At 37.5% G+C, this 144,179-nt stretch overlaps 9 protein-coding genes across 14 annotated transcripts in view; 6 read left to right on the top strand and 3 right to left on the bottom strand.

Annotated features, from left to right (window-relative positions):
* Positions 1-5,127, top strand: part of sdha (succinate dehydrogenase complex, subunit A, flavoprotein (Fp)) — a 10,742-nt gene extending 5,615 nt beyond the window's left edge. The window contains exons 7-15 of the mRNA XM_041245693.1: positions 1,126-1,250; positions 1,710-1,878; positions 1,995-2,190; positions 3,137-3,308; positions 3,414-3,532; positions 3,687-3,798; positions 4,011-4,141; positions 4,428-4,538; positions 4,688-5,127. Of these exons, the coding sequence (XP_041101627.1) occupies positions 1,126-1,250; positions 1,710-1,878; positions 1,995-2,190; positions 3,137-3,308; positions 3,414-3,532; positions 3,687-3,798; positions 4,011-4,141; positions 4,428-4,538; positions 4,688-4,774 (1,222 nt within the window). The 3' untranslated portion in view covers positions 4,775-5,127. The remainder of the gene's footprint in view (positions 1-1,125; positions 1,251-1,709; positions 1,879-1,994; positions 2,191-3,136; positions 3,309-3,413; positions 3,533-3,686; positions 3,799-4,010; positions 4,142-4,427; positions 4,539-4,687) is intronic.
* A 4,332-nt stretch (positions 5,128-9,459) lies between these two features.
* LOC121313301 (collagen alpha-2(VI) chain-like) lies at positions 9,460-28,624 on the top strand. Of its 2 annotated transcripts, XM_041245691.1 has the most exons (30): positions 9,475-9,541; positions 9,997-10,061; positions 10,706-10,855; positions 11,538-12,130; positions 12,454-12,474; positions 13,097-13,162; positions 13,252-13,305; positions 13,688-13,732; positions 13,815-13,841; positions 13,937-13,963; positions 16,565-16,609; positions 16,715-16,768; positions 17,153-17,215; positions 18,257-18,319; positions 18,405-18,458; positions 18,556-18,591; positions 19,288-19,350; positions 19,581-19,643; positions 20,291-20,353; positions 20,709-20,771; positions 21,503-21,553; positions 22,011-22,046; positions 22,648-22,710; positions 23,371-23,433; positions 23,877-23,912; positions 24,014-24,059; positions 24,572-24,724; positions 25,131-25,577; positions 25,670-25,708; positions 26,449-28,624. In XM_041245691.1, the coding sequence occupies exons 3-30, from the start codon at positions 10,753-10,755 to the stop codon at positions 27,054-27,056; spliced, it is 3,045 nt and encodes a 1,014-aa protein (XP_041101625.1). In that variant the 5' UTR covers positions 9,475-9,541; positions 9,997-10,061; positions 10,706-10,752; the 3' UTR covers positions 27,057-28,624. The 2 variants fall into 2 exon arrangements, with proteins under 2 accessions (XP_041101624.1, XP_041101625.1); XM_041245690.1 differs by lacking the exon at positions 9,997-10,061 and having other exon boundaries at positions 9,460-9,541.
* A 97-nt stretch (positions 28,625-28,721) lies between these two features.
* Positions 28,722-32,674, bottom strand: LOC121313302 (39S ribosomal protein L32, mitochondrial-like). Its single transcript, XM_041245692.1, has 3 exons — positions 32,490-32,674; positions 31,403-31,581; positions 28,722-29,709 (listed from the first exon to the last, which is right to left on the bottom strand). Exons 1-3 carry the CDS (start codon positions 32,581-32,583, stop codon positions 29,455-29,457), a joined length of 528 nt encoding a protein of 175 aa, XP_041101626.1. The 5' UTR covers positions 32,584-32,674; the 3' UTR covers positions 28,722-29,454.
* Positions 32,675-33,147: 473 nt separating this feature from the next.
* On the top strand, positions 33,148-39,054 carry LOC121313300 (proteasome subunit alpha type-2-like). The gene is made up of 8 exons (XM_041245689.1): positions 33,148-33,254; positions 34,182-34,258; positions 35,322-35,454; positions 35,948-36,070; positions 36,921-37,002; positions 37,230-37,303; positions 37,723-37,780; positions 38,305-39,054. The coding sequence occupies exons 1-8, from the start codon at positions 33,214-33,216 to the stop codon at positions 38,419-38,421; spliced, it is 705 nt and encodes a 234-aa protein (XP_041101623.1). The 5' UTR covers positions 33,148-33,213; the 3' UTR covers positions 38,422-39,054.
* Positions 39,055-57,553: 18,499 nt separating this feature from the next.
* Positions 57,554-72,908, top strand: LOC121313298 (zinc fingers and homeoboxes protein 1-like). 2 transcript variants are annotated; one of them, XM_041245684.1, is made up of 3 exons: positions 57,554-57,883; positions 64,934-68,003; positions 71,460-72,908. In XM_041245684.1, the coding sequence occupies exon 2, from the start codon at positions 65,092-65,094 to the stop codon at positions 67,990-67,992; it is 2,901 nt and encodes a 966-aa protein (XP_041101618.1). In that variant the 5' UTR covers positions 57,554-57,883; positions 64,934-65,091; the 3' UTR covers positions 67,993-68,003; positions 71,460-72,908. The 2 variants fall into 2 exon arrangements, with proteins under 2 accessions (XP_041101618.1, XP_041101619.1); XM_041245685.1 differs by lacking the exon at positions 71,460-72,908 and adding an exon at positions 68,709-68,947.
* A 2,146-nt stretch (positions 72,909-75,054) lies between these two features.
* zgc:101716 (uncharacterized protein LOC492784 homolog) lies at positions 75,055-83,538 on the top strand. 2 transcript variants are annotated; one of them, XM_041245687.1, is made up of 7 exons: positions 75,055-76,041; positions 77,276-77,337; positions 77,948-78,043; positions 79,166-79,309; positions 79,750-80,237; positions 81,875-82,007; positions 83,150-83,538. In XM_041245687.1, the coding sequence occupies exons 1-7, from the start codon at positions 75,792-75,794 to the stop codon at positions 83,240-83,242; spliced, it is 1,266 nt and encodes a 421-aa protein (XP_041101621.1). In that variant the 5' UTR covers positions 75,055-75,791; the 3' UTR covers positions 83,243-83,538. The 2 variants fall into 2 exon arrangements, with proteins under 2 accessions (XP_041101621.1, XP_041101620.1); XM_041245686.1 differs by having other exon boundaries at positions 75,056-76,041; positions 83,066-83,538.
* A 2,071-nt stretch (positions 83,539-85,609) lies between these two features.
* On the bottom strand, positions 85,610-118,126 carry tbc1d31 (TBC1 domain family, member 31). Of its 3 annotated transcripts, none has more exons than XM_041245681.1 (22): positions 117,785-118,126; positions 116,797-116,943; positions 116,295-116,410; positions 115,763-115,941; positions 114,812-114,963; positions 112,758-112,917; positions 112,199-112,399; positions 111,633-111,815; positions 111,116-111,195; positions 108,123-108,269; positions 107,743-107,876; positions 107,217-107,350; positions 104,348-104,527; positions 103,825-104,057; positions 101,758-101,910; positions 101,302-101,437; positions 100,921-101,013; positions 100,304-100,444; positions 99,827-100,021; positions 93,314-93,467; positions 89,555-89,686; positions 85,610-86,456 (listed from the first exon to the last, which is right to left on the bottom strand). In XM_041245681.1, exons 1-22 carry the CDS (start codon positions 117,859-117,861, stop codon positions 86,317-86,319), a joined length of 3,267 nt encoding a protein of 1,088 aa, XP_041101615.1. In that variant the 5' UTR covers positions 117,862-118,126; the 3' UTR covers positions 85,610-86,316. The 3 variants fall into 3 exon arrangements, with proteins under 3 accessions (XP_041101615.1, XP_041101616.1, XP_041101617.1); XM_041245682.1 differs by lacking the exon at positions 85,610-86,456 and adding an exon at positions 87,786-87,922; XM_041245683.1 differs by lacking the exons at positions 85,610-86,456; positions 89,555-89,686 and having other exon boundaries at positions 93,386-95,115.
* A 1,563-nt stretch (positions 118,127-119,689) lies between these two features.
* LOC121313296 (derlin-1-like) lies at positions 119,690-132,425 on the top strand. Its single transcript, XM_041245680.1, has 8 exons — positions 119,690-120,055; positions 122,972-123,083; positions 123,646-123,710; positions 124,009-124,035; positions 124,916-125,011; positions 125,289-125,341; positions 125,947-126,057; positions 130,650-132,425. Exons 1-8 carry the CDS (start codon positions 119,903-119,905, stop codon positions 130,792-130,794), a joined length of 762 nt encoding a protein of 253 aa, XP_041101614.1. The 5' UTR covers positions 119,690-119,902; the 3' UTR covers positions 130,795-132,425.
* Positions 132,426-135,811: 3,386 nt separating this feature from the next.
* The window catches only part of LOC121313295 (zinc fingers and homeoboxes protein 2-like), a 27,723-nt gene continuing 19,355 nt past the window's right edge, over positions 135,812-144,179 (bottom strand). Inside the window, exons 2-3 of the mRNA XM_041245678.1 lie at positions 140,368-142,979; positions 135,812-137,679 (exon numbers count right to left, since the gene is read on the bottom strand). Of these exons, the coding sequence (XP_041101612.1) occupies positions 140,382-142,796 (2,415 nt within the window). The 5' untranslated portion in view covers positions 142,797-142,979 and the 3' untranslated portion in view covers positions 135,812-137,679; positions 140,368-140,381. The remainder of the gene's footprint in view (positions 137,680-140,367; positions 142,980-144,179) is intronic.

Below are 144,179 nucleotides of genomic sequence, written 5' to 3'. Positions count from 1 at the left end.
AGCTGCCTTAATAAAAAATAAAGTGAGTGTGTGATGAGCTCCCGACAATGCCACCAGATTAGTGCTGAAACTGCCAATGCTTTCTCATTCTATATTTAGTTAGTTTCGGGTATGGTTCAGTTTTTGCAAATTTCGGTTTGTTTGAGAAAATCAATCCTACCGCTGTGGTAACTGCAGCCCTCGGAGTCTGGAAACCCTGGTTCGGATCGAGGCGTTCTGTAGTACAAACCTTAATGGAGAACTGTCACAACAAGTGAAGCATGACAATGCAATAAATCAGAATGATTTATTGCATTAATAGATTCTGGACATTGTTCATGTAAAATGTCAATTTTGTGGCACTTTAACGTAAGCTGTGTGATATGTTTTGTGTGTTATCTATTTTTAATATTGCATACTGAATACACAGTAATCTGTTTATCAAGAAAGGATATTACTATGGTTTGGAGAAAAAAAAAAAAAAACATGCACAACTGTTGGAACATTTTATTTAGATATAAATGAATTTTTGGTCTTAGAATACAAAGATTAAGCCAGATTCTGGTTAAATTCCTACTTGGACAGTACAAACTAGAAATAAAACAGGTTTTCTTAGGAAATTACAGTTGATTTTATGAGGGTTATAAAAACTGACTACTTCAAAGATAAACTGGATTGAACCAGATGCTTTGAAGCTAGGGTTAGGACAAATGGGCAATTAACCAAGTGAGAAGAGATTTGTGTCTTTCTGATAGGTTTAAGGAAAATTCATGATGTCACTGAGAGACTGCATTTAAACTGAGAACACCAAAATGTTCTTTGTGTTGCTCTGATCCATGCTTGGAAAGAGGATTCCTGGAAACTGTTGTCACCATGTAACCTTTAAGATGTCTGGTTGTAACTTTGCAACTCAGAACTTTTATTTTCAATAAACTATACTTATCTGAAAGCCAAATGATGACTGTGACTTCTCTTTTCCTTTTTTATTTTATGCCTTAAATTCAACAACAATAATATTGACTGCTGCTCTCCACTCCCAAACCACACAGTCTGCATATCTTGTAGTTTGCTGAACTTCGGGGAAGTTAGTTTGATCGACTTGCCCACTTTGTTTCTTATGCTGCTTCTCTTTTTTCTTCTTTTAAGTGGATATGGGCGTGCCTTTTTCAGCTGTACTTCTGCCCACACCAACACAGGTGATGGCACGGCCATGATAACTAGAGCAGGTTTGCCCAATCAGGATTTGGAGTTTGTGCAGTTTCATCCCACAGGTATGTAGTTCTTGCTAGAGACTAGGGCTGTCCCTGTACTTATTTTCAAGGGCTACTATTTTCTTGGTTATATGTTGAGAACAAAACTGTTTTAAATAAGCAAATTCTGGCTTTAGTTCATTCATTATATACCTGTTTAAACCAGCGTAATACAAATCAGTACGAATTTTAGGCAATGCAAATAAATATAGGATTTTATTTATCTATAATATAAAAAGTCTACAAAAGGTACTGTATATACCGTTGGGTCAAAGCTTCTAACAAAGTTACTGAGCTTTGTTCATGCAGTAACCCTATTTCAACCTGAAACAGAAGCACCATAGACAAACATTACATCGATCTACATAAATTGTATAGTGTCAGGGTTTAGCTTCTATGAGCTTGAATTAGGTTTATTTAGTTGGTCCTATTGCCAGTGTTAAATTATACAAATTGTCTTTTTTTTAATTAAAAACGTAGGTATTTATGGGGCTGGTTGTCTGATCACTGAAGGCTGCAGAGGTGAAGGGGGCATCCTCATTAACAGCGAGGGTGAGAGGTTTATGGAGCGCTATGCTCCTAATGCAAAGGACCTTGCCTCTCGAGATGTTGTATCACGTGCTATGACCATTGAGATCCGTGAAGGAAGGTTTGTACTGCTGCTGTTTAGCCATTAACCCTTTCGCCCTATAGGGCACTGTAGACGCCCATTATAGATCACATCAGAAAGCAACCAATCACAGTGAAATATTTTTTGCTTTGCAGAGGATGTGGTCCTGATAAAGACCATGTCTACCTGCAGTTACATCATCTGCCACCTCAGCAGCTTGCCGCTCGTCTGCCAGGCATCTCTGAGACTGCCATGATATTTGCAGGTGTTGATGTCACAAAGGAACCTATCCCTGTCCTTCCTACTGTTCATTACAATATGGGAGGAATTCCAACAAACTACAAGGGGCAGGTAGGCACAATGCATTAAAGGGGCTTTGTAGAGATCAGTGGGCACAGATCAGTTGGTGCTATTCACAAAGCTTTAACGTGTTATTAAAGCTTATTTTGATACATTAAAAGTTTGATGTTTGTACCTTATGTTCTACATTGTTGGAAATTGAAAATCTTAAAGCTACCCAGTACAGTACACCCTCGCTATAATGAACCTGTTTGGGTCCGTTCAGTTGTTTGTTATATTGAGGGGTTCATTGTAGCGAAAGGACAATAAACTGTTCAAATCTGACATGAATCTTTTCAAAGTGCTCCAAATCTTAATCCAGCATGCAAGAATCCCAAACTGAGTTTTTATTCCAAATCAACCCGACATGTAAAGTTAGCCAGATCCTCAAGTGTTTTTTTTTTTTTTTTTCCTTTAATCAGTTTTACTTTGCCGCATGGTTACTGAACAAGCCAAAAATCAGAGGGCTTTTTGACAACCTATGTTCATGTCAAATATCAAACGATCTATGTATTTTCCAGCTTTGTTGCAACATAAAATTATTTTCATTTTGGAGGCATGGTTACATAGCGTATTATTTATTAAGACCAAAGAGTTGACTTTACTGCAGAGGTGGCATGATTCCCATGTGCACAGACCGGGATTATCTTTTATTTTTTTATTTTTGGGGGGGGGGGGGGGCCAGGGTCATGGTTCATTCGTTATAGCCGACGGTTCATTATAATGAAGGGTGTTTTAGAGAAGGTGTACTCTTTTCAGTAAGAGCATATTTTATTGGAAGATTTCATTTTAAAAATGAAGGACTTGATGGACAAATATTTAATCATATATCATACAAATACCATTTTAACATTGTTTATTTAATTTTTATTTAAGCTCCCAACGCTTGCCCCACTGAACCACATTCCACCACTCTCTTTCCACTTTGTTAGTTTGTAAATGCCCTGTTCTATTGCAGGTCATTACTCACCGTAATAATGAGGATCAGGTTGTTCCAGGACTGTATGCCTGTGGGGAGGCTGCGTCTGCATCTGTTCATGGAGCCAATCGACTCGGTGCAAACTCCCTTCTTGATCTGGTTGTGTTTGGTCGTGCGTGTGCTCTGAGCATTGCTGAATCTTGCAAGCCTGGTACGTGACTTAAGACTTTGTGAATACTGTAATATAAAACTGAATTGAATACTTTGTCTAGAATTTTGTTGGGTTCTGTTTGTATCTTTTTTTTTTTTATTTTAGGAGATACGCTTCCATCTCTTAAATCTAATGCTGGAGAGGAATCTGTTGCCAACCTAGATAAAATAAGATATGCCAATGGTGACAGAAGGACTTCTGAAATCAGACTTGACATGCAAAAGGTAGTGTATCTTTAAAAATATGCACACACACATTATATTGTAATAATGTTCTCCCTCAACAAAACACAAATTATACAATCTTGTTTTCCTTTTTATTTTTTACTGAATTGTGTATACTATTCTTGTGTTTATTTTGTCCTTTCTTGTGACATAGACAATGCAGGCCCATGCAGCTGTGTTCCGTACAGGCCCCATTCTTAAAGAAGGATGTGAAAAACTGAGCGCTGTCAACAAGACAATAGATGACATAAAGACATTTGACAGAGGTATTAATCCTAATAAACACTCATTTATAACAAAAATCTACATGCCTCCTTATACTGTACCACCGGCTACTAAATTATACTGCACTTCCAGTGAGGTGGGAAAGCAGCAAGTTTGTGGAAGTGGTTGGGTATCCAAACACAACTTCTTTTTTTTTTTTAAAAGAAGTATGAACTCAGATTTCTTTATACGTTAATTTACATTTTACTTTTAGGCATTGTATGGAACACTGACCTGGTGGAGGCTTTGGAACTGCAGAATCTGATGCTCTGTGCACTACAGACAATCTACGGTGCTGAGGCACGCCGAGAGAGTCGTGGAGCTCATGCCAGGGAAGATTTTAAAGTAAGAGTTAATTCACTCATGTCAAATCCATTATTTTATTTTTTTCTTAGCATCTGTATAAAGTTTTCATTGGCTGGGGGTCGGTAACCCCATTGTTACAAAGATACTGTATGTTTGGGGATTTAATACCATATTTGAAATAACCATACATTGGTTCAGAATGGTCTTCGAAAGCAGATATTTATCATTTGGTGTTATCAAAAACTATAGTGAGTGTCTTCAATATTTCCATATTCTGTGTGTTTACAAAATTGTTTGTTTCTTCTATATATTATTTTGACTTTAGGACCGTGTAGATGAATATGATTATACAAAACCAATACAAGGACAACAGAAGATCCCTTTCAGTGAACACTGGAGAAAGCATACCCTGTCCACTGTGGATTCAAATGGAAAGGTACAAAACAAAATTATTTACTGTCCTAACAGTCCTAGTTCTATTCTCAAGCTTGAAACACACCTACTGTACTGTTTTTTTCTTGTTTGCACTGCACTTTTTATTCCAACTAATAGACTTACATTTATTTTTGTTTGTATTTCTTTTAGGTGACCCTTGAGTACAGGCCTGTGATTGATACATCTTTAAATGAAGAAGAGTGTTCTGCCGTCCCACCTGCTATTCGCTCTTATTAGACAGAATATATAAATATATTAATAAAGTGTCTATCATTAAGTGCTTATTTTTTTTTAATAGCAGTTTTGACATCTCTTTCAATCTGTGATTTCAAACATAGGATATACCTGTAACTGTGTACTCCTGATGTATGTTAAAACGTTTTATTGCTTTAAAAAAAAAGTAGACTGTAATTGTTCTGTGCACGCAGAGTGATTTACATGTTGTTCCTGATTAAATATAAAATCGACAAGTATGTTGCTACAATCTAGAAAAACTAGAGACTGTACAATGCAGCACATTTAAGAGTTGACTAAAGTTGCTTGCATATCTGAGCTACATTCATGCTGTAAATAAAAATCACCATTTTCCATTCTGTTGTTTTAAATATTATAGTTGGCACTTGCTTCCCCAAATAAATCCAGCTCCAGGAGCGTTATTTGCAAAACCATCATTTTTCAAAAGCAGTGTATGACTTGCATGCCTTAAGGCTGTTTGATTTCATATTCTGGGTAGCTTTAAATGCAGTATTCAAAAATTAAGTTCTTTGAAACTCTGAGTATTTGTACTTAATTACTCTGTTCTGAAACAATTAGAGATGACTAGAAATGTCAGAATTGCCCTGTCCAATAAGAACCTTATAACATCCATGAGATTATGGAAGTTTACAAGGGCAGTCAACACAGCATCCCTGGTTCTTGCCTCACTTGCCTGGTAAATAATGATTAAAAAAATTAAAAGCAGGGTTTTTCTGCAAAACACTGTTTGGGTAAAGTATTAATGAGTGCTAACCAGGGTTTTATTTGACCTCTTAGCACTGATTTCCTTTCTTCATAATCTTTTAGTTATTGTGTTCATTTTTTTTTTTTTTTACTTTAATTCAGGAAAGTAATTTTTCTGTACGGTATTTAACACGACCTGATTGTAACTCACCTTAGCCAGAATGTTACAGGAAGTTAATCCAACTGGTCAGAGCTCAGTACATGTAATTAAGCATCCTCATAAGGGGAGCTTGTATGAATATGTCAACCCGTCACCAATCATACTTCTGCTCATACCTCGTAAACCATTTAAGCTGGTTTACATTTTAGTGTTTTGGAAACTGGGGACAACATCTGAGGGCAACCTTCACTTTGACCTGTGATCTACGATGACCACCATATTGAGGTCATGGTAAGTTTTTGGTTTCTGGATGATAGACCTAACCCTTCCAGGTACTGGCTTCATATGTTGTACAGAGTTCTATTCTGTGCTTCTCTAGATCAAGTTCAGTCATAGGTGTGATTTTCTTTCTGCAATGCTGCCGCTGCCACTTCGTCAAGGCTTCCGAAACCATTTGGACGTAGTAACTTGTAGGGTTATATAAATACTTTGTTGTCCAGTAAAAATAAACGCTTTCATTGCCGCATTGCTTGCACCATGTCAGTGATACAGACCACCTGCTTGATATAGGGTCTTTATAGTTGGAACAAGATTGTGTTCTTTCATTCCAGGTGATGTCCAGTGAACATTAAACATTTCAGTGCCACATTGTTTTTAACCTCGGGATATATCAGCATATCTTTTTTACATTTCCATTTTTCCTTGTTTACAAATCATTTGATCTGATCCAGCATACACCTTGGTTTATGCTACCCAAGATGCTTTTTTTTTTTTTTTATAGTTTCACTAATCTTTCTCCAACAACAAAGCTTCCAATATCCAGTGTGTTGTCTTTGTCACACAGGGTCATAGTCTCGTGCCGTTGAAACCTGGTTTCCAAAACAAAATATTTCATGGATTTACCCCTTGCGACAGGTCTTTCATTTTCAGAGGAAATTATAATTTGCTTTAAAGCATAAAGCTTAGAATACAGGTATTGACCTTAAGTTGTTGGTGTAGAGCACAAAAGACTGAACACTGCTTCAGTACACTCTGAGCAAATCTAGGACCCATAGACTCACAGGTCCATATGATTTTACATAAAGTTGGCTCCTCCTTTTCTATTCTCTTTGCTGATAAATTGGTGGTTTACGTTACTTTACTGTAACATGTTATATAGGAAAATATATTCAGTACATTTCTGAAATACAAAAAGTGAAAGAAGAAAGCCTACATGCTATGTGGTGGCTGCATGGCCTATATTCACAGTATGTACAGAACAGTACATTATAGCAAAAAAGAGACAAAGAATGGCTTTCAGTAGGGGAGTCAACATAACAAGAAAAGTTAGTTCACCATGACAGAGATTTCCAATGTAGAATACCCTATTTGTAGGAAATATCCAAATATTCTGATAATTCTAATAGTCATTTTCATCACAATTGGAAAAGCATTATATGTATACATGTAAGTCAGACATACATATGTACATGTCTTCACTATATTACCAGGCTGTGATAATATACTGTACCTCACTGTGGTTGTTAAGGGTTTCCATTGATATTACTGCAATGCTAATTTTTAAAAAGTAGTCATATCGACAAGAACATAAGAACAACATTCCATTGTTTGTTTTGTAAATGGGTAACCGGTGATGCACACAAAGTGGGGAAATTCACTAGACATTTACTTAAATGGTAATTTTTTTAAAGAAAGAAAGCACCTATTGAAGTTATTACTTTTTAGTTCTGTAACATTAGTTTTCATTTTTCAGATCAAAATCAGCAAAAATGACAATAAACGCATTTGTGGATTCTGCTCAAATCTCGCCACCATGGCAGGAATCTATGTATTGCTCCTCACTCAATTTCCCTAACCTTCTTATATCCACAGTGGACTACAGAACATTATATTAATCGGAATCATCGTCATTTTTTATTTTCTGTAACATCAACAGAAAAAAAATATATAACCACATTCTACTAGCGAGAACACTGCCCTGTCCCTGCGGAATTCTGATTCAGGTATTTATTATTATTATTATTATTATTATTATTATTATTATTATTATTATTATTATTATTATATTGTGTGCAAGTAGGGTAGCCTATTGTAGATGTATAACTAGTATTTTGAAAATGTACTGCACTAAATATTTTATTATATTTTTATATCATTAACCTAAAACTAAAAATGATTTCCACTACATGAGGGTAGATAGTTAAAACATCACGCTGATTTGAACTCGGCTTTCGCCAAGATAAGATAAGACGTAGCTTTTCAGAAAACTAATGTGATCCATCTGCATCTCCAGCCATTTGCATTTCTTTCCATCTGATGATGTTGATATCCTTCTGCCTGGTGTTGATGGCTGAAGTGTAATGCTGACTCTAGGGATCGGCTTATTTTGCCTTCCCAGCGCATTAGCACACAAAACGGCAGCAATGCTGGCTCCGGGGATCAACCACAGTGCAGTCTCCCCAGCGCATCAGCATGACAACTGTTTGGATTGAGCTAAGTAGGGTACATCTCTGGGGTCTTCAGGTGGGCACCTTCCATCCTCAGTGTTTCATCGACTAGCCCACGACACCTCAAGAGGGTTTGACAGTGATTCTGGTGTACCAACATCACCCCCTCCGGCCCCTTACTTACTAGTACATCAGCATTGCTTTCTTTCAATTGTGCTTGAGATCCCCAGCCAGAATGTTTCCGTCTCAACCACAGCCAGTTGCTGCTCCTTTCTGCTGCTTCAGATAAGTTCTTCATTGTGTGATGCAACTCTTGACCATTGAACCTGACATCTCTGAGAAACCGGGTTGTAGAGTGTACCACAAATCCGCAACAACCCACCTCCACTGGGTAAACCCAGACTTTCCATCCTCGCTGTTACGCTTCAGCAGCTAGTTGAGCATACCAAAGTTTCTTCCTCTCATACACCTCATCCACAGCATCCTTCCATGGCACTGTTAACTCTACCAGATGAACAAGGCGTGCTGATCCAGATCACAAGACAATGTCTGGTCAAAAGTTAGCGGTGGTTTGAACACCTTTTCTTGGCGGTTGCTCTCCTGTACAGAGGAATATTGTCTTCTGTGTGTAATGCTTTGATGGAACGGGTGGCAAATTATTGGTCAGGTTACACTTATTTTCCAATGCTAAGGCCAAACATCACAGCACCTAGTCATGCCGCCAAGTAAACCGGCCTGGTGAGGAACACAAAGGACATGAGGGATCCTCACCCACCCAGTGGTTTAAGTTTTGTAGTGAGGGGAGAACATTATATGTTGATCTTCAACCCAACCTAAAAACTTCTAGTAAACCCAGGTTAAGAAAGCTGCATGTTATATATAGGTAGTTGTCCATGGCCACATTGGAATGCAGACAGAAACATTAACTGTACCCTTGTGTATTTTAATAATAATTAGCTAATTTGCATGTGGAAGGAGAATTTTTACATGGAAACCCAAATAACCCAAAAGGTACTACAAAAAAATTGACAAAAAGGTGAGACTTATTTTTATTTTTGCATGTAAATCAAGTCATTGGTTCTACATGGTACTGAAACATAATATGCAGTTAAAAATGAAAAGTTCCATTCATTTTATTTTTGTTACTTATTTAGTTTGTTATCTGGAAGGCAAAAGGTCTCTTTTTAATTGTGTATCACTGGGTCCACAAAGTAAAAGAGCTTTCTCATCATTGGCTCAGGCATTTGCCTTTCTGGCTCTTGGGCGGATTCTAATAATTCAGCCAGAATCACTTCCATTCCTTTGTCCTAATAACATTCTAGCAAGCACAGGCACGTGGAAGGCAGCATACCACAGTTTTTTGTACTTGAGTATAAAAGGCAGGTATTAGGTTTAGAGTAGAGGAGACCAGTGCAGCTGTTAGAAGGAAACTGGATGTTCAGATCTTCCTTTGTAAAGGTACATGGCTGTGTTATGTATATTTTTATATCTTGTTATGGGCACAAGCTTTATTTTAAGTATGCTGTAAGATACATGTTTGTGTGTTTCAATTGCACTTTTTTTTTCATTTTCTACACATTTGCAGAAAAAAGACATTTAACTTGCAATTACAATACAAAAATAAAATTATATAAAATATACAATGTAAAAATAATGCAAAGACTTTAAAATCTAAAGGCATGGATGGTAAAATACTATTGTAATACATGGAAAAAAGCATAAACATGTATAGCATATTAAATGCATATTCTAAACCGGTCTGCCATGTATTACATTGTTAAAAAGAAGATGAAACTTGGCCTGGGTAATATAATGGCTGGTGGTTTTATCAGAGGTTTTGATGATTTTGTCTTAATTAAAGACTGTCAGTGAAAAGGACACACAGATTCAGCTATGTGTATTAATCCCCTCAGGCACTGCTAAACAGCCTTCATACCAGCTGCATCTCAAATGGCACGCCTAGGCAACAAACTATTCTGTAAGCTCTCCTCAATAACATTTGCCATGATAAATGTACAGTTCTTCTCATTTTCTTACTAAACTTTCCTCTACTTTGTATGTTTTAACAATGGGTTACAAATAAATATTGAAATCAATAAAGTAATAAGTAATGTTTGTACTTAGGACTAGAATAAGATCATGTGAAATAAAGTCCTTTTTTCTGCACAGAATAATAAAGAACATAAATATAAAACTGCATTCAGACTCAAACCACAGCAAACATACAAGTTCCATTGATCAGGCACGAGGCGGGCCTTACCAGAGGATAAAGCCCCCTTCTTTGGGTTCTATCATATATTCTTCCCATTTTGTTTGCTCTCATCATTTGTTTAAAGGGGATTTACTCTTGCTTACTGAAAACCAGTTACATGTTGCCATAACCAAAATACTGTAATGTACATTAAACATGTAATTTTGCACAAGGCTGACACATTTATATGGACTGTACAATACTATATTGAGCAGACTAATAAAAAAATGGATATAAATACCCATAGAAATATAAACTGTCATATAGGAGGGAGTTAATTACATTTTATTGTTAACAGTATTATTTATGAAAATCATATAAGCGCATCAATCTGTTCTGTAAGAATTATTGACCCTTTTCTTTCTTTCCAGAGCATTCACTGGGCCCTGGAATAAGTGTTGATCTGTGTAAAAGCATCATGGGTGTACTTTTCAAGGTCATCCTGCTTTTCTGGATATTGCGAATGTCTGCATCAGACCCTGAAGCTGAGGCCCTCCTGATAAGACCCAAGGGTCTCCTGGGTATGTTTTCTGTTGGATAAAGGGCTTGAGCTGTGTTTCCACTGCCTTTAAACACAATGTGAATTCTTCCTTTAAGCAAAAAGAGCCTGTATCAATAGTGATACACCTCAAAGACTTTTCACAATGATAAAAATTCAACTGCACAATGATAGTGGAGTCTGTGGAAACAGTCCTGAAACAATGTTGTCAAACCTGTTTCCAAAATGTGCAATTCTGAATTTAGCTTTTTCAATTCTGAATTTGGCAAAATGTTTTGTTCTCTATCTGGAACCTAACTATGGTTATGGTGTATGAGAGATCTACCTATGGAGAAAGAAAACTCAGATTGAGAACAGTGTAAATATGGGATAAAACAAGTCAAAATATCAAAACAGTAATGGAGGTTTACCAGAAAAAAAGAGGTGTGATATGTAGCCTACCAATTCTGCCAAATTGAAAGTTCTCCATTTAAGAGAAAGTAGTTTCAAATTCAATTTTTATTTGTTTTACTGTCCCCTCATCTTATTTATGTTTGCAACACTCCTGTGCTGTTCTTATTGCAATAACTCAAATAATTGTGTGTGTTTCTTTTTGATATTGTGTTAACACCTATTGACTATACAAAATTAGTATCAAATATCTAACATAATGAAGGTCAATGGCCCTGAACATATATTCAACTCATTGTTTGTGTGTACTGCAGGGAAAGATGACTGCCCAATCAATGTCTATTTCACTGTGGACACTTCAGAAAGCGTGGCGTTGAAAGAGTACCCTTGGGGCAGCCAAGTGGAGGAACTAAAAATCTTCCTTCGAATGTTTGTCCAAAAACTCCAGGCCACCAAACTGCAGGCCAAGCAAGTGGAGTGGTCTTACGGAGGCCTTCACTTTTCTGACCAAGTGGAAATCTTCAGCGAGATAACCAGTGATGTTTCCACATTCCTTGCCAGAGTCAGTGCTATTAACTATATTGGCCGGGGGACGTTTATTGACTGCGCTTTGAGGAACATGACCGAGCAAGTCAGGCTCACGCCATCAGGGAAGCCCCGTCTGCAGTTTGCTGTCATTCTGACGGACGGTCACATTACAGGAAGTCCCTGTGGAGGGGTCCAGGTGGCAGCAGAAGCTGCAAGAGCTGCCGGGATCAAAATCTTCGTCGTTGCAACACACTTTGATACCATGGAGAGTGAATTGAAACAAATTGCGAGTTCTCCTGTCGAATTGTATCGCAAGGACTACTTAGCATACCCAAGCGGCCACAGACAATCTGCAGTCAACAGAATCACTGACCTAATGGTTAGTACATGTCTAGAAATAGAATTACCACCCTCTCTTGATTCTCTCTTTGTTTTGTTTACTTTTATAATGTTTTTTTAAATGCAACTCAGTGTTGCTGTATTTGCTGTTTGATTTGGTTAAAACCTTTTATAATAAATACATTGATATTTTACTTATCAAAAAGTGATGTAACACATAATTGGCAAAATAAAACGTATAGAAGCGTCAAAGGGAAAAACAAGCGTATCATATTGCTGCTGAATAGATGGGGGACACAGTTAAACTATACTTTTTTTATTTTATGTTCTTATGTATAAACATGTTTCTGTTTGATATTTTAGGTTAAAGAAGGAGAACATGAGGTAAGAACATAAAAATGGCTTGTGATGTTAAACCTTCCATCTATGGTATGAAATTAAATTATAAATATTGGCATAAAACTATAAAAAAGATGACAAAGGTTTACTGACTTTGAAAGCTGAAAGGTGTTGAGCATTGGAGACTGCGGTCATCTCTGCTTATCCACAGAGCAGGGATAACACAAGTTCAGGAAGTGTCACATCGCCCCCAGTATCCCTCAAGCCTGCCTTAGAAGCCCCACTTGGGGTTGAGGGGCAGTTCAGTCTCCATGCTTTTACAATCTTTAGCCTCAATCTTTTGTGTGACTGCTTGCAAAGGTATTCACCCAGTCCCAATTATGGGGTGGTTCTGTGATTAAGACAGGGGGTAATTTTGGAATCACCAAGCTACACCAAACAGATGTCATCTGTTATTAAGACATCAAGAAAAAGCTTTTTTTATTGATATCTGTTTATAAATATATTTAGGATGTCTGTAAATCTTACGATTGAGGGTTTTAAACTTATATATGACAATACTGTACATATTTGTAAAGTTTTTTTTTTTTTTTTCAAATAGAACGCTATATACTTCATTGAATTTCAAATCTATTTGTTCATATTGTTTGCTTATTTGTTTATGTAGTGTGAAGAACAAAGGTGCTTAGAGACTTCAGGAATACCAGGACCCAAAGGACTTATGGGTATAAAGGTAAGACTACTTCCAAAGATTATATTTTTTTTACATTTTAATTTGTTGTTAACATTTTCCTCCTCAATCATATTTGTTTATTTCACTAGGGGTCAAAAGGAAGTACAGGCCCAGCTGGTGACCTGGGGGCTCCTGGACAAAGGGCAAGTTACTGTACATTTGACTACGTTAGCTGTTCTTGTGTGTGATGAAGAAAATGTATTTAAGAAACTAAAGCAAGCGCATCCAGTAAACACGCTCGTGACGATGTTAAGCCTGAAAGTGGTTATTTGTAACAGGAGCAAATCATTGCAGTTTTGCCTAAATTGTGTTCCCTGAGGGTTCTCGTAGCCATTGAAGGACAGGACAAGACTAATTTGAAGGGGGACAGACCATTTTGAAACAAAACATTCATTTCTTTATATAATATTTCTATATTAACATTTCAAAGTGTAAGTGCATTTTCATTAAATATCTAGTTAATCTTGTCCTTGACCTGTACCATAACCCGTAAAAATACTATAATTTATACTTTTATTTTTACAGGGAGATCCTGGAATTGAAGGTCCAATTGGTTTTCCTGGCCAAAAGGTAGGTGCTGTATGAATTTAATATTACCAATGCTAAGAAAATATACTTACTGGACTTTTTTTTTTTTCTGATTTACTTGTAGGGGTATTCTGGTCTTAAAGGAGAAAAAGTAAGTTTCACACAGATTCAGATTCATCTTTTATTACAGGTCGATGCCTTTTTGATGGAAAATTAATACATTTTACATTTTTATTTATTTTACAGGGTGATATTGGTGCGCCAGGTTTAAAGGTAAATTCATTTAATAAATTAATTTTACTGATATAAACAGTAAGAGGTGCATTCTATTTTTTAATCACTGTACTTGAGTGATGCTTTCTTTATATTTTCGTGTATCGCATATGAGAAATCAACCATGCACAGTCAAGGATCTGTCAAAATTCCTCTCCTGTATAGATATGTCATCCTGTGCTTATATGACAATTCTAGTTAAAAAAAACAACTCCGGAAAACGATATTGATTTAGAATAGATTCATAATAAGAGTGTCTTTTTATAACATAAATCTTTTTGTATCATTTGATGGCTTCTTTTTGTGGACTTCTTGCCCAAACTACACAAGGTGGCATCTCATAAAGCAATAAGAGATACCCTACACACAATGTATTAACTTATGCAAGAACATGTTGTCCCATAAAAATTATGATAGACTGTGATTGCTCCATTATAGAGAAAATGTAGGACTTTGTTTACATTGGGAAACACACTTTTACAGTAGAATACACTCTAGACATGAATCAGAATTGTTTAATGTGCTAAATCTTTAATTATGAGTTATTTTTAAGTAAAAAAAGGGGTTGATGCGCATTGAGGCAGTAAGACACTCTTGAGAAACATACCAAGTTGCTGCAAAATGTTGGTTCTGCTTAAGATTATTAATTACCACTGGATCAGAATACTATGGCATCTACTCAGTAGCCTTTAACTTGTATGTGGGTTATTCTGATAACTTGTATGTGGGTTATTCTGATAACTTGCATGTGGGTTATCCTGATAACTTGTATGTGGGTTATTATGTGCTAGAAATGCATCTATACAAGTGGTTTAGGGTTAATGGAATACAAAAATCACTTATTTGTTTAATTTTTTTACCAGTTGCAGTGTAGCATATCCGATATACTTGTCATTTACAGAAGATTTTGCTTTTATATACTACATAAAATAACACCATATACATTTGGCCATCATGGGTTAATTTTATTTTGTTTTACTTTGCAGTAGAACAAAGTCTAAGTAATCTGTAATTTTATACACAGGTACTGCAAAGTCAGCACTTCATGTGTTTTGCATAACCAGGGACAATGAGCATTTTCAGACTTGTTCTAGAACTTGGGATCTACTATGAATAGAGACATATTTGTTTTTACAGCATTTTGAACTAAATAAGAAAATAAGATGTTCAAATAGTGTTACATGCATTTCTATCATACTAGGATATGTCAGCTTAGACTTGTGCAGGGTGCACTAAATAGCTGACAATGCCCAGTTACTGTACCTAGAGCACCCACTGTCTTTATCCACCTCTCAAATTACATTGTCTAAAAGACACTGGAACGAATCTAGAGGTACAGAAGACAAAGGCATGACTCTTAAACAAGTTACTTTTTATTGATACAGACAGTACATTAAAAGCCACCTAAAAAGCCAGAGAAAAGACAGGCGCGACGCGCACCGCAAAGCACTTTTACTGTGCGGTACCGCTAGTCTGCGCCAGGACACACAGGAGTTACATTACGTGATACAGTAGTTGTCAATTCCACACCGTAGGCTATGTACTTGAATATAATTTGCATATATGGTCGAAAGTTTTGCATCACCTAGTAGAATATTAGGATGCAGACATAATTTAAAAAAAAAAAAAAAACATATTCAATGTTTTATTTAACATCATGGAATCTAAAACTACAAAATTGTATCTCAAAAGTACACAGTATTTCATGTTAGATTTCGAAATGTCCATTTTTTTTAATTTTTGGAAAACTACAAAGCGATATGTAATTTCAATATGTCAGCGTAACATTATTAATTCAATAGTGCGTAATGCAAAACTTTGTGGCCATAGCTGTAATGTGCACCATATAATCCACTAAATAAAAACACTTTTTCTGTATGCAGGTGTATGAAATGAGCCATCAGTTTAACATAGAAACATACAATACATTGCTGACAGCAAGCAGCCTACTACTAAAGTGACAGAAAATATATCCTTTTACAAGGATGCTTATCAGGGGCGATGTATAAAATACTGGCTTGCCTGCCTGTCTGACTTGTATGAAATATGGGAGGGATCAAACACTTCAGGGTTCTTGGACACTTCCGTACGTAGACAGCAGTTTCATTCATGACTTTTCCTGGCAAACACATGTTGTCTTGTCATCACTTGGCAGTCAGGAAAAAAAAAAATCGCTCTCTTTTCGATTTGAGCCGTATCGTCCTGCGCGGATCTGTCCAACACCATATGAAAGCAATGCCAGCGATACAGGCAGCAAAATGCCTCACGTGAGGAAGGAATTCTCAGCACAGGCCCACATAATTTACTGCCCCTCAGACCTATGGCACCAATCAAATTTGTGTTTTACGGTACAAAATGTGTTTTACGTGATTTAATTGTGCTTTATTACATTTTGCTATGCTTTTACCATTGCATATACCCATTAATTTGTACAAGGGATGTACCAGCTCTCCCATGTCAGCCAGTGGCTCACAAAACCATAACCTCACATGTATCATTGCAAAGGTGGCTCAGCTAGGTCCAGTACATTATGTTGGTATTTTCTTAATATGTATGTGTTATTCAACGTCATTCTGAAAGCACTGACCGTTTTCTTTTAAGGGTGAACCTGGAACACCTGGGTACAGTGGAATTGATGGTATGATGGTAAGATAAGCATTTATTTTACTTATTCAATACGTTTTTCTACTAGTCAATGTGGTTGAAATATAACTAAATCATCTGAACTTTATTTTGTTCTTTTTTTAAAAGGGAAAACCTGGCACTGTTGGCACACCCGGTTGTAAAGGGGAGACTGGCATGCAGGTAAAACAAAGATAAATACTGTCCTTTTTTAAAAAAAAAAAAAAAAAAAAAAAAAATCAGACATACATTTTGAGCTGGCATTATCCTGCAGATAGCCTCTGGGAGCTAATGGACTATAATCTCTCACTGTAACAGATTTGTTTAGCCAAAAAAAAATAAAACAAATTTAAAAGATGTCTTCATACACAAAACATATGTTTGTATTACCTGCCAAATAATCGACTTTTGACCTTTAGTATGGTGCCCAGTTATCTAGCAGGTGCTGTATATTAGTCATGCTCACATATAAAGTGGGAGGGGCCAGAAGAGTGACATTTGTAGTGACCAATAGTATATATTTGTATACGACGTCCGTTTTATTAATCAAATTCTTGCACTTCACAGGGAGGAATGGGTCCCCCTGGTGACTTTGGCATCAGAGGTGAGGCCGGAGATCCAGGGGTAAAGGTATGTGTGAAAATGTTATAATACTGTACTTTCTTTGCAAATGCAAATGTTGATCCCACTTTAGAAAAATTCAGCGCAGTCTGAACATGTCATATACCTGATCAAAGTGTTCAACGAATCAGAAATCCTGCTATCTACCAGCGAAAGTGTTGATTATTACAGCTGTATTTTAGAACAGAAGGTAACGAAACTTGACAGCAGAAAATGTGCCTGAAGTAGAAAATCTAAATAGTCTTTAAAATATGAAACATGAATATATTCAACATGTTTGGCAGATGATGTCAGGAAAATGTTTAAAATCACTTCAACATAATACATGTTGATAATCTGCCACATGACATTGCTAATTGATTTTGATACTGAAACATTGCCGCAGGGATATTATTTATTCAAGATAGGAATGCAATGTTAGGGAGTATATTCAATGCCAGTTGGACCAAACTCACCATGTGTGATTTATCTGTAAATGTATATAAAACTACATGGGATTAATTTTAAACAGAATCAACTCCCATCTTCAGCACTATGGCTTAATTTAAGAGGATATCCTATGACAGCTAAAAATGAACCCTAAAATTGCCCAATGTTCTCCTAGTGTATATTAGATTTGATTTAAAAGTCCATAGAATGTAAAACCTTGGCTCACCCACCCTTGTTTAGTTCATTTTGAAAATGGGCTGTAATGTAGCAGAGGTTTCAGAGCTGTATTACTGTATATCCTTCCCTAGTTAAAACAAGCCTCAGTCTCTACAAGTAAAAATAAACTGACTCTCTTTCCACTGTAATGATTAAAAAAATATTCAATAATCGCAGTCAGTAATTAAGCCATGTTTACCTTTTACCCTAAAATACTATTATGTTTATACCGTAAATCATTTAACATGGGCTTTTTGACTTTAACAAAGGAAACTGAACCATCAGCCAGATGTGTGCATGAACTAAGGATAGGCTTGTGGATTGAGGGACAGGGCCAGAGGTTGATTACGGTTGTTTCTGTTGTTTAGTTTACAATGTGACACTGTTTATTTGTTTGAAATGTAGGGTTATGCTGGACAGCCTGGAAGATCAGGGCCCCAAGGAGCCATAGGTGACAGTGGTGAAAAGGTACAGTATATTAAAGAAACAAGAATGTTATATTACAAATATAATACAGAGCAATATAAACAGCTTTTATTATTGTTTTTATTAGGGTGTGTATGGCTACATTGGAAATCCTGGGCTTCCCGGACAAAAAGGAACAAAGGTATTTTACATATATACATACATATTTTATACAGGACTTCTATATAGTGTACTTCCTTGTGAGCATTTTAATTACAGCCTGTATCTACCTTTTTCAGGGGAAAACAGGAACTACAGGAGATCCAGGTGACCCTGTAAGTATCGTTTTATTATACACAATGGGCAAGCTTAAGCAGGTTATTAAATATAGAGGCCCTTTAACAACAGTCAAGAACAGCTTTGTGAATACCAAACTGCATTTAATTCATTAAAACATATTTACTGATTTACTGCCGTACAGAGGCCCTAAACTGATATTGTCATTGTCGGTTTACGGCCTCGCTATGACAGTTGACAGTAAAGATGACGGTAAAGCACCCGGATGAGTTTTTTTTTTTTTTCCAATCAGCTTTGAAAAAATACGGAACTAAATTGCCATTGATTGGTATTCAATTGTAAAGGCGAGGGAAGCGCAGTGTTTCTGGTTTTGAAATTGGCACATTAATGAATGGATTTATTTAAACTCTGTCGATAAACACTTCTTAAAGGCAATTACAAGTATGAGAACCAGTTTCAGCACACCCCTAGAGTGAAGCACCTCTGAATTTTAGTGATCCAGCAGATTTGTGATATTTCCACAAAAGGTTTTACAAAAATAAAAATTGCTTAACTTCATAAACTTCTGTTTATGACTATCAAAAAATGAGAACACCATACTGAAAATGCCCATACATATGTCAAAATAACTGTTATGTTATAGCTAACAAGCTAATTCACCTGCAGAAAAGCCCTTGTTAGGTGGAACTGGACTCCAGTGTAATTCTCTTTAATATGCAGAGTGTAATTCACAGGGTACAAGGGGGGAAATCGGAATAGTTGGACAACGAGGCAAAACTGGCAGCAAAGGAGAAAAGGTATATAAAATGAAACGCAGTCCTACAGTATGTAAAATTATTGATCGTACTTTAATAAAGAATATGTCTTTTCTTTTTATTGTACAGTATTAGAATCCATTACCAGATGATTTCAGTAGTGCCAGCTCAATCACAGCTCCTCTTTGAAATGTGGAAGTCTGGCCCTGCTAAGGCCCTGTATACAAGGTTTTTTTTTTTTAATTTTCACAAATTTCTATGATATGTTTTAGGGGGACCTCGGACCTGAGGGGGAAAGAGGATTGCCTGGAAGAACTGGAGAAAAAGGAGTCATTGTAAGCAAGACTGAATGAAGGATGCTTTCTTTTTGGGAACTTTATACTGTATTTTCCTTAAATTTTACTGTAACAGAACTTGGTTTCTGACTCCTGTATTAAGGTGTAGCTGTGAAGGAGTATGGTATAGCTGTGGAAGAAACCAATGCTTTGGGTGAATCACTGCACCAAGAAATAAATAAAACAACATTTGTCAATAAAGGGGTTTTCTTGCCAGTATTCCTTGCAATTTATTCATTTTAGTTTTTCTACATCCGCTCTGCTGCAGTATATTGAGTATTCAGAAAGAACTGAAAGCTCACTGAATCACACCTTTTAATGATGGCATTAATGATTTTGCAGTAGTTTGCAGGTCAACAGCAGGCCAAGCTGTCTGTTACAGTATATTATGTGTGCCACAAACAATTTGAATCTTGTTGTACTGTATGCACTGTAAACAAAGACTGCTCTTAAACCTGAAGCGTTCCCACAGTTAAGCTCAGTTTTACACTTGTTGCTTGCTTAGTACCTTCCTCAAACACTTTTTTCACTATTATCTAAAAGCTGATTTTTTTTACCTGCTAGACAGTTAGCACATTATCAATTTAAAATGTATTTATTTATTTGTTTGTTTATTATATAAACAAATGCTCTTCCCTTATTTCCAGGGGTCCCCTGGTTTCCAAGGTGTTAGGGGTACTCCTGGAGAGAGTGGCACTACAGGAAAGCGTGTAAGTGGCGCCTGGTCAGTGGGCTCTAACAAGTATGTTGTTAGCACCATAAATGCATGCAGTTCAAGTTCCTATAAATATTACTGACATTCAATGGTTGCTGAGAAAGATCTGAAATATTTTTTGTGACATCATTCAGGACTTCACTTGGGATGTTTATTGAAGTATTCTTGTTCAAAAGGCTAAAAAATATATGAAATCTTTAACTTTCTAGTTATCAACAATTTAAAACCTCCTACATGCTTTTTTTAAGAGACTGAAAATGGTTGCTTTCATTTTTTTTTCTAGTTTTAGTTGTCTTCCTGTTACTGTTTTGCATTCTACTAAGTTGACAAACCGTCGCTTGGCTTTTTAGGGAAATGCGGGGGAAGCAGGTGATTTTGGGCCAAGAGGAGATCTTGGGTCCCCAGGAGCTAAGGTATGGGTTTTATTAATAAACTGTCAACTCAAGGAGGGTTCATGTTTCAGCGCTGTAGAAATTTTAAAAGGAGAATTGAAAATGGACCTTTAGAAATAAAAGGATTTCATGTTTAATAAATTACAGAATGTATAAAAATTAAAGTGTTGGCTGTTAGTATTTAAATATATAATTTGACACATCAGAAGTAATATGAGGTACAGACTAGAACCAAAATCTGCAAAATCTGCCATTTTGCTGTTATGTGACTTTATGTTTCCGGAAGATACTTCTTGGAATCGTTTGTTTTAACCTCATGCAAAATACAAGAATGCAAATACTTTCATGGTATAAAACCAACAACAAAGTAATCTGAACAGTAATTTAATAGATCCTTCATGGTCCTTCAAGTTGTTTCTCAGTAGTTTTATATTGTTATTATGGTTTTATTTCTTTCCCAAATATGAAGTCTTGTTTAAAAAATGTGCTAGTGACCTTAATCTTGACCATGTGACTGGTTTTGTCACTGGTTTTGGTACATTAGGCACGTTAGGTAAGTGAGCTGCTCAGAGCAGCTCAGTAAAACAACCCACTTAACGGCATGCTCAGTTCCACTCCCCCCCGAGCAGCTCTGAATTCTCGCTCTGAGATGCTCAGTTGCTTAATGCACCCAGTAAAATGGTTCATAGGGGATACTTTATTTTTGTTCACAAAAACACCATTGCCTAACATACCGTGCTATTATTTTTAAGGGTGACAAAGGCAAAGATGGATACAACTATGCAGGTGCCAGAGGCATACAGGTAAAACAAATGTTGTTAGCAACAAATAACCCATTTTGAAAACATGCTATACAGCAGGGCTTCTCAAACTCGGTCCTGGGGACCCCCTGTGGCTGCTGGTTTTCATTTCAGCCGAGCTCTCAATTACTTAACTAGACCCTTAATTGAACTGATAATTTGCTTAATTAGACCTTTTGACTTGTTTTCAGCTCTTAAACAGTTGCAGTTCAAGTTACTTATCAAATGTTATCGCTAACTTGAAATATGCAACTGTTCAAGAACTGAAAACAAGTAAAAAGGTCTAATTAAGCAAATTATCTGTTCAATTAAGGGTCTAGTTCAGTAATTGAGAGCTCGGTTTGAATGAAAACCAGCAGCCACAGGGAGTCGACGGTTTGAGAAGCCTTGCTATACACTGTCACTTGTTGTCAAGAATAATTTGTAGTAATCATTACTTTGTCTTCACATTTCTGTTCAGGGAGACAGAGGGGACTCTGGGTCTCGGGGACTGCAGGTAATATTAGAAAATAAAGATCTTCATTCATATTATGAGACTGCATAGGGCACATGTTTATCCATCCTGTCATTGAGTTACATTGCACAGTTTCAGTAGTGTTATAATATACAGTATTGCTCATAGGTATTGACTTACTATATGTCCTTGGTCCATAGCCCAGGCTATCACCGGTTCTGAATCCAATTGAGTAGTGTTTGATCGAGCTCAAGAAGCTGTTTAAAACAATACTGCTGTTTAGATGGAAACTGTGATAAATCCAAAGAAGTTCATACTTGACGTTAGTAAAGATGCATGACTGGGTGTCACAAACTATGACCTAAATGACCCCATTTTTTGTTTGGTTATAAAAAAAAAAAATTAAAAAAAAGGTAAGGTAAAATGTTTTTATTATATATAAAAAATATGTCATGGTTGAAAACCCCTATGAGTACCTAAGTGTATGGGAATAATTTGATAGGGTGTTTATTCAACTGATATCTGAAAGTCCTGACCATGTACAGTCTCAGAATAACTTTTCATGTAATCTAACAGAGATCTTCTAACACTATTTTTATATATGAAATCCAATATACCAAATGTTCTTGGTTTTCTGTTCCAGGGGACTCAAGGATATTATGGGGACAAAGGGGCACTGGGAACTAAAGGCATCAAAGGAGAAAGAGTAAGTACAATTGCAGTAAAAGCCAGTCATATATGATTATATACTGTATATCCCATCACAGATCCAAGAAGGACAATTCAATAGTAGGTTTATCTCCATCCTCTACGAAGATTGTTTACAAGCCAAATAATGTGTTGGAGGATAACTGCACACTTATATGTGGCCTCACTCTTTACTATACTAGTCAATAGAAAGTAACATAAATGGAACCAGTTTGAGGAATACGAATGCAAGCCAAGAAAACACCAGTGTAATGGGCTGAATGGAAGCTATATGCTGGAAGCTGTAATGCTATGGCGAGGAATAAACTACTGTCGCAGCTCACATTAGCAAACTATTTATGTACTAAATAATACCAAGCCTAGAAAAGACATTTTCATACCTATCATTAGCATAACAACATGTGAATCTACATTATTCTGTGTATGCTACTGTAACCCTATTGCTAATGGAAAGCTTGTTTTAGCAAAACCTAATCCAGCATCAGTAGATCGATTGTAAAGGGTACTACACTATTCATTTCAATATGGACTTGGTCTGGGCCCAGAAATTATGCAAACTTTCAGAGAATGCCGGTTTGTAGAGGTTGAATTAGCAGGTTTTACTGCACTTATCTCTTCCTAAGAGTTGATTTAATGGTCAATAATTGAATTGCTTAAGGGGGATCCAGGACCGGAAGGCATACCAGGTGAGAGGGGACAAAGAGGACAACCTGGATCACAGGTAAGTATCATACTAGCCTCTAGCTTCCTATTGTCTCAGTAAGTGTTCTGTACAAGACCTTTTTTTGCTAGTTACCACATTGACAAAACCAAAAGGTTAACAATATATTATAAACATGGTTTACAACAGGTGTTAAACGCTGCAGTTCCATTTTAGGGATTTGTATTTATTCATCAATGGAATTTTACAGCTCCCTGCTTTCTGTCTCTTATTGGCATACCTGTCCTCCACACCAATATTTACATGTCCATTGTGCTTAAATATCCCTACTTCCTGCTTGACAGAAATGGAAACGACTCCCCCTCCAGGGCTGAAGCACTGCATCGCGTGCCCTGACATGTTCATCTATTCCTTGAGCCTTAATCCACATCCAACTTTTTTTTTTTTTTTTAATTTACACCTGATTTATTTTATAGTTGAATGTGTTATTATATTTGCCATAGGGGTCTCCAGGAACTCGTGGTGCCTCTGGAATAACTGTGAGTAACAATATGTAGGTATAAAACACTCCTGTAGCATGTTTAATGATTACTCTGTTTAACTTTTACTGTTTTTGCTTTTTCTATTTTTATAACACCAGGATTGTGACATAATGGGATATGTAAGAGAAACATGTGGCTGCTGTGGTAAGGTTTTTTTTTTTTAAGCTTTTGTGGAATAACGTATACGATAATACCATAAAGTATATTATATTATATATATATATATATATATATATATATATATATATATATATATATATATATATATATATATATATTATATATATATATATATATATAGTATAGAATTAACAATTGTATATATTTTAAAAGGAGTTTACCTCTAAGGGGTTTGGTTAATTCATTTTTCCTAAATGGATTCCCCAAACAGGTTACACAAAATGTTACTCTTATAACAGTTTACCATAGTAAATGCCTAGCAAAGTGTAGTAAAGCATACCCCAGAGGGGTATGGCAAAGCATGGTACTGCAAAATTACTGGCAACTTTGTATTGTATAAGGGTGTATTGCATAATAAACGCTGTTTTAATTATTATTATTGTAAGCTTGTTTGTAATAGATACGGTGCAATGCTGAAGATAAGCAGTTGTTTTTCACTGCGCAGTAGCAGTATATAACTCGGGATTGTTTTGCAGATTGCGAGAAAGTCTGCCAATCTCTCGACCTTGTGTTTGTGATTGACAGTTCGGAAAGCATTGGAAAAACTAACTTCAGCCTTGCTAAGAACTTTGTCATAAATGTAGCAAACAGGCTGGGAACAATGGCGAAAAACATTTCGGATGTATCAGGTACGTGTTTGTTGATTCATTACTTATTAGAAGCTTGGAACCTCTTTCACAGGGACACCCTGTTAGATGTAGTCAACACGTTCAAATGACAGGAAAGACATAGATGGCTCTCTAACAATGCAAATCACACCCATGTGCTCTAGCAAATGATTATGTGGGTGTGTTTTTTGGGGGGGAATGGTTTGTTTTGTTCCCCTGCCATTATGAAGCTGTTTTTAAAAAATCAGATCAGTTAAACAAGGCGTTCAGAAGTCATCATAAGCATCACAAGCATTCATGGAAACAGGCAAACACCCAAGCGTCACTGGTATTAAGACAAGACAACCATACAAGATGGCAGGTAGACAGAGAAGTGAGCACTGGGGACACAGACAGTATGCAAGCTAACTGTGCGGTTTGTCTTTAGGTTCCCGCCTTGGGGTTGTGCAGTACAGCCATCAAGGAGCTGTGCAAGCCATTCGAATGGATGACGAAAGCATTACCTCAGTAACTTCCTTTAAGGCCAAAGTAAAAGCTATGGAATGGATAGCTGGTGGAACATGGACACCATCGGCTTTGAAATTCACATACGAACAGTTAATTGTGCCTGGCAGACGGCTAGGCACTAAAGTAGTGGCTCTAGTCATTACTGACGGGCGGTACGATCCAAAAGACTTGGACAATTTGGAGAGCCTGTGTCAGGGAGTTGAAGTGTATGCCATCGCCATTGGGGATATGTTTGATGGCAAAGCCGAGAGAGCGTCCTTGGAGAAGATAGCTTGTAATATCGGTGACAGAGTGAAAACTCTCAGTGTTTATGCTGAACTGACTGCAGAGGAATTCCTGGAGGTGATTGAACAAATCCTTTGCCCAGGTAAGTTCACCTGATAGCCACCTGCGTTAAAACAGTTGTCATAATTGGAGTGACAGTTGCTTATTAACTCTGCTTTAATTTGAATATTGCAGAACCCGAGACCATCTGCCCAAACGTGAATTGTGCCCCAGGTAAGAAACCGTGGAATGTATTACTTTTTTCTTACTTTCACGTCACTCATTTTTCCATTTTAGGTAGCGGTTGGTTACTAAACAGCCATTCATGTCAAACAGTGGCAGGATTTGTAGAAATCTTTCCTATTGAACTACAGCAGTCTGCAGTTTTAGGGGGAGCTATATTTTCTAGAGGACAGCAATGTTGAAAAATTAAAAGCAGAAGGCAACACCTTGAAAAAAGTATAGAATTTCAAATATGACAAAGAGGATGAGGTCAGTTGCTTTAGCATGATCTATACAATAGCTGTAATAGTTTGTCAGTTTATGAACAGACAATAAACCCATTGTTACCTGATGATCAGCTACTGGTATATAGAAGTTAAAGGAAGGGTGACACACTTCACAAACCAATACAATTTATTGCCTGCCCTAGCAGTTCATTGTAGCAATGGTTGACTGCAAATTTGCAAAGACGAATTCTCATTGTGCCTGTAATAAGTTTATCTAAAGTTAGCAGTCCACCTTGTTAAATTGAAATTAAGAACAATTATTTTCTAGTTGGGTATCACTAGAAACATGTGATTAACAGCAGTCTACACAAAACATTAAAAGGTACCAAATTATAATGCTGAAAGTGTTTACAAAATGGCCACTAGGGGGCAGTAAAATACAATCCTTTCCTGCACCAGAACGTTTTCTCCATTTAGCTAGTCTAAATTTTGCTGTACTTATATGTGATGAATTTTGTTTTGTAGAACTAAAGGTTGCCCCGCTTGTACAGCGCCCTGTCGACATTTTGTTCTTTGTTGATGGCTCGGAGCGAACCGGAGAAGAAAACTTCAGGACAGTTCTGCGCTTTATTAACCAGATAGCCCAAGAAATCAGACTGGCACAGAAAGACAATGACTATAAAGGAGCAAGGATCGCAGTCCTCCAATATGGAAGTGAAGCCGAGCAAGACCTGCTTCTCGATTTCTCATACGATGCAGCCATCATTCATTCTTTTATCTCAAAGGCTGTGTACCGCGACTCGTCGTCCCATTTGGGAGGGGCGCTACTATATGCTGTCGATAATTTAATAAACAACCGTGCGTCTAGATTCCGTGGAGTGAGGAAGAACGCAGAAACGTCCTTTGTCTTTTTAACCGACGGAGTTACCAGTGACAAGAACTTCGATGATGGAATCATGTCTATGAGAAAGGCAAACGTTGTAAGCACTGCGTTTGCTGTTGGCTCCGATGTTGATCATGACCGGTTGTTGCAGCTGGTTTTTAACGATAAAGCATCAGTGTTTCATTTTAAGAAGTATAGCGATCTGATCTCAACAAGGGTTGTTAGACATATTGCACATTGTTTAGGTTAACTTGCAGGGCCTGAAATCTGAGATACTGGGCCTTTTTTAAAGCCATGTTACACACATTTTAATCTTAAATGTTAGCTCTAACAATAGTTCATAACCCTTGTTGGTTATTTTTTGTTCCCTCTTTGACTCATGTTTTGTAACTTTTTTTTTTATTTTTTTATTTTTTTGCCAAGTCTCTAGAAGTTTACTTCCTGTGTTCCAGGAAATAGGACCCAACCTGAGCCTTACTTTTGTTTTATGTCATTATACTGCCACAGGGAATTGGGCCAGGTAGGGTCCTATTTCCTGTAACACAAGAAAGATAACCCAAACACTGCAAACTTGTTGTGTCAAGATAAATGAGGATTCACCTGAATCAAAATGTAACAACAAAACAATAATTGACTTGTGAGTTGTTTTTTTTTTTTAAGTTTGATTATTATCCCTTTATGTTGATCTAAGTTACTGGTTTTGTAACTTTTTTCAGAAGTCTCTAAAAAGGTGTTTTGTTTTGTTTTTTTTCTCAGCAATGTACCATTTTATGAAACTGCCTTGCAAGCATGGATTGGTTTCCTGGTGTAAACATTGTTTTCAAAACACAAAGTACTTAATTTTAAAAGGATGGAGAAAATTTTGGTGCTTATTTGCTTCTTGTTATCATCTGTAGTGAATACAATGTTTAATCATTTGACTGGTTTACTTTTAGAGAAATATTTGCAATAGCATGTTTTTATATAATTTGCAATAGGAATGTTTAGATATTTTTTCAGGTAAATACAAATTACTTTTAGGCATTTTGACAACAAAAGTTTTCCATTTGTGTTTGTTTCTAATTTATATGTTTTAATAAAATGGAGGTACCTATTAAATCTTCTTTTCTATGTGTAAGAATGTGGAAAAACTGATTGTAATGTCCTTCTAGTCTGAAGATCTGCTTCATGCTAAAAATAAGAATGTCATTTCTTGAAAACTTTTCAATATTTTAAGTTCAACACATAGAAGAAAAAAACAGCTCATTTGATTAATCTGAGTGTGCAATTAACATTTAATTTTCACACCTCTGCATGGTACGAGTTCGGAAAATCGAGAGACAAAGAAAACTACATCAAAGTCAATTTTTGTTATTAGCTTTTCCAAGCTGATTCAGAAAGGTGACATCCATAAAAGACTTAAAATGAACCATTAACATATTGCATTTTACAAACGACAACGTCCATGAAATGTAATATAATTTGGCCCATGGCCTCGTCCATTGGAGCTTAATAGCCGCCCCTATATGTTGTCCGAACTATGATGTAATGTATATTGATTGAATGATAACTTACGCCAGCAGGCAGGAAAAATGGCACTCTGGACCACCTTCCCCCAAAAGGTCAAGGCCGCTTGCCCAATGTTTCCTGACCCTGTTCCTGGCAGCACACCGTGTCTGCTGGTTTTTGCTCCAACATAGCACTCACTGCTTAATTGAACCCTTCACTGAACTAGTAAAGTGATTACGTGGACATTTTCAAATTATTTTCAAGCTCTTCATTTGTTGATACGGTTCATTTAAGCAATTGAGCGCTGCGTTGGAATATGAACCAGCAGGGTTGGGAAACACTGGCTTAGCCTACCTTGTGATACAGGAATAAAACTGCCCATGTCTACTGACATTTTGTAGAATAGAGAAAAGAAGAATCCACGTAATGAACTGACAGATTTTTATTCGGGGTCTGATTACTGGAGCTCGATAGCAGACAGTTATGCTGGGCGAACTAGCTAATAAAGAAAAAAACCTTGCAAATAAAAACATACCTTAGTGGCATACAAGTGGCACTTGGGGCCACCCTCCCTCAACAGACAGACCCACTTAGAATGAAAGACATTTGATTTGATCCAGGGCCTGTACACTGGAGCTCGATAGCCAACCCCTTATGCTGACCAAACTACTTAATCAAATTATAAATAAAAACACAGGACCCCATTCAAGGGCAAAGTCAACTAACTTTTTTAGGGGGCACAGGCAAAAAAAAACAAAAACAAACAAAAAAAACATATCAAATATAAATTAAAGGATATTAAGACCACTAAGGGGGAAATGGTCTTTAGAGTGGGCATCTTCAGACTGTTTCCACATTGAAAGGGGCAGACTGGTTGGTCATAATGTTGAATCAGTGTTTATAGGAATTAAAAGTATCAGTATCACAAAAAGAGAATACCATGTCCCGTAAAAATGTAAGCTTGACACTGTATACTATAGACGGGGCACGTTCCATCTGATAATTGCAAAAATGTGTCACAACAAAATTAGATTCAGCAAGTGGTTCTCTAGACAAATGTAACAACTGGTCAGCCAGGATACGCATCCCCAGAGAGGGAAAATAATGAGAAGAACAGGGTTGTTGTTACAAAAATGTATTTCACAGGCTACATCACTACATCAGTACTGTGTAAACCAGGAGGGACGGGGCCTCTTCCTCTCCACGATCCTCTTGCCTGCATCAGCATCTGCAGGCTTTTCCCCTTCGTACAGGACCACTGTCTCCACTGCAGGGTTGTTTAAGGGTTTTCCTTCTTGCGCCTGAATCTGCCCTCGGATAATGGCCGTCTCACGCCGAACCTTTTCATAGCAGAAGCCACAAAGGACGTGCTTCTGCTTCAGATTTCCACATTCTGAGCAAGGCTCAATGTTAGTCTAAAATAAGAGAGAGTTTTGTTTAAAATTTGTTTGAAAAAGTTGGGTAAGGTCACCACTGATAGGTCCCACAATATAAATAAAAGAAACAACTCTCATTGGCCCAACATAGATATGGGTCCATTCTTGAGGTAAATGTGGATTCATTTCAGAACTACTGCTTACCTGCTCTGTGTTATTGCTTACTTAATGACCACCTGTCTGCAGTGACCCATCAGATAATCCATGTGTAAACTTCCTGTGTTAAATCAACTTTCTATGATTTTAAAAGACTTGGGGTATGTGTAAACAATTAACTTATTATTATTATTTCACATTTATTATATCACATGTAATTCCTCTTCTAGGATGTTTTACCTGCTAAATCAATGTTAACATGGTGTCAAATTGTGATTTTGCACATGCATGTGATTTCTACTAAATGTTTTAAAATGAGAGTAATTGAGGTTTTACAAATTGAACTAGAACAAGTGTGAGGATATGCAGAGATAAGGGCTTGTGTATAGACCAGAGGCTTTAAACAAAGAATGTCATTAAATTAAATTAATACCACAGGTACAAAATTCTACAAATTCAAATTCAAATCTGATGAGAACTAGTTGTGTCTCAGTAGTTCTCTGAGCAAGTAGTTAAAACAAACATACACATATACTCTCACGTTCAGTGTTGTGTTAAAAAAGGCAGGAAAGTCAATTTTCTAATAGGGGTGTAGCAGTGGTGAATAAGCATTCATAATGCTTACAAAACAGTCACTCAGAACGGAATTGAAACCTCCCTTCCTGAAACGGCCTGATCATTTTTTTTTTTTTTTTTGTATGTTTGTACACTGCAGTTTTCCTTTTTAAAATGATTTTTTAATAGTGAGAGAGAATGTATGCATGTCTCCAGGCATATGTAGTTTTCACAATCACATCGCCTTCTAGCCAAAATTGTGCCACAGCCTTATGGTTTTCGCCATTGTCATTGATTTGCCCCATTGCCGTTGTACTTGATGCATCCAGAGCAGGTCAAACACCAGGAAAAAAAAATCACAAATTGTGCATCCCTTCCAGCGATTTCAATCAGCAGTGTGTGATGCCTGCTCACAAAATTTTTTAACCAGTTCTTCATATCAGTTCTTCATCTTTGCTTTTTTCAGCTACTAATGGAGTGGTGTTGGCAACTCCAATGAGACATGACGGTCGCACCGGGCAGTGTGTTGCGGGGCTTAATTCTTGTTTTCTATATATATAATATTATCATATATATATATATATATATATATATATATATATATTTTTTTTTTTTTTTTTTTAACAGTGTGTATTTTTTTAGGAAAACAGAATTTAAGCCTAATATGTTTAGGGACCCCAACTGTTGTTGATTCCAACTTAGGCACTTAACATAAGGACTAGCAAGCTTCAAAAGGTACTAGTCCTTTGGTTTGGTTTTGCTAGTTTCTAACCCTGAGCAGGTATACTACATCTCATCAGGGTGTTTGTATTCCCTAACTTAGGATTACAAAAATATAATTATTATTAAAACTACTTTTGTATACCAGACAGTTACAAGTTTTCAGCCAGGGGCAATTTTGCAACAAACCCAAAACCTAGGTGACTATATCAAACGAACAACTGGTGATTTATTTTGACTACATTTATGCATTGGAGATGCTTAGTTAAAAAAAAAAAAAAAAAAAAAATCAAAAAAGCACCTTTGTTTCGATGAGTTTCTGTGGGTTGCGTCTTCGACAGCGGTTGATCTCAATGGTGCGTCTCTTTTTGGGAGCTGCCATCCAGAAAATACTATCCAGAAAGCTGTGCTCCTCGGTCTCCTCATTTCTGTGTGGCTGTGGAAAGATACCGGGACCCTGGACTGCCAAAGCAGGAACAACTGCGCACATGAAAAGAAGATAAGACACTGTTAACTAGGCTTATTACATTATATGAATTCAGTAATAGTACAAATAAATGTCTCACTCAACAACTGAGATTTTGTAAAAATGACAGAACCTTGGCAAAGGCAGAGCTCCATATACCCCATGGTTGAGGATCCTCCCCAGGATACTCTACTAAACAAGCTGTGTGAAGGAAGGCTTGGCATGTGCAAGCAATTTACATTCACCAAAGAATAATATACATAACCATCCCAACCCATATGATACCATTTCCAATGTGCTACTGGTGTCTCTAGCCTTATGCCAGGATGTCAAAATGAGTTGAGGATCAGCTAGCTTGTAGTGGCATTCTTACAGAAAGGGGTGTGATTTTTTGGCATGTTTTGTTATCTGGCATCAATCTATATAGCTGTTTTCTGCAAAATAAGGGAATACAAATAAATGTTGTGCTTTGGCATGGAATGACCCTTCTTGTTTTGCTGTAGGTTTTTTGAGGCTCCGTTTTGGTTCAAGTGATGGCCAATTATTCTACTACAACACTACATTTGTCCATTCACCTCGTGGTTTACAGGTAATGGAGGTAATCATGTGTAACTCTGTCAGTGTACGGTTATGGTGGGGTACTACGGTATTTCATTGCAGTAACACAAGCGATAAGGGCTATAAAGCTATAAAAAAAAGTTTGCGCATTACAAGGTCAAATGCAAAAATGTACCTGCTTCTACCACGTTATATTAACAATCAGTATTATACGTTACTGTACATTACATATTACAATACAACACTGTTTTTACAACATTATCTATCATAAGAGATATTACACTAGAGAAACTGCCTGATGATAGTGCGAACCACACACACACAGCTAAGAAATACATAACAAATGTATTGTAACTGCCGGTACCTTCACGATTACTAAAACCGATCGCTTGTAGCATCCTTGATTCCAGGTGAAGAAATGAGCGCCTGAAAAAAAACAGGAGCCCAGCTGCACTCATTATCGCAATTTAAATTTATATCCCAACAAAAAATATTACATGTGAGATTATACTGGGCGCATCTGAGGGTCACTCACACACTGCGAGTGCGCACACATTAGAGGGCTTGTGACGAAGTCATAATTTGCATTATGGGAATTGTAGTTTTTTGTTTTGTTAAAAAGAAAATGCGGGCGCCTGGGCAGAGTTCCCTACCTTCATTGGACAGGAAAAGTTGTGCATTTCTTTTAAAAATAAACAGCTAATATTGGTTCGTTTATTAAACATACAAATATGGCTTACTAATAATGTAATATGAATTAAACAGACAGTAGCGGTCCATCGTATACATATTGTTTCACCCGGCTGAAATTATAAAACAACCCCGCCGACGTCACTTTGTTGTATTCTTCGTATGTAATTTAAAAAGGACACTTCACTTTTAACACCCGGTTCCACAAGCTACCGGCTCCTTTAAATCATGAATTCACTAATAAAAAGTGTCCTCTCAAACATGCATGATTATACTGTATTGTGGGATTTGTAGTTTCAAGTGTCGTTGTGTTCCACGATGCTTAGCGTTACTCAGGTTTCTCCGCCAATCGCCGTGCGTGTCAGTGTTGAGCTGGTTACCCCGGCAAGTGAGTGAAAATGACTGAAAGAGGGTACAGTTTCTCGCTAACAACTTTCAGGTAAATTAAACAGTTCTTTCCAGATCTATGAAAGGAAATTGATTCGTACATTTTAAGTGAAGTGGAAGAATAATGTAATGTGGTTAAACTCACAATTTCAGTTTAGAGCATGCCTGGAATACAAGCCCTGCAGAGTTGCACAGTCACCCTGTTGTTGGCCTATGTATATATGTACCAGACGGGCTGTATTTAAATTATACAGGTTTTTGTTTTTATCTTTAATAAAGGTATGCTAACCCAACTGAATTATTCCTAGTTGATACTAACATTGGTTATGATTTGAAAATATTAAATGCATTTTGTGTTAAAGTGGTGTTAATAATAAAAGGCCCATTTACAGTGCATGGAGAATGTGCTTTCACTTTCGTTTATTTATATTTTCTAATTCACGGGAATTTTTTATTTTATTTTTTTTAAACAGTTGCACACATGATGATGTAAGAACCCATAAGCATAGTTTTTAATTTCTTAACTCTTTTTTTCATTGATATAATTACACTGTAACTGTCAGCTGACTGCGAGAGTAACGTGATGAACTATTTTACAAATGCATTGTTGTACAAACTAATAAATAAGTAACAAGTATTGTGTAAATCGGTTTAACTCGTACTTCAGCTTCACGCAGGACTGACCATGCTGCTGTGTACGTCATGCACGTTGGTTTAGCCTTGTATTTTTTTTTTTTTTTTTTTTTACTAAATTGAATCACGTATCAGTTTAGTGGGAGTATGTTGAACAACTCGGTCTAGGGCGCAGAAGGCTCAAATATGGAAACCTTATTATGCACAAACACGTCCATATCTTTAGTGCTAACGCATACCACTGTAACTAACACAGTGATCCATGAGCGTTTTGTATTTGTTACAAAAGTACAAAGATCCCCAAATATGTGCATTATAATATAATATATATTATTCCCATTTGCAGCCCTTCTGGCAAATTGGTCCAGATTGAATATGCCCTGGCAGCTGTAGCAGCAGGAGCACCATCAGTTGGAATAAAAGGTAAATTATAGTAATAATAATAATACCAGTTTGTGTGTTCCACATATCAAGTTAAAGAAGAAATCACTAAGGTCTGTTTTCTTATCGCTTAACAACATAGTGCTGAAGATGTTTTTTGGTTCTTTTTTTAGGAATATGTTGAATTTTCAAATATGCAGCTTGAATGGCTGATACCTGTTACCTAATCACTTCCTATACTTGTTTAATTGCGTAGACCATTTGACAAAATATAACCTTCAATACAGGAAGTTATTAGGTACCAAGAAGCAAAAGAAACTTAATCTGCATTTAGATCAAATAAACAAGCAAAAAACAAGATGTCTTCAGTTCAGGGTCCAGTGACAACATTACTAGTTCAAATAGATATAAAAAATAAAATAAACTTAGCTGTCATCTTTTGAAGCTGAGTGTTTCTGGCTTGCCTTCTGTGAAAATGTTCTTACGGGAGCAGAGGGTATGTTTGAAACAATGACTGCTTTTCCTCCCTGTGACTATCACAGTCATATTTTAGTTGTGTGTACGTGGTTTATATTCCTTGGCCTACTGGGCTACATGTTTCGGAACATGATTCTGATAATTTATATGTACAATTAAAATTAAAAAAAATTAAAAAAAAATGTCAAGAATTTTCACGTTTGGATGCCATGTTTTTTTTGTTTTGTTTTTTTTTTTTTAAAAAAGATGTTTTACAAGCAGTGCTGTCCGCAGACTGTTTCTAATTAGAACCTCTGTCCTCCTGCCAAATGTAACATTATTGGCATACACTTGAACAAGCTAAAGGGCTTTCATTGGGCAAAATGAAATCAAACTAAACAGTCTGTATTGATTCATCTACCAGCACACATTGAAAGTAATCGTGCGGGCAGCCTTACACAGGTACATTTTTCAAAGCCTTTGCCACCATGACGAACTTGGTGAAAAACAGTTGAGTAGACTTATTCCTTTGTCAGAATACAGAACAGGCAAGGTAGACAGTTAAATCAAAAGTGTGTGCTTTATGCCAAATGTGTTTCCACTTTTTAACCAGTTCTTCATATCAGTTCTTCATCTTTGCTTTTTTCAGCTGCTAATGGAGTGGTGTTGGCAACAGAGAAGAAACAGAAGTCCATTCTATATGATGAACAGAGTGTACACAAAGTGGAACCAATCACCAAACACATAGGCATGGTGTATAGTGGCATGGGTCCTGATTACAGGTACTATTGCAAAATGTCTCTTTGACAAAATATTGAAGACAATTCTAAGGACAGAATATAAACTGGTTTGCACATTCCAGTTTGTTATAGCAGGGTTCTGCAATTCTAGATTCCATGTCCAGTTTCACTTTCATACACTATTCACCTAAAGTGCAATAAAATGACCACTGCATGTACAGAGTATTCACTTTACAAAAAACATTAAATATTTAGTTTGGTGTCATTCGCTGAATGTTAAGTTTGAATCACATTTGTACAGAATCACCTTATTTTTGTTTGAAAACTACAAATGCTGAAAAACTAGTGTGTCACATTTACTTTTTTTACATATTCATATACATCTAGAGAACTGGTTTTCAAATTGTGATGAAACGTGGTAAGGACTTTTTTTAGCTGAATTTTGAGGGTGTCAGAATGTGATTAAGACTATTAGTTTTATGTTAATACTGTATTAGAATGTCTGATAACTGTTGTGGGTTTTTTGCTTGTCCAGGGTGCTGGTACGAAGAGCTCGGAAATTGGCTCAACAGTACTTTCTGGTTTATCAGGAGCCTATTCCTACTGCTCAGCTAGTACAGAGGGTGGCTTCAGTAATGCAGGAGTACACACAGTCCGGGTGAGGATTTATTTTATTTTAATCAAGACCATTGATTAAAATCATTTCAATTGGTCTTGATTTGTCACACTGAAGGAAAGGGTTGGTCCATGCAGATTGTCTGCTCACATTTCGGTTGATTTCTAAGTAAACTATTAACATTCAGATTTAAAACAAATCATTTGAAATGAAAGCACTGGATTGCTTTAATATTAAAAATAAAAACAGACTGCAGCCAATTTAAAAAACAACCAATAATATATTCTAATGCAAAGCATAACTAATGAAATAGTTTTACTGCTGGTAATAGCAGGGTCATGGCTGTTTAGCGATGGAGAGATTTTTCTTCTGCATATTTCTTTGGCTTAGCAGAAAAACATTGTCACAACAAAAACTGAAAATTCCAAGAAAATGATAAGCACCTGATGGGCAGTTTAGCTTTTGATGTTAAAACTTCAAATGATCATATTTCAAAACTACGATGTTGTTAGTTCAGTGTTCTTGCTCTTCACCAGAGATTTGGAGTTCACAAATTAAGCTAGGCGGTTTTAGCTCTAAACCTAATGAAATTGAAACATCTCTTCTATTCCACTGATATAAACAACGAGGGATCTAAAAATTGCTGTTATCATGATTAAAATGAGGTAGATTTTTGTTAATAAATGATGTAAATCAACAATGCATGCAAGTTTGCAAAACACCAGTTAAGAAAATCACCTTTTGGATTAGTTGAGTTGATCACTGTAACCATTTATGGACCTGGTAGATGGTCCTGTGTTGTGGTTTTAAGACAGTCAAAGTCTTAACTGGTGTTGACGAGTTAAAAAAAAATAGTACAGTATTTTTATTTACACACTTGTGATTTCTTCAGTGGTGTGCGTCCGTTTGGGGTATCACTGCTGATTGCTGGTTGGGATGAGGGACGCCCGTATCTTTTCCAGTCTGACCCATCAGTAAGTAAAACATGCTTATATAAACGGTCATCTATATGCACAACATGTGTATAACAAATATTAGAACAAACTGCAATAATATAGGTATGGGCCCCAAGTACAGCCATATTGTACAACCTTACAACTGAAGTGATTTCTAAGCAGTTACTTTATTAGTTGTTAACTCTGAATCAAAAACAGATTTTTATTTTTTTTCATTTAAGATTTTTTTAAAATATTTCTTACAGGGTGCGTATTTTGCATGGAAAGCAACAGCAATGGGAAAGAATTATGTAAATGGGAAAACTTTTCTTGAAAAAAGGTAAGTATTTGGAGTTTTTTTGCGTTTATTAAATTGAATCACATTATTTATTGGTTTTTAGCATTTAAAGTACATACATTTTGGGTATAAATTGTATTTATCTTATTTAATAGTATGAATTTATGAAAAAGCACAATACTCTTTAGTCATGAAGAGGCACATGCTTATTTATGAATCCAAAAGATTTGCTCAGTTTTTTCAGAAAACAGTCAGTAGCCAAGTATAAGACCATGTGCCTGTTTGTGCGATATTATATGGTATATGATTTTAATTTATAAAAAAAAGTGCTAAGTTAAATACAGTTTTTCTATCTAGACTGTGAATTGTGGCATATAGGCATTCTTCACTTCCTGCCCACACAGGTTTATAAAAGAAGCTGCTGGAATCAGTGTTTGTTTATTTTGTTTTTTCTAATACAGATACAATGAAGATCTGGAGCTCGAAGATGCCATTCACACAGCAATCTTAACGCTAAAGGTTAGCTGTTCGATTTTGTTTCCATTTTATTATATATATATATATATTTGTTTATTTATTTAGAATACTTTTTTCCTCCTATGAAGTTGTCTCGTGACCTATATATATATATATAAAATTACACGCTCACTATGTAAAACATAACCTCCTACCACTCAAACCGAGTAATGATGGGCCAAACACCTGTATGGGTCATGTGTAGTCATTTTGCAAAGTGAGTCTGAAAAGAAATAGGTGGTGACTGGAGAACACTGGATCATTTTTTCTTTTCATTTTGGTTGAGCATAGAATAATCCCTCGAAACGAATTATACTAAACCTAAGACATGTACAGTATATAACCTCCTTTATATAAAGACAAGCTCACCACTAGTAGTCTCAATGTAGAGGCAATCTGATGATCTTCCTTGACTAGCTTCCACTCACGACCAGCTCTGTTAGGAACATTTTAGTTCCCTTGGAGCTTAGAGGGATTCCACTTTATTATCAGTTTTACAAATTTATATTCCATTTGTATATTAACAGGAAAGTTTTGAAGGGCAGATGACTGAAGATAACATAGAGGTCGGCATCTGCAATGAAGAAGGATTTAGACGACTCTCTCCAGCAGAGGTTAAAGATTACCTGGCAGCCATTGCTTAAAACCAACCAACATCAAACCATTCCTTCTGAGTTGTGTAGGTTTCTTCAGTAATGTACAAATACTGTATTTTCAGTTGAGGAGTATTTTTATCATTTGTATTTTTTTTTTCTTGTTGTAAAACAAAAAATAAATCCTAGTAATTTAAATATGGTTTCGACTACCCTGTGTTAGTGAACTCCAATGTTTGCTGAAAATATGTTCTTGTTGAGTCCATAAATAAGAGCATGTCCTTCTCAAGGACCGTACACCACTGCTTTTGAGTAAGAACCTATGCTAAAGTAGGTAAATTGGGTGACGTTAGTGATGGATTGCACTGATCCCATTAATGTCTTTTGCTTCTTGAGCCTTGCTTGCTTAATCAGCGTAAGAACTCTTCCTTTATACCATTCACACAGTTGATTGTAGGCACGTATTTTTTATTTGTTTTTTTTCAAGCTGCTGTCACTCAATGCATTTTCTTTAGTAATACCAGTACATACTGTATGTCATTAAGTATACATTTCATACATTTTAAACTTTTGTTCATTAGTTACTAGAGACAGGAAAAATCTGGAAACTGTACCCAAGTTATAACATTTTAGACAGTTATCATGGATTGTGCCAGTGAAGTGTAGTTTCTTTTTTCCAGCTGGGAATACAGTACACCCCCTTGGTGTAAGGAATGTAGTGTAAGTTTATCTAGGTCTGCTAATCAGTTGTGTTTTTCATCGTTGTTTTATTTTACATGCAAATTTTTTTCTAACTCATTTTGAGCTGTAAGCATAGCGATAGTCACATTTACTTTCTTTGAAAGGGTCACTTCAACAGTCTTGCTCTGATATAAATCTCATCAGCACTTGAAAATAAAAACTGGTTTATTGTAAATCCATTTAATGATCGTATTTTTATATCAGCAGTCCAGATAAGCTATGTACCTGCTGTTTTTGCACCTTAAAAATCTGAAATACGCGTTTAAATTTAAATATAGTGTGTAGATTTTTTAAGCCGCAAAAACTACGCACCAGCAATTTTGCTGCACAGCTTGTCTGCCTCTCCCTCCCCTAAAACTTCCACTAACAACTACATCTCCCAGAATACAATGTCTTCAGTTACTAGGAAACTACACGAAAAAACAACCCAACAAACATTATCCAATCTCTGGCTAACCCAGTTGTCTTTGCAGCCAATCACAGTAAGAATAAGAAAAATTCAAAGCTACACAGGTTGAAGCGTAATCGCCCCAGTCCAGCTACAAATTACATCTGGAACCAACGTCAGAGGCAACTGCTGAAAAAGTTACCTCTAATATTAAACAAACTTTTATAACTTATTAATGCATATCCTTATTTTACTTATCTGTATGACTGAGTTTAAGAATTTAATGTTAAAATATAAAGTAACGTAATTAATTTGCAGTCAGTGTTATACCTCAAAAAAATGCGCTGAGCCAATAAAGAACCTTGTAGAACACATGCAAGGTTGTACAGCAGTTCAGAGTAACACTGCAGTTAAAATGGAAGACTCTTTTTTAATGCCTACCCCATTACCATTAAAGAATGTACAGTATTGATTGAGATTAATTATGACTTAAAGGTAATGTTGCATTTTACCCCCTGAAAATACATTTTACTCTGTTAAAATTAGAGGGCAAGTTACTCAGACCCAAAACCTTATAAGGAGCACTGCACATACAGATGAAAAAAAGAAGGAAGCTTCCATTAGATGAGCTTTTATATAAGGCTGAATACAATTTTATGGACAAAACTATTACAACAAGTACAGGTCCATACCCAAATAATTTAAACAAAGGAACAAGGAAATAGCTTGATCACTGGCATTTTTTTTTTACCTCTTTATACATGCTTGGTACATGTATAAAATAATATGGTAATCCTAGGAAGACAAAAACAAGTATGTTTAAATTATTTTTTATTTTTTTTAATGGATACTGTAACTCACACTGGAAAACTAAACCATCTACAGTAATATATGCAGTCAGACAAATGATTTGTTTATTTTCCACTTAAGACAAAATTAAAATAATACAACATTATTCTTTTCAGACTACTGACCCACAAGACTGGTTCATCTCCACTCTTTGACATCTGTTTCCAAATGGGCACCTTAAATTACACAAGAAAAACAAAATAAACAAAAAAAACACATCTGTAGGAGTTTCTGATTATGTTGCCAAGGTGTTAGCGGTGCTAACGCTTGTGAGGGTCTGGAATCAACTCCCCAGTAATGTTGTTGAAGCTGACACCCTGGGATCCTTCAAGAAGCTGCTTGATGAGATTTTGGGATCAATAAGCTACTAACAACCAAACGAGCAAGATGGGCCGAATGGCCTCCTCTAGTTTGTAAACTTTCTTATGTTCTTATGTTCTTATGTTCTTATTTAGGACAAAATTCATAAAAGAAAGCTTTCATTTTGTATTAGACAACTTTTATTCAATCTTAAAGCAATAGCTGATCATTCTTAGACCCAGTGTGAATCTTTCAGGGCATGAACTTTTATACAATGTAATACATTCACTACAGATACGACTAGCATCTATAGTATACTAATTCTCAGTCTTAACTATCTGGAAATGAATACATAACTAAATGGACCTCATAAAACTCACACCATGGTCTTCTTTAAGATTCTTGATTTTCCTTAATTTATTATTTTATTTATCCCTTGTCTGCAAGGTTACAACCTTCATCTTGGAGTAAATCACTATTGATCACATGCCCCTATTTGAGCAGACGAGGGTGGTGACTCCTACAGTCACTAAAAATACTGTAATTTGCAATAACAATACTGTAATATCCTTTGTTTTACTATATAATTTGATCTGATTTTAAACCATTTAACTATTTGTAGTCCAAAATAAATTAAATAATAAAACCTGAATAAGATAAAAGAATGCATTAAACCTGTGGGTATTTTGTTATTAAAGCTCATGACCTCCAGTTAAGTGTGTGTGTGTGTGTGTGTGTGTGTGTGTGTGTGTGTGTATATATATATATATATATATATATATATATATATATATATATATATATATATATATATATATATATATATATATATATATATATATACACACACACACACACACACACACACAGTGGCTCTCAAATGTATTCACCCCCTTGGACTTTTCCATGTTTTATTGTGTTACAACATGGAATCAAAATTGATTTAATTAGGAGTTTTTGCCACAGATCAACACAAAAAAAAGTCCATAATGTCAAAGTTAAAAATAAAATCTACAAATTGTTCTAAATTAATTACAAATACAAAACAGAAAATAATTGATTGCATAAGTATTCACCCTCTTGAGTCAATATTTGGTAGAGGCACCTTTGGCAGCAATTACAGCCATGAGTCTATTTGGATAAGTCTCTACCAGCTTTGTACTTCTGGACACTGCACAATTTTTGTCAAGTCATCTTTGCAAAATTGCTCAAGCTCCGTCAACTTGGATGGGGACCTTTGGTGAACAGCAATTTTCAACTCTTTCCACATATTCTCAATTGGATTGAGGTCCAGGCTTTGACTGGGCCACTCCAGGACATTGACCTTTTTGTTTTTAAGCCACTCCAGTGTAGCTTTGGCTGTATGTTTAGGGTCATTGTCCTGCTGAAAGATGAATCTTCTCCCAAGTCCCAGGTCTCTTGCAGACTTCAGCAAGTTTTCCTCCTGGATTTCTCTGTACTTTGTTGCATTTATTTTGCCCTCTATCTTCACAAGCTTTCCAGGCCCTGATGCAGAGAAGCATCCCCATAACATGATCCTGCCACCACCATGCTTCAAGGTAGGGATGGTGTATTCAGGATGATGTGTGGTGTTAGGCTTGCGCCAAACATAGCGCTTAGCGTTGAGGCCAAAAAGCTCTATTTTGGTCTCATCAGATCATAGAATCTTCTTCCACTTGGTCTCAGAGTCTCCCACATGTCTTCTGGCAAACTCTAACCAAGATTTGATGTGAGCTTTTTTCAACAATGGCTTTCTTTTTGCCACTATCCCATAAAGGCCAGTATTGTGAAGCACCCAGGCTATTGTTACCATATGCACAGTGTATCCCAGCTCAGCCGTGGAAGACTGTAACTGTAAAATTTTTGATTGGATTTAAGTCAGGGATCTGACTGGGCCACTCAAGGACATTTACCTTTTTGTTCCTTAGCCACTCCAGTGTAGCTTTGGTGGTTGTTATGCTGAAAGGTGAAGTTCCGTCCCAGTTTCAGCTTTCTTGCAGAGGGCAGCAGGTTTTCCTCAAGGATTTCTCTGTACTTTGCTCCATTCATTTTCCATTCTATCCTGATAAGTGCCCCAGTCCCTACCGATGAGAAACATCCCCATAACATGATGCTGCCACCACCGTGCTTCACAGTAGGGATGGTGTTCTTTGGGTGATGTGCTGTATTGGGTTTGCACCAAACATAATGCTTTGCATTGAAGCCAAAAAGTTCCATTTTAGTTTCATCAGACCACAAAACTTTTTGCCACATGGCTACAGAATCTCCTGAGTGTTTTTTTGCATACTTCAAACTGGATTCAAGATGGGCTTTCTTGAGAAATGGCTTCCTTCTTGCCACCCTACCATACAGGCCAGATTTGTGGAGTACTTGAGATATTGTTGTCACATGCACACTTTGACCAGTCTTTACCATAAAAGCCTGTAGCTCTTGCAGTTAGCATTGGTCTCTTGGTAGTCTCCTTCTTGGTCGGTCATCCAGTTTGGAGGGACGGCCTGATCTAGGCAGGGTCTTGTTGGTGCCATACACTTTCTACTTCTTAATAATCGTCTTGATCGTGCTCCAATGAATATTCAAGGCCTTTGATATTTTTTATACCCATCCCCTGATCTGTGCCTTTCAAAAACTTTATCCAGGAGTTCTTTTGAAAGCGTTTTGGTGCTCATGGTTGAGTCTTTGCTTTGAAATGCACTACCCAGCAGAGGGAGTTTACAGGAACTGCCAAATTTATACTGAAATCATGTAACTCACTACAATTTAACACAGATGGAGGCCACTTAACTTGGTGTGCGATTTTGAAGGTGATTGATTACACCTGAGCTAATTTAGGATTGCTATTACAAGGGGGGGGTGGACACTTATCCAACCAAGCTATTTCATTTTTTTAAATTAATTTTCTACAAATTTCTAGAATATTTTTTCACTTGGAAGTTGTGGGGAGGATGTGTAGATAAAAGTAAAAGAAAAACTATTTTAATGCATTTTAATTCCAGGCTATAAGGCAACAAAAGGTAAACATTTTGAATGGGGATGTAGACTTTCTATAGGCACTGTGTGTGTGTGTGTGTGTGTGTGTGTATATATATATATATATATATATTGTAGCACTGAGCATGCTGTGGGTTCCAAGCGGGATGCTGGTTAAGCGGTTGTGAAATAATGAGGCAGGCAAAGCTTGAAGTTGAAAGGCACTTAAAAGTATCATTTATTGCTCTTTTATGAACCCGAAAAACTCAACCCAAGCAGCAGCGCTGTTCGCCCTAATGTAGCCCAATTGACCAACTAAGGTTTCCCCTAATTAGCATGCTAGCCCACCCAATCCCCAGCTAACTGTACTCCCTCCTAATCCCAGTTGTACACAGTTGGCACCAGTCATACTTCACTAATATACTACACAATACAAGGCATCTATGTTTATCCCTCACTCCCTCCCACTCCCCCCAGTCCACATCAGTCTTTCATAGCCGCCCCACCACTACTATATATCTATATCTATATCTATATCTATATATATATATAGATATATATATATATATATATGGTGCAGATTTTAACTTTTGGGCTGTACAAGTTGCATTAAACACACAGCAGGTGCTAGTTTTTATTAGATTATTATATCTGTAATTGTTCTTACCATCTTTCTATCATGGGAGATAAATATAACACTTCCTTCAAATGAAACTGCTTTAGAGCTTCCAAACATTTTCTTCACTGTGATAATAATAATAATAATAATAATAATAATAATAATAATAATAACTAACTAAACTGCCAGGCAGATTTATGGCTTCCAAGCTCAGTACCAGTTTGAAAGTTTGGCAAGCTGTAGCATTGCAGCACAAGTGTCAGCAACAGATCAGTTTTATGGAGCAGTTCAATTCAAAGTACTGCATTAGTCCATTATCTCACCGTGCTTCATCACTTTAAACACCATAGTAACCATGACCCTATCTACACACTGTAAGGAGTTATAAGCTAATTTTACATTTAACCTTAAGGAGAGGTCATAGGTCGCAGGCAAGGTAATTTTTTGATAGAGCATATATGGGTTCCTAAATGTGTTGTATAGTAACCTCTATGTGCACTACAAGGAGTTAAGACAGTTTTACATTTGACCTTAGAGAGGTAGACAGAGCATATATGGTTTGCTATACTGTATGTGTTCCATAGTAACCATTAACCTATCTGCACTTTGTAAGACGTTATAAGCTAGTTTTACATTTGACCCAAGATTTTGAAAGGTTTTTAGAGAATTGTGTCATATTGGTTTACGTACAATCACCATTTTTGAAAAAGTTAATTATATTGACACAGGGATAATGCTTGTCAACTTTTGGGTTAATCAACTATTTTTCAACTGGAGCGGTTTTAAATTTAAGAAAGAAACAGAGGTCTGGCTGCCATCCCAGTGGGCAAAGTTGGTTGCAGTGACGTTGTATTGATGTTAGATTCCGAAGTTGGATATTAAAAACATAAGAAAGTTTACAAACGAGAAGACGCCATTCAGCCCATCTTGCTCATTTGGTTGTTATCAAGCAGCTTCTTGAAGGATCATATGGTGTCAGCTTCAACACCATTATTGGGGAGTTGGTTCCAGACCCTCACAATTCTGTGTAAAAAAAGTGCCTCCTATTTTCTGTTCTGAATGCCCCTTTGTCTAATCTCCATTTGTGACCCCTGGTCTTTGTTTATTTTTTAGGTCTAAAAAGTCCCTAAGATTGACATTGTCAATACCTTTATAATTTGGAATGTTTGAATCAGATCGTTGTATAATCTTTTTTGTTCAAGACTGGACAGATTCAATTCTTTAAGCTGGTCTGCATATGACATGCTTTTAAACCAGGAATAATTCTGGTCGCTCTTCTTTGCACTCTTTCTGGAGCAGTAATAACCTTTTTTGTAGCGAGGTGACCAGAACTGAACACAATGAGGTCTTACTAATGCATTGTAAAGTTTTAAGATTACTTCCCTTGGTTTAAATTCAACACTTTTCACTATATATCCGAGCATCTCGTTGGCCTTTTTTATAGCTTCCCCACATTGTCTAGATGAAGACATTTCTGAGTCAATATAAACTTTTTTTTTTTTCACAGATTCCTTATTCAATTTCAGTATCTCCCTATGGTTGTACATGGAAGTTTTTCTGATGTCTGAACCAAAACGTTGTATCAACGTCGCAATCTAAACGTTATACCAACGTCTGAATCATAATGTTGTGATTAGGTCAGAATCTGAACTAAAAATATTATTATTAATTAATTAATAATTACCTAAAATAGCTACCATATGCATTAATAATCCAACCATAATCCAGTGTCAGATTCCTAACCTATATATGTATATATCAATATTGACAGTTTGTAAACTGATTTGTCTTACATCGCACTAAAAGTACATCATGTTGACCAGCCAGATAAACTACAATTAGAATGTATAGGTACTAACTGCTTATTTCCTCTTCTAAGAAAATACATCTTTGTACACCTATAAACACTTAAGTAACTATAACCAAATATCTTTAAAATTTGGATCATATGTATTAAGCATCAATTACATTACCCACACGTTGTACAATAATTTTAAGGTTTATGTGGGGTAGCCCAGCTAGCTGCGTCACAAATCTCAGCCATGGAGGCACTTCAAAAGAAGGCCCATGATGTAGCCACACCTGTCGTGGAATGTGCGGCTACCCGCCCAGGTGGGGGTAAGCCAGCACCATTATACGCAGTCGAGATTGTGTCTGCAATCCAATGCGACAGTCACTGCTTCGAAAGGGGCGGTCCCAGGGTCTGCAAATCTTGTAGAAACTGCAAGATGACAGGCATGGGACAGGAGATTGGATCAAGACCATTAGTACGGTACCATTCTTGAAAGTATTTCCACTTCTAGGCATATAGTGACCTAGTGGAATGTGCCCTAGAATTCTGCAGAGTACCCACAACTGTGTCAGTGGTGCCTTTCAGGGGCCAGACCCATAACTGGAGCCTGCCCGGCTCCAGGTGCCAAAGTGTGATCTCTGCGAAGCGGGATCTCCCGGGGCAGGCCGTTCAATAGCTGGCACAGGGTTGAGAACCAGATTCTCCTGGGCCACCTGGTGGCCACTAGGAGAACTGACACCTTCTCTGACCGGACGTTTTTGAGAAAGACCAGGAGTAATGGCAGAGGCGGGAACGCGTAAAGGAGCGCTCTGGGCCATAGGTGGGCTAGGGCGTCGACGCCTAGTGGACTGCTGCAACATTGGAGGGAGTACCACAGGGGGCAGTGTGTCGTCTCCACCGAAGCAAAGAGATTGACCTGCACTTTCCCGAATCGTTCCCAAATGCGCTCCACCACCCGACAGCGGGGACAAGACAGGCCCAGCCCCATGGATTAAAAGCGCTCTCCCAAATAAGAAAGGGTGAAAAACACACACAATTCTTAACATTAATACTTACCGTACAGACGTACATACAGAATGAAGCAGCCTGACACGCGGAGCGAGCAGATGTTGACAGTAGAAAGAGAATAAAAAAGGCTACGAATTAAAGCTACTGATTCCGAAGAAAGCGGCAAAGCCGGCTTTCAGCACGAAGTGCAGGGGAACTAGTAGTAACTTACACAACGCTTTTTAAGAAGAAAAAAGGGCTCAATGCAACACAAAGAGATCTTTCCGTATGAATCTTAAGCGAAAAGAGGGTGAGGCTCCCCTGCGTGACAGTTATGTAACCTCGGTAGGCGGGACCAATGGGGGTCACAGAGGTTACATAACCGTTCAGTTTGCAAACGTGTTGTGTCTTGTCAGCCAGCTGAGAATTCTCAGGACTTGTTATTTTTTACATTTTAGAGATTTTGTTGGAGATATTTTTTTCGAGTCATCGCAGCATTCTGAGATTTCGATCTTTGATCTCTGAAAAAATCCTGAAATACGGTTACCTCTCGATACTGGCTGATGAGAGTAACGCTATTTGTGGCCCCCACTAGCCAAGCTAGTAGAAACAATCGGGGCAACCTTGACCCTACTGTTTGTAGATCAGTGCAATTGACCCCCTCAGCTTTTACAGTTGTGCCGATTTGCTTTGTGCTGGGCAAGGTTGCCCCAATGGTTGCTTGAAACTTGGCTTGTGTTTTTTATATCCACTTTAAATGGCTGGCCACTTTTGATAACTTGGAGGTTTTTTTTGTTTTGTTTCAGATGCGATACACAAGTTTGACAGACTTTTTTGTCTTTCATCTGTTCAGTCAACACGCGCCCAGCAGCCCCTTCCCCGCCTACTTGTCAACCCCACCATCTTAGGCAATCAGACCCCGGGTTCCGGCTTCATTTTTGACGCGCCAAAAGAAGTCCGTGAAATACAACCTGCAAAACCAAAAACTTCACTGCGCTGGTAATTCGAAAAGTGGTTCTGCCGCTTTACTAAACACATTACCAAGCGAGTAAAACTTGACTCATTTTGAATATATATATATATATATATATATATATATATATATATATATATATATATATATATAGTATATATATCGCTAAGATACCGGTCGGGGGAGTAACAGTTTTGCGATGACGTTTGTGGCACCAAAAAAAACTTTAACTTGGGGGGGGGGGGGAATAGAGCTTTATGCTCAGTAGACTAGAGGACAGCCTTTTTTAATTGAGTTATTATTGTAATTTATTTGATTAAGAGAAACTCGAGCCACCTGGTGATGTTACGCCACAGTGCTGGAGCAAATACAGCGTCCCAAAAAGCCCAGTGACCTAGACGCGACCTCGGTGTTTCTGTAGTTGCAGCATTCGCCGAAGAAGACATTCACTCGCTGTCGAAGTATAGCTTATTCAGTAGTATGGAAACTGTGAGTTGTCTTCAGTTTTTTCTTTTTTTTTTTTTTGTGGGTGTGCGTGCCTGTTTTAAAGCTTTTAGCTTTTGAGTCGATATGTTTTTTTTCACCTGGAAGGATTTGCAGTGAAGTTCTAAACCTCAAAGATAAATCAATGGGCTCGTTGAAACAAAAAATCCCAGTTCTTACATTTTTTTTTATCTTTTAGATGTGTATTCAGGTTTGGCGTTTGTAGTGTGGCGACAAATATTATAGGTTGCAAAGTAACAGCGATATGAGTCGGCGTGTGATAAATATTTATAACAGCAGTGAACATTCTACGCTGTAAGCTTCGTTCAATTTCAGCAACCTGAAGTTGGATGCTCAAATATTAGTTTATTATTAAAAAGTAAGGTATCTATTACGTTATTTTAATAAGGGTATATATGATTTAAGAAACTACAGGTGAAACTATTTAATTAAGCACTGTATGTAAAATATAAATACATTTTAAAAATAATTCAAAACAAAATAAGATGATAAAGCAGCAGTCTTGCTCATAAGTATTAAGACACTATGTTCAATATCTGGTATGTCCACCTTTAATAGGCATGCAGTAGTTAGTGAATATTGTGTTATCAATATTCTGTAATAATAGAATATTAGCTGATGTTCCTGATATATCTATGAGCCATATAAAGCTAGCCCCCAAGACAAAAAGACAGAAACTCTACTGAATTTGAGAAATGTATTTGTCAGAAAGCTACATCAGATAAACTTACAAGAGCCACAAAACTAGGAATCGATAGCCTTCTGTGTGCTGCAAAAATCAGACAGGACAATGTTTACATGTGTCTTATGAGGAGTTTAAGGATTTGGACACCCTAATGTCAAATTAACCTGTCTCCATTCACTACCACAGAACGTGCATACTGTCTTATAGAAGTAAAATAAACTTAACTTTTGTAAAGCCTTTAAATCCTGTCAGTATAGTTGAAGACAATGTCCATAGAGGTTCAGACAGCCGTATGCTGGTGGATACCTGGTGCATGAGGGTGATGACAACGTTGACTTAAATTATCATACCATTGATAGAAAAAATAAATTTCATTCAGTGGATCATGGTTTTTCAGTAACAACCAGGAAGCAGTCTATTGCTCAGATTGATTCTTTGTAAATTGGTATTAAGAGGGAGGGAAAGATTATTGTTACTTCCAGCTGAAAATTTATCTCTTTGAAGCTGAGAGCAAGGGGAGAATTATCATTGAGATAATGATGTTTTAGTTCTGGCAATTCATTACTTTCACCAGATGGAGTATATTAATGAATTCTGGATTGAAGCAGCAGTTGTGACAAGTACAACAGACCTGCATTGTTTTATTCCAGTCCATAAAATATGTGGATCTTCGTCTGTAGTATTTTGTAATATACTTATTGCTCTTCATTTTCGACCTGGATGTGACACAACATCTTTGATGTTTAAAACTGGGGGGGTTCAAAGTAATTCAAGAAATGCCCAGGCATGATTTAAAGATCTTCCATCGCTCAGGGCAGATGATCAGCTCGCAAAGTCACGGCTTTCATGTATGACCATAAAGATTAGGAAAGCAAAAACCATGAACATATTAACTGTGAGTTAATCTGTCAACAAAAAAAGTATACTGGCCTTGCAAACCTACCACTGTGTGAAGACAGTTTCAAACAGCATATTGGCAAACTAAAATTTGGATGGCATCCCATCTAGAGGGGTCTAGGTTGGCCAGGGTGTCCTCAGCTACCCCTGTAGTCTGGCCGGGCGCCTGCAGGCTTGCCTGTTAGCTACCCGGGAGCTGCGTTGTCCTCCTACTCTGTAGCTCCTGGATGGCTGCATGGTGAATCCGCAGTGTGTAAAATGGTCGGCAGACGGCACATGCTTCAGAGGACAGCATGTGTTCATCTTCACCGCTCCCGAGTCAGCACAGGGGTGGTAGCGGTGAGCTGAGCCTAAATAATAATTGATTTTCAATCTCAGAATTCAGGAAAAAAAAATACAACCTAAAGTGTTAGAATTCTAATTTTATTTTAATATTTACAGTGCTGAGAAAGTTTGTGAAACCCAATGATGATTATGTAAATTCCACAATTTTACCATGATAGCTGCCTTGAATCAAAACCAGTCTTTTCTTAAATATCCAGTAGAGTTTATATTAACCAATTCCATGTCTTTTGAAACAAAATGATGTATGAATTAGACAAACAATGAGTAATTAAGATTCAGGGTATGTGAAAAAGTGAACCCCTGGATTTATCAGCTCAGTTAAGGGGATAATAAGAATCAGGTGTTTAAATAATTAGGTGAGTTTGGGAGGCCCCACCCTATATAAAGATCAGAAAACTTTGAGAGTTTGGTCTTCACCATACAGGTTTGTGGAAACATGGTCTCTGAGAACCTCAGAAAAACAATTATTGATGCTCATCAGTCTAGAAAGGGTTGCAAGTTTGTAAGGATTTGGGGCTCCACCAATCCACTGTCAGACAGATGGCCTACAAATGGAGAAAGTTCAAGACCACAGTCACTCTACCCAGGAGTGGTCGTCCTACCAAAATCTGTCCAAGAACAAACCGGAAAATCATCAAGGAAGTTGCAAAGAACCCCAGAGTGTAACATCCAAGGATCTGCAGGTCACTGTCGCCTTGTCTAATGTGAGTGTTCATGACTCAACTAGCAGAAAAAGACTAAACAAGAATGGTGTTCATCGAAGGATAGCCAGGAGGAAACCACTGCTCTCTAAAAAGAACATTGCTGTCTGTCTGGAGTTCGCCAAAGAGCACATAGATGATCCACAAGAGTTCTGAAACAATGTTCTCTGGACAGACCAGTCAAAGGTAGAACTTTTTGTCCTCAATGAGAAACGTTATGTTTGGCGAAAACCAAATGCTGCATTCGAACAAAAGAACCGAACCGTTCAGCATGGTGGTGGGAGTGTGATGGTTTGGGGCTGCTTTGCTGCCTCAGGACCTGGACAGCTTTCCATCATTGACACAACCATGAATTCTGCATTGTATCAGAAGATTCTAGAGGAGAATGTCAGGCCGTCCATCCGTGAGCTGAAGCTGAACTGAAAGTAGGTCATGCAGCAAGACAATGATCCTAAACATACAAGTAGATCTACATAAGAATGGCTGCAGAAGAAGAAATTCTGCGTTTTTAGAATGGCCTAGTCAAAGTCCAGACCTAAACCCCATTGAAATGTTGTGGCAGGACCTGAAGCTAGCTGTCCGTACAAGGAAGCCCTCAAATGTTACCGACTTGAAGCAGTTCTGTAAGGAGGAATGGGCCAAAATTCCTCAAAACCGATGAGATACCGACCAACAGTTACAGGAAGTCATTGCTGCTCAAGGGGGTGCCACCAGTTACTGAGTCTAAAGGTTCACATACTTTTTCACACATGGATATTGAATGTTGAATTGTTTGTGGATCAATAAATGTTGAAAAAGTATCATGTTTCTGTGTCATTTGTTTAATCAGGTTATCTATTATTCGGACTTTGATTAAGATCTAATAATATTTTAGGTTTGAAATATGTGAAAATCTTAAACGTTTAAACGCTGCGCCACGAATATTCACTTCTCATTGGTCAGTTTCCCTAGTTACTGCATGCACATCGCCAGAATCGGAAAAATCTAAAAATCGGATCAGTGGAGGTTATATAATCAAAACTCTTAGCTATTTCGAATAATTTTCATATTGAGCCCCCCTCCATATGAAAATTATTAGAAATAGCCAATATAGAACACATATTTGAATAACTGTGTTAAACTTCTTTCTGTAAATAGGCCTGTCATGTGTTGTTGTTTTTATTCAGGATTGCAATGAGTCACAATCAGTCGTGTCTACACAGCTGGGTATATTCCTACAGATATAACACTATGTAACAAAATTTTTGTTGCTGGGTAGTAAGTGTTATTTCCTAATTGCTTATGCCTCAAAAGTATAGAAAATGGCTATTATTCCCCACAAACTTTGCTTTTGTGACCAGGACGGTGATATTTCAAAATATCACTATTTCCAATGGGAAAATGGGCAAATGTGTGTCTTTTCGTTCACATAGTCAGAAAAAAAACTACATATGAATCCAAATTAACTTGTATTTATATTAAAGTAATACAAAAATGACTACAAAAGATTTAGAAGTGAGTAGTTTTTCGAGATTTACGATTATACTGTTAATATAGTATAATCGTAAATCTCGAAAAACTACTTACGGGGAATAATAGCCATTTTCTATACTTTTGAGGCATAAGCAATTAGGAAATAACACTTACTACCCAGGAACAAAAAAAAAAAAAATTGTTACAGGGTGTAATCAAACTTTAAAGAGATTAAATAAAACTTGGACTTACTGTAAAATATAGTTGCTCTAAAATGGTAGAGAACCCTATTACAGATCTTGCAGGTAACCCTATGTAGCTTCCAGCATTTACAAGCCTTAAGACTGCAGCAAGCCACCTTTCACATTTTTTAGTTCTGTTCTTTAATGTACAGTACAGTGTCATCCACCTATTGTACTATAAGTCAGTGTGACAATAAGAAAAACTGGAGATGACTAGGGTGCAGTTCAGTTACATTCAGATTTATTTTGGGAGAAAGTGTAATCAAGTTTGTAACCAAAGACACCCCAAAAAATAAAACTGCCATTAATCTTTGTGTTCCACAATTCAATGCATTAGGTCAACAGGTCCAAATTTCTATGGAAAAAAGGATCATCTGCTTGTAAACAGCAACAGGCTCAGTAGGGTTTTTTTTCTTCCTCACTACTAAATTGAATTGCTAGTACAATTTGTATTTATCTTTTACAAATCTTGCATAATTGTTACATTATGCATTTTATTTACAGCTAAGTTAGCACTGTATACAAATGGTTTGATTTGGCATATGCTAGTAAACCATGTTTCCCCAGTGTTCCTGCTATGATGCACTGGGCATCAATTCTAACATTGTACCGTAAGCAAAACATCACATAAATAAATGTTTGTTCTATGTCATTGGTTACAGTAGTTCTCATATGGCGTTCTTGATTTACTGTGATCCACTTCATTTCATTATGTGTTTTTGTGGCATCTGTTGCTTTCATCTCCGCTGTATGTGTTACCAGAGCACGAGGGCATGGAATTTTGCACGCAACACATGCATGCCTCCTTGCCAAACTCGCCAAATTTGAAACACATCATAGATAACACACTTTGATGCATCCCTTTTCATCATCCTCAGATATGTAAATGGTTGTGTGTTATGCTTTGATAACTGGTATATGTATTCTGTTGTGAACCAGTTTATTGCAATAAAACTGGAGTGGGGTATAGAGTCCAGGCACTCGCAGATTTTGATGGCTGATAATTTGTGTTTGTGCAGTTTAATTCTTTTGTCATTTGGATTTGTTCTTTTTATACCAGTAGGTGTGTAATAGTCATGCATTCTTGTGTTTTCTGTTGGGTTTCTTAAAATCCATAACTGCATTAGTTTCTTTGCTGCTTTTGAGTCTGGGTGGCTTCATAGCTGTCATGTCACATTTCCTTTTTTTTTTTTAATTTAGAATCGCCAATTATTTTTCCTCCCCAATTTAGAAAGCTCAGTTATTTTTATATTTACCTGGCTTGCCACTGCCACCCCCGCGCTGACTCGGTAGAGACTAAGATGGACACGTGTCCTCTGAAACGTTAGCCGTCCGCTTCTTTTTTCATTCTGCGGGCCCGCCTTGCAGCCACCTCAGAACTGCAACATCGGAGGACCACCCGGCTCTGGGCAACTTACAGGCAGGCCTGCAGGTGCCCGACCAATCTATAGGGGTCGCTGGTGCGTGGTGAGCAGAGGACACCCTGGCCGACCTAAGCCCTACCCACCCGGGTGGCGCTCGGCCAGTTGTGCGCCGCCCCCTGGGAACTTCCTTCCACTGGAGGAATAGCCTGTATTTGAACCGGCAACCTCCAGGCTATAGGGCGCATCCTGCACTCCACACTGAGTGCCATTACCGGATGTGCCCGTAATATCACATTTCTAGTACTGTTTTTGTTCAAGTCTGATGTTTAAACACGGTGTTTTCCTTAAATATTCTGGATCTGTTTCTGAAAGCATATGGAGAGGTTTTCCAAGTGCAGCTTCCCACCAGTAATGAGAGGATGCATTTAATGCATTTTCCCAGCTTACTTTGTCGCTGCCAGACAAGACCACAAATATTTGAGATGTGTTTTGTGATTCACTTGGTTAATTGGTGTCCTCCAAAAAAGTGTACACTTTTACATACATATACTTTTCTTTTTTTACCTCTTCTCAACCTCTATTTTCATGATGCCTCTGAAGATGCTTTGTTTGTATTGACAGTTGAACAATACTATTTTCTGACCCTTCATGGGTCTAATAAAAACCACAAACACAAATGATCAAAATTAATAATATATTCAACACATAAAACATGAAATAGTATTCTAATCAAACTATTTGTTTTAAAGTTAACACCACACTTAAATAAATAAATAAAAAATAATCCTAAGAACAAGTGGGTTCACTTTAAAATAACTTGAGGGCCTTTTACATTGTTAGTGAAGGATTTGTTAATTAAGATTAAGATGCAGCTACATAAAATGTTGCATAAACTGTTTAATTTTTTTTTTAACATAAATTCAACTACAGTATAACTAGGGCTTCTGATTTAGAAGATCTATAGAGGGGTCGAAACCAGCTCTAGTCAGTAGAATCTACATGAGGAGACTAAGGCGACTAACAATCTCAATATACTCATAAATGTAGAATCTTACCGTAGTGATCAGTTTTTGCAGGCTAGAGACTCGATCCTGAATGTTTTCGCGGTGCAAAAGAGCCAAATTCCAGCACAAGGAGAGCACAAAGCGATCCTAGTGTTGTCTCAGTGAAGTGAGAGAAAATGGCCATATGCTACTGTGAGGATGTCCCTGTTCAGCAGGAGGTGGGAGGGACTTCCTCCTCACAGCAGGGCCCTGATAGGGCAGTTTTTTTATATGTGCTCAGTGATTGATGGGTCACAGGCTCTTCCCATTCGGTAATGGTTGTCATTCAACTTCAAAGGGAACAATAACAATGACAGCAGACTTACCACATAAGCAAACACCTTTAAATACCCACTGAAGACGCATTGTGAAAATAAATATAAACTTACCTAATGCGATGCCTGTGTTCGCCACCTTTTTTATATCTAGGCAATACTCTATTGTAGCTGCACGAAGGCAGTCATTAAAATATCTGCCACTGAGAGAAGTTTTGATTTGATAAACCCATTGATTTTTGAAAATGCACTCGCAGACCTAAGTTGTTCAAAAGCTGGTCAGCACCACCTTGTAACATTTAAAAACTTCAGAATATGTGTCACTTGGTACATAGGACATCCATAATTTGCCTATGGTTACCTCTTGGTGTTTAACTTTCAGAAGGTTGTTATGCTGCAATTCTATCAGTTCTTTTTAAGTTGGGTTTTAGTTTTTGTATACTTTCTGCAGCATTTGAAACTGCTTTGACATCTGCATTTAAAATTATTTATCGACAAGTGAAAGTACTTGTATCAGTGATGCTGGGTCAAGCAATGTTGTCATCTGTATTTGCTATTCACCCTGCCTCTATATCCAAACACTAAATTTAGCGCTGAAAGTGCCCACAAACAGGGAAAACTATAAAATACAGGCAGTGAGCAAGTCGAGATTCAAACAAAGACCATTCTGTCAAATTCTGTCCTGAACTGATTCTTCTTTTGAGAATCTTGTGTAAATGCCTTTGTATTGATTTAAAGTTATCAGTGATTTCTGTGGTTTTTAGTGCCTCTTCCTCTCTTGCATGGAACAGTCGTTCTAAATTGGAACAGCAGCATTATATTAACATGAAGAAATAAATTCTCTCTGCAATGACTCCTGATGTTCTTGTTGACCGTGACAAGTTAAAGGTATTGCCTGAGCACGTTCGAGTTCCACTGCCGATACTTGCGTTTTCCCAAGTACCTAGCTAACAATTTAACATTGTCACAACGTTGCATTGGCCCCAACCAACCCACAACCTTGCTACAACGTTGTGCCAATGTTGAGTGTTAGCAGGGCCCCTAGTAATGACTGCCCAATGATTAGTATATACTCTTCCAGTTTTAATTGTTTTTTTCTGTAATAACTGGAAGTTGTTAGATGGGGTATAACTTTTTTGGGAGAGATTATTACATTTGTGGTTTGTACACTAGCATTACTAATCTGCTATGATTGGTTAATACATAACAGCAGATAGGAGTTTATAACTGAGGCTTGTCTCTGAGGAAAAAAGGCCAAGGTTGCTGTTAGTATAGGAATATTGACTCTAAATAATTTTGTTTTAATTTTAGACAATAATTGTGTGTGTGTGTGTGTATATATATATATATATATATATATATATATATATATATATATATATATATATATATATAACTATATATTAATACAATTGTCTAAAATTAAAACAAATTTTAATTTTGTTTTACTAAATAAATAAATGACCTTGCCTCTGGAGGAGCCTCCTCGGAGGTGTGACGAGGACCCAGGTATTTAATTACCTGTGCTGGCTTGTATAACTTGCAGATTCAGGATCAATTCAACTCTGAAGATGCTCTTAGCTATGGTCATGTGTACGAAAGGGCTGTATAATGGTAGCAGTTGCCCATCTACAAATGTGCTTGGTGCAGTCACTAATTATAAATAAATAAAAATAAATAAATAATAATAATAATAAAATTGAGAGAGTGACTAAATGAATGCCATCTGTTAAACATGAAATATAGGATAATTGATTTAAATAATAAAATACATAAACATATGATCTTTAATTATGTCTGCCTAAATACTTTAAAAAGTTTAATCGGAAAGGACAATACAGTAACGTGTTAGGTGGTTGGGGAAGGAAAAAAACAAAACAAAAACAGTTTGTGCCAGGTGCCCTACAGCGACGGCTTTAGTGTAAACCTTTAATGTTCACAGCACAGTCGCACCAATAAATACCTATCACTTTACGGGGGGGGGGGGTCGCTTTCTGATGACGGCAGGGCGTGATTCGTTGCTGATGACGCAAGGCCGGATGAAAAAAAAAAAAAAAAACTACATTTAAAAATTAACAACTTAAACGCCATGGGGGTATTTATTTTTTTCACTATACATTAATCAAATAGATTTACCAAAACCGAAAAGCGGGGCAGGGCGCGTTTATGTAAAGTGTGTATAAATACTGCGTATGTAGAAAACGAACTGATTTTTTTTTTTGTTGTGCACCCTTTCTCTGCCTACTTGCGCTGCGACTGCTGCAGTCTAACTTGGACTCAACAGACGGCGAGGGAGGGAGCCAGCGAGCGCGGAACACACAGAGGGTGCAGCGCAGAGAAGGAGAGCCCACTACAGCGAATGGGGACTGTGGATTGAGTGCTCATGCTGGTACGTATCCAAGTGCTGAAATGTTGCTGTATGTCGCCCTGGAGAGAGGGCAGCCCATCAGTGCCGCCAGACACAGCCAGCACAAGGCGCAGTGAAGAGTGAAGGGTAGACCTTTTGTTTTAATCATGGATGAATGTCGCACAGTATTTTGAGACGGAAACAAATGAGCACTGGCCCCGATCATCTATGTCAGATCACTTGTTTTTATGTTTTTTGTTTTGTTTGTTGTAGAACCTGGACCACTCTTACCCTACCATTTTAAAATTGATTTAGTAGTTTATGATACTGTTACTAATGTTAATAGAAGCCAGGATTTTGATGTTAATAATAGTGTGCACTAATGAGTAAGCTTTAGTGTTTTGGTAGTAAGCAGGGTAGTAAGCTTTAGTGTTTTCTTCCAAGCTACAGTCGGTGCATAACAATTAGTAATTCACAGTGTACAGTCACTTTTAAAAATGCCTTTCTGTTTTATATTCCTATAGCAGGATTGTAATCCTGCTATATGAATTTTTTTCTGGTTAGGCTTTTCTTAGGACATTTGGGGAATTATATGTAGTGAGAATAGGGTGTTCCATTATGGTATTTCATGTGATCCATAACATGACATTTGTGTGCGTTGTTGATTTTAGTAAATCAATAAAATACTACAAAACTGCCTTTTTTATTTTGACCTTTTGGGTTGATGCTGCTGTGTGTGATTGTTTAATATAGGATATTGCTTTCTTCAAACATTTTTGTAGAAGGTTCACGAAATAACTCGCTTGAGGGTTTCCAGACTGGCAATTAGTTTAATAATATTCACTATACAGTACTTAAATATCTCAAAGGCAATGATGTGAACATGCATAATATAATTCTACAGTAGTGTGCAAATGTATTGTAACACCCAATTGCTTCTGTTTTAATTTGTTGTGCATATGAAGTTAAACCACTGTAACTAAAAATAGGCAAATTAGAGATTATCTAATTTTATAGATGCCTTTAGTAGGCCACACAAGCAATTTAAAATAATGAGAAAAGGAACACATAGCCACAAATGAAAAACTTTAGAAGTTGTTCAAGATGCCTAATTTGGCACTAAGTGGTCTAACTTTCTCACAGGTGCATATTGTTCAATATCACCGATTTAAGGACTAAAAATTGGAATTCTCACACCCAGACGGTTTTAATGCAGGTAGGTATATAAATGACAAATCTTGACATGTTAAAATAAATTTGCTCAGTACTATATGTATGTTTTGTTTGTTTTTTAATGTGTTTATGAAACAACTAAAGGTTGTTTCAGTTGTAGCCACAGCGTACGAATCTTTTTAATAGAGGAACCAGATTTCAGTGATAGTTGCCCACTTCTACAGTGTCTATTTTACGACATCCTCAGCCGTCACCCCTCCTCGAGTCAGGCATCAGTCCTCCTCAAGGTTTGTGGATTTTTTATTTATTTTTTTTTGTGGAGATTGAGGGCAGGGTTCTCCCCTGAAATTCTGTACAGCCGGGTGACAGAACATTATAACGGGGAGTACTTTTAACGGAAAAGTAAACTTGCCTTACTTAAATATATAATAAGGCAAATAATTTGTGTTGTCTTTCGTTGACTGTATCTGGTTGTGCTTTTTTGTTATACATTTTCTTTTTCATTACTGTTTTTTATTATGGTAAATTACCGTGCTTATGTAGGCACTGTAGGATTTGACTGGGGAAAGATAACGCAGGGTTATTGGAGTTTACCAAAAAAATACTTTTCACTTAATTTTTAGCTTAATTATTGAGCTTATTACTTAAATTAAGGGCATTTTGTTAGTGCATGTCTATTTTTGATTTTTGCTGTTCTACATTTTTTGAGTGCAAATGTTCATTTTAATGCAACAGTACGCGCACACGTTTGATCACCATCATAACTGTCACATGAAAGCGGAGTATAATAATCCAGCACCTCTGCATTTAAGCATTTGTATGTCAGCTGACAAGTGTTTCCCCAATATCTCAAGCACCTGAGTACATATTGTTACAATATCACAACAAAAGGAATATGCTTTTTTTATGTACGATATATCACCTTGCAGTACAATAATACGACAAATGGACTGAAAGATAATGCCCGAAAATAATCTTAATGTTTTGTTTTTTTTAATAAAGTAGCCAGTGCAAATATAGTATTAGGTGGTGGATTGCGCCGATCGCCGGCTTATTTTCACCCCCTGCATTGTCACTATTTTTGCTTTGAAAATAATTCGGTATGGTTTTTAGCAATCATTTAACGTTTTAGCCTCTCAGTCCTTCACACAGAAAACCCACCCCTTCAACTCTCTGACTGGTTACATGTTCAAGACGTAACCCAGCTGTCATGTGGTTCCAAGATGTTCCAATCAGTCCTTATTGTTAAAGGCACAGTAACATCTGCAAGACGGGCGGATCGGATTTTTTCAGATGGGCGGCGACCGCTACTTTGCCGGGCTGCCAGCCCAGCTGAAAAGGCCTTGGGAGAAGCCTGGAGGGGTTGGATGGAGTCGTCTGAATCGCCCAATCAAACAAGGGAAATGTATAGCTGATGTATGCCAAGTGTCAGATGAATAACTTCACCAGTTCCCAAGAAGATGATTTCGAAAGGTTTCTAAAATAATTATAAAAAGCGTCAGACAGCTGTATTGATTCGGTTCAAACTATTTTTTTTTTTTTTTTTTTTTTTTTTAAAAGTCAGTTGTAGTGATAGCGACAGGGAAGACGCTTGTGAAAGTTAGAGTTAGTCAAGTAAACCCTTTGTCAACTGAGGCCGTTTTAAATTAAGATGTAAATTGTACATCCAGCGGCCATAGTGTCGTCCATTTTCACCGGGCGATGCCTACCAACTTTGGAGTTTGTTGGTCAAACGACTTTTCAAATAAACACAGCTTGCTGTTAAGGGCACGTTTTGGTAAAATTTGTGGCAGCCATTTTGATAGTAAAATTTATCACAGCAACTTCTGCTTTGCAAACTTGAAGCGGGTTTGGTTGCTGATAACATAGCAAAGTTTCAGATCAGTCTTTTCACTGGCTCACAAGAACTGTTTTGAAAGGTTTTTCCGGGCAGTGTGGTGGAGTGTCCCGTCCCTTTATGTTTATTAGTGTTTTATGTAGTGTGTTAATGTTGGTGTTTATTTATAAAACACACAATGTAAATATGGATTACGAGCACAAGTGTTTAAAATGTATATTTGTATTTAGGCACAGCACTTCACGTGCAGGTAAAATATGTGTGCATTGGGAGTTGCACATTTATTAATTCACGTGCAGTTGTACCAAGACTCCAATTGAATGATTGATTAGCAATCGAGTCTCGGTACAGCTGCATAAAAGCTGCATGTTTTCACTCACTCTGGGTTTTGTGTTCAGAAGTGGAGAACGGGTGAGAGAGAGGAGAGTTGTGATTAAAATAGCAATTGCTACAGCGTGCTGGAAGTGCCAGCATGGTACTCGTTTGTTGGGCGCCCACGTCTGTTTTTGTCTGTCTGTTTGTTTGGCCAACGCGCTCTTTGTTTTGTGTGTCTTTTTTGTTTTGTTTAAATTTTTTGTGTATTTATTATTTAATAAATATACTGACCGCGATAGCGTCTCAGTTTTCATCTGCCAGTCACCCCTGCAAAGCCATCCTGTTCACAGGCTGTCATCTTGATTGACGCAGGAGAGCAATTTTTTTTGCATCTGAACTGTAATCTACACAGGATGATACCTGCAAGTTTCATGCTGATTGTTTACACTGCGTGTGAGCAGGAGCAGTTTGAAGTTGATGTAATAAGAAGAAAACAATAATAATTTAATAATTTAAAAAAAAAAAAAAAAAAAAAAAAAAAACATCAAAGCTGTTTTAAAAAAACAAACAAAAAAAGTTATGCCTGATGCCATAAGGTAAAAACGCATGGACCAATCAGCAGCTACACTCACATCTGTTTCATCCAATGGAAGCACTGAAAGTGTGTTTTTTTTGTTTTGTTTTTTTTGTTGTTGTTGTTTGTTTTTTTTTTTTTTTTTGCTCGTTTGATTAGGTGATTCAGACGACTCCATCCAACTCCTTGCTCTCCCCGATTTAAAAATAAATAAATAAAAATCGGAGGACTGACTTGGAAGGGTGACGACTGAGGATGTCCTAAAATGGACACAGTACACTTCTTCGTTAGTGATTTGTAGCTAACAAAATACATTTTCCACTCCATGCACATCCATTCACTATGCAGGTCTGAAATGTGTAGTTTTTTAAAGAAACCCACATTTAATTTATTTTTATTTTAAAGCATGATATCTGGTGCTACACAGGGTTAAATAACTGTTTGCAGGCCTCGCTTTCAGATAGTTTTGCCTTTTCTTGGTCATTTCACCTAGAGTGTAAAATTGTCCATAACACTCCAGGGCCATCTTTCCTATCAGAAATAACTCGCTTGAGGGTTTCCAGATTGGCAATTAGTTTAATAATATTTACTATACAGTACTTAAATATCTCAAAGGCAATGATGTGACCATGCATAATATAATTCTACAGTAGTGTGCAAATGTATTGTAACACCCAATTGCTTCTGTTTTGATTTGTTGTGCATATGAAGTTAAACCACTGTAACTAAAAATAGGCAAATTAGAGATTATCTAATTTTATAGATGCCTTTAGTAGGCCACACATGTAATTTAAAATAATGAGAAAAGGAACACATAGCCACAAATGAAAAACTTTAGAAGTTGTTCAAGATGCCTAATTTGGCACTAAGTGGTCTAACTTTCTCACAGGTGCATATTGTTCAATATCACCGATTTAAGGACTACAAATTGGAATTCTCACACCCAGACGGTTTTAATGCAGGTAGGTATATAAATGACAAATCTTGACATGTTAAAATAAATTTGCTCAGTACTATATGTATGTTTTGTTTGTTTTTTAATGTGTTTATGAAACAACTAAAGGTTGTTTCAGTTGTAGCCACAGCGTACAAATCTTTTTAATAGAGGAACCAGATTTCGGTGATAGTTGCCCACTTCTACAGTGTCTATTTTAGGACATCCTCAGTCGTCACCCCTCCTCGAGTCAGGCATCAGTCCTCCTCAAGGTTTGTGGGGTTTTTTTTTTTTGGTTTTTTTTTTTGTGGAGAGTGAGGGTAGGGTTCTCCCCTGAAATTCTGTACAGCCGGGTGACAGAACATTATAACGGGGAGTACTTTTAACAGAAAAGTAAACTTGCCTTACTTAAATATATAATAAGGCAAATAATTTGTGTTGTCTTTCGTTGACTGTATCTGGTTGTGCTTTTTTGTTATACATTTTCTTTTTCATTACTGTTTTTTATTATGGTAAATTACCATGCTTATGTAGGCACTGTAGGATTTGACTGGGGAAAGATAACGCAGGGTTATTGGAGTTTTGCCTTTTCTTGGTCATTTCACCTAGTGTAAAATTGTCCATATCACTCCAGGGCCACCTTGCCTATCAGTAACCAACCAGCTGCTTCCCCTGTTGACTAATATGTGCTTAGCCAGTAACATACCTTGACCCAGAAGACACGGCTGACATGAGGTGACCTGGGAAATGCAAGTGTAACTGATTTGCTGCAAGTAAAACATGGAAACTGAAAACGTTTAACCTAGTATCGGATCTAAAAATGAAACATGTTTGCCAGGTGTTTCTTTCAAAACTGCACAGTTGTACATTAGCAAATTGAAGTGCAAAACCAATAAAATGCATGGAATTATTTTTTCAGCTACAACCACTTTTAATTTACATTTTTATGGACATGTGAAAGTGTTTAGCAAACCCAAATTCTGAGCCCTATTTAGGCATAGAGAATGCACAATGATTGCACCCTAACATGCTTTCAAGTTCTTCTACCTAGTAAGTAAGTAAGTCAAAGGAAACTTTTGTAAACTGTGACCTCTTTTTTTATCTCAGATACCATTTAAGCAAGTAACTTATTTTTTTGCATGGTTGAAAAAACCCTACATGTTAAATCAGTCTGCTGTTTTTATACCAGTACCCAAGAAATGACTAACTCGCATTTTAAACGTGAGTTTGGCATTTCTTGTAGTGTACACTATGCCCCTGGGATTCTTAGTTTTTATGCAGAAACTCCCAGTTCTCCTGGCCATTGCTTAACACTTTTAAATACCTCCATAAAAAAATGAAATTATTGGAAACTGTGATGGGCTATATATTTTCTCTCACAATTTAATGTATAGGCTAGTGATATTTTCATGTCATCCTCAGTGTGAAATTTCCAAAGTCAAACCAATACAGAAAGACACACGAAGGTGATAGGGAAAGGTATTCAAACAGGGTCGCCTACTGTACTCTCATATATATAAAAACTTAGTTGAATGTCATCCTGCTAGAAATAAATCATGAAGTACCTGTGAACTTAAAGGAGACTCATTCAGTTCATAGTGCTGCAATAGGATTGCTTAATTGTTTTTGGTGTTCAAATAAATGCAGTATGGCAATTTGAAACCACTAAGTTGATTTGTTTTGTTGAATTTCAAATAAACATATTTGAGTATTCAGCTCAAATGGTAGTCCAGTGACTGGAAAGGGGAGTAAAATTTGGGGGGTCATTGATTCTTCTTTTGTAATTATGCTGGATGAATGGCAGGCTGTGTTACATTAAAATACTGAATAAATACTAAGGGACACAAATTAGTACTTTTTAGAGGTTCTTTGCTGTATACTCATATTTACACACATAGAGAATGTTGCTAGCCAATCCGATTTCATGCTGTTTGTCTTACAAATGTCTTTCTAGCTTTTGGCAAACATTTCCCTTTTAGAAAGAGATGGGTAGTAGACACTTTTTAAAAAGGATGTATGAACTGGAAAAGGATCCCAATGCTTTTGTGTTGCATTAGGAAGCTTCATTATTGTATCCATACTGAAAACAAATGGAGAGCATTAAAAAATGTAATGTTGTATTTACCAGTGTCAGAAGTACTTGATCAATTGAGAAAAGGGTTGAGAGAAATACTGTCTGTTTGTTTTTTAACCCCTGGTTAAACCTGGCTTCTCCACTATAACATTTGACTCTCTCTTTTTTTATTTTTTTATTTACAGGTAAAGGTGCACTACGATGCTGTAGTCATGAATCTTTTGATATTAGTTGAACAACTTAAGTGAACAGCAGTGAACTGAACAAGTGAAACGCAAAGGAGACTGCAGAAAACAGATTCAAATTCAGATTATATTGCCTGATCTCCGTTAGTGCTATTAAAATGGCAAGCAAGAGAAAATCCACAACACCATGTATGGTCCTCCCAATGCAGACGGAGGAGCAGTATCCAGATGTGGACATGGAGGAAAGGCTTGAGGTACCAAATGATGTTCCTGTTGAGAATCCGGTTGCTCTTGCTGCAGAAAGTGTATCCAGTGATGAGGACATGCCTGAAACTGATAATTTATTAGACACAGATTCAAAAAGGATTGAAGGAGGCTACGAGTGTAAATACTGCAGCTTTCAGACGACCGATCTCAACATGTTTACATTTCATGTTGATTCTGAGCATCCAAATGTGGTTTTGAACTCCTCTTATGTCTGTGTGGAGTGTAACTTTTTAACTAAGAGATACGATGCCCTCTCGGACCACAACCTGCGCTACCACAACAAGGATGACAATTTCATGCTGACAATGGTGAAACGCAACAACCAGACTGTCTTTGAGCAGACGGTTAGTGACCTCACCTTTGACGGCAATTTTGTGCAGCAGGAGAACGAGGAGAGCGAAGATGCAATGGCAGTGGGAATTCCGTTCAGCAAAACCCCAATCATGAAAATGAAGAATAAAGCCGAGCCTAAGAGGATAGCTGTGACACCTAAAGCTGCTGATGACCATGAAGTCCACAAAGAAAGTGAAAGTGAGCAAGAGCCTAAAAAGATGCCGGCTGTCGATATGCCAGTTATCGATATACCTGCTGCAGTTATGCCGGCTCTTGATCCGCCAGCTATTATGCCCACTCTTGATGTGCCAGCTGTTCTTATGACAGCTGTCAATACGCCAGCTGTTAAGCCCACTGTCGATACACCAGCTGTGAATACGCCCAGTCCAGCTGAAATGCCAGCACTACCGGCTCCAGTGGAACCTGCAAAGCCAAGCGTTGTCATCAACCCACCGCCACAGAATTTAAACAAGACAATAATTGGTTCTGCCACAGTTCTTCCTGCAGGGTTGGCCCAGGTTCTATCTGCTCTGCAGAACCAACAAAGTTCCAAAACTCAAGTCTTGATCCCTGTCAGCAGCATTCCAACCTACAATGGCTCTATGGACAACAACGCTGTGCTGGTTAACACTTACAACAAATTCCCTTACCCAACACTATCTGAGATTGTGGGGCTGTCATTCCAGACCAAGTACACAGAGGAGCAGATAAAGATCTGGTTTTCTGCCCAGCGCCTTAAGCATGGAGTCAGCTGGACGCCAGAGGAGGTGGATGAGGCCAGGAGAAAGCATTTCAATGGCACAGTGCACACCATGCCACAGACCATCACAGTCATTCCAGCACACCTCTCGGCTGCCAGAAATGGTCTCCAGCCCATCCTTCAGACCTGCCAAATAGTGGGCCAACCAGGCCTTGTTCTGACACAAGTTGGTGGTGCAAACCCTATGCCAGTAACCACCCCAATCACTCTGACTGTCGCGAATGTCAACAATCAAGTACAGCTGCCAAAACCTGCCACCCAGGTGACCCCAGCCTTTGTGGAAACCAAACGTGCTCCCACTGTCCAACCTCCTCCACTGACTCCTCAGGAAAACTCTGCCCTGGGCCCTGACTTCTTCGGTTTACGTCCAAAAAAGTCTAAGGAGCAGCTAGCCGAGATGAAGGCCAGCTACTTGAAGCAACAGCACCCCAGCGACGGGGAAATCGCCCGGCTCATGAGATTGACAAGACTCACAAAGGGGGAGATTAAGAAGTGGTTCAGTGACACAAGGTACAACCAGCGCAATTCAAAGAACAACCATCTTATTGCCTCCAGTGAACACAACAACAACAACAACAACAACAACAACAACAACAGCAGCAGCAGCAGCAGCACCACCACCATAGTGATTGACTCAAGCGACGAAACTACAGGGTCCCCAACGTTGGGTCCTGTCAGGGAGCCACGTAAACAGTCTTGGAATACTTTCCCTGACTTTACCCTACAGAAGTTCAAGGAAAAGACGGCCGAGCAGCTTCAGGTGCTGGAGGAAAGTTTTCAGAAGAGCATCACACCCACAGACGATGAACTAAATAGGCTGAGATCAGAGACCAAGCTAACCAGACGAGAGATTGATGCCTGGTTCACAGAAAAGAGAAAGACACCAGAATCGGGAGAAACAAAACACGATGGGAAGGAGAGTGAAATGGCCAAAGTTACTGTCGCTATCAAAACGGAGACACAGACTCCGTCTTCCAGTGGCAAAGCCAAGTCTGGCAGGGACAAGATTGGCAAGAAGACCCCAGAGCAACTGCACATTCTAAAGAGTGCATTTGTGCGTACCCAGTGGCCCTCGTCGGAGGAGTATCAAAAGCTCTCAGAAGAAAGTGGCCTTCCCAGGGCCTACATTGTTAGTTGGTTTGGGGACACGAGATATGCTTGGAAAAATGGCAACTTGAAGTGGTATTATTACTACCAGAGCGGCAACATCAGCGCTATTAACGGGAGTGGGTACAGGAGGAGAGGAAGAGGAAGATCTAAAGGCAGGGGGCGCGGAAGGCCCAGAGGAAGACCAAGGGCTACGAAGCGTTCAGCTAGCTGGAGTAGGTCCCCTGCGGTGATGAAGTTCAAAACGGGAAAAGACATCCTCAAAGAGTATTATTTGAAGCATACATTTCTAAATGAACAAGACCTGGACGAACTGGTTTCAAAGTCTAACATGGGCTACGAGCAGGTCCGGGACTGGTTCGCAGAGATTCGGAGGCGAGAGGACATGGGTGCAGATCTATTTGATGACAGTGGGGAAAATGAGGAGCCAGAGGAGGAATCGCAGGAAGAAAACCAAGTGGCAGTTGGTGGAGGAGAAAGTCATGGTGCTGGGGGGGGTTTAGATGACGATGACGACGATGAAACAGATGATAGTGACACTTGGGAGCCTCCACGACATGTCAGACGAAGGCTGTCCAGGTCAGATGATTAGCATGTAACCAGGTGAGTCCCCCACACGGGCTAGCTACAGTACAATCAGCTAGTACATAAGGATTATAATTTCCCACAGCGCTGGGTATTCTGGGAAACAGGGATGTCCCCATACCTCGCTTTCATATTTACAGTAGCACCAAAAAGTATTAGTTATTTTTAATATAAGTATCTTGCAGTGCAATATGCTTCCTTGTGTTGAAAGCAGACATTTATCAAGCGGAAGCTTTATGAATTTGATGTTGCTACATGCCATCTTGTTGCAGTATGCTATATTTTTATAGGTCATTACATTCCCTTTTTTGGGAATCTAGGCCATGATCACCTACTTTTTTCATGAGTTCTGATTGAACACAGCTGTTTTCAGTAAAAGGGTGTTTGGTTTCCACCTCCTTTCGCCTTTTTATTTTTAGCTTATTAACAGCGTACATATCATTAAGGCTACGATTTTGGCACAGTCATTTTTAGTACATTTCATGGCCAAGTTTCAGCAAAAAACAAATTCACATAGTTTGTTACATCAACAGACACAAGCTTTTAAATAGTACACCAAAACCAATAATATAAAGACTGTTGCTTTTGACTACTGACAAGTTTAAATGTTCCTGTAGAGTGTACAACTTAGTTTTCCACTGTTCTGAAACGGCATGTTGTAAAGAAAGCCTCTGTGTCAGTAAACTTCTGTTCTCTGATGCATTTGTTCTTCTGTCTTTACAGAAAACGCTCACTCACCATTTTTGGATAGCTGTCTTTCCTACTGCAGATTCAGCTTGTGGCTTCCATTTTATGTAAAGCTCTTTCAATATGTTTGTCGCCGGCTTACTTTCTTTGTTTGTACTCAACAAGAACATTACATGCGGTACAAAACATCATGCCCCCACTTTCATAATACAGTGCTCCCTCGCTATAACGCGGGTCTCGTGACACGCATAATATGAGCGTTATAACCAAAGAGCGTTATAAATGGGGGAGGGGATGGGGGGGGGCACCGCAGGACACAACACACATCTGACTAAAATACTAAATAAAATAACTCCCTCTCTATAATGCACATCTAGTGAAGCAAAAATGTAACTTTCTGTGAATTAACCATGCATAAAGCACCATAATCAACGCTATATTTTTTCAAAAAAGCAAAACAAAACAGTAACATTCCCACTCGTGGATCATTTTTAATTAGCAGTTTTTAAACTATAAATAGCCTGCTAAACAGCGGTCTGGAGTTCAGTTCGAAGCGACAGACAAGCAAATCAAGTGTGAGAAGGAGAGAGGGTCCGGCGAGGGGAAGAGGGAATGCGCTCGCTCCAGGTTCGGCTGCTGAAGTGAAGCTGAAGCGTCTCGTCTCCCGGAGAAAGCTGCAGATCCTCTTGCAGCAAAAAAAGTAAATACATTAGGAAAGATAACCACGTAATAGGCCTAATAATTATTTAGTTATAAAACTAATGCTGAATAAGATGTCTGTGCTATAAAGTGCCAGCGCAGCTTTTCTTCAGTTCAGGTACTGTATCAAAAGGGAGTGACAAACGGAAGTTAGACTGGGAAGTTGTTTACAGTTTGCACAACACCGGTACTGTATACTGTAGAAATATTGCATGAATCACTTGTATAGGGAATTGGGGGACATGCTGTAGGAGCGTTATATCCTAGCCACTCATTTACATGCTTGCTCGCTCAACTACAAATCTCATTCACTGACATACATAGCTGCAGGTAAATGCTGATTGCATACACAACCAAACTATTTTACAGATACTCGCAGATTTTTATTTTCAGTCATGATGTATTGCATTTTTGATAGAAATAAAGGAAGCGCCTGATCAAATGTTCGTACATCCATTTTCAAGATTTCATAGACTTTATTCAAATTCACGATTTCCATGACAATTGTTCAAGGCACTATGGCACTATGACTTCAAGGCACTGTACACCAGTGCTTTATAAAATAATGTTATAAGTAATTATCATTTGAAAATGATAAGCATGAGTACTGTGATTTAAATACATACAGAGCAGACAAAAACAGTGATTTAAACCATAAAAAGAAACATCAATTGTGGGTTGTTACAGTAAGGGAATTATTGCCTAATGTCAGTCACTTCTGTCACTAAAGGGCCATTTGTTTCCATATATACAGCAGCTGTTGTATTGAACCCTTCAAGAAAACCAGAATTTTGTATAGTCATGTTATTAAACATGTTGTGCTTGAGCTGCCAGTTATTTTGATGAAAGGTAGAATTACTATGGTGTACTGTTAATTCTTATCCACTTGTCAGTCGTCTTCCTTGTTTTTATTACATCATTGAAACTTATTTATAAAAAATGTAGTTTAGTTAGTACTGCAAAATACCCATTGTTGTCAATATTACTATGTTGTACAGTAATCTGTTCAGGTAAAAATATATACACTGTAATCATTTGTACTGAAGTGCCAACATACATATAAATACTTCTCAATTCCAGTAAATAACTATGAAAAAAAAGTAAAGAACTAGAAATGCTATTTAATTAGAATTTGAAATGTAATTACCTCAAGGGAATCCTAGACTATACATATATAAAAACTTGGCAATCCATTCTGGATATTGGAATTGCATGTGTCAATGAATGTTGGTGAGCCACAACTTTTTGAAAGAAGTAAGTTTAAGGATTTTATAAAAACATGCGAGACAAAATTAGAAAATAGATCATGTGAGTGACACATGGATAAGAGAAAACATATGTAAAAGCTTTGAAATATATATTAAAACATTTATATATATATATATATATATATATATATATATATATATATATATATATATATATATATATATATATATATATATAAAAATGTAAAAATTTATATATAAGACGTCAGTTTATCCAAGGTGACTTTGTATGAGGAGGCATTGCATGGTTACAATGCAAGCAGTATATTTAAATACAGTATAGTTTACATTAGGTGTAAGTAATACTACTAAAATACGATCTGAAACAAGTTAGGATAACAACAGGTTGTATCTACAATGACATATAGTAGTGCAATAGATCAGTAATGTGGTGGGGCTAGGGAAGAGAAGGAGCAGGCACGGCAGGAGGAAGAGCGGAGGGGAGGCATGACCAGTCAGCCTGTAGAGGAGCAGCAGAGGGCGTGTAGGGAGACATGAGGGTTTGGAGGTAGGAGGGGGCAGTGTGGTTAAGGTAGCGGTAGGCATGAACAAGGGTCTTGACTTGAATGTGAGCAGAGATAGGTAGCCAGTGGGTAAAGCTCAGCAATCTCTTACCAGTACATTTCACAGCTTTCACAGTGAATCGTGATCACATTAATGAGGTCAAAGATTATGTTGTTCTGGTAATCCGGATGAGTTCTGGTTGAACGCCAGTATTTGATATTTTACAAGGCTGTATCTGTGGTCCCTGGTAGACAGTTAACATTGGCGATTAAGTCAACACTGACTCTATTTTGTTTGTTTTTTTTTTTCCCTCCAGATGCCAGGTTCACCATGTTTTATTTATACCGAAGGACAGACATGAAGGCTGCTGATGTTTATTTACAAAGACCAGACCTTCAATTAGTTTGGGTAGCAGAGAATCACTGTTAACCCTAGAAGTGTGTTGTGGGGTTTTTTTTGTTTGTTTGTTTGTTTGTTTTTTTATATAAATGTTCCTTTACAAATCAAGAGATCTACGTTGCCAAAGTTACACTGCTGCAGTCGTCCGAGTTTCCTGTGCTGTGTACAGAATGCTGAAGGTTTTATTTTGTCAATTGATGAGCGAGTTTAGTCGCAGAGAATTTTTTTTTTTTTTTTTTAAAGATTGTGACCACTAGTTTGTTATTCTTTTTGTCAAAATAAATGAATTAAATAGTCGCTTTTTAATGCTGTAGGGTGGGTAGGCCAGCCCCCTGCGTTCTCTGTGTGATTAAGCTTATAGCTTTGCGTGACCAAAAGTTTTACAATGTAAACATTTCTTAAAATATTAAACCAATTTGTGTGCTATTCCGAAGGCTCTGTTAACCCAGTGAGTGATGTTCACAAATCTTTGTTTAATGTATTAAATACAGTTGGCATGATACTGTGTTAGGCTGTAATCTAGAACAGATTCATGATTTTAATTTTTGAAGTTTGTGAATAAGGCTCAGTCTCCATTGTAATAGCATTATTTTTTTGCTCCATCTTCTTATTGGGTGGGGTTTGGTTTCACTGACTTGCAATAAGTGCATTGCTTTAGACTGTACAATCTTAATACACTTTAAATCCTAATTTATTAATTATTAATTACTTGATTGACTTCTAGGACAAGAATGGCACATTTATCAACTAAATAAATGTCCTCAAATACGGTATAATACAAACTATTTTTTGTAAGGACAGGCTGTATTTGGGAGGAGACACCTTTTAAACAATCTAGAACTAAAATATAAATATTGAAAGCTGGTAGAAGTTTAAAAAAAAAAAAATAGGTAATTTTTATTATTTTGTGAAGTAGGGGGGTACTGCAAGGGGTTAATAGAGCATTGTATGTTGCATGATGCTATAATGCAATTTGTAGGGGTTTTTTAAGTTTAATACTGGTGGTTCTAAATGTTGTCTTTTTAATCTTGCAGGGACGCTGTAGTCTTTGCTTTTTTTCCCAATAAAAGTCAAAGTTTTGTATTCTGTTATACTTTACCTGTTTTTCATATTGCTGTCTTGAACATAGTGGATAGTGTTTAGAGTGCAGCACTTCTCTTCACATCAGAGGTCAGAGCACTATAATATGCACTGTAATCACTGAACCATTTAATTTCTAGCTGTGGTCCAGTTAGAATTTACAGTTGTTTCTAAACATATTTATTTTGTGGTTCATGTACTGTATGAATTAAATCAACTGTTTTACAGCAATAACTGTATAATTATAACAATTAAACAGTTGCTGTACTTTTTTTTATCCATGTTACCTTTTGTGCTCTTAACTTTTTTTGTCCTTGCCAGTGTGTTAATTGTGATTCTGAATGTTAAGTGGACAAACAATCTTTGGCAAACCAAAACAATGGACAGCAGTTAACAATGAATACAGCAAGGTCATGGCTAGTAAGTAAAATGTGGTAACTCAAAGGTACTTATGACTACGGTGGCCCAGAAGTGAAAAGAGGTAGTAAATATACAGAGAAGTAGCTGCAACCAGGGCCACGAAACAGGTTGTGACATCAAAACAACTGCAGCCACATCATTTTAAAAAGCTGTTTTGTTTTTGTTTTTTTTTCTCCAGTAAAACAAAGTTCAGGTGAATGCCTATTTTTAAATATTTTCTTTGCAATTAAGTGCCGCTGTCTCGTAAATAAGGTGATATTCACCAAAAAAAAGGTAATTTATGTGACATAAAATTGAACTTCCAGCTCAAGTGTACTTCCAGCAGGTACTTTCTAAACGATGCACCTGCCTGTGTTTGGGGTCCGGTTGCAGTTGTTTCGATGTTACCACCCAGCTTCAGTCCCCTGGTTGAAGTTAGGTCTCTGTAGAGTCACTACCTCTTTGCACTTTGGGCCGCTGTATAGGACAGACCTGTGGATTTCTGTTAATAGTGTTAGAATGTTAGAGACCCAGTTTGCAATGCTAATAAAGCAAGAAAAAAGGCTATTTATAAATGAAATATTTTATACTGATGTATTTAAGTAGTTTGTATGAATTTTATACTTAACTTTGTTGTTTGATTATATAGTAAACCTTATTACTAACCACATCGCACTTAGTATTACTGATGACCAGCGGCAATTGATTGTCATGTCCTTTTTTATAGCATTTTTACTAAAATCCTTATTTTTTCCACTGATCTACTCCGATTCAAGCCCATTACATGGGTAAAAAAAAAAAAAAAAAAAAAACATTCTTTGGGTCTCTGTAGTCTCCTTCGTATGTCCAGCTATCTTCCTATATGGGCATTTTGTGACCTTGATTGCCAGAGGTACAGTAAAAGCCAGTTTTACACTTTCTGGCTGCTACAGGTGGATGTGTGAGCTTTTAAGGTTTGGCATACAGTTAATTGAGATGAAATTCAAAAATCTCCAGACAGTGTTGGTCTGTGTCTATCCTTTGATTGCTTTATCACAGAATTTTATTGCAACTAGGTAACGGCTTTAAAAGGGTGGGGGCTTTTTTTTTTTTTTTTTTTTTTTTCAAAATGAGAATTATGCTACAATTCTTATTAAAATCTGCTAAAGAACATCTGGTTGCGCCTTGATGAATTACAATCAAATTTACATTTTTTGCAATGTGTTGCTGTAGCAGTTTCTAAGGAGGATGGGCAGGGAGTACTTGAATCAAATCAAGAATTTGTTTTCTCCGCTCCATTGCATAAACCTCAGATTTTCCATTGACTATATTAACAATGGGACCTGACTTTCTATCCTTGTCAAGGGAAATCTGTTTTTTTTTTTTTTTTTTTGTGTGTGTTTTTTTTTGGACTGGGTATTAAAGCAGGAACATTGCAAATATATGGACACCCGTGATAAACGAGCAGTAATTTAGCATGGATTAATATTTTTCAAAATGAATTGAAGTGGACCCTAGCAGTTACTTTGTCAGTGGCTTTGTGCATTTAAAAAAAAAAAAAAAGCAGAAGGAGCAGCATTGTGAAAGTAAAATAAATAATGTTTTAAAAGCTGCAGCTTTGATGTGAGTTGTTATACCGAACTTGTATACTGATGTGTTTGGACAAAACATACCTAATAAACGGGGGGCGGGGAGCGGGGACAGTATCTTTTGTGTGTTATGGAAAAATAACTTAAAAAAAAAAAAGCAGTACTAAAAATGTGTAAATGGTAGTTATTTTCAGATATGTGCAACACATTAAGATATGCCTAAAATCTATTTCGCTTTTAAAGGTGTGTAGTTTACATTTAATTCTAAAGGTATTTTAAGTTGCTATGCCTTGTAAGTATTGTAATTGTTTTGAGAATACAATTTAACATTCTCTAAAACTTGTGTGCAAAACTTGATTTAAAAGCAACTGTGTACAAGTATGAAATGATTACCTTAACTAATATGAAAAATAACAATTTTATTTTTATAGTATTTTTTGAATAACCACCATTACTACAAAACTAATTATTGGATGATCACATGCATTTTTTTGGAGCATCTGCTTTTGTTAGGGAATAAAATTAAATGTATTTTTTCCTGAATTTTTGGAGATGTTGAAAAATTGAATTGCTAATTCCGCTGGATACATATAATTGTTGGTGTATTATTCATGAGCAGATGTCAAACACATGCAGCTAGATTTCAGGGATATTTTAACGGTTTTAGATATGATTATAGTTATAGGCATGTGTCTGTGCTTACAGTGGAGCAGCATTCAGCAGAAGTGTGTCCATTATGGACCTGTTTCCATCCTATTCTCTCAATTGTTTTATTAGTTTTCATTTATAAATTGAGTGACCAATTTTTATTTTATTTTCCCCAATTTGGAATGTCCAGTGTTTTTTTGTCCACACCACAGCGAGTCCTAACACACACAGTCAATCTGAGGGAAATTCAACAGTCAGCTGACGTCACATGTTTGCTCCGTCTACTCCTGCAGCTAGGGAAATCTCCCCAAACTGTCCAAGCGCCGTCTGCATAGACCGGTGACGTCAGGCGCAGATCTTGTCTGCAATCTAGCCGGCAAAGAAGTATCGTGAACGCACCCATAGCTTGCGACAGGATGGAGTGCAAAGCTTTCGGGTGCTTGAATAATAAACGTAGAAATAATACGAATAAGTTGTTTTGTGTGACAAAGCGTCTTCATTCATAACGGGCGATCATAGCAAAAATAATTTTTAAAAAACTACATAATTTGAGAATGGGGCATACTGACAACCTTTCCATTCGGTCGAAATTCTTGAGCTTGAATGCCACGAAAGGAACACAGGCAGAGGTTCTGGGGCATGAATGCAAGACGAGGCTAATCCTTATGCGACGCCAACAATATTTGCCCACAAGAAGAAAACTTCACACAGCAAAGGGCTGGAATGAAAACCAGCAGACAAAAAAGGGAGTCCTCAGGACCGAGTTTGAGAAGCCCTGGTTTAGGACAACGAAATCATCAAAAGGTAGGTTATTGTATATAACTGTATTTATTAACTATAAGGAATAAACTACATCAAAGTGGGCAAGAGACCGAAGGTTTCTTGTCACCAGAAGCCCGAGATACCATATAGGCTTTTTATTGCACACTTTTATGTACTTTTATTTTTTGTCAGTTGTAGCCGTTTACAAAACAAAAGCTTGAAAAAGTAGAACGCTTGTATTCTGCTTTCTCTTTATTAGCGTTTCCAGTTTGGAAATTGTTAAAGTTCATTTTTTTCTCTGCTTGTAGACACACATGCTGTTTCTCCTTTCTCCCGAGAAATTATGTTCTCTCTGCTGCAAGTTTGCCGTGGCTGGGGTGGTATTATTGATCGTTAGTATCTGTTGTACTGAAACGAGTGGTTTTTGTACTTTTTTTTTTTTTTTAAACCGATTACAATTACTGTATTACGTTTTAACTGACTGTGTTTCATCCTTTCTCTAATATAAATGTGTCTCGACCAGTTACAGTACACAGTGCTTTGTTCTGTGTAGTGTAATGAGTGACCCCTACTGGCCGAATAAGGCCATTGTATGTGTGCATAAAGTCATGACTAGAAACTAGATAGACCGAGCAGGGGCTTTAAATTATGACAAACGTTTTCAGCCACATGTTTTTTTTTTAATTATTCAATATTCACTACCGCTACCAATACCCTTTAAAACTGTGCCTTCATAACAAAAATGTAATCCCACTATGGTCGCATTACATTAGGAAGGTAGTAACAATATATAATTAGTGGGGGACATTTTCAGCTGTTCATTTTGTCTTTGTGTTACATACATAATGCTGATAAAACGTTGTCTGTGTTTCTTTGGCCATCAATGCACATTACAATGCTGGCAGTGGTTAGGGTGTTTGCTGGTCTCTGTTGCATGCACACTGAATAGTTGTCAATGCTGTTGATGCATTATTATTATTATTATTTTACATAGACAATATATCTGTGCATCCATTGGCTCAATGTTGTATTGTACTCCTTGTTTTCTAAGAGAGCCATGTTAAGCATAAAATGAGAGATTACAATTACATTATACAACCATTCAACAAGGGAACTGTTTTACAAAATCTGAAGAGGAACACTTTGAGCCACCAAAAGGGAACTCGGGCAACTGTTGCTGTTTTTTTTGCCGGGGTTGTTACAGTGTAACACAGCTTTTTGTCCACATTGAATATGGAGTTTTGGGGTTGTGAATTTGATGATTCTGTTTTCGCAGAAACTAGAGAAAGAACTTCAGTCAAATTGACAAAATATAATGCAAAATTCTGCGAACCAGAGGTAAGTGTGTACAGAAATAATTTCGACTGGTGAAAATGATTATACGATTTTTATTTTTCACATAAATAGATAGCGGTACTAGTCATGTTTTTGCTTTTGCAGATACTGCCTGCCAAAAAAAAAAAAAAAAAAAAAAAAAGTGTTATAATTTATAGTATATGGATAATTCAGTATTTGACATGCATAAAACAAATAATGCAGTGGTAAGCATTGCCGACTTAAAATATTATTAGTAAATAAGCGTATAACAATAGTACCTGGCAGTATTGTACGTTCTTGTAATGTAAGTGCACATGTCAACTGTGAAACGACAAACTGAAAAGTGACAATCACGAATTTTACGAAGATCGTAGCACCATCACGTCATTTATATATATATATATAATATATAGTATATATATATTTTATATATATATATATATTATATATATATATTAAATAAATGTCAGGTGTTTGTTTTTGTGCCATTTTATTAAACCTGTCCAAAATTAAGTTACAGTGTGCCTTGTCCAGCATCCATGATCAGGTCATTTTATTTTGCTTCTGTTGCATGATTACAGTGTAAAGTCAACAAAGTTATTGTGTGAAGTTTTGTTTTTAATCAATGCAGTGGTTTTGTGAAGAAATAACGACAGAAGATGAACTTGAAAGGCAGAAAGCCTTTAAGTTTCGAGGGGATCTGGCGTACAGACGCCACGACTTTCAGGTAATGACAATGATACATTCTCCAGGGACACTAAATGGTGAAAATGCTTGTCAACCAGAATAGCATGCGTTGGATATGGAAAGCTATTTTCCTTGTTCTAGGATTTCAACATTGGCTATGATATGTTTTAATCCAGATTTGTTTTTTATTTAGTCAAAATCTTTGTTCAGGGGTAAAGCCACTTGTATTTTTTTTTAAATATGATTTTTTTTTTAATCCAATAAAATGACACCTAACAAGTCTCCAGCATGAGTAAGGTTCATTTAAAGGTCAATGGTTGCGCACAACCACATTTTTAACCACTGAAACTTAGCAGGCTGAAAAATGTAACTTGTTTGTTTTTGGTGGAACAGAGTATGGTTTATATTAGATTAGAGGTGGTGTGTCAGTCAGACAGTAAAAATATTATATATACTTTATTATTATTTTTTTTAATCTGTAAGACAGTTAAAGTACTACAACTTCCTACAGCAGTGGGGTTGGACTATTCTGTGGCCTCCCATGGCCCAATCTAATGACTCCTTAGTAAATATGTTTTTACCAAATAGATTTTTGTCAAAACCATTGTGGGCTATACAATGTTAATTATATGTTTTACAAGTACCGCTTTGGAAAGCATGTGGATGTAAATTTTTATGTTTTAGTATTCTCCAGTATGGACCAGGCATCCGTCTGTCAGTCCATATAGTGCATGCAATGCATTCAACCTGAGTTATTTTTATTCAGGCACAATAAAATCATACAGTGATTTCTCCCTAGCAACTAACATATGACTTTAATAAAGAAACACACTGGTTCTCAACTCCAGTGGTGGCTGTAAATAGTCTCACGTTATTGTTTCAACTAGGGATCTAAAACCTTATATATATATATATATATATATATATACTACAGAGGGGACCTGAGGGGCTGTGAGTCTTTAGGGCAGAAATAGAAAGGAATGCATGTTTAAAAGGAAGATTGAGGACCTAGTTGAAACAAAAACCTGGACTGTTTATGGTCACCAAGATTTGAAGTCAAGAAACAACTAACAAGAAATAAACCAAGATCTTGTTTCCACTGCTCCTATATTAATACTGTGCAGATTGTATCTTTTTTATATTTTTGATGGTGTGTTTTCAGAAAGCGCTGTGTGAATACTCAAGCTGCTTAATGCTGGTGCCGGAGGGTAACATTGCCATCAGGCGAGATGTACTAGAGGGGCTGGCTCGAAGCTTCTGTCAGGTGGGCAGTCATGGAGAAGCTATGCAGATAGCTCAGCAACTGGTATGTTTTTGTTATCCTTTTCTCTCAAAAGTATATATTAAATAATGATGATGGGGACTTAATTCTTCTTGTGTTTTTTTTATATTTAATTTTATATACGATTTAAAACAGAAATTAATAATTTAGTTTGTACATACTGTGTGAATATAACAATGTATGAAGCAGTTTAAAAAAAAAATACATTGAGGAATGTTTTACATCTGTACAAAAAATAAAATGTAGGAAATAGCTGCACATGTGTGAGGAGATCATTTTGAGGTAAAGCTATATGATGCTAAAGATTAGTTTATCCTTCAGTCTACAATAAACAACTTTTCTTTCGCAGTGGACATTTACATACTTAATACATGTCAGTAGCCAAATCTGCCAACTAGTAAATTTTGATCATAATCTGCAAATATTTTCACTGCATCCTTTTATACATGCTTTTGCTTTTATAGAGGAATGAGGCAACCAACAGCAGTCATCTTACAGTTGTGTTAAACCTTGAAGTGACCATCTTTCGGAGCACTGGAAACCTGAGAGAGGAGTTTTCTAGTTTACAACAGCTTGTATCTTTGTACCCTTATAACCACTGGCACTGGAAAAAACTGGCAATGGCTTACATGAACCTGCTTCAGTCTGCATCTTCCCCATCGTCAAGGACTACAGCAAATGAGCCCACACCACATCTAGCACAAAATAGTGGGTTAGAGGAAACCGTTGAAGCTAAGGTCACAGCATGCCAGGCAACCTACAGAGAAAACGGAAAGCATGTGAAGCCTCAGCGTAGCAGGAAGGCTACAGAGGCTATGTTGTGCAAGTCTGATAGAATAAGTCCCATAGAAGAAAAAGCAAACCCAGAGGAACAAATCCCATTGAACTGTCAGGGTCAAGAAGAGATAAAAGATACCTGGCTAAGGACATGCATATGTTTTGTAAGAGCAAGGTAATGTAATTTACGTACGCACATGGTGGTTTGTAGACATGTACCCAGTTTGCCTCCTTGTGTTGGTTTTGTGTTCTATCTTTTTTTGATAGAAACTTCATAGAAATTGCACATAACATGTTGGGTGGAGGAGGAATTACATGTTAACATGACATATATAGGACAGAACCAAAGGTGCATAATATTAGTAACAGATGTAAAGCACAGTATGTCCACTTTAACACATTTGCAAATTTACTGTCCTCGAGTAATAAGGTTAAATTGCTTTTTAATTTGTCAAAATATAGACTATAGATATTTTTGGAAGCAGACAATGTGTTCAATTTGCTAACGTTATTTGGGACACAGGACATACATACGATTAGCTGCAGAGTTTAAAGCTGCATTCCTTTTTGGTTCATGCATTTAAATGCATCAGTTCAACAGATTTTGATTGTTTAATTTGAAACTCTATATACAGAAGTTGTATTATCCTAACTTCCAGATTTTACCAATTTAAAGTATTTCCTTTAATTTAATTATGTGATTTTGCCACTAAAGCTCCATTACATGTGGTTTCAATTAGAAATGAACTATTTCACTGCCATATTGTTTAAACCTCTGGACCTATCAGTGATTCAGGTCTTTTTTCACTTCCATTTTACTTCATGTTTAAAAAAAAAAACATTCCATCTATATGACATTTGCCCTTGTTTATACCCCCAGGGATACTTTATTTTTGTTCACTAAAACTGACATTCTTGGTTAATTTCTGATTCCAGTATTTCAGTATGTTGCATTTGACTAGGACAACATTTTGTCTTCATCTAGACCAGTGTTGCCCAATCCTGGTCCTGGAGGGCCGGTGCCCCCCCTGGTTTTTGTTCCAACTGTACACTGAATTGCTTATTTGGGCCAATTAAGCTTCTAATGTGCTGATTGGTCCAATTAAGTAATTTAGGGGACAGTTGGAACAAAAGCCAGAAGGACACTGGCCCTCCAGGACCAGGATTGGGCACCCCTGATCTAGACAATGTGGGGAAGCTATAAAAAAAAAGTCCAACAAGGTGCTCGGATATAGTGTGAAAAGTGTTGAATTTAAATCAACGGAAGTAACGTTAAAACTGTACATTGCATTAGTAAGACCTCGTCTTGAAATGTTGTGTTCAGTTCTGGTCGCCTCGCTACAAAAAGGATATTGCTGCTCTAGAAAGAGTGCAAAGAAGAGCGACCAGAATTATTCCGGCTTTAAAAGGCATGTCCTGTGCAGACAGGCTAAAATAATTGAATCTATTCAGTCTTGAACAAAGAAGATTACGCGGCGACCTGGTTCAGGAATTCAAAATTCTAAAAGGTATTGACAATGTCGACCCAAGTGACTTTTTCAACCTGAAAAAAGAAACAAGGACCAGGGGTCAAATGGAGATTAGACAAAGGGGCATTCAAAACAGAAAATAGGAGCCACTTTTTTACACAGAGAATTGTGAGGGTCTGGAACCAACTCCCAGTAATGTTGTTGAAGCTGACACCCTGGGATCCTTCAAGAAGCTGCTTGATAAGATTCTGGGATCAAAAAGCTACTAACAACCAAACAAGCAAGATGGGCCGAACGGCCTCCTCTCGTTTTGTAAACTTTCTTATGTTCATTTTGTTTTCAGGCTGCTGTTCTGCATGGTCAAGTCCCAGCAGTCATCATTTGTCTCTGAAAGAAACAAAAGAGCCCTGGAGGAGATTGATAGGATACTCCATGGCCTACAACTGAAGGAAGAGACGCTTCACCTAATTACAGAGGTGAGGGAGGAAAAACTCGCTGTAATGTGTTTCAATGTGGGTCCCTACTGTACCATCAAGTGCCCAGTGTAACATAGAAAACTTAATCTGAACTTTCTGTAACTAGAATTATTTATCTTGTAATCAAGATAGAAGTAGGGTAAATTACAACAAGCATTTTAAAAACTGTGTTTAATGTGTATCGTTTTAAGAGCCAAATCTGTTTTATGGTGTGACTCATCCATACATAGAAATAAACACATTTAAGACATTTGGTCACTTTTGGTAGCCCTGTTACAGAGGATGACCATTTGTCACGTTATCAAGTGATTATTTACCTTTTCCTGCGTCAATTGAGTATCAATAAGAGCATCATTTTGTTCATCTTCTGACGGTCACAAATGCAGACATAGCTCTTGCTCGTAAGAGCCATTTTCATAAGCTTGTTTTTTCTTTGTCTGCTTACTGATTAATTTACTGTGCACACCTTCACAATGAGATGTACGTGAATCCCATGAAAACTCTGGTGTAGAACCCTAGAATATACCAAAAGAAATAGCCTTTTGAAACTTGCCACTTTATTACTGTCCATAGTGTCCAGTGACATTTTCACAACTATTGGGCTCAGGACCAGAAACACAAGATTTAATAAGTTTTACTTTTGTGTCATTCAATATTGTCATGAAATATGCATGCATTTTTACATACTACTTTTCGTCTTGCTAATCAATGTACTGTCAGTCATGTCGGAAGCAAGACACTTCCTGGAAGGCCTGTGACTGACAATCTTTATGGTCATGTACCTTTTGGTTTCTGGATAACAATGACCAAATGCTTTGAGATATTGGTCACAACTGATTAAGTTTGTGGTGTCGTTCAATAAGAATGAACCTATTGTGCCAGGTAATAAGTCAGCATAGCTACTGCTACCAGACTATCAATAAATGTTTCAAGAATATTAAACTTAATCAATCAAAATATATTTAAAAGGTGTTTCAAATTTGATACACAGATGAATTGTATGATTGTCTCAGTCAAGTTCCATCATGGGTAAAAATAAGATATTTAATGTGTTTTAGGTGATGGGAGAAGACCTTGTTGCAGAAAAGTTAAAAGAGGAAAGTCAGGATGCTGAAAATTCCTCCTCACTGGCCTGTCTACAGGTGCTGTCAGGCCCGATGTTTGAGCAGAAGTGGTTTGGCAAGATCCGAGAGACGGTCCTTTTGTCTGGAGAAGGAACAGAAGGCTGTCGGTAGATGATGGCACTGGAGAAGAAATGTAGCATTTGTCAAATACTTCATGGAATCGACTGTCTGCCATTTTCAGAAATGCTTTGTACACTGATCGTTAGAGGAGGTTGTATGATGTGTTTAACTAAAAGATAAAAAAAAAAAAAAAAAAACTCAATTTTAAAATAGCAAAATCAGTTGGCAACAAATACAAAAAAAAAGTGCAATATATGCCTTTACCTTTGCTGTCCTTTTTATCCTGTAATTTTATGACTTGTGCTGTTCTGCATTTTTAAAATAAATAAAACTGCCTTTTCAAGCTCTGGCTTTGGGGGGGTTTCTTTTTTTAAATTCAATTAACCTCATCTGTATTTATATTGCTGACCAAGTCATGCTGTTTGCAGAAAACATTGTGTGAACTTCATGGAAAATAATGTATTGCCAACACAAAGACAGTTTGCTAACATGTTATTGTCAGTGCTACTTGAGCAAGCAATTTGTGCTCGTTATTTTGTGAAAGTGTTTGCTGATCTTGTTATCCAGTAATCCAGGCAGATCAGATGAGGGTTTTTTTGCGTGTTTTTTTTTTTTTTTTTTTGTACCATTGGGTGCTGCAATCACTGGTGGTTAACCCACTCTGCATTTCTAAAGTAGTAGTTTGATTTCCAATGAAACACGGATGCAGTGTGGTGTGACGCATACATCCTAGAGCCAGGTATCAAGTTGGTTTAAACTGAGTAAGTCACTTTGAATATATTACAAACTACGTTCCCCCTGTCATGCCAACATGTCATTTTCCCCCGTAACCAAACTTAAATTATTTTCAGAGGTTTGCACAATATTACTTCACACACTATACATAAAGTCAGCCTAATGTGCATATAATTACCAAATTAAACAAGAATACACAGTAGCCCAACACAAATTTAAGCTTAAAAAAAAATAAAAATCATTATACCTTAAATGGTAAGCAGTGGTAACCATGGTGACAAAATGATAGTAGGGGGTTTTATCATTTGTGGTATCATACAACTCTACCACAAAGACTTTCAAAACATTAGTTACCCAAGCTAAATAGACATGTTGAACTAAGGAATTAATGCCAGAGTAAATAATGCTGAATGCAAAGTAAAGATTGTGCAATCATAAAACAACCGCTAAGTGCTACAGCAATAGACTTTGTTAACGCTACTTAATTAAAATGTATATACAAATTTTGAGTGCTTATGTCAAGTAGAAAGGGCATAATGAATTCACATATCCTGGTGCACAATTGGGTTCCAGTGTAAACATAATATTTAGAACTTTATCAAGGTACTGAGCATAAGTTATTCAATTACTTCAGCTAGTAATGCCAATACCAAGTTTTATCACAATTGGATAAGAATTAGGTCAAAACGTTCAAGAACAAGCAGTCTGCCAACATTACCTTCTTAAAAAATATACAGTACATATCCACCACCATCTGTGGTAAACATTGTTTCCGTATTTTCATTAAAGCAATTACTAATACATATGTAAATTACAAACAGGCACTTTAGTAACGTGGGGGGGGGAGAAATACATTACATCAGTATGTCAATAACGTATGTGAAAAGTGTTAGAAAGACAAAGTTAATGCTGTCTTTGCTGAACTCAGGATTCCTAACAGCATGAATCCTCCCTCAGTTTCTATAGATAGTGACATGCTACCAAGCAGGAAAGGATAAGCAGCTTATCATGAATCCCCTATTCACATACACACAAACTTTTCTGAAAGTGTTTCAGAGTGCATCCATTCATAAAGGAAACATCTGGTAATCTGGACAATTAAAAACTACTGCCAGTACTACTAGGCTATCTAGATGTAAAAGTAACTTCATATTAAAATTACTTTCAAACAGGGAGATTCAATTCTACGATCTTAAGGACTGGAAATGAAGGTTTTATATTTATCAGCGATAGTCAGAGGGTGTCTATATCTATATCTATATATATCTATATAGTGATTTAGATTTATAAATGTACAGTATAAATAGATTATACAGAGAAGTTCAAGAATGTACTTTTGACAATTGTGGGAAGCACTGAAGTACAGTAGCTCTGTGCCTCATTCCTCGGTTTCATTGGTCATTGGTTATTTCTTCTGATGTGGGATTAGGATTTCTTAACATGAAACTTGCAACTGGACTACAGGAGTTAAAGTATATTTCTGTCTTAGTAAGATGATGATGATTCCATTTATCCTGCGAATTTGACACACTTTTGATCCATGGGTGCCCAAAGTCTTTGTAAACATTGCCATTGAGACCAAACTACCATACTTGTCCTGGCACTGTGGGATTAATCCTGATCTCAGCTACATTGTGATTTTTAGCACCACTCCCGAGAAAAAGACAATTCAGTGTAGACAAGGGTATATTTATTACACCACCAAAGTGTGTTTTAATGCATTACAATAATATAAAAAAACCGTATACTCAAGAGTTCAATGTTACAAAAATAAATTACTGGATATATATTTTTTTTAAGTTAGATCTGCTAGGAATTTGGAGTCAGTGTGCCAGTTCCATTATAGAGAGGCAAAAAAATAAAACAATAATTACTTCATTAGTTATTTTAAGACCAGGAGAATTGCTTCTGTTAAAAAGCAAAAATAAAGAAGAAAAAGCTACCTCAACACAGAATTGAGTTAAAAAACCTGGAGCCACATGGTCAGCATATTTACACATGAAATGCCTGCCATATTTCAAAGTACAAGAATTTACTGCTACCTAGCAACAGCCAATGGGAAGCCTTACTTTTCATTGCCTGCCCAAGGAACAAACAGTATTAAAGCGATATCGTACCAGTTCAATCCATTCTCTATCTGTACCTAACTTAAAAAAAAAACCCCAAAAAACACCCTTGGATGCCGTTTGTTTTCTCACACTTTTCAACTGAAATAATGTTCTAATTGTGTGGTTGCATCCCTCTATTTTGACTGCCAAGGAGACAGACTAATAGAGTGTGCAATAAAATTGAATTACAGCAAGTTGTGTAGAGTTGGATATAAATTTACTTTATTACTTTTAATAGACAATAAAGTAATTGTACTCTCAAGGGGAAACCGAAATCGGAGTTCAGTTTTGTGTGATGGATGAACAAGCTGGTGGGACTCTGCTCCTCGCCCGGGCTGCAAGCTTTTGCCGGAGCTCTCGGACATCCATCATCAGTTCACGCTCCTTGGTTTCTAGGTCGCTTCTCCCTCTGTCTAAAGAAACTGGAAAGAAAAGAACATTCCGACTGAATCCAGTTTTTATTTTGCTTGGCGTAAACTCATGAGATTATAGCGATGCATTTCCAAGACAACTGGCAGGACAGCAGTAGCAGCACACAGTCAAACAAGTTGAAGAGCCAAATAAAACAAACTAAATAAATATATAGTCCTGCATCCCTAAGCTACTGGTCACAATGTCAAAAGTATAATCAGCAAACAAACATATTAAACAGTCATGTGTAAATCACCCCTGGCACGATTTCAAAATTAAGAAAAAGAAGAAATGTGTCATGAGGGTTGAGGGTTGGCTGGGAAAGTTTTCAAGTTTGCTGGGCCAAGATAGGAAAAGGCATGTTTCTTTAGTTCCAGCCTTGGGGATTTCAGAAGTGCATACTGAATATTAATAAATAAATATCTTCCTTTGGGTAATAAAAAATCCAGTAGTTTGAACACAGCAATATACAACACCGAGCACTACCTTCTACAGTACTGAAACTTATTTAAGGAGTAAAAAAAAAAAAGTGCAATAAAATCACACTGCATTTACAGCTACTTCATTTTAAATTTGTTTAATGTCACAGAACATGTATTTTAAATTGAAAAGACATCTTCAACCAAGCTTTATGTGGTGAAACTTGACTTTTTAAAAAAAAAAATACTATTTAAGTTTTTGCCTTTTCATTTTTTTTGTTTGAAACTATGGATTGGTACTGGGTTCTGTTGATTCAGTATGGAGTCAATATCTGTGGTGAATATCTGTGTGCTTGTCTGAAAAACTGTAACTGTCTGACTGAACAGACTTGCTCATTACATTTAAATCATGTGACAAAATGGTCTTTAAACTTGGCTGGTCCCACCTACTCACCATCCACACACACACACACCTACAGAAAGTCTACACCTCTTAAACTTTTTTAACGTTTTGTTGTGTCAGTGCCTCAGTGTTTCATGCACTTAAATGATGATTTTTTCCATTTATCTACACACCATACTCCACACTTAAGGGGAAAAAGTTTTTATTGAGACAAAAATAATATATTAAAAATACAAAACAAAGATCAGAATTGGATAAGTCTCCACCCCCCTGAGTTAATACTTGGTGGAAGCACCTTTGGCAGCAATTACAGCTGTGAGTTTGTTGGGATAGGTCTCTACCAACTTTGCACACCTAGATTTGCCAATATTTGACCATTCTTCTTTATAAAACTGTTCAAGCTCTGTCAAGTTCCTTGGGGAGTGTTGATGGACAGCAATCTTCAAGTAATGCCATACATTTGATTGGATTTAGGTCAGGGCTCTGACTGGCCCACGCAAGGATATTTACCTTTTTGTTCCTTAGCCAGTCAGTGTAGCTTTGGCTGTGTGCTTTGGGTCGTTGTCATGCTGAAAGGTGAACTTCCGTCCTAGTTTTCTTGCAGCTTTCTTTCCTCCATTAATTTTCCCTTCAATCCTGACAAGTGCCCCAGTCCCTGCCGATGAGAAACATCACCATAACATGATGCTAACACCACCATACTTCACAGTAGGGATGGTGTTCTTTGGGTGATGCGCTGTGTTGGGTTTGCGCCAAACAGAACGCTTTGCATTTAGGCCAAAAAGTTCCATTTTAGTTTCGCCAGACCACAAAACTTTCTGCCATATGGCTACAGAATCTCCTGAGTGTTTGCATACTTCAAAACAGGATTCAAGGTGGGCTTTCTTGAGTAATGACTTCCTTCTTGCCACCCTACCATAATAGGCCAGATTTGTGGAGTGCTTGGGATATTGTTGTCACCTGCACACTTTGACTAGTCTTGGCCATAAAAGCCTGTAGCTCTTGCAAAGTTGCCACTGGCCTCTTGGTAGCCTCTTTGATCAGTCTCCTGCTTGCTCGGTCATCCAGTTTGGAGGGACGGCCTGATCTAGGCAGGGTCTTGGTGGTGTCATACACCTTCCACTTCTTAATAATCGTTGTGATATTTTTTTATACCCATCCCCTCATCTGTCGCTTTCAACAACTTTGTATCTGAGTTTTTTTTAAAGCACCTTGGTGCTCATGGTTGAGTCTTTGCTTTGAAATGCACGACCCAGCAGATGGAACCTACAGGAACTGCTGAATTTATCCTGAAATTTAAAACACAGGTGGAGGCCACTTAACTTGGTGTGTGATTTTGAAGGCGACTGATTACACCTGAGCTAATTTAGGATTGCTATTACATCAGGGGTGGACACTTATCCAACTAAGCTATTTCAGTTTTTATTTTTAATTAATTTTCTACAAATTTCTAGAATATTTTTTCACTTGGAAGTTGTGGGTTAAGATGTGTAGATCAATGAAAAAAAAAAAAAAAAAAAACTATTTTAATGCATTTTAATTCCAGGCTATACTGCAACAAAAGGTGAACATTTTGAAAGAGGTGTAGACTTTCTCTAGGCGCTGTGTTTACATATATGTGTGAAGAGTAGATTGGGACAGCTGAGCTGAAAGGTCACACTGTCACACGGTTTGAAAGGAATGAGGAAGGCTGTTCAGTGTGAATCCTGAGACAAAGATGATAACGCAGTACTGGAGCATCAGAAGCACTCTAAATGACAGCAAACATCACAGAACGTCAAAAGGGGAACAAATAAATAAAACGACATTAAGCTTGTGTGACATTATCCTGGACACTCTTCACAAGCACAGCAAAATTGCAACTTATTATAATTGCAAATTTTATAATAAAATCATTATGCACATTTCTCAACCTTCTAAGTAATTCTAAAAACAAATGCATAAAACAAATCCAAGTTTTCACAATTTTTTTGCTAAATGAAAAACTAGTTGCTATAATTACAGACTAACAAGGAGCATGAAGGAGCCCTTAGATTGTCAAAAAAAAAAAAAAAAAAAAAAAGAGGTTAACTTAGCACATGGTAGAAGCTTTAATATAGCATCAGCTCTTACTGTACACATCACCTCCCAATACCATATACTGAGTGAACAACAAAATTCAATAGTATTTACACTTCTTGTTAAGGAATGCATATAGGTATAGCAGTAAGGAAATACAAAAATATTTGGGTTAAACTTAGAAAGGTTTAACTCTGTGGCTTCGAACAGCACATATAATTTCACTTACAGTGAGTGGATGAATCATCTGAAGACTTGTCGTTTAGACAGAGGTTTCGAGGTTTGGGCTCCACAGCAACAGGCTCTGGCAGTAATCTCCTAGCCGAGCGTGGAGATCTCACTCTTAGATCCCTCAGTCTCTCTGGAAGGCATACAGTTCATTTATTTCTGGTTAATTAATAGGCTCTACTTGAATGCATGCACAGGGTTTGTGAAAGTCCACGTCCCCCAAAAGCAGGGTGCGGCAGGGCACAGCTCTGCCCTGTATAGATTGGCAGGGATGGGGTTAAATTCCCCTACCTGCCTGGGTTTATTGTGTTCAGGTGGCTGGGGTTGACTGGAGTAATTAATGATCAATCAGCACCCAGCCACCTCATAAAAAGAGACCTCAGCTGCCCATTAGGGAGAGGAGGGAGATGAGAAAGCAAGCTGGTGTTTGTGCTTGGTATTTTTTTGGTTTTTGCATTTTCTGATCCAGTGAAGGCATCGCCCAGCCTAGAAACCTTTATTTTTGTAAGTCTTTTGTGTTTTTCTATTTGTGTTTAAATACTTTTGTTTTGGCCCTTGTGCCCTTTTAGTCTGCAGTCTGTCTCTGGGCCTCTATCCACTCGCCAGCCTGTCACACGGAGTTAAAACTAAGATGCTGTAGGTAGCAATGGACATTTTTTTGAGATTTTCTTTCAGGATACTGTTTCAGAATAAAATCGATTTAAAGTAAGCTTTATGATTTAACTAATGCATTATAAAAAATAAAGTTTGTCTTCATTTACCACATTTTCTGTTTTTTCTTATAGCATGCTACATACAGTAGACTATGGCAAACACAAACCCGGCAGGATGAAGTGACCTATAAGTCAAATCATGTTATCATAATGAACTGCATTCACAGAAACGTCAATATCATAATTTAAACCATTTACAATAATTTGTAATTAAAGGCTCATTAGAAATGTGATTTTAAAATTACAAGACATTTTTAGTTTATGTACAGATTCCATTCACTACTCAGAACAAATAATTCATTTGGTCCCAACAGTCGTTTGTACATATTTCGAATTGATTTTACAGTGCTGTTTCTGAAACTGTTAATTAATGCACTGGCATTTCTGACAAAACTGTTTGAATGCAAATATATCTAAATTTGTATAACTGTTTTAGAGGATTACATTTTGAGCAGAACACGTTTCGTTCTAGCAAATATTCTTATGTTTGTTATTTAATAATTTGGGACCAATCTACTAACCTACTAGTCACTGAGATTTATTGTTTTCCTAAAACAGTATATTTGCATTTAAGAAGTATCTTGGAATACGGTGTGATTATAGCAGGTTTGTCTAAGAATGATGCATTTTTGTATGTTATAATCATTTTTAACTTGTAATCACATTATTATTACCACGCTTGTAAACTTATTTAAAAACAAAGAATCTGATTTTTAAACCAATACCTGGACTTGAATCGTTCTTTTTGTAAGAAGCAATCTCTATCTAAAAACAGCAGAAGCAGGTGAGATAATTATAAATCTTGCATATTACATTTTACACCTTTTACACATTTAAGCAGATTTTCTTTATACTGTTTTATGTTTCTGATTTCTGTTACGTTAAGTTGATCTGCTTTGAACTAACATAGGCACAAGTAAAATCACTTTTGACACAAAATTTCACTCTGACACTAGTCTGACCCAGAGACTTCAAAGTGCTTGCACATCTAGATCAGTGAGAGTTGCATCATCCTGGCATTTTGCAAACAGACACGCTTGGGGTGACATCACGTCTAGTGCACAAGTTGCTTAGCTGTCAGTGGATCGCATATGTATTGGTTAGCATTCGGTTGCGTAGCAACACAGGAAAGTTACTGACAGACATCAGTACGAGAGAGATTAGAGACGGAGTGCTTAGTTGAAGTGATTATTTAAATGCCTTGCCTCAGATTGTTTTTGCAAAGTTAAATAAATGCATTATTATTGTTGCATTGTATGCATTTTTCCCCATTCCTTCCACAGGAAAATATTATTGAACTGTATGCATTTTGTCCCCATTTTTCCACAGGAAATTGTTATAGAGTTTTATGAGTAAATGCTATGCTGTCATATGTTTTTCCTCCCTGCTTATCTTGCTTCACGTAGAAATGTTAGTATGAGTTTTATGAATGATATTGTAGTAGTATACACTATTCGTAATTAGTTAAGACCTTATTTTTATTAATATTACTCTACTTATTCATATTGGTTCAAAGTAACAAACTAAAACTAAAATAAAACAAGTTCAAATAAAATGTAGATTAAACAAAAATAAAAAGTAAAAAGGATATCAAGTTCAATCTAAACTAAATGCCAACCCAGAATAAAAAATATGCAAAGTAATATGTTATTAAAACTTCAACAAATATATCAAAACAAACTAAAATACAATATCAATAAAACAAGAATAAAAAGTAAAAAAGGCTAAGTCTAATACCAATTTAAGATAATAAAAGAAATATAGAATGGAATATTAAACTCAATTAATATATCAAACCAAACTAAAACTAAAATAAAAACAAGATAAAATACACATTAAACAAGACTAAAAAATAAAAGGATAATTAGAATACTACACAACAATGAAATGTTAACAATACTCTGCCAAGCAGCTATCATAGCTGTACAGTATATACCAACGTTCCTCAGACGACTCTCCACTCAAATGTAACCTGCACATGGACTGCAGAACCAAAGCTCAAAACATATCGGTAGCATTGGCACCCCTGAAGTTGCATTCCTAGCCCCACAAATATGTAAATAAGCTACTAAATAGAGACATGAAACAATGGACCACAGGATAGTGTAGGCTATTGAACATACTTATACAAAAAATATATTGTAGCGACTTGCTAATATTTGGAAGTCCCGAAGACGGGAATCTCGGCATGGAGCCGGCCAAAACGCTGCCTGTGGATGCAGCCTGCACATGGGTAAATCCCTTACTCATACTGCTGCTGAAAGCCCCTTCAAACTAACCCCCACTCACCACACACCCTGCTCCTACCACACCTGTATGGCGTAGTCAATAGCATGGAATGCTGATCGTGGGTGTTAAAGTATGCTTCTGATATCAATGAGAAATAAATAACACTTAGTCAGCTGTGCCCATATGCCTGAGTGTGGAATTACCGGGTGAGTGGTATGAAAAGGAAAGGGATATTTTAAGGACTAAGGCCTTGGGCACTGCAGTCCTTTGCCAATGTTGCTGAGGATTGGACACTTAGCTAAACGCATGTAATGGAAACATTCTGCAGACTGCAAGCCTGACACGCTTATCGCAAAACATTTTCATTCAAATTTGGACTTCGGAGCAATTCAAATAATTTTGTGCGTAAGCATATGAAATTTGCGCACATCCATACATTTGTATCTAATGTTTATCATTATCACAGGCAATAGCATGGATAATAAGCTAAATATCTAATGGGACATCACAGATTCTACGCAATTCAAACAGATGTACGGTATGATTGCTGTACTGTTTGCTGGGAAGTGAGTTTATGATTTCTCTGCTTCTGTCTCCATCATTTTGACAGGTGTCACACAAATATGAGAACTTGTTACCTATTTAATTCACTTACATTTTCTGACTCTTGTTTTCTGTTACAGTACAATCCATCACTTTTTTTTTTTTTTTTTTAAAGTAACTGTTCTACATCTTTCTCTCAGAGTACCTCCTGATCTGAACTTAAACAAAGAGTAGTTGTGTGTGCAGGTCTTTTTTTTTTTTAGCAGGGGACTCACCAAAAGACTCTCCTTGACTCCTGTTCAGGTTGTCCTCATGCTGCATGGCCTGTGCCATCTCTTCAGCCAGGAACTGTCTGCGGCGAGCTTCAGCTAAAACACTGCTCTGCTTTTCTTCCTCCAGCTGGGCTCTTCTCTCCACAACATCCTCCCACTTCCAAAAAGAGAGAAGCTGGCATTAACTGAATTGTGTTTGTCACAGTCTAATGCCTTTTGCTCTGCATCTTTTAGAGATGTACCCATTTTCCACTTTGTGGTAGCAACTCAGTTTTGAATCATTATAAAATTTGCCAAACTACAAAAATAACCCAAGGGGCAACATTTGATTATGCAATACAAATTGCATTTGCAAAGTACTTTTTGTGAGCAAACCTCAATAAATTAATAAATGAATGAACCAATAACTAAAAAAAAATCAATCAAATTATAAGGTAAACTAATGGTGCAAGTCAATCAAATACTACACACTACAGGGAAGCGAGTTTGGGAAGTAGGCAAGCAAGCATCTTGCTAATCAATCCTCCTTGTCTGTTGATCGACAACCAGGAATAGTTACAGGGTCCCTGCAGGGAAGTGCTTTTGATCCCTCCCCTCCTGTCTCATGGACAAATGTTTCCCACTGTATGTTTATTTGTGTAAATCCTGTATTTATCTGAGAAAATAACTTGTAAATGTATGTTTTTTTTTCTCAATAAATCAGCAATTCAACTACTCTGAAAAAAAAAAAAAAGAACTGCACATTAAATTGACCATACATTAAAAAATAACAAACAATCAACTGAGATGGAAGACTCATCTATCTTTGATTTACTATTCATCCTGTGATCAGCTTACCTTGCTGTTGTGGAGGTGGCTAAGTATGTTTGCATCATCTAATTTGGAGCAAATCTTAATATTCGTTTGGTTTCCTTCACTGAAAGAGGTTTGTTTGTTTGTTTACCAGAAAGTACATACAAACCACTTACTAATGGTTTTCTACTATTACCCGGTACTGTTAACACTGGCTGTAGTTAGTTCCAGCACCATTTAGATACATTTATACCCCTTATTGAGCCTATTATGTATGTTATTCTCCACTGCACAAACCCTACTTTCGAAAGAACGGTTAGTAAAACATTCTCTCAGCAAGCATAGTGAGCACACCGGCCTCGAAACAGGAAAGACACAAGTAATTTCTTGCTAGATTTAAAATATTTGTATTTTTTACTTTAATAGTCAGGCAAGTTTTACACTTGCTTCGGATCGGGTACACTATCTATATCTTTAACCAGGGTTGACAGTGCGCAGAACAGCAGGGAAGGGTAGAAACAGTTTAATTACTTTACGATTCATGTGCGTGCCGTTAAAGTAAGATTAAACTGCTTTCATTACATGATGCTGAAGTTGGCTTTTTACTCAGCTAGCTTCTTATTTACATACTGAAAATCGAACGCAAATTGCATAAGTAACTGGGGTATTTTGGGGGTTAAATCACTTTGGGCCACTTATTTCAAAGTTGATTCTCAGAGAGGGGGAAACCCTCTACAACCCACATATGTATTTATCCCGTCCCAAAATGGATTATGATATTAAAACAGCGGGCAAACATGGCACAGATAGCAAGTTGGCATGTTATCCAATTAATGCAATTTGAATAAGTAACTGGGGTATTTCGAGGGTTAAATCACTTTGGGCCACTGTCGTCACGAAGACTAAGCATGCTCTACGCCAGCTGAATACTTATCGTCAGGAAAGTCCATGTACAGGCTTGTTTCACTTCTCTCTGTTACTCTCCGTTCCAAACACTACATGTGTTCCCACTCCTGCACAAACAAAACCACAATGAAAGACGGACACACAGACACAAACCCCCAGGATGGCCATCCAGTTTGCACGAGACATGGGCTATTTATATTCAGGTGCGTAAAACTATCAGTTCGTCAATACCCAATAAGGCAAAAAAGGTGAACGGGGTGGAGAAGCTACTAAAGTGATAAATCAATAACAAAAAGTGTTACATCAACAATATATAAAATGTACACTAATCAAATCTACATGTAAAATAAATAAAACATACAAGTGACAAATAAATATGTGAAAAGATAAAAGGGACATTATTGACCCTGTTAGTTATGCCCCAAAAGTGCCATTTCTCAGTCACAAAAATACTATGATGCTTGAAAATTGACCTCTCTCAATGAGCCCCTGCCCTTTAATGACCTCTGCACGTTATTGCTGTGTTATGACGTACTATGGGTTCTCATGCATAAAACAGCCAATCAGCCTCAGTAAGCTTTCACTGCTTTAAACAGCTCTCTATAAAAGCCACAATCAGTATTAGAGCTGAGCTGTGATTAAGAATTATTCTATTGACCAAGATAGTATTTTCCAAGTTTGGTTTTGCAAAAAATACCACAATCAAGTTATTTTCCATCAAAACACAGTGAGATGTTTCTGTGTGTACCTGGTCCCTACCTGCTGCCCTTTGTTATTGAGGATCACCTCTCTTTTAAACAGTAGGTTGAATGATTGGCTGATTGGAAATTGATTTGCAGCCACATTCCTCCCAATCAATCATCATCACCATACCAAGACAGTAACTGCTGTCATTCTGCGGAGCAGCTGGTGCAGACAAACAAGCCACAGTCCCTCACTCAGCTTCAGTTTTACACTGAAATCTACTTTCTTGGTAACTGTTTACTACATTCTTCCTTAGACTAGGTATTCTGCGCACTATTCACCATCAGATAGCAGACCTTGTTGGCTTTTCAGTTTTTTTATATTCCCTAAAGGTACTATCAGCTCTAGGTACACACACTTCCTCCATCCTTCAAGCCATCTTGCCACTTTGCAGTTCATGAAAGCAAAGAAAAATAAAAAAGTGCTTTATCCATCTGCTGTTTTAGTTATACAATTAGGTTTTAAACCTACAAAAGAGATATATTGCCGTGCTTCATTAACCTTTCGGAAATGCATAAAAACTGTTTTAAAAAGTATCTGTGAGGAAATATATGACTTAGCATCCAGAATTACATTTAATTATACCATAGTACTAATTTTCATGAGCTGAGAAGACATTTGTTATTATTATTATTATTATTATTATTTCATTTAGCTGTCTTCTTTATCCAAGGCAATTTACAAGTATTATAATAGAAAATACAACATTCACATCATTATTATTATCAGTCGTACTGGTAATAGTAATGCTACCTACCCTCCCGATTTTCACAGGACTGCCCTCTTTTTAGGTAGCATGTTCCAGTGTCCCCACAAGTTTAGTCAAATCTTATTTTTGTCCCGCTTTTGGCTAGTTGTACCATTTTTTATGAACGTCTGTGTTTGGCCAACGGGCTCAACTGTAATTAAGCAGCACCCTGAAGGACAGAAGCAAATCTAAAGCCAACTGGCCCGATAATCCCAGAGACACTAAGACAGGAGAAGTTTGTAAAATTGACCCTTAAGTGAAAGGAATAAATCTGTAAATTAAGCTTGGCTGGCAAGACCTATGGACAATGGAACAGAGCAGGATCAGTTTCCTCATCAGATCAGCATATGATGTTCTCCCATCACCACAGAACCTAAACCTCTGGGAGGATCCCTCATGTCTGTTGTGTTCATCACCTGCAACATAAAGGCACATTTTGACAGGATGCAAGGTGGGTCTTAGCCAAGAACGGTTTACTTGGCACCATGACCAGGTGCTGCGATGTTTGGCCTTAGCATTGGAAGACAAGTGTAACCTGACCAATAAGTTGCCACCAGTTTTATCAAAGCACTACACACAAAAGGCAATATTTCTCCATCCAGGAGAGCAACCACCAAGAAAGTGTGTTAAAACCAAGCCTCGCCCAGGAAAACTGGAAGCTGCTAGAGACTGGAAGATGCTGGCAGACGTTGGTCAACGGCATATTTTTCCAACTGAGATTGCCACCACTAACCTTCGACCAGACATTGTCTTGTGGTCTGAATCAGCACACCTTGTTCATCTGGTACAGTTAACAGTGCCATGGGAAGATGCTGTGGACGAGGTGTATGAGAGGTAGAAACTTCGGTATGCTCAAATTGCTGCTGAAGCAGAACAGCGAGGATGGAGAGTCCAAGTTTACCGAGTGGAGGTGGGTTGTCGAGGATTTGTGGCACACTCCACAACCCAGTTTCTCAGAGACGTTGGGTTCAGTGGCCAAGAGTTGCGTTGCACAGAAGAACCTATCTAAAGCAGCAGAAAGGAGCAGCAACTGGCTGTGGTTGTGACGGAAAGATTCGGGATGGGGATGCACATTAGAAAGAAAGCAACGCTGATGTACAGGTAAGTAAGCTGGGCTGAGCTGAGTTGGGGACGGAGGGGGGTGATGCTGGGACGCCAGAATCACTGTTAAGTGCTCTTGAGGTGTCATGGGCTAGTCAACAAAACACAGAGGACGGAAGGTGCCCACTTGACGACCCCAGAGATGTACCCTACTTAGCTCAACCCTGATGCGCTGGGGAGAACGCAATGGGTTGATCCCCGGAGCCAGCATCGTAGCCGTTGTGTGTGCTGATGCGCTGGACTGGCAAAATGATCTGATCTCTGGAGCCAGCATTACACTACAGCAGTCAACACCTGACACAAGGATATCTAGATGCAGATGGATCACATTAGTTTACTGCAAAGCTATGTCTTAGTTGGTGCTTATCTTGGCTAGAGTCGAGTTCAAATCAGCATTAAGTTCAACATCTACTCTAATGTAATGGAAATCTTAATCTTAAACATCTGCTACAATGATAGTGTTGCTTAGGAAGCATGATGATACAATAGTAAAATGTACAAACAACTACAGAGTCTAAATATTAGTTGACTTCAGCACACAGCGCAGACCAACACTGTGCATAAAATATTATTAAACCGAGGTGAGAAAGTTTTCATTCAAAGAAAGTGGTCACTGTTTTTAGAATGCCTTACATATTAAATAAAATTAGATTCGAGGTTGTTTTCTTACAATATGACATGTTTTGAGTTCACACCTCTGTACTGCAGACTGCATGAGTGCACAAACTCTTTCTGAGTTAGTCTTTGCAAATTACAACACAAACCTACTAACGTCCTTATTTTAAAAAATATATATACATAAATAACCGTTTGAATATAATTTAATTAACAGAGAATAAAGCAAACTAAACAAAAAATTAGCAAGTCTATACAGGCAGTCCTCGCACTTAAGACACAATTGGTTCCTGAAAGTCGTGTTGTAAGTCAAAGCACATTTTCCCATAGGAACAATGTTATAAACTGGGGTTATGTTCCTGACTCTGGCCATATAATATATTTTTACAAAAATCACCTGTTATATTGTACTCATGCAACTATTTATTTAAGTCTTCACACTTCCCAGATGGGTATGCGCATATTACCCAGGCATCTGTATGGCTTGTTTAAAAGTAGAGATTAAGGGCTTTCTAATGAAGTATTCAGTGTGTGTATGCAGTACTCCTAGCTGGAACTACGATTGCCTGAATTTAAGCCCCTCATCATGTGACAGAGTTCACAGCTTAGGCTTAGTCTTGAGTACATTGCTCTAATCAGACATTGTTAAGACCAAATAAATTCTAAAAAACAGTTACATGCATAAAATAAATAAATAAATAAATAAATAAAATACTAGACTGAGTCAGGGCGACTACGACAGGCACTACACTTCGGACACCGAGCATGCGCACATGACGCATGGCTCGTGTCTCGTCGTGTCGTAAATGCCGTATTGATATCGTAAAGTTGAAGCAGGGTAATAATGGAAAAGAATCGGAAGTGCCGTGCGTCGTAAGTCGAGGAGAGTATGTATTTAATTAATCAATCTCCGGTTGCTGCTAACTTTAGCTGTTGGAAATAGTGCAGTGCGGACTACGGTGGGTCAAACCAACGTTCGTGGCAAAACCATAACAAAAAATAGAATAGTGTTTACACAGAGCAAAAAAAGATGGAGTGGCAAAATATATAGCTTTCCTTCCCTATGGGGTAGATGTCTATGGTCTCAATTAAGTTGCAGTTCAACAGCTGCAATAGGAAATAACATGCAGAAAATGCAGCACTGATGACTGCTACTTAAACTTGCTGATAAAACCCTAGCCTCAACAGATACTACGTGCGAACACCTGGTATAGATTCCAAACCGGGTCTAAGTTCCTGCATAATTGTGATACTGATAACAACATGGGAACACCCCAAATGCATTGAAAACGTGGTAACAGCACTAATTCAAGCACACAGATTGATCTTTGTAGGTTAGACCGATTGCTGAAGAAAGATATTAGCACTGATACCAAGTCAGAAATGGTACTAACGCCAACAAAGAGTTTGAGAAAATCAGGCCCATAGTTGGGACTGGGAGTCCGAGATCTTAAACTTATTGGTCATCAGCCTGCCATATAATTAAAGATCTACGATTTACTGCAGGTGAAAGCTATTCATTTTATCTGTGGCTGCAACAAAAACGCATCCGAGCCTTGCAAAATCGACAAATGTTGTTTTAGCAAGAAGACTCAAACCCTGATCCTCACCCTCTTCCCCTCAACCTCCTTCATGAGGTTGAGGATCTGCCCCTCCTTGGCCCGAGCCCCTCTGCTCAGCCTGGCCAGAACTTGGTAATCCCTCTCTCTGTCTGTATCCGCTTGCTGCTGTCTGCTGATCATCTCCACTTGCCAGTCTGTGTCGGTGCACAACTGATCTGCCTCTGCCAATGCTTCCTCCACCTTCTGCAGGGAATAATAAACAACTGAAAAAGGGTACTTGTTAAGGATGGACAAAAGGCACGGATGTTAAAAATCTATATAAATGTGGTAAGGACTGGGGAGCTGTCACAAAGTACAGCCCAAAACAGAGGCTCAAATGAGAAATGCATTTAACTGGGTCAGAAGCATCATCGTCTTAACTAAAACTGTTAGTAAAGGTCATTCAGCAAGGTTTCATAAATAGGAGATAATCTCTGTCTAGTATAACATCCTACTGCTAAACTATTCAGTATGCAAAACCTTTACCGTCTTGGCGCCAATGTCATGACACGCATCTGTTTCTATCAGTTTATATAACATGTGATCTTCAATTTCTGCCTTTCGCCGACAAGCATCCACTTCTCCTTTCACTTCCTGGGTCACTCTCTCCTGCTCCTTAGCAAGTTGCTATTAAAAAGGAAGGCAAACCATATTTGAACAGACTTTGTGTACTATAAATCAGCATTCCTAAAAACAAAATCATTAAAAATTCATCTTTTATGTTTGAACCTCCCCTTTCAACACATCTGTAGCAAAATGTCAGGCTTGTAACACTAGCATAATTAGCACTCTGGACTTTAAAGGAAGTAAATGGGTCCTATAAAAAGGAGGTTTTTAAGCTAAATGCTGCCCAAATAGTTTGCACCCCAAAGGGCTATATAGTCACCAATTCAGGTTTGGCTGGTTGTAACACTTCACCCTACTCAAACCTTAAAATAGTTTCATGTATTCCAATTGTTAAAGAATTAAGAGTTGTGAATAAGATCCACAATATCCATTTAATTTTGCTGGGGGCAATGTGGTACCGCTGCAAATTCAAAATAACACAGTTTATATAACAAACACCTATCTCCAGAGTTTTCTCAGATTTGCCTTAATTATACCTGTTCAAACATTCTTCTCTGGGCCTCCAGTTCCATTTGACGTATTTCAATGTCTTGCACCGCAGTGCCAGTTTCTTGCTCTCTTAGTGACCTCTAATAAAAAAAAAATAAAAAACCACAACATGGCAAGGATTTGTAACAGTCGGACAATTCCTATTGATCCCTTTAAATCACTAGCACTCAATAACAAGATATTCAGTGATATAAACGTAACAGGGTGCACTTGTCAAAGACTTCAGTCACCTTCAATCAAAATGTTTATTTACTGTAACATTCTACTGATTGATTACTTCAATCGATGGGTAAAGTATTGGGCACCACTGGGGTTCAATAAGCAGCTCAGTGACAGAGCTGCAGAAATAAGAGTTTAGGGATCCAAACCTTTCTGTCAATCTCATCATCAAGTCTCCTCAGCTCCATTTTCTTCTGATCCTGCTGGTATTTCAGAAAGCGCCTCCGTGATGCATCGATCACATGCAGCTCCTTCACTTTCATCTCCCGTTTCATAGCAGCCAGCCTGGGAGCACAGAAATCCATTATTAGGTACAATAAACACTGCTTAGCTAACTTACAGGAGTCTATTTTTCAACTTCTTATTAGCATTAGAAATAATTTTTTTAAGAAGAGATCACTTGCATAAAAGTACATTTTTGTTCCTGTTTTAACCACCTACCTACCCAACACAAACCTTTTCTGAAATGCGTTTTTTTAAAAAAAAAATATCTTAGCAAAATAACCGGCAGTACAATAATGATTAATTTGTATACTGCCATTAAAATCTGATTAATTAAATGAAACATTTTGTAACAGAAACTGTTGTGTAAAGGCCACTGGTACCGGACTCTCTGGGCCACCAGTTTGTTCTCCTCCTCCAGCAGTATCTTCCTCCTCTGCTCCTCTGCTTCCTGGAGCAGCTCCTGCTGTTTGTACCATGCCTCGTCCCCAGCCTTCCGCTTCACCGCCTCAGACTCCAGCTCGTGGGCTATCTGCCTGGAGCGCAACACAGGGTCAGGACGCAGTCACTGGGGTCATGCAGTCTTTAAAATGTTTAGAGGACTCACTTCATAACATCCTGCATGGGTATATCTGGTAGTGAGATTGCAAACCATGATTTGACAATGACATTACCAAGAGAGTGGAGAGAGAAGAAACCGAAAAGAAAACACGGTCATCCACTGAGAATTCTCCATCATGTTTTGGCCACAGCATTATTCAGTACCACTTATGGTAATATATACACAAACACACACACACGCACAATAATCTGTCGTGTATCTGCCAGTCACATATCCACCCTAACTGTTTATCTACTATGATCAAGCTCTTCAGCCACGTTAGTTTATTACTGAACAGAGAAGATTAGTTTAGAGATTGCAGATCCTACCAAAGATTTCGTACACTGTGTTGTATGTACACTACAATTGCTGGTAGCGTCACATGAGCTGTTCAGCGTGTTGATATGTAAATAAATCCTGTTCACCTGCGGGGTATATCAACCTAACCTCCGTCTCGATCTCCTGCCTGTCACTCAGCAGCAAATGCACGCACCCACATGGCAGATGGCTAAGTAGTAGTATTACGATAGTCTATGTCAAAAGTTAGATTGATGACACGTTTTACAAGGGACCCTTTCACCCTGTTTGTGAACACATGAATATCTAATGAGGGGCCATGTTTTTTAATGTGCATGTATTTTATTATATATATATATATATATATATATAATATATATATATATATATATATATATATATATATATATATATATATAATATATATAATACAGTATAATCGTAAATCTCGAAAAACTACTCACTTCTAAATCTTTTGTAGTCATTTTTGTATTACTTTAGTATAAATACATGTTAATTTGGATTCATATGTTGTTTTTTTCTGACTTTCTGACAAAAAGACACACATTTGCCCATTTTCCCATTGGAAATAGTGATATTTTGAAATATAACTGTCCTGGTCACAAAAGCAAAGTTTGTGGGGAATAATAGCCATTTTCTGTACTTTTGAGGCATAAGCAATTAGGAAATAACACTTACTACCCAGGAACAAAAAAACAAAAAAAAAATTGTTACACGGTGTTATCAGTACTTTCTTATAAAAGCATAAACAAAAACACAGCCTCCATGTTCTCACACAAAACCTCACGATCGGCATGAAATGCTGGCCCAAGTTCAGTGATTTGTTTAAACAGGGAGTGCACTCACTTCAGTGATGAAAGGTGTGCGTGTACAACAAACAGACGCGGCGAGTGCCGTTTGTAAATACTGTTGTCGAGCAAACTGCAGTGTGTGTGTGTGTGTGTGTGTGTGTGTGTATACGTAGCCTTGAGCACAAGGTGGTTTCAATAGATACTTTATGACTTAAATATAGGCCTACTATGCGATAGTTTGGGTTATTCAGTCTATGTAAAACAGTAGGTAGGTGTTTATTTTTTTAAGTTATTTTTATACAGACTTATTAGTTGAATAAACCGCTACTAAATACACCCATTTCACTAGCTTTCCAGGAAGCTAACAAATCCTCACTACTGCCTTAAAGTTAAACTCTTTTTGTTGTGACTTTCTGTTATGTGGAATGAAACAAACAAGACCCAAAACTTGGTATTTTTTTCACCTTCATTTTATGATGCCGTTTCCATTATTTGAATTGTTTAAAATTAATTTTCAGTTTTCGTTTGCTTGTTCAGCTACAAAAAGGCAATAGTAAACTTTGTGTTATTAGTTTATGAAAACATGTATGGGCACTGTTTACTGTGAAGAAACAGCAATGGCAAGGAATGAAAAAATTATGCTAATTAGCAAGGCATAACAAAATGGCAACAAGCGAGTGTCAGTAAGTTGTACATACTGCATGACAAAACAAAGAGTATGGCCTATAACTGCAACTTACCTTTCCCTTAAATACTCCAACTCCTGTTGTCGAATCCTCTCCCTTTCCTGGGACTGGTACTCCACAATGAAGGTGGGGTACTTGTTGAAGACTGGGTACTGCCCTCTGGTTAAGGGCTCAAAGTCATTCAGCATGCGCTGTGGGTGGAGGTCGCTCGGAGTGCTGTCCATGAGTCTATAGGTTTCCTTGATCATTGCATTAATATCCAAGTTATTGCGATGGTGGAAAAAATACTGCAAGAGGAAAACAATTTACGGCTAGGCTTGTTTGAATCAGCGCAGCAAAAGAACAGTTAGAGTTGCCAAATGGCAAACTAACTGGCACATGAAAAAAAAACTGTTGAACGAAAAAAAAAGGACAGCCAGACAGAGGAGGTCCCTTCAAAGTAATGAAGTTGTACTGTACCATTAAATACATATACAATGCCCATATCTTTTTTTTTTTATATATCCAATTTCTTTACTTTCTTGAAGGCTGAAAACATAATTAAAAATTGAACCGTGATACTGTCATATTTCCCTACCTCGAAGTCATCCTTCAACGTGCAGTGTATTAAGGGAGCCCGGGAGCTGATCACATATGACACTACTGCCATCAGCAGAAAAGAGGGGTGGTTGGAGAAAACATTATCAAACAACTTCAGCCATTCTTCTCGCGTCAGCACCTCAGAGAACAGGGTTTCCAGAAGCGGCCAGGCATAAAGCTACAAAGGAAGGGTGGGAGTACAGGCCCAAAATTGAAAATGATTCTTCTCCGATTTAAGAGATACAGAACAATGAAGAAAAATCAAATCACTTACCTCTTTAAAAAGAGTAAGAAGCGGGGTTACGAAAAACATAGGGTTATATGTGTTTGCTTCAACTGCTTAAATAACTTAGCTGACATTTTTCATTGTTAACATCCTGACAACATTTTACACTTATAAAATGTAAATTCTGTTTCAAATGTATTTTCAAGATTCAGCCAAGTGCACCGAGGCCTGAGAACAGGGGCGTGTCCCTGATCCCTGCAGGAGGAGCGATTACAAACAGAAACACAAGAGCTCAGGCTTTGTGTTGCATGTGACGTCATGGGTCCTTATTGCAGTGTTACCTATTTGGCAATGTGGGCAATAATCCTTACACTATCAGCTACACTAAGCCAGAGCACTTGTAGTTTTTATTTATTTTTTCTAAATCTTCTAGCACGCCCCTGATCTCAAACTCGAGTGCATTAGAGTGGGCAACTTGAAAATACCTTTGAAAGAGACTTAAAACTTAAGTGTACAAAGTTGTCGGGATGTTAACAATGAAAAGAATTACTGGTACATCATTGCAATAGTTGTCGCAACACGTGGGGACGTATACACTATTTTTCAGAACCCCGCAACTCGCTCTTTAAGTTTTAGCACTGTTACAATTGCTCTTGTAGGGCTCCTGATTTTCAATTCTTCTTTTCAATTCAATTCAAAATGACCAATTCCATTTATTCCGTTTTTACCAATTTATTAAGAATTAACAACGTAATTTGAACATAAATAACATTTTTACATTAAAAATTCATTTTTTGTTTTTTTAAGTCCCTGAGATGCTGTAGTTTTCAAGAAAAATCTTTCTTAAAGCAGTCCACTAGTAACAATGTACTGTAGGTCAGTCAACAAATAAAAGTGTTTTGAAAAAAAACTGCTTATTGCTGGCATTACAATATACAGACTAGTTGAAAACGAGGGGTGTTATACAAAAATATACAATTTTCATAAAATTACAAATTAAATACAATGTTCACGACACTTCTCTCCCATGTGTAGTTTCATCTGCAACAAAGCAGACTGGTTTATGCTGTACTTGCTGTAAAACTGCTTGCATGTAGATAGAGTTGCCTTAGTTAGAGTAATTCTCATCATCATTTTTTTTTTTTTTTAAGGGGGCCAGTTAGGAGTAGGTGGACCAGAGTATTTTACTCTGCACATTGTTATGCAATAATAAATATTACATAACAATGTTCATAAATTGAACAAGACTTACACATTTTACCATATGAATAGTAGTAGAATTATAGAAGATAGAATTTAATGGAGTATCATTACAAACATTTTTAAATGTATGTGACATATTAATAGTATAACCGTTAGGAAGAGATCAACACTTCTACTTTTGAGCTTCTAACTACTGTGCCCCCTGTATAAGTATTTCTAAGCTTCTTGTTTGGTTTCAAAATGCCTTTTCATATTGTATTCCTTACCTACTGACACACGTTCATTGCACAGTAAACACACTGGCTTTGCGTTCGGTACAGCTGGTAAAATAAATAGGTATTTATTGGTCCACTCATGGTTGAATCTACAATTGTCCAAATGCTCTGTTCTTATTACAGTAGTGAGTGTAGAGAGAGCCATGTTATAGCAACACAAGTAAAAAAAAAAAAAAAAATTTGAATAATAAATAAATAAAAACCACTATGAGTACGTAATATTAAGGAGTTAATGATAAATAAGTTATAAAACTAAATTAAGCGATAACTAAATAAATGAATACATGAATTTAATTACTTTCGTTTTTTTCAGGTACTTTTCACTTTTCTGTATACACAACTCCAAAATTATTCCACAGAACAGAACTCACAAAACAGCTAGTTGCTTTTTTTAAACAAGCCCCTTAGCGTAAAGCACACAAAACCACCTGTTCTCTTGTTATCCAATGATCCAAATAACATACAAAAACTTTTTTACAAGCATCATCGCTGGGATTCTGTGTAGTGTAGTTTTCAAAGCAATCCGTTATTTTTTATAGGTGAATGACAGCGGTAAAAGAGGTGCAATTGCAAAGCAGAATTCCGTTCTCAATGCCTAATTTCACGATTCCGTCTGTGATTCCGCGATCGTGGAAAATTAGTAGCCCTTTTCTTGTTTTATTATGTTTACTAATTTTTTTTTTTTTTTATAGAATTGGGATAAGCCAATACTTCATAGATATGGTTGCTTACACTAATCAGTAGTATGCCAATTATTTAAAACCTTGGTCATCACTCATTTAACGTCTTCCTCACAGTAAGGACACATCACATAATAACTTGAGCAACCTTGGTCATTCCAATCCAGATCTTTGTTCCAACCGTGTCTCTAATTATTAAACAGCAAAGCTGGTGTTGCCTATCACAGCTAGACATCAAAAAGATAAAACACAACTGATGCATATATATTTCAATCGTGACTTTCTTTTTTGCCAGGAAGGTAAAAATGAAAATTACAAGCACTACTGCATTTGTTTCCAAAAGTCAGCAGCGAGCCTTTTCTGAACCATTTTCTCCCTGTTCTCATGACTAAAAATAAACACACGAAATTCTCAGAAATGCAAGAAAAGTAAAACTAAGAACGCCAAGGACAGTTGAGATAAGGACGAAGTTCTACCAATTACCTGCGAGGTTACTCCACAGTTCACAAGGTGCTGGAGCAGCTCTTTGTCGTGATGGGCCAGGACATTCTCTGCCATACTCAGCACATTGAGAGGAGGGTTAGGGAAGTACTCAAACCAGTGCTGGCACCAGTTCACTGGTGCAGAAGAAATTTAAAAAAGGAAAAAAATAATTAAAGCACCTTTCTATTTTCTTTAAAATGAATACTGTCCCTAGTAGAATGCATTTGGTTTATTTGTACTTCTTATTAGCACACAAATAGTGTGTGCAACAAGAAACAAGACAAGACAAGATGGTATGTGATTAGTGAGATTTTATAAATATAATATCCTGTGAATATTACTCATTTGGGTAAATGCTCAACAGGTAATTTTACAATTGGATGATCAGTTTTTTAAGTATATTTGAAAATGTAAGTGTGACATTCACGCAGTATGTACAGTACATACAAACACCACTTTATACATATGTATGATATTCCCTGACGCCAGCGATAAGAAAAATGTTTCAGGAAAGAAGCCTACTTACTTATAACTGTAGCAATCACCTCAAAGCAGATCATCTGGTTGTTCTGGAATAGTTTAACAAATGGAAATGCCACTAACGGTAGGTAACGGATCTCCCCAAAGATGGCTGACCAGTGAGCCAACGATGATAATATTCTACAGGGACAGAACCAGACAAGCTTCAGTTAGGACGATTTACCTTGAGCACAGACCAATGTCTTAGCTAAAAAAGGAGCCTCGTGGAGTTACCATTTAACAAAGTGAATGTGGATCAACACTTGTTGACTGAACTAGGCCGGAGAAATAGGCACAGTACCAGGGAGAACATTATTATCAGTACCATAGTTTTACCATATATTACAACGTTAAATGGCCCTCTAGACAGCACTGCCCCAGACACACCTCTGGAGGACCCTCTGCAGCTTGGTGCTCTTGATGGGATAGACCTCGTGGAGTCTCACAAAGGCAGAGTGGGTGCCCTTGTCAGTCAGGCTGCTGAATGCTGCGTGGTTCTCAGGAAGGCGCAGTAAAGAGCGCCAGATGAACATTCTAGAAAGAAAAAAAAAAGAAAAGCATTGAAATGGGGCATGTATTCAGAGTGATTACTCTAACTTGCTGCTTTTTGGAAGTAGAAAAAGCCATGTTAATGTTACAACACAAATCACTTGAGAGGCTTTAAAGTACCTGGTGGTAACAAAATAATTCCAGTAAATCATACGTATTTATTGCTATAATTTTGTTGACATCAGATTTTCCTATGTGAAAAATACACACTACGGTTAAGGCAAATTCGATTTTTTTTTTTAATAGTAATTTATTTGAAACTGTTGGAAAATAATAGCTATCAAACCCTCATTGCAGATATGTCAATGCAGTACTTCCGGTCAACTTTCTAAAGTCGTATGAAGGAATGAAGTCACCACTGAAAACACGTGTCACAGCAAAAGCAGTGCTCAAATGTGAGCCAATATGTGTCTAGCTTCTCGGAATTTCAGTTACTTTAAAGAAAATAAATGGCAAAGAATTAATATCTTCTGTTATACATTTATTTATTTTTTTCTGCATCCATTTTCTATCTAAAGTAAGATTAAATTGTTTTTCCTACTGGACTCCCAGAAGCAAGTCACGTGTGCCGGTCACACAAGCAGTGTTCGACAATTTTACTGTTTATAAATGCAGATTCTGTGTGTGTGTGTGTGTGTGTGTGTGTGTGTGTGTGTGTGTGTGTGTATATATATATATGTATATATATATATATATATATATATATATATATATATATATATATATATATATATATATATATATATATATATACACACACACACACACACACACAAGATGAGCGTTGTAACCGAAGAGCGTTATAAACTGGGGAGAGGGTGGTGGGCGCCACAGGACACAACACACATCTAACTAAAATACAAAATTAAATAACTCCCTCTCTATGATGTACATATAGTGAAGCAAAAATGTAACTATCCGTGAATTAACCGTGCATAAAGCACCATGCAATCAATGCTATATTTTTTACAAAAAAAAAAAAGGTAAAAATTTCCCACTCGTGGATCGTTTTTATCAGCAGTTTTTAAACTATAAATAGCCTGGCTAAACGGCGGTCGGGAGTTCAGTTCCAAGCGACAGACAAGCAAACCAAGTGCGAGAAGGAGAGAGGGTCGGGCGAGGGGAAGAGGGAATGGGCTCGCCCCAGGTTTGGCGGCCGCAGCGGGGCTGAAGCCGCAGCTCCTCTCGCTGCAAAAAAAGTAAATACATTAGGAAAGATAACCACATAATAGGCCTAATATTTATTTAGTTATAAAACGAAGGCTGAAAAATATGTGTTATAAATTGTCAGCGCAGCTTCTCTTCAGTTCAAATATTGTATCAAAAGGGAGAGACAGAAACGGAAGTTAGACTGAGAAGTTGTTTACAGTTTGCACAACACCGGTACTATATTTACTGTAGAAATATTGCATGAATCACTAGTATGGGGAATTGGAGGATATACTGTAGCAGCGTAATATCCGAGGCGCGTTATAATTAGGGGTCTACTTAAACCGCGGTAAATTTACGTATTTTTCACGGGTAGGTTGTAGAATAAAATTAGGATTTCACGGACCTGTTTAAACATTAAATAAACCTAAATAGACAGTATATCAGAACACTATAAAGCCTAAAAATAGTGGTACTTGCTTCCTTACTAAAACAGAGTGCTGTGATTTGTTAAAGGCAAGCATGCAGCATCCCCCTGCAGTTGACTTGCCCATAAATTGAGCAGCACCTCTGCATCCATTTCTACTATTTTACTCCAATGCTGAAAACTTGATTTTAGCAACCTAAATGAAAACAATTCAGCACCAACTTTTGTCCCACCCCCTACTGCACAGAACAGGTCACAGAAAAACTGTAAACACGCACTGATAGGCTGATTAAAACTTCGTTCTCATTTGAATAGTAAATAACAACATTAAACGCTTTTTGTAAATGTTATTTGTGGACTTTTTTAGTTTGCAATGCACCCAAGGCTGCGAAGGAATAAAATGGGCTATCTACAGAAGGAAGATACGTAGTTTGCGTCTCTTGCTTTGTGCAGTGGTTCATTTAGACAAGTTTCTCTGTACTTGTGCATATGCATTGGCCCCTAAAAGAGGTGAATTTCGCGGTGACCCCTCAATTTCACGATTTCTGCGAAATTGCTGTTTAGGTAGACCCCTAGTTATAATCATGAGCCTTGTAGCGAGGGAACAGTGTGTATGTGTGTGTGTGTGTGTATGTATGCAGTTAGCACAGGAACTTCGCAAGAAGCATTTGGAACAGAGGGAGACTGCCAAGAATATACCCACAGCTGAAGCTGGCAACCCCGCTGAAAGCCATAAGAGACACCAATGCCAGGTGTGCAGCTGTGCCCTGTGCAGAAAAGCGCATTATCTGCATTGCTTGTGAACAGCCTTAGACTCAAGGCAAAGGAATATATATATATATATATATATATATATATATATATATATATATATATATATATATATATATATATATATATATAAGCTTCAGTTTATAATGTTTCACATGTTTCACAAAGGACATCATTTGCAAGACACACATCATTTGCAAGATGCTACTGTATAAAATTGATTTTTACTGAATTTTTATAGGAAGAGAGTCAACTACAGTCAAAAAGCCCCTGGTCCTGGGGGAGCATCCCACTGAAAAATGCTTGGTACTGAAAATATAATGGGGCAGCACCCCTAGTGGCAGAGCACCCTGTGATAAAAGGCACACAAACTGAATAATCTCCAATAAACCCAAAGCAAGCAGAAAAACTAAAAAATGACCCTTTACTACATATGCAGCTTAGATGATGTTATAGCTACTTTGGCTTCACGATTATACAGTACCTGTATTTTGCTGGGTATTCCCCAAATCCTTTGAGCAAAGCTTGAAGTCTCTTTTTGTTTAAACCCTCTGGCAATTCATTCTGAAATGCAAGTGCATTAAAATTAATCTTTGCTGTGTTCCAATTACAATCACAGGAAAACATGTATTAACCATAGAGATTCTTCAGTTCATACACAGTCACATTAGTTACATCAAGAAGAATGACAAAGAACTTTATCACATTTGCATTGTTTATATATGCGCTGTGGGTTACTAGCCAACTGGGTTATTTATTGAAAAAGTCTGCAATATCGGACTAGTATCAAAGCCAAGACCTGTGGATTAAACTTTAGACCTAATATGATTATTAGGCTTTATACCAATCACCACAAAATACATTTTCACTGAATGTTTTAAAAGCTAGAAGAATGCATGGAAACACAGGCAGATTCAGTTGGTGAATCAGCCACTGTATTAGGCCTGCTGCAAAGAATCTAACCATGTTTGACCATTAAGGTTTCACTGGATTCATCCCACCTCTTTATCTTCCAGTGTGTCTGCGGGAGGTCTCAGGATTCGGGTCTGGGCTTTGGAATCTCTTGTCTTGACAGGCCTCTCAACACGTCCAGATGCCACCTTCATCTTCAGGCCAGGAACTGGATCTCTGGAAGCTTTGCCTCTGTCAAAGTCTGTAATCACTTTGACCAAAGGAGGTGGTGGCTATGAGTGCACACAAGACAAACCAGTTTAGGAGAATAAGCTGTAAAACAAAGTGCCATTTCTAATCTTCTGATAGTTTCCACACTATAACATGAGCAGTGTTGGGGTTGTAGCACATAAAAATAGGCTTAAACTGACTCCCCCTTGCGTGCCAGAAACAGGATTACCCGGCAAACAGAAATGATCCTGCTTTATTCACAAACCATAGGCTTTTTTTTATTACTTCAATCTCTGTTAACAAGATTTTAAAAATGAAGAGGACCCTTTGTTTCCAAAGTGTTTTTTGATGTATTGATAACATTTTATAGGAAACCAAAGTAAAACCAATTGCCAACGTTTGAAAATATAAGCCTACGTATCTGTGTGTTTTGTATCTCTGTTACCTTATTAACATCCTGCGTAAGAGACTGTACGTTGTATATGTTAAGGCTGCCATTTTCCATCACAGCAACAATGTAGTGTCCATTTGGAGCAATTACAGCTGAACCAATGCCGTCGTCATGACTCCCAATGTCGAAGATCAGCTTGCAAGTCTGGATGTTGATGAACCTCAATATCCCATCCTGACTCAAAACTCCAAGGACCTGAAAAGGTGGTACGAGCACAAGCATGCAAGTTATTTTTACACTGTGATGAGGCTTTTTTTTCTTAGCTGTAGTCAGAGCATTTAATGTTATACAAATTCAACCACTAGTGCCTGCTTCTATATACAGCAAGCTTCCTTACTGCAATTGGACAAAATAAACAGAATCATTCTACAACATCACTTTTAAGAAAGTTCCTTGGGAGTAGTAGTTATGGAGAAGCACCTGCCAGAAAAGCTCCTGCTATCAACCCTCAATCAAAGTCTTTCAAATCTGTGGTCTTGCCCATTGTAATTGAAACTTAAAATATACCTTTCAGTTCAATAACAGAAAGTCTACAGATCACCGTTTTACCAACCTGACTCGATCCTCCATCAAAGCTGTCAGGCAGAAATACCAGGGAACGAACGGTCCTGACTTTAGGTGGCATCTGAATTACTCTCAGCAGCTGCCTGGTGTCTAAACACCATAAGTGAAGGCAGTTTGATTTCCCCCCAGCAACCAGAACTCGCCCATCCCTGCAAAGACATTATAATAAAAGATGAACAAGATTGCGATGGAAACATTACTATTATAATAATAAACTTTAAAAAATGAAGGGTCTGTTGGTATTGTGTTTGGGTACATATGTATTATTATATATATATATAGTATATATATAATATATATATATATATATATATACACACACAGTGTGAAACAAGGCAGTGGGAAGTAATTTATTTTACATTTCAATGAACAGCCAAAAATCTATTTTCCTAACTTAAAACAGCATTACAAACATTATCACTACTCTCCTTACTGTGCAGAATGTCATTTGGTTCTTTGCTTAAATGGGTCTATTTTACAGTGGCATCTCAATTATATTTCCATACCATTCTTAAGCCTTAATATAGTGCAGACCTTTTTCCATAATTTTATCGTGATGCCAAAAAGGGAGGCAATAAATCAACCCCGTGGAACGACTATAGAATGTAAAAGGCGGCGAGATTTAGATCAGCCTGTTTAGATCATTAAAATAGCTTCCAGAAGTGGAAACGGCATCAATCACTCTTTCTGGATCAATCAGTACGTTTACATGACAACCCTAACCCTAACTAATGTTCAGGGCTCTACATTTAGATTTTTAACTACTGGCCCCTCGGACCACTGATCTAGTGTTTTTACTGGCCCGGATGCAATTTTATCTGGCCCAATATATTTCATGATGGTTTTTATTTTCAGTATGTTTCGAACTGTGTATGGTAACCAGACAGCCCATGTCTCAAAAGAAAGTGGCTAAATGAAGCATTTCAATATATGTTACTTCAGCCATTTAACGTGATTACAGCCCTTTCCTTTTGGCTTATTGGTTGCTTAGTTGTAGAAAACCCGATTTGTAAGAGTACCACCACAACACTTCAGTACGCAGTCTCAGATTCTGACTGTACAACAAATATGACGTGCTGCGGGAAAGTTAGGATTAGTTTGTAGTTATGTTTTTAAAAAATGGTTTGTAAAAATTAATTCAGCTTTTTGACACACTGGCCTGTTTTCCTAGATTCATGAAACGGAAACCATATGCACATTATATATATTATACTAGTCGGGCCTGTCGTGCCTCATAGCTGCCGGCCAAACTGTGCTCTCTACCGGCCCCGAGCCAGCGGGCCATGGTTAATGTCGAACCCTGAATGTGCAATCAGCCTTTCCAACAGCTCATCCTGTTCTATATTACCAGTTTCTTTTGCAGACATTATTTTAAATTCACATAATTTTAAAGCTGGAAAACTTTTGCTGCTTCACTATGGGCTATTAACAAATACATACAGACTTTAACAAATGTAGTACTTTGTAGTACTACAAACAGATGCATGCAGACTGACTGCAGATTATTATTGTTTTCTCTGTTTTCTAAAACCACGTGCAGAAGAAATGGGTCAAAGTGTGCACATGTGCAGTATGCTATTTCAATAAGTTTTCCGAAAAATGTGTTTACATCATATACATTTTGTTAGTTTTCGGAATTTATTTGGAAATTTCTAGGTGCTGTTTTCCGAAAACTGACTTTAGGAATATTCTGATACATTTTCTGAAAACTGTGTTTACATGACACTTGATATCGGAATTAGTTTTACGAAAAATCTTGGAATTCTTATGCTAGGGTAAACGCACTGACTGTCAACTTTCTCAAGAAAAGTTTGTATGAGTGGTCAATACCCCTACTTATTCAAAGGGCTGAGTATCATAGTACATCCATACAACACAGCCCTACCACCAATAGCACCGTGCTGCCAACACACAACACACTGGGGTTCTGGACAGGTGAATGTTGTTGACAGGAACATTGTGAGATCGAGGTGAAAAAGACCACTACAAAATCTTGAAGTCACTACAATTTCACTGCAATATAGAAACACTAAATGAACTCACTGTGTGACAGCAAAAGCTTTGTAATGCAACTTGGGCCCTTCCTCTGGTACTGGTAACTGATATTTACAGTGCAGAGTGTCGCTTTCCCAGGCGAATATAGAACCATCCTTAAAGCAGCTCAGAATAATGTTACTTAGTGGCAAAAAGAAAACCTGAAAAAACAGAAATATAGAAATCAGGTTACATTTCTTAAACTAAATATACAATACATGCATTTTACTAAACTGGTAACAAACCTCAAAAGGTTAATTAAGGACATAAACAACAGTTGTTTGTTACTATTTCTGTGCAAGTCCTTGATAAATCAGGCCCATAATATATATCATTGTGTGCCAGTGTGAGATTACTCTCATATAGAAGCCAGGAAACATGATGAATAAAGTAGGCCAACTTCCATCTTGAACTCTGCATTTTCAAAAGCACCCAGTTGTTCTCTCATTCAGCACTGTCATGTTCTGCTTTAGATGGAGTTTAGAATATTTACATTCACTTAAATACTTGGGATGTTCTGTAGTCCCAGGCCACTGACATAACCCTTTAAAACACTGGTTAGCCAATTAGAAAGCCTCCTGGTATATTGCAATTCTACTGTATTACTTATAAAATATAAAGGGCTTGATGACTGCGTCAGGTAATTTGGGGGTGGCAGCAAACTTCAGTCAGGAGAACTGCCAATTGACTCTTTTGCCAAGGTAGTGAACCCAAGTGATGTCTAGCCTGAGAAATCCATGCCTGGCTTCGTTTGGCACTTGATCAGTAGGGGTCATTAAAGCACGATTGGGTGAACTACCCCTAGCTGATATTCGATACTCGCATGACTCACTGTGCACTGTAACTAGGTAAACCACTGTGGACTTCATAGTCATCCCTTTTGAAATACAAGCATAAAAGTGGTAAACTGAGCAGGGATTTTCTGTCAAGATGATCCTTTTCCCCCTTCTTTGCACTGACCTTCTGTATGCCGACAGACTGGCGGACGTTTAGCTTCCTTTTCCTCTGGAAAGTGTCCAGGTCCCAGAGCTGGGCTGTATCCGTGGAAGTGGTGATGGCATATCTCCCTGATCCATGCACAGAAACCGAAGAAACAGCTGATTCGTGCCCTCTCATCCAGCTTACCAGCTCCTTGGTGTCTTAACCACAAAAACAAATGCACATCAGGCATGTACTATACTAGGCACAAATGAAAACTTATTGGTGGCATGTTTAATCAGGTTGTGCTTTAAATAAACTTCACTGACACTCGACTGACCAGAATTGATATTGGTCTGAAGTATGAACCAACCTTAAGGCTTTAAATTCCATTGGTCTGAGTAATCTCATTGCTTATCCCCTTTCAGCATTTTCACTAAGGTCAGATACCAACATGCATTGTGAGCTTGTGTATGGATTATAAGACTTCAGGCAGCTGTGAATAAAACTACCCAAAATAAAGTGTTGACAATAATTTCTGGTTTCCGTCATTTAGTTTATGTTCCTGCTGTACCTGTGTCAAAACACTTGATAGAGTAGTCTGCTAGTGCCACCAAGTACTCTGTCTTCCTTCGCAGGTTGAAGGCCAAAGCAGTGCATGACTGTCCAGTCTTCTGTACAAGGTTAAACCTGTAAAATTATCAAGCAGATTACCACCATCCTAAACTAGAATGATAATGTACCAAAGCATACAATAGAACAGAATTTAATATCCCACCACGATTTAAAACATTCACTCACAACAGTTTGAACCATTCTGTAGTTGTATACAAATGCGCATTTGACAATCACCATCTTGTTAGGCTGCCTTAGTGCCTAGGTAGTACAGGAAATCTCTCGGTTGCTTTTCATAGCTTTTTTTTTTTTTTTTTTTTTTTTTTTAATGAGAGTGGGAAGAGATACTAGGATGTATAATTACGGTATGGGACACAGCCCAGATTTCAGTAAGTGGCAAACACAATTTAGGCATGCATCTAACAATTCCATGAAATACAACACAGATAAATCTTGTTTACCTGTTTCTGTTTAAGTCAAACACATAGACATTTCCGTGGTGATCTCCGGCAAGAAAAGCGTCGCCTGTTGTGTCAAAGGCAGCATGAAGAAAGCGAACCGTCTTGGACGGATAGCCGGCTGCACTGTGGATAACATTAACCATTACCCTGCAGGGAGGGAAAAGGACATTCATTGAATTTGTTTCACTAACTATAAATTTAGGAAACCAAACTTTAAATAAAGCAAACCCTGTGCCTCCCAGATTGTGCTTGCAATCAACGGAACAGATCAGCTGTTGTGCCTCTTTTTAACCAGAAGATGGCACCACACTAGTGACCCAGGCCATTACATTTGATTTAATAGGCAATTCTAGAAATTAATCCCATCCAGGAATGCTAAAGTATTATGCAAATTGTCATATGCATATCTTGTTTGCTTTGTAATTGAATTATTACAGTCACCTATTAATGAACCACGGATACAAACAATATATTCCCCGAGATTTTGCTACATCATGACATTAGATTGAAACAGTGTGTTACATTTCAGACAGATTAACGCAATTTCCAGTAGTATAGAGCAGAGATAAAAGTGTAAGGATTCAAAAATTATTTTTCTGTAAGCAAAAAAAAAACAAAAACATGGTTGTAGGAAAGTTCAGCTTTAATGTTGTATTAGACAAATTACTGTTCCCTTAGCAAAGAAACAGTGGGTAGTAATGCCGTTGCGCACTTGAAATTAATGTAAACAGATTTAACGAACAGGGCTATGTTAAACAGTTGCATTGTTAACATGATGAAAGAGACACAGTACATCTCCAATTTGTAAGCAGTCATCGGTCTAGTGGTACCATTTAAATACTGTAAAGGTGTCGATTTTTTATTTGTGGAAAGGATGTGAATATCTAAAACGAAAAAGAGAACCAGATGATACTTTTTAAGCATTTCAAACGGCTTTACTAGCTGCACTTTTATAAAGGTAAAATATCAAAATAATTAAAAGGCATACCCATCACTGGATGCTGGCGAAGGTTTTCTGTGCCAAATCTTTCCGTTTCCCTTGCTCCCTATGTCTGTGGTCTGCATTTCCTAAGAGATTAAAATGTATCTAGAATACTTTCACTAGTACGGCTGCTGGAGATGCAGAATGCGTTTGCTTTAGCGCCTAGTGTAGCGGGAAATTCAAATATAACTTTGGAAGCAATCTGTAGATACGCTCTAGGCTGTAATTCCGATAAATGTATAGACACCCATTTTCTGAAGAGCGCTGAATTTATATTTATAACCTGCACGATTTACATCAAAACTACAAATCAGATTGCAACTACACTGCTCAGATCGGTTGTTTACAAACCAGGAAGTCACCGAAAAAAAAACAAGGTGGGTTGTGGGAGTTGTCGTTTTTAAGGCCATTTCCTCCCTATGCCTAACGTGTTACACCAATACATATAAACTACAGATCCCATAGTTTATTTGCGTGGAATAATCTTAGAAGGTGAATGGTGGGTGGGCTTTAAAGCAACTGCCAAATGGATACATTAAATCTTTAATATCACCTGTATGTTGTAGTTGCAAATACGGTTTACAGTGTCACGTGAGCAACCGATTCAGCAATAAATTACATATCCCATATGCTGTAGTTTGAGGAGTAATAGCAGGGTATAATAAAGCAGAGTGGGAGCATGTAAACTAGCATAGGTGAGTATTACCATGTAAATCCCAGAGAGGTAATGGTAAAGCATAAAACAAAAAACAAAACGAAAAAAAAAAAAAGGTAAACTATGGTAAATTTGTAATATTGCAACGTTTTATAAGGAAGAAACTCAAGCACAAGTTTATAGATTTATGTTGTGGATAGCAATCATTTGACAAATAAATTGACATTAAGCGGGACACTTAATAGCAAATACTGTAGCGTGCACGGGGGAAGGCAGCAGCAGGGCTGGTAGGTGACGTAATCACATACAATATACGCTCTTTGCAATGGAGCCGGCTGTTTTGTACAGCGGTATTGGCGCTATGCTTTAATGAGAGAGGTCGTGCGTGGATTGCCTCGCCCTGTGTGATGCGCCTCCCTGCAAGAACCGAGATCGCCACAATACATTAAATAGTTACTTCATTCATTATTACAGTCTGCTGACCAGCGGGAAATCAGATACCGGCATGTCCAGGACCAGAACAAACCAGTCCTGTGAATTGCTGAAAATCTTCAACAGGTTGTTTTCTAACTACAAGATTTTTATGTCAGTCCCACCAGTTGCCACAGCGATAGAGAGCCTTGCAAGAAATAAAATCCAGTGCGGTGATTTCTTATGTAATAACGTGTATTGGCATGGAAGGAGAGAAATAATATATTAGGTAACCGGCCCTGTTCACAACCTGTGAAAATGTACTAACCTGCTTAAAAAAAACCCCAAAAACAACAACAACAACAAAAAAAAAAAAACACGTTATTTTATTCAATAAAACAAATACAAAAAATGTATGAGAAAAGCTTTGTGAATAGGGCACATACCCACGTATTATTATTATTATTATTATTATTATTATTATTATTATTATTAATCTAAAAAGGTAACATATCTTGTTTACTTTTAGGTGTTTTTGTATACTGATAATAATATAATACAACAGACACGTATTTTACACTTAAATTTAAAATATAGATATAATTGTTGTATTATTGTAATTATGAGGTAGTTCACCATTAACTACAGGCCTATAATAACCTTCCATGGTGTTTTTGTATTGGCAACCTATTTCATGAATCGAAAAAAAATGTAATATCTTCTGCTAGTTTAAATTGCAGCAGCTGAGCATTTCAGTCCTCAGGCACAGCTTCAAGTTCCGAGGAGACCAGAGGGGCGCTGTGCACTGCACACTGCACACTACCCAACTGCGGGGTTCCTGCTGCATAATTAATAAGCAGGAAGTGTATCTACAAACAAGCAGTCACGTCGGGGAAATTTAAGATTGTGGTGGAGGCAGAAACGTTGAGATCTTTCTTGCTTCGTTTTAAAATAGCAGAGTGACTTAAATGAAACATTCTAAAAGGGTCTGGTCGCCTGACAGTCACTCTGTGTTCGTCTGAAGAACTAGTCTGATCGAGAGTCAGTACATTACAAAGATGTCAGACATTGGGGACTGGTTTAAGAACATCCCATTTATCACTCGATACTGGTTTGCAGGATCAATCCTGGTACCTCTGATTGGAAAATTAGGTCTCATCAGTCCTGTGTACCTGGTTCTGTGGCCGGATGCTTTTATTAACAAATTTCAGGTAATTTTGATATTACGCGTTTTGTGTTCTCTCTGCCTATCTTACTATAACTGAAACCATTGTTGACTACCTACTGTAATTATACGTGTAAATTACATTCGTCTTCCTTGACCTACAATGCATCATCAGCTACTTACAAGTATTGCCATTATTAGAGCAATTCGTGTTACCAACAACTGTACTTGTGTATCGGCTGCGCGAATGTAAACGTTTCAATGCTGGTATGCTCTTTTATAAATAGACTTCGGTGTGTATATGAGTGTTTAAAAAATCTCGCAACACAAATCTAAACTGTCAGTTCGGTTGAACACAAGCTTCTTTTTAACTAGGCCTGTTACGGGTGGTTTTCAGTGTTGACACCGAAGGTGCACCATTACAGAAGTGGCATATTTAGTACATGACCAATTAGGATGCAGTGGAGGTGGGATTTCCGGGGTCTGCTTTTTGCTTGACTAAACAAATTACTGAATTTTCGAACTTTTGTGTGTGTGTATATAAGACCAATTGCATTTCTCATTTTACACTGTTATATTAAACTATCTGCATATCTATTGCCCTCCTAAAAATATTTTCCTAATCCAAAAAAATTGTGTGTAGCCTGCATTCCAGGAAACCCCACCTGAGCACAGTAAAGTATTCAGCAGCCCGAAAAAAAATGTGCATGGAACGTTAGTATGTGCTTACCAGGCTTTTTATGTGGTTTACAAAGTGATTCTCTGTACTTTTTAAACCTAATAATCCTTAATATTATGTACACAGAAAACGGACGTGAATCTTTGAAACTTGAATGAGATCATCATTTTACTAGTGATAAAAAATAAGAACCCAACATTGTATTACATCATATTTTTAAAAGACTACACTAAATACGCACTGATGTTTGACTGTTGTTTGCTGGGTGTAATGCAATGTTTCTTTATGTGGTGTGTCCAGGTCGGCTATTTATCCCTGCTGGGTTTGTATATCCTTTGTGATGGGGATATCTAGTGGAGGCAGTCAAATATCTGTAATGTTGTATGTGACTGGTGCAATTATTCTATACTAATAGTCACACATATGCACTCTCCAAGTCATTTGTGCAGATGGAAATTAATTCCCTTTCTGAACTAGGAAGAGACATTTGGAGGCAGTTGTTTAACAGAGCACAATGCTGTGTTTTATAAAAGGATCAGTATGAATTATCTGCGAGTCCTGCTTTTGTGTAAAGTACTGAAAAGTAGTAACCATGTTTAAAGAGCTTCATGCTGGTAAGCAGGCATGTGCAAATTCCACACCTTGCTGCTGAAGTAGTAGTGGCCAACTACCAACAGAGCTGGGAGCAAAGACTTTTGTTTCAAATTTTTGCTTGTTTAGGATTACCCCTCCTCCTTTTGTCCCCTTTTTAATATTTTTCTTCTGTCTTGACAAGAAAACTAATGTCTTTGTTCCTCAGACCCACACCCAGTTGCTACTGTTCTTGATTCTTGGTCTTTAGTAGATATTTCAGCCTTTTGCACTTACCAATACTCTGTTTCGTGCCTATTAAGGTAATGACCACAACCCTGTTTTGTTCAGATGATATGTAAATTAAAGTGCTGGCTGCTCCAGAACAACCTGTTTAAGTTGTGGATAGCCAGTATCAGTACTGATTTGAGAATGCTTTCGTGGCGTCTCGGTTTGTGTGTTAGAATTTGCATGATGTCATTATTTATTTATGATAGTTAGCAACTGAAGAAAGGTCACCAGGAAGGGTAAGAATGAGAAGTGTGACTGTCGGGTGCCACCAAAGCGTTAATGCTTCGTGTGCAGCGAAGGAGGAGGGATTGGCTGTGATTTTCCACTTAGCTGTATATAAGAATTTTGTCAGTTTTCCACTCCAGTGAATTGCTAAGCAAATATGGAAGACAAATGCACTTGTCTTTTTGCTTCTAAGACCCTGTATAACTGTTTCTGTAGTGCAGCCCAGTAAGAATGACAGTACCCATTTCAATTGGGGTGTAAGTGGAAAATTACATAAGGCTGATCCATAGAGTACAATCATTTGAAATTTATTCTGTGTTGTATTTTGGCAGTCACAGTTCTGAGGATAAACTGCTATCACTAACACAGACAGGGAGAAACAAAGCAACAAGCAGCCCCAGTATCTAATAAATGCATTTTAAGTGGCAGATGTGCACACTTGAATACCTTAAAAAAAAAAAAAAAATCAGTCGAAGTATTAATTGAATACAGCATAGTTATTTTTAACTTATTTCCCCCCAAAAATATGATTGTGAGTGTTTGTACTGTATATATTTCTTGTTGTTTTGTTTGTTTAAACTTTTTATTTTGGCCCTTGTGCCCTGTTTGTTTGTTTATTGTCCGTTTGTTAATAAATGTGCACTTACTGAAGCATTCTTGTCTGAGTCTCCCTTCTTGATGATAACATCACAGGCATACTTTGTAATATGGTTAAATGTTTTGGTGGCTAACCCCATGTTTTTAGGGCCAGTGAATCAATTAAACTATTGTGACTAAGCTTTTTTTTTTTTTTAAATGGAATAACCCATGCTGTCCAAACAATCAGGCTGTCCCTGGAGGACCCTGCTCTCATTGCATTGCATAAAACAGTTGAACAGCCATGAAGAAAAGTTCCTTTGACAGCAACCTGCTTTCAAGATTCTTGGGATATGACAAACGTTGTAGATTGGCAAACATATTGGTTAAGTCAAAGTAGATTGCATTTGTGAGTAGATTCCACACACAGTCACAAATATCGTCTTTTCATTTTACTTGACATTCAGTTTTGTAATGTTTTCCTTTTTGTTTCAAAAGAGACGAGGACTCCTTGTATTAAATTCAATGCTGACTGTTTCTGCCCTTTTTTATATTTTAGACAGTTTACAAGCTGTTTATAATTAGCATCTAAACAGGTCATCGTCTTCTTCTTCTCAACAGATATGGAGACCGATATCATCAACGCTGTATTTCCCGGTAGGCCCAGGGACTGGATTTCTGTACCTGGTTAATCTTTATTTCCTCTATCAATACTCAACAAGACTGGAAACAGGTATGGCATAGATGGATAGAGACTTGCACCAGGGTTGCATGGGATTTGTATGAATAAAATAACCAGTCATTTTAGACATGAGATTCTGTAGGTTTTTGTTTCTATAAAGTAAAATGATATACAGAATCTCCATTCTGAGGAGCAGAAGGCAGACAACAACGTGTAGGCTTTTTGTGATGTTTTCTAAAATATATTTTGTGCTGAACAATTAACAAAATAAATAAATAAATATAATGTTAAAATATTTGGTTACCTGTAATTATCTGAAGCAGTTTGAGTGTGTCAAACATACATTGTTACAAATACAGTGCAGTATGTAGTTACACCTGTGCAAACACATCAGCTAGGAGACTAAAGCATTTCCAGGTTTAGCACATCAGCAGACAATGGAAGAGTTCGCTGGTTCAGCTTGCCTTTCATTGCTGATTTAAATTGTTCAGTCTGTTTCTGAAAAGAAATACATAAAGTACAATATATAAATGAATGGTACAGTACGTATAATTGAAATCCTGCATTTAATAATCAGATGAAATTCTGTAGTATGTGTTTTTATTTTTTGTAGGTGTCTTTGCTGGAAGACCAGCGGACTTTATATTTATGCTGCTCTTCAATTGGATTTGCATTGTTGTATCCTTTTTCATACTGTGTTGGTGCACCTAGGAGTACTTGAAACCAGCCCAAAATAATGATTTTTTTTTTTTCTGTAATTTACATATTAAGAGAACAGTTTATTTAATTGTCATCAAACGTGTTAGGATATTTAAATGCATTTAGACTATCAGAATTTGGGGATATGTCCTTATGTAAAAAAATAAAAATAAAAATATAAAAAATAATCCATATGCTTATGGTGGATGGTTCACTAATGTGATATGTTTTTAAAGATTAATTACTGTAGACTTAGATCCTTAACCATACCATGCAGATAACAGGCTTAATAATGGACATGCAGGTCGGCATTTAACATATATTTTCAATGTATTGCTTTTTAAGTATACTGACTGATGGGGGGGGGGGGGGGGGGGTGGGGGGGGGGGGGGGGGGGGGGGGGGGGTAGGTAGGGTAATTTTTTAGTAACACCCTTGCATTGTGAATCATTTATCCTGTATGCACCCAATGGGTACAGACTAACATTTGCTGCTCTGACTGATTACAGTTTCACAAAGAGTGGTGATTGTGTCAGGGGAGGCCAGTTTCGAAATTTAGAGCAGTTTGGGACAGGGACCCTGAAATGCAACAATGGTTTTGAACACTAATCTATATTTAGAGCGTTAATGGGACCTGTAACCCTGAAATCAACAATGGTTTGACACTACATCTACAACACAATACATTTTTCCTTCCTGTAAAACATTAAACACTTTTTTGCTTCTGAATGTTCATTAATAGATTTGTTGTTTCTGGTGGCCATTTGCAGTTTGGCTACTGTAAATCGTTGGAATGGGTATTCAGCTTTTCAATGGAGGGATATATAATGAGGTGGTCTTTGTGTGTTTGTACTTTGAAAATCAGTTTTTATGATTGTGTTGTTTGACTAGGTATTTATTTATATATATATATATATATATATATATATATATATATATATATATATATATATATATATATATATATCCAACTTGGTTGAACCAATGAGGACAGTTTTTCAGATCCGGCGATTCGTCCAAATATTCACTCGCGGTGAACACAGTGCTGATTCGTTAAGCCTATTAAAATGTGTTTGTACATATATAGGTATTATGAATACAATTTTTTTAGGATCATAACAGCAGGATATTTAAGTTTTTGTACATATGACATTTATTTAATAAATGTATTTGTATTTTTTCCAGCTATTGATGATTCCCCTTATAATGTCAGTGCTGTACGTATGGGCTCAGTTGAACAGAGACATGATTGTATCTTTTTGGTTCGGCACTAGATTTAAGGTATGAAATGAATTACTTGATTTGGGTTTGGGGGTGAGGGATGATTAATTGGATTTGTTTAAAAAAAAAAAAAATAAATAAATAACATGGTATGCAAGTCACTTGCAAGACCAGCATTTGTCATGTTTCTTTTCTTTTTTTATGTAAATAATAATAACAAAACCCATTACATAGATTGCATACATTGTAGGTCTTATACGGTGTAATATATTTTTCTGTACAATTCTTTTGACTCAACTTATTAAAATCAATAAAAAATATTTTATATTGGTTCTAGGCTTGCTACCTTCCTTGGGTGATTCTCGGTTTCAACTACATTATTGGAGGATCGTAAGTATTTGAGCTTTTTCTTCCACAGTGACTGTGCCCTCCACCGTTATATTATTTGTGGTGGTGTGGACTGGGAGAACCAGATCCTGATTATCATACTAACTCAGTGGATCCTGGTGTACTTGCAACTGCTCCAATCCTACCTCACTGAGGCCTAAATTAAATCAGAAATGTAAGCAGAGCTATATATTTATCAGCGCTGTAAAGCCCTTGGATATCACATCACTGTAGCAGGGCTATCCATTTGATATTGCAGAGACTGAAGTAGGAATAAGTAGCCCTGTTTGATATCCTAATGCCATACATTGTGTGACAGGTAACATGTAGCAAATTTTATAATTTACCAAAACAATGCTTACAAATAAAATGTAAGGTCTTGTTTCTATTTATTTTCAATCCAGAAACAAGGAGTGCTATAGTACACACATTAAACCTTGGTTGTAAACTTGTTCCATCTTTAACACTGGGATGTGAACACAGCGGAGATGAAACATTCTATAACCTCAATTGCTGTTGTCTAGTATTGTCAGAGTTAAGTTGCCTCTTCATTCAAATGAACAAACTGAATATAAAAAAGGTTTGACTTACACATTTTACAACTGCAGGATTGTCAACGAGCTTATTGGAAACCTTGTTGGACATTTGTATTTCTTCTTGATGTTCAAGTACCCCATGGACTTGGGAGGGAGGACCCTTCTCTCAACCCCGCAGTTTCTGTAAGTTTTCAGCATACTTTTTGCTTCCCTTTTTATACATTGCCTTTCTACAGTTATAGGTGATTAGTAATTGGGAATTCATGCTGGGATAAGCATGGAATTTTCATGTCCATTCAATTCAATTTTCAGCATTCAGACAAGCTCACTTGCAAAGCATTATTGGTGCCATTGTATGCGACACTGTTTTAAAGTTGAGAAATATCCCAGAAGTAAGAATAGGTTTTGAAGGCCCTACTATATTTGACTGAATTAACTACAAAACAAGAAGTAGTTACAGTAGTAGTAGTAACATACAGTAGTTGAGGTAAAAAATGATATTGTCTATTTCAAGTACATAAAGTAGACAAAGCATTTATTTTTTGTAATCCTTGCTTTTGTCCTGTCTTCGCAAATAAACAAAGTAGTCATGGACACATTTTCATAACATAATAACATTAACGTGACTAAACACTTCAAAGGGTGCGTTGTACAGTGGGGGGGGGGGGGGGGGGGGTTCTTCTTTTATTACATTCCACGTAACAAACTAGGATTGCAACTTAAAAGACAAACAAAACCATTTATCACAATATGAGACATTTCCTTTACAAGTTTGATAATGTGATGCCTTTTCAAATGATGTACTTGATTTGTGTCAGACAGAAATGGAAAGAGATTGACTTGCTTTCCAAATCTGAAGTAATACTAACTTTGGGAAGTTATCATAACTATCAACCTTAATCGAGACTCCAACATCTCAAGGTAAACCTATTTGCATCTGTCTTGACTCTATGGAGAGTGCTGCTCATGAACTTTACAGTTTTGAACTTGTCGTATAATTGATTACTACTCCGTTTACTCTGGTAAGCATAAATACAAATCCCAATACTCACACTTTGACGTTCTTTGTTTTATTTCCCTTTTAAAAAATGACCATTTCAGAAATAGCATCCTCTCAGAAGTTTTGAAACTGGTATTTGTAATCAAGATATTAATTGAGTCTCAAATACACTACTTAAGTGTATAATATAGCAATTTAAAAAGACATACCATGTGCATTTGTCTTTACAGTTGAGTTTATTCATTATGTGACTTTAGTCATGTGTCTCTGCTGAAGCTCAACATGGTAGCTGCATGGGTGCTTTGCATGATTTTGTTGTTCAATATAGATGCTCAGTAATAGTATCCCACTAAGCAAAATAATGCAGAATACATGTAGGTGTACTGCTCAAACTTAATGGACCGATAATAAGACGTAAATTTAAAAAAAAAAGAAATAAAAATGTTTACATAGTCGAACGTTGAATCGGGAGTGGCAGAGCGACAATGGAAATACCCAAATGGCAATGAAGAGTGAGTAAGCAAGATTTGCAAGAACCAGACTTTAGTTGTCCGGTCAATAGTTCTGACCGGACACTGTACGAATTCCGTTAAAACCTGATGTCCGGTCAAAGACTGTTTCCGATGTAGAAATAAAGACAACTACAAGCTGTTAGTGAATCAAAACTATGCTGAACACATAAAAAACTTGCAACTTGAATTACGTATAAGTTGTAAATTTTTAAACAGTTAAAACAAATGTCTGTCTTCACATCGTCTGCGTGATCAGTTCCTACAGATGAAGTCTTTCTGGTGGCTTTGACTGTCTTCCACTGCGAGAGAAACAGGGCTCTTTACTACAGGGAGCTGCTTGGCTCTAACTGGTGTTATGAGCCACTGTGAGCTCTCCAAGCTGGCGTACTTGGCACTGAAGTGTTGAGTGGTGTGCTTGCTTGCTGCCAGCTCGCATCGTTACTGCTCTCTGGTATGTCAGCTGTATACCCTCTACTCTCCCTGCTTGTCCTTGCACTAATTGGGATGCTTGGCACCTCTGTTGGGCTATGTGCAGGCTATCCACTGTCCTGCATAGCTGGCTGATCTGCCACTCACAGATCCACACGATTGCGGTGGTATAGAGTTCCTTCAACATCCACAAGATGTGAGCATGGTGCGACTTTTGCATACAGGTACCTAGTCTCCAGCTGCCTGTTCGATCTCAAGGCAGTGGCTTCATGCGAATTGGATAACCAACATTCAGCTCAGGCAAGTCTTTAGCAGATTTGTCCCAGCCTAATGTAGAAATCAGGTTCTTCTGTCACAGCTTCTCTGGTACGCCTTGTACCACACTGGGTTCGAGTAACTTGTTGGCTACTGGCAGTGATGTCTTTAGTCTCCTTGACATCAGGTGCTGTTCTGGGCTACTATCTATGCCCACTGTCTTAACAGAGGATTCAGCTTTGCTATTAGATTATGGGTGATGAGGTGACCTGCTCAAACTCCTATCCAGTGGCAAGTCGTCCGAATTACTTGCGTGCAAATTGAGGTCCATTATCCGAGATCACTCGATCCAGTTGACCATGGTCCGCAAACTGGGCCTTGCAACGCTTGATTTGTAGTCTCGGCAAGGAAGTCTGGGAGCAGCTCGATTTCCCAGAAGTCTAAGTAGTGGTTGACTATCGGCAGGAATTCCTGCCCTGCATAGTTAAATAAGTCCATGCTGATAATCTGCCAAGGCCGTGATGGTATCTCATCTGACATCATGGTTTCCTTCTGTTGCTCATGTGCCTATTCGTTGCAGATAGAGCAATTGCTGACAAAGCCATTGATCTCACCTTGCATGTTGGGCCAGTACAGGGTGTCATATGCCTGCCTGTAGCATGCTTCTCCACCAAAGTGGCTTGAATATATGCGTGCTAGCATCTCTGGTTGCAGTGATTTGGGTATGATGACCCTTGGCCCTTTGTACAGAATGTCATTCTATATGCTGATTTCATCTCTAAATGACGAGTATTCTCTCACAATGATTGACGTTTCTTGGTTATCCATTCAGAACTACTGACTTCAGTGCTTGCAAACATTCATCTCTGTGTGCTGTACAATCTGATGCAATCGCTGATCTGTGACATTCAGATAATCTGCTTGATTGACCTGCGCTATGTCATTTTGCTCCTGCTGCGCACTGCAAACTGTGTGATGCTCATTCTCTGCACTGGACATCCTGTCTGCTGCTGTCGCTCTGCTGAGTATGTCAGGGCTTGAGGCTGTAATGCTGTAATGTAAGCTTGGGTGTGCTCAGGAGGGGCTTCTTGAATATGTCTATCAGTGGCTTATGGTCAGTTTATGCTATGCTCAAGCATTCCTTTTCAGTCTGTGCATAGTTCTGCTCGGTTGGCGTCAGTGCCCTAGATGCAAAAGCAACTGGCTGAGCTTCTTGCATTAGGCAGCATCCAAGCCCATTTTTTGCTTGAATCGTTCTGTACGTCATATACACGAGTCAGCTGTTTCGACAAAGGTCCAGTCGGCTGATGTTCTACCTTGTTTAGCTCAGCAGGTACGGTGAATTGTTGCTCCTCTGAGGTTCAGGTTGTGCTTATTATATACATGGCGGCATTCGCTCTCCATCACCCTCCTGAGTGTAGCTGCTCACACTTCCGCTGCCTTCTCTTCTAGGCCTGTTGCTATGGAGTAATCTTCAAACTGTCCTCTTAAATTTTCCCAGTTGCTGCTCCTTTTCATCCCTTCTGGGGGTGGAATACTATTGGCAGCTGCCATGATGCTAAAATATGTTTGTACTCCCTATTTACAGCCTCCAGGCTCCTGAATAGCAATGGGAGGGTGCATGCATGCTTAATCTGTCTAATATCAACTCAATCCTTGGTTGCTACTCAGTTTCATAGCTCACTGCACACTCAGAAAATGTTGATCTTTAAATGAGTGGCATAATTTTGGGTCCAGATAGTTCTGACGCCATGTTTCTGATGTAGAAATACTAACAACTACAAGCTGTTAGTGAATCAAAGCCATGCTGAACACATAAAATACAACCAGGGTCAAAGGTACAGGAAGTAACAGAGTGGTATAACAATGAGCCACAAGGTGGCGCAGACCTGCAGTCTAACATCCATATCAAAAAACTGACAGTTGGCAATACTAACGATACAGTTTGTTTCATAAAGGTTTCTCTCCGGAGACACAGCTCTTGTTAAATTTATCAAACAAGACAGAATTAGCAAACACGTAATTGGGAGGATTAATTATGTGTTTACATTAAAAGGGGCGCTTTTTTAATTGCAATCGGGTGACACACAGCACTAAACCTGTGTAGAGCAACAAGCCAGGCAACAGTACACCTTTTTTTATATGTGTTTCATATTTTATCCTGGTTACTGTAATGCCAGTAAAACGCTAAACTTAATTTGTGGAGTACTGTAGGATTACTCTCACATGACATTGCTGGACCGTTACTAAACTGTTTAATATTTTTTATTGTTATTGTAATGCCAAAATGGAAAACCAGTAGCCTTAATAGACAGTTACAATTGAAGGCAGTGCAAAAGCCAGTGTTGTATACAGTAGTATAAAGCAATTGTATGCAAGCCGTGTTTTTTGTTGACTTTTGAATACAGTTGGATAGTTGTCCCAGCACTAAGGAATTCATGTTCAAGAATATTAATGCTATATAAAATTATCTGACAGTTGAAATTGGCTAGTCCAAGAGTGGCACACTTGTGTTCTTCTGAATGCCGATATGGAGTCTTTGTTAGACTGCACTCACTTCTTGTCCCTCTGGATTGCAGGTACCGCTTCTTCCCCAGCCAGAGAGGGGGAGTATCTGGGTTTGGAGCCCCCCCACCTAGCAGGGGACATGCAGCCGATGAGCAAGCTGGGGCCAGGGCTGGCCGACATAACTGGGGCCAGGGATTCCGACTTGGGGACGACTGAGGAAACCTCCTATTACAAGCAAAGACTTTAACTACTGTGCAAACGGACATTGTTCAGAACATTGTGTGGTTTTGAACAAGTTGTGTCTAGCATTCTGGGATAAACGCAAAGTGCAGCAGTGTGTCGACTATTGACGTCAGAGCAGCAGAAAAGCACCATATTACATCACACTATGCATTTACATACATTGTCCTTCTAACACAAACTAATTAAGGTTATACACATAAAAGCAGAGGTAAATATTTCCTGACAGTAGTTTGTTTGAAAGGTGTTTTCTATGGAAAGACTTATGCTTACTGTATGTTTTCAGTGTATTTCTTTTTAATTTTATTTAGTTTTTGTTACGTTTGCCACAGATGCATTGGCTAATGTTTTTGCTTGTTTGATGTGTAGCTTGGTAGCTATTAATTTAGCTACATCAGTTGGTAGATGGAGATGAAAATGTACAAATTAAGCAATTACATATTTTTTTAATATACTGTATGAATTGATACTATAGGCTGTTTTTTTTTTGCATGATATATATGATCTTCCAAACAATATTGTGATTTAAAAAAATAAATACCTGCTTTAAATGATAGTGTTGCACTTGTACAGGATGCTTCACAATGACTGTTAAAACAAAGCCTATAGACTGGTAGACATTCACAGATTCAGATGTTTCCTAGTTACCATAAATACAAGAGAATTGAAAATGGTCAGTCTGTGGTTATGAATGATGGAACTGTATTATGTGTTTGTACTGCTGTTCTAATACCAACTCTGGAACAGGTAGGGGAATGTGACGTCTGTACTGTGCATCCAGCAGTCTTTTCAGTTCAGAACTTACTACTGTTTAGCTAATTGATTCTAAACCCCCAGGTAAAGACTGGGTGTAATACTATTGTGTCCTGTTACCAACCAAATACAGTGTTCTTAATGATGGAAATGTTTACTTGACACTTTTTTTTTTAATTTGCAGAAAATATTTTTTAATGAATGTGAAATTGCGAGAAGTTTTCCAGCCTGTTTTATTACACATTATGTTGTTAACAGGTTGGCAATTAATAACTTCAGACATTCATTTTACAATAGATAAATCAGTTCAACACCAGAATTGGCTCAAAAATGACCTCAAACAATGGAAAATATTCGTTAAGGTATAAAGTTTAGTTATTCTATTGTATTTTTTTAAGACTAATATATGTGCAAAAATAAGGCTTTTTTCTCAGTCATGCTGAGAAATATTTTCATCTCAAAGCAGTGATTATGATTACCGCTTCGTCTTGACACATCTTTCTAAAGCTAAGAAAGGTATAGCTAATCTTTTTTTCAATGCCAGTTTTACAGAAAATACAATAAGAAAAACTGATAGATGTTCATTGAAGTGGTTTAAGGGTCTCCATATAAAATCCAGTGCTGTTTAGATAATTAAAATAGATGCCACTAACTTGTATAACGACAGGATTGGCAGAGATATTTTCCATTGGTGTTGTGGTTATGTTTCAGTCATTACCACCATCAGTCAGTGATACCAAGTCACATGAAAACATGCATCCCTATCACTATGATGTATCATTTGCATTCATACAGTATATGGGATAGGTGTTGTAAGTTTTATAAGGTAAGAGCTATTAAAAGTTTTTGCAAAATTCTTGTATGATTGCAATTTATTGTATTCAAATGTGTGTATTCACAGCACACAGGACTGTGATCTTAAGCACTGCCTTTTAAGACAAGATACACCATGAGTGATTAAAGTCATAAACATATTAGATTTATTTATTTATTTTTTTAAAGACCTTTGGAAGCTACTGTATGGTAACTGAACTGATGGAAAATCAGATTAATATATCCATACTGTAGTTGTACAAATCAGCATTGATGTAGATTAATATTACACTGTTGATTTAACTAGTTAGCTCTGATGGTTAGTTTCTCTGGGTCAATTGCAGTGTACCAAATTTAGTCCACTTGATGTAGCCAACTGGGGTTAAATCATTGATAATCTGGATCAATTGCTGCCTACCAAAAAATGATTGGGATTATCTGTTGATCTCGATCAAAAAAGATCCACATATATGATTGGTTTCACACTCTCTGATTAGCACTAATCTTGGACTATCTACTGTAATATTAAGGTACACTAGGATTAGTACCTTTGAAACCTGACCTAAGTGGATTAAATTAGTCCTGTGAAGTAAGAGTCTGCTTGCTCTGATTTGTCTGCTCTCACAATATTTGCTTGAAAATCTGTTTAATGTGAGTTACACACATGAAATCATTGTTCTTTATGCCCCTTTTGCCTGTATGACATCAGCCCCAAAATATAACATCGTCGCTAACTATTTTTGTTATTTTCTCCCCTGCGCTGACTCAGGAGTGGCAAAGACAAACACATGCTGTCCTCTGAAGTGTGTGCTGTTAGCTGTCCACTTCTTTACACACTGCAGGCTCACCATGCAGCCACCTCAGAGCTACAGCGCTGGAGGACAATGCAACGCAGCTTACAGCCCGCAGGAACCCGGCCAGACTGCAGGGGTCGCTGATGCGCAGTGAGCCAAGGACACCCTAGCTGACTGGATGTTTTTTTATACCCATCTCCTGATCAGTGCCTTTAAACAACTTTGTCCCATAGTTCTTTTGAAAGCACCTTGGTGCTCATGGTTGGGTCTTTGCTTTGAAATGCACTACCCAACAGAGGGAACCTACAGGTACTGCTGAACTTATCCCGAAATCATGTGAATCACTACAATTTAACACAGGTGGAGGCCACTTAACTTGGTGTGTGATTTTGAAGGTGATTGGTTACACCTGAGCTAATTTAAGATTGCTATTACAAGGGGGGTGGACACTTATCCAACCAAGCTATTTCAGTTTTTATTTTTAATTAATTTTTTACAAATGTATAGAATATTTTTTTCACTTGGAAGTTGTGGGGTAGGATGTGTAGATCAATGAAAAAAACCAAAACTATTTTAATGCATTTTAATTCCAGGCTATAAGGCAACAAAAGGTGAAAACTTTGAAAGGGGGTGTAGACTTTCTATAGGCACTGTGTGCCCTTCTTGCCCGGATACTCAGTTTTTGAGGACCCTGTTCTAGACAGATTTACAGTTGTGCCATATTCTCTCCATTTCTTAATAATGGACTTTACTGTGCTCCGGGGGATATTCAATGCCTTGGCAATGTTCTTATATCCTACCCCTGATTGATGCTTTTGAAGAACCTTATTCCGGATTTGCTTTGAATGTCCCTTCGTCTTCATGATGTAGTTTTTGTTAGGAAATGTACTAATCAACTGTGGGACCTCCCAGAGACAGGTGTATTTAACCTAAAATCATGTGAAACACCTTAATTGCACATAGGTGGATTCCATTCAACTAATTATGTGACTTCTAAAGACAATTGGTCGCACCAGAGATAATTTAAGTGTGGCGTAGCAAAGGGGGTGAATACTTATGTAATCAATTATTTTCTGCTTTATATTTGTAATTAATTTAGAATAATTTGTAGATTTTATTTTTCACTTTGACATTATGGACTTTTTTGTGTTGATCAGTGTCAAACTCCTAATTAAATCCATTCTGATTCCATGCTGTAACACAATAAAATGTGGAAAAGTCCAAGGGGGGGGGAGGGGAGGGGGTGAATACTTATGAGAGCCACTGTATTTCCTTTTTCATTTCTTTACTGTTCTTTTAAACATACCTGTAGCAGGGTGATTGTCCTGCACAGGGGGAAATTAGTGTTATTGTAATTTATATGTGGAAACTGGTTTGTCTTGTGTGTTTTTTGGAGTTTTATGTTTGATCAAATGATTGTTTACATATGGGCACTCGATTGAGACTTGCTGCCTGCCTGTCTTCTGTGTTTTCGGTTCTTTAAAAATTTTCTGGGAATTTTTCGGAGTTTATTTTACATATATTAAAACAGGGATACAAATCGGTAAAAAATTGTGGGGGTGGGGGAATCTCAGTATGCTTTACATGTGTAATATGATGTGTAGCAGTTCTGGTTTCTGATTAATAATGTCCCTGGCATGTATGATGAAGCAGAAGTGCATGTAAAAGCCACATAAATGTATTGCTTGTCTCTCAGTTCACTTTCTTGTTTTAGTTTAATGTGTCGCTTATTTCTCGGTATGTTCTTTTATTGTCAGTGTGAACATGTACCTCAATGCAGCAGTATTTGTAGCGCTATGCATCCTCTGCCTCATCTGAGCCACTTCTGTATTTCAGTTTGGTTTTTGATCAAGCTAGTAGTTACTATACGCTCAGCAACTGCCACAATAATCAGACTTTGATTGGCCAACAATTAGGTGATAGTGTGTTTGTGAAGTGACAGAGAAACGCAGTTGAACGTTACTTGATCCTCTGAGGTCTAAACATCTGCTGTATCCGAGGATATACACAGAGTAGGGCTGCTTATTACAATGTCGGAGTCAAAATAAAGCGGCATTTTAATCAAATTTATTGTGCATTTCCCAGAAAACAATACCAGGATAATATTGAATAACAGGCACAAATCAGATATAAATCAGTAAAAACCGACATCCAGTTAAAAAAAATAAAATAAATTTGAATAAACCGGAACCGCGGCACACTACGAGTGCGTTCACGGAGATCGGTGCAGAATCTGACCAATTTAGCCAATCTGTGCGTTACCATCGTTGGTAGCATCACATGACTTGTTTGTTTACTTTCTGTTTTGTGTTTAATAAATCCACCCTGTGCCGGCGTTTCAACTCCAACTCCCATGTCTGTTTTAATTAGAATCGCATACATCTTTTCATATGAAAATGACACTTGGACTCAAAATCCTCATTTTTTAAATGACATGAAACTTCTTGGTAACTTCAACTGGTGAAAAGGTGGTCAAGTCAAATTGATTAGATGAAAGCATTACTCAAGAAACAAGATATTTTTTTACACCTGGGTAAAGAAAGTAAATTTCACATCAGTTCTGATTAATTTTTTTTTTTTTTTTATGAATTCAGAATGGTGACCAGCACTGAGCAATGAAGAAGCAGGTTTCATTTGAATAGTTTGTGTTTATTGGATTACAGCAGATGGGCAACTGGTTTAAAAAAAAAACTTAAAATCGTGATCTCCAGAACAGCATAGTATTGCAGTATAAACTTCTTTGAACATATAACACTATTGTAGAAGCTGTACACAAGATAAAGAATAATCTGGAAGCATGGTCTATTTCTGCTGTATAAAGTGCACTAACACTAGGATCTCCTAAAAGGCTAACATGTAGTAAACGTACTGCTATCGTGTCCCCACACTGTGAAACAAGATGCAAAAGAGAAATGGGATACACTGTAGGTTGTTAAAATACATACCTCTAACTCATTTTGTGTTTCTTTGATTTAAAAAAAAATATATATATATAAAAAAAAAAAAAGAAATCCTCTTAAATATCCATTTATTACAACGTTGCTCCCTGGTCCAGATTAGCAGGGGCTACCACCTTTATTGTTCTCTCACGTAAGTGCTTCTCACAAGACTAAATATTCCCTATTGGGACCATACTAGGGATGGGCATGTGTAATTGTATATTCGAATAATCGACTAGAAAATGGTAACCGTTTAGAAAATGACTAACTAATCTTGTATTGCAACACGTCTAAATGGTCTGAACAGACCCATTAACCATGCTAAACTGCAACCCAATGTGTGACTGTAAATAAATAAATAAATAAATAAACATGAAATAGATTATTATTTCTTTCAATGGCGCTAAATTGTGCTAACCTCCTGACAGATGCTCCTGAAAAGTACAGGGCAATACAAATACTGTAGCTATGGGTAACGGAGGCGGTTGGAATGCACCATTGCACATATTAAAACTATATTTACTTAATTAGTCTTTAATTAATACAAGAGACTACAAAAATAAAGGTATTTTACAAAGCAAATAAGATAGGTAAATCAAAACTAACCTTTAGAGTTTACCACCAAATGCACAAAAAAAGGGAAGTATAACAAACCTACTGGTTGACATGATCGCTAGAGACACGGACTATCAGCACTTGAGATTGAACTTGATATTTAATTAATGACATTCAATTATTTAGTCTACTCTGTATGGCATTATTTATATATAAAAAAAAATGTATAGTTGTCCAATGAAGACATCATTTATTGATTCATTATAATCTGTATATTATTATTTTGCCTTTATTGTCTGTTTGGCAAGTATGCATAAATTGGGCTTTATGCATTGTATTTGTACTTCCTGTTTAAAACAGCACTTATTGAAGATTTGTCAGATAGTGCCACGATTGTTATTTTTTACATCAGTTTTGGTATTAATTTAAGCATTATGTTTAGCCAGATGTAAAGTATTATATTGTAAAGTATGTGTATTGGATTACTCAAATATACAGAAATGCCCATCCATAGATCATACAGTAACCACCTGTTTAACTCTTTGAAATCCATCAGGCTGGTATGGCAGCCATTATTGTTATTTAAAGTTAGATTTATTCTGTTTAAATAGAATAAAATACTACTAAAACCAATAGGGGTTGCCATGTCTACAAAATGCTGAAACCACTAAAATGATCAACCACAACAAAATGGAAATGAAATTAACAGCAGAAACAATGCACCAATTATAAACGTTAACAAAATTTCCCAAAATTGTACAAATCTGTGGCAATTCAGAAAAAAATATTTACAAGGAATCTTTTTGTTGCAACACAGAAGTACAGCTTTGACACTCAAATGTGGCTACTACAGATTCTCAGTTCATTGTGTCTCCAAAACTGTGATTCATATGCAGTCACTGTTTCCAAATATAAAATATAACTTTTTTTTTTTTTTTTTTTTTAATCTCTGTCCTCTTCAAAAAGAAGATGTTCTGTACAACTGACAGCAGTCAAAATTCAATCGCCTGAAAAAAAGATGAAAAGCTGTTAACAGGGGCATTTTCTAGGAAAAGTAAAAGATCAACACCAAACCAATGAAGAACTGGATAACCTTTTTGAAAAATATGTAATGCAAAAGCCTTCATTTTGCTGCACACTAAGATTCTGCAGCTAATTCTGTGACAATTTTTGTACTTTCATATAGTTATGAATGAGACCCAACAACAGAGCAACAATACTATGAATGTTCAACAGACAGTTTGCTCTATTAACCTTTATTTTATTTATTTATATACATTTCGAAAGCTGTAAACAATGTAAAAATGTAAGTTTCCCAAGAATTAACTGAGAAATTAACTATAATTATCAAAACAAACTGCATGAAGACCGAGTGGTCACTCGGACACTGCAGTTGTAATGTTACTTTATACAATAATGTAGTCATATTTTAAAGCATGTGTCATTTTATATGAAATTGTTTGTCTTAATATTTTAAGAGGATTTAAATCTACATAGCTGCATTTTTTTTTACACTTTCTATAAACTAAAACACACATAACAATAAACTACATTTTCCAGAGCCGCAGCTGTATTAGATGCAAGACGAGTAAAATGGACAATATACAGTGTCGTCAAAAAGTGTTCGCCCCCGTCTGATTTTCTGCACATTTTTCTGGGTTGTAGTAGTATACAGGGGGAGACTGAGAAAAAACATGACACCAAATGTTGGTGCTTTCATTTGTTTGGTGTGCAAGGTAATCAAACGTGCAATCTTCAGGTGTGAAAAAGTTATTGCCCCCTAGTTAACTCAACCCAATTAAAGGGATAATTAGGGTCAACTGTTTGAATACTTTGGTTAACAATCAGGCCTGATTTGGGCCACTCCTGCCCAATATAAATCTGACTAACTTTGGCCCTTACCATCAGAGTGAAGTTGTCAGCACACAGGTTTTAGAGGCACATCATGGCACGATCAAGAGAAATTCTTGAAGACGTCTGGAAAAAAGTTGTTGATGCCTATCAGTTTAGAAAGGGTTACAAAGCCATTTCTAAGGCGCTAGGGCTCAACCAAACCACGGTCAGAGCCATACTGTCCAAATGGAGAAAGCTTAAGACAGTAGTGAACCTTCCCAGGAGTGGCCGTCCTGCGAAAATCTCTCCAAGAGTAAGGCGTAAAATCGTCCAGGAAGTAAGAAAGAACCCTAGAACAACATCCAGGGATCTGCAGGCCTCTCTCACCTCAGTTAAGGTCAGTGTTCATGACTCTACCATCAGAAAGACACTGGGCAAAAAAATGGAATTCATGGCAGAGTAGCAAGACGGAAACCACTGCTCACTACGAAGAACATGAATGCTCATCTCAAGTTTGCAAAAACGCACCTGGATGTTCTATGGACAGAGGAGTCAAAAGTGGAACTTTTTGGCCAACATGGCCCCCGTTATGCCTAGCGAAAACCAAACACTGCATTCCACAGTAAGAACCTCATACTAACAGTCAAGCATGGTGGTGGTAGTGTCATGATTTGGGGATGCTTTGCTGCATCAGGACCTGGACGACTTGCCATCATTAAAAGAACCATGAATTCTGCTCTGTATAGGAGAATTCTACAGGAGAATGTCAGGCCATCCGTCCATGAGCTGAAGCTGAAGCGCAGCTGGGTCATGCAGCAAGACAATGATCCAAAACAAAAAAGCAAGTCTACATCAGAATGGTTGAAGAACAAGAAACTTAAGTTTTTGCAATGGCCTAATCAAAGTCCAGACCTAAACCCCATTGAGATGCTGTGGCAGGACCTGAAACAAGCAGTTTATGCTCGAAAACCAACAAATGTCACTGAGCTGAAGAAGTTCTGCATGAAGGAGTGGGCCAAAATTCCTTCACGGCACTAAGAGACTGATCAATAATTACAGGAAACGTTTGGTTGCAGTTATTGCTGCTAAAGGTGGCGTAACCAGTTATTGAGTCCAAGGGGGCAATTACTTTTTCACACAGGGGCACTGGGTGTTGCATAACTTTCTTTAAAAAATAAGTGTCAAAATTTTATGTTATTTGTTCACTCAGGGTCCCTTTTATCTAATATTAGATTTTGGCTGAAGACCTAATAACATTTAGTGTCAGAAATATGCAAAAATGCAGAAAATCAGAAAATCACAGCACTGTATTTTGTAAAGCAATGTAAATAAAGTAAGATTTAAAATAAAAATCAAGAAAAATATACCTGTGGCATTTAGATTTGCCAAGGCCCCCATATTCGTGTAGCTACCTGTGGCAGTGATTGCATTTTTAATTTCCTTTGTTTCAACAGGTACCACCACGATTCTCTTATTTGCTAATTGACACAGTCGACGTTGAATTAAAATGAGCTTCCCAGCTTATTTTTCTTCTGCCGCAACAGTCTCTGCATGGAGACTGTTAGGCAGTGTTTTATGTTTCATTGACTTCTCTTTTTCGAATTCTGACTTGTGTCTCTTGTGCTTTAGCCTAGTGGTCATGGATGGTTTGGCATACGGTTTAACCCTTTTGCAGTTAAATCATGTGCAGCTTGGTATCAAAATAAACCAAATCAAATCAAAATGTCTACAGTTGATTAATGGTTTTCTGCAGCAATCGCTGAATTGATTTGTGACATCTCAGAATCCTGAAGAGATTGCTTGCATTTTTTTTTTTACCCAAGTACATTATAACTATTTATAAACTCACACACTATTATTACCTTCGTGTAACAGTTTATCCTGTCATGCCTTCTGAGTCGCCTTCAATCATTTCATACCCTGCTTCCATGCAGTCAGAAACACGGTCCTCATCTTCATCCACCCCGACCGTCACCTCCACCCAGTCCCCCTGCTCCTCACTTGAACGCCTGCTTTGGCTAACGTGCTCTGCTCTGTCAAGCTTGTCCTCTCCCTGCCTGTTGGCAAACCAGTCCCTTATCTCCTGATAGCTCAGTTTGGACCCCTCCACCAGCTTTTCCAGGTCATCCTCCCGTAACTCCTTAAACTCCTGGTAGTGCTGCTGGAGGACAGAATGGCCACTTTTGGAGACCAGGGTGGTCTGGCTCTGTCCATTATGGCCCTCTCCATTCAGTTTCTGGTACTGCTCCATCCACTTCAAGCTCCCACTCTTAAGAGCGGACCGATTTTCCATGAACCACCGGACAATTTCTGTGTGGGCCAGCCCCGTCTTAAGCGCCAATTCGTCGTACTCCTCAGGAGAAGGCCACCGAGTCTGTGCAAAAACACCTTTAAGAAGCTCCAGTGTTTTTTGTTCTAGGGGGATTGAGGCAACAGTGGGTAGGGGAGATGCCCTCACCTGGTCCCCTTGCCTGTGTGTACCGTTGAGTGCCCTTGGCTGTTGCCGATCCTCTTTCTTATGTGAATCCATGGAGTTCAACAGGGCTTGCTCTATGTTGTCTCGTACTATCCGACTCTCCAAAAACCAGTTGTCGATCTCGTTTCTGGACAGGCTGGTGTCTAACATCAGACGGTCGACCTCCACCGGTGTTGGAAAGCTGGTTTTCTGGAAGTTGGCCTCCAGGATCTTTAGTTGCTCTGGGGTACTCACTTTTAACCTCTGCTGTGCTGTGTGAATGCATGGGCTCTGAGGTCGACTGGACCTTTCTGCCATGTCTTTGGCTACAGAGTCACTGGTGATGTTTACAATGCCCCTTTGAGTCCGATAGCGGTGGTCGCTAAACCACTTCTTGATCTCCCCCCTTGACAGGCCCGTGGCCTCAATAAGCCTGTAGACTTCTTTGTCTTCTGGAAACTGGCTCTTGAGGAAGCTGGCCTTAAGCTCCGAGATCTGCTCCCTGGTCTTCTTGCGGTCCATAGAAGGAGACGTGATGGGCGTAGCAGGATTTGGGTGAGACTGAACCACATGGCTGACACTTGCTCGTTTTGCTTCAGGGGTCACGACTGGAGCTGGCAAAGGCCGCTTGAGGGGCTGCACTTGGTCGGCTACGGTCAGTGTGATGGGGGAGTAAGTCATGGTTGATCCATTGGCGACCTGGGTCAGTACCAAACTGGTCTGTCCTAAGATCTGGCAGGGAAGAGTCTGTATAAGGGGCTGTGAGACTTTAGTGTTCCTGGCTAGTTGCGCAGGCAAGATTGTTAAGGTCTGTGTCATGGGCTGGATGGTACCATTAAACATTTTCTTCCTGGCCTCTTCCACCTCCTCAGGAGACCAGCTGATGCCACGCTTTAGTCGCTGGACAATGAACCAGACCCTTATTTGCTCCTCAGGGTGTTTTGAGGCTGCTGTCAGCCAGGAGAGCTCTGCCTGTGTTGGGTAGGGAAACTTATTGAATGAATTAATGAGGATCATGTTAACGTCCAATGACGGGTTATATTTGGTAGTGTTCAGGGGGACAGCAATTTTGGGCACCAAGTTGTAATTGGGGGGCCGCTGTAAAGATGGCATAACGTGTGTCAACCCTTCTGGAACTGAAGCTTCAGGGATTATAACCGTCCTGTTGACATTTATAGTAGGAATAGGATCTGTGACCATTTCCGAACTCACTGACAGATTCTGTAGGTCATCTCCCTTCCTGGGTAAACGTTTGGTGTCTATTTTTGGCTTCCCCATTTTCATCATTGGTGTTTTACTCACAGAGATTGCAGGAGTAGCATTCTCACCACTGATCACACCAGCAGTACTGTTGGCGCCTTCAATTGTCTGCTCCAAAATTGTTTGGCTGTTTCGTTTGATCAACTTCAGCTTGAAATTGCTCTCCCCGGGATGACATTTCATATTATGTTCCGACAATGTGTCATATTTTTTTGTGTTGAAGCTGCACTCTGCACACACGTACAGAGGGTTGAGAATGACGTTGGGATGGTTCGAGTCCACATGTTCCGTGAACTCGTTCAAGTTCTGCGTGGAGTAAGGGCAATACTTACATTCATAGCCTCCTTGTGGCTTCCGTGGCTGTGGAGTATCTGCTGCTGGCTTGTCCTGCTCTACATCCTTCTGCTTACTTTGGGCCCCGTTTCCTGAAGTCCAATCCTCACTAGACAACAGCTTCGGAGACCCGTTTTCCACCAAGGCGTCTCCAATGATCTCCATCTCATCTGGGTCATCCTGTTCTGCCATTACAGTAGCACGGACCATACATGGAATAGTTGACTTCCTTCTGCTGGCCATGGTAAGGTGTTGGTGTGAAACTTTGTTTCAGACTCTGTTGGTTTATGAAGGGTGTATGTGTGTGTGTGTGTGGTGGATTTTTTAGGATTTTCACCCAGTTTTGTTTTTGTAAATGGAGCTTTGATACAGACTTTAAATGTCAGCTCCAATGGGGAACCATATGAGACTTCATCACAGCTTGACCTACAGTAGAAATAAAGAAAAAAAGAGCAAGTATTGATCAATGATATTTCTATAGAATGACATTTAATATTTAGGAATCTTTTAGAATTAGTAGTATGTTTATAACAGGGGCAACTAGCTTTCACACATTTGTACTGCTGCACCATAAACAAACATTAACAGTAATCATTAAAATGCTTGAAAGAACAGCAAATTTGAGTGTTACCAACTGACAATAATAAACCCTACATCACACATTAAACAAAAAAAAATGGTGAAGGTGGTATTTAACAAATAACATTACCCTTATAAAAGCTGAACATAAATTTGCACAGTAATTTGACAGTTTATTGTCCTTTTCCCCTGACTGTACGAAGCTTTTACAATGCTTTACTTTTTTTTTGCCGATCGACAATGTGGCTTTACCATGCTTCTCTGTTTACCATGCTTCCCTTTGCTTTACCATGCTTCTCTGTTTACTGTGCTTGCCTTTGCTTTACCATGATTTCCCTATGCTTTAACTAATGCTTTGCAACACTTTTTCCAAGTTTCTGCATGTATGGACATTTACTAAACATGACTAATGTGATCCTGTCAGGAAAAATATAAAATGTAGAACATTAACATCCTTATAAAAATGAAATGTGACACAAGCATACACTGCAGTCATTTTATGACTGTCTTCACTTCACAAAGCTAATATGACTTCATCCCATGAAGGTCCTTACATATAGCTAGAAACTAGAGATCAACAAACGTTTTGACTCTGCTTCTTTGATGTATGAAAGACAAAAGTTAATTTTATTTATTTATTTAAATAGCGAGACTGTTGAAAGCTATAACATTATGATTTCTGTACACACTTTACTAGAAATTCTGTAACTGCACATCGCTGCTGTTAGGGATTTGTTGTACTTTATAAAGTGGTATTATTGATTATGATTACCATATTGTACATCACTGCAGTTGTTGTATAAAATGTAACTTATTATTAATGATTGTTATTTCACACCTGTCTACTGTACCCCCTTTGCCTGGGAACGGTGCATGGTAATCGTTATGGTAAGCCGACAGATTTGCACATGAAAGCAGATGGAATAATAGTTTGAAAATAATATTGTTCATTTAAGCTTTTAAAATGATTTATGGTTTTATGGTAATTTAATAATTACTCTAAAAACAAGAGTAGTGCATTTTCTTTCAGCATTCCAAAATAAACCC

The sequence above is a fragment of the Polyodon spathula genome, chromosome 3 (genome assembly GCF_017654505.1).
Source record: "Polyodon spathula isolate WHYD16114869_AA chromosome 3, ASM1765450v1, whole genome shotgun sequence".
In the NCBI taxonomy this organism is placed as follows: domain Eukaryota; kingdom Metazoa; phylum Chordata; class Actinopteri; order Acipenseriformes; family Polyodontidae; genus Polyodon; species Polyodon spathula.
Note: the sequence above shows the minus strand (reverse complement) of the source record. Positions and strands in the feature narration are given on the sequence as shown.

Excerpts from the sequence above, each read along its gene's own strand:
- LOC121313302 (XM_041245692.1), bottom strand. The coding sequence starts at position 32,583 with ATGAGTGCAGCTGGGCTCCTGTTTTTTTTCAGGCGCTCATTTCTTCAC. Across the intron at positions 31,582-32,489 it reads CGGTTTTAGTAATCGTGAAG|TTGTTCCTGCTTTGGCAGTC; the intron begins GTACCGGCAGTT and ends TCATGTGCGCAG. Across the intron at positions 29,710-31,402 it reads AGAAACTCATCGAAACAAAG|ACTAACATTGAGCCTTGCTC; the intron begins GTGCTTTTTTGA and ends CTCTTATTTTAG.
- LOC121313301 (XM_041245690.1), top strand. The coding sequence starts at position 10,753 with ATGGGTGTACTTTTCAAGGTCATCCTGCTTTTCTGGATATTGCGAATG. Across the intron at positions 20,354-20,708 it reads GTGGCACTACAGGAAAGCGT|GGAAATGCGGGGGAAGCAGG; the intron begins GTAAGTGGCGCC and ends TTGGCTTTTTAG. Across the intron at positions 23,434-23,876 it reads GAGGACAACCTGGATCACAG|GGGTCTCCAGGAACTCGTGG; the intron begins GTAAGTATCATA and ends TATTTGCCATAG.
- LOC121313300 (XM_041245689.1), top strand. The coding sequence starts at position 33,214 with ATGACTGAAAGAGGGTACAGTTTCTCGCTAACAACTTTCAG. Across the intron at positions 34,259-35,321 it reads ACCATCAGTTGGAATAAAAG|CTGCTAATGGAGTGGTGTTG; the intron begins GTAAATTATAGT and ends TGCTTTTTTCAG. Across the intron at positions 37,003-37,229 it reads TTTTCCAGTCTGACCCATCA|GGTGCGTATTTTGCATGGAA; the intron begins GTAAGTAAAACA and ends TATTTCTTACAG.
- LOC121313296 (XM_041245680.1), top strand. The coding sequence starts at position 119,903 with ATGTCAGACATTGGGGACTGGTTTAAGAACATCCCATTTATCACTCGA. Across the intron at positions 123,711-124,008 it reads TCAATTGGATTTGCATTGTT|ATAACAGGCTTAATAATGGA; the intron begins GTATCCTTTTTC and ends CATACCATGCAG. Across the intron at positions 124,036-124,915 it reads GCTTAATAATGGACATGCAG|CTATTGATGATTCCCCTTAT; the intron begins GTCGGCATTTAA and ends TATTTTTTCCAG.
- LOC121313298 (XM_041245684.1), top strand. The coding sequence starts at position 65,092 with ATGGCAAGCAAGAGAAAATCCACAACACCATGTATGGTCCTCCCAATG.
- tbc1d31 (XM_041245681.1), bottom strand. The coding sequence starts at position 117,861 with ATGCAGACCACAGACATAGGGAGCAAGGGAAACGGAAAGATTTGGCAC. Across the intron at positions 112,400-112,757 it reads TTGATGGAGGATCGAGTCAG|GTCCTTGGAGTTTTGAGTCA; the intron begins GTTGGTAAAACG and ends CCACCTTTTCAG. Across the intron at positions 107,351-107,742 it reads GGTGATTGCTACAGTTATAA|TGAACTGGTGCCAGCACTGG; the intron begins GTAAGTAGGCTT and ends CTTCTGCACCAG.
- zgc:101716 (XM_041245686.1), top strand. The coding sequence starts at position 75,792 with ATGGGGCATACTGACAACCTTTCCATTCGGTCGAAATTCTTGAGCTTG. Across the intron at positions 76,042-77,275 it reads GACAACGAAATCATCAAAAG|AAACTAGAGAAAGAACTTCA; the intron begins GTAGGTTATTGT and ends CTGTTTTCGCAG. Across the intron at positions 82,008-83,065 it reads CGCTTCACCTAATTACAGAG|GTGATGGGAGAAGACCTTGT; the intron begins GTGAGGGAGGAA and ends AATGTGTTTTAG.